Below are 144,179 nucleotides of genomic sequence, written 5' to 3' on the forward strand. Positions count from 1 at the left end.
ACCTTTATTATTTCTGCTTACCTTTTTACCTACTAATACAGTTTGACCTACTATTGTGTTCTCTTTAGGCAATGGCCTGACACTGCAGATATCACAGCTGAGTGATCAGATATCTTCCACCACGGCTCATCTGGAAATCTCTGGGTAGAGAGTCCATTTCCCACCACGCAACCCACCACCACCACCATACAAACACAGCGATGGTGTTTGGTTTGGCTCTGCCACAGACTTTCAGTTCAGAGATGGATTTATCAGCCAACACTGGTACTTGTACTTGTACTGACTGTTAGCATCATTGGAGTGGCTGTTGGCGAGGGACCGCCAACAGGCCCAGGATGCCAGGATGCCCATCACTCAGGACAACGCGCTGGGCATCCTCCCACTGCTCGAGGAGTGGCTTGTGGCTCAGACCAGGGGATCTCAGCAAGAGTACAACCTAAATCGGGACACTTCTTGCTTAAAGGTACTCCACCACTCCTGTTTTTAAGACCATCTTACCTGATGACCTAAATAAAAACACATTTTTAGTGCATAATTCTTATTAAATATGGAATATCAAATGCAGTATAGCAAATGTATAAAATGTTCACTTAGTAAGAACATTTAAAAACCCCAGTTGATTTACCTATTTAACCTTAGCAAGGACTTAGCACTTTTAGACCTTGACCTTAACGATCAAGGCTTATGGCAGAGTCACTACATATATTTGCGAGGCATGTCCTGTTTAGTCTTTTTTTTAAGATGAGTTGAGCTACTCAGAAATATCATCATTTGGTCATGTGAGTGGTGCTATACTGTACATTTTCAATTACACTTTTTATTAAAAAGTGAGCTTTATTGTAGTTTGTGCTACAATAAAGCTTGTTTCACTGATGGATACACCCAGAGTTCATAATTAAAACTTAGTACAGTATTATCTGGTGGGTTTAACACTACTAACACGTCTACTCTAAATATGTTGCTCAAGCAGCACATAAACATATGGATTGCATAACTTTCAGAGTCGTAGCATACGTATAACTGTAGTGTAACAAACCTCCACTAATCACAATGTATCGTTGAGGTTGGGTATGAAGTTTCTAAAGTCTGTTGTATTAAGAAACACTTTGTGCTGAAATATACAGTGTGTAGTGATGGGTGTCAATTGGATTTAATTGGTACATTTTTGAATTAGTACTTTATAGTTCTTCCACTGTATCAATCTTCAATCAATCAATATTTTGTATTTACGCTATTTTGTTAGTGTTACTTTAAATGCTTCACATTGTTAAATATACTTCATTAGTTACTTGTTTAATAAGGCAGTCTCATATCAGTGCAAAATCAGTGAACAATCTACATAGAGAGGGTCTGTTATCATTCCAGTTCAAGAAATCATTTTATCGGCCACCATATCCGTGAATTTTTCCATTCTAAAATCGGTATCAGTTTCAAAATTCCCATATGGGTCGGACTCTAATTGTATTATGTGAAGCACTTTGTAACTCTGGTTTGGAAAGGTGCTGTCGCACTAGAGTTTAGTATTATTATTATTTGTATTATTATTATTACATGTTTGATGTCAGATACAATCTACTTGACAAATCAATATTTTATTGTATTTTGAAAATTTGACATTTGAAATTAAGTGTTCATGAAATCCATTCATTCATCCACCTGCATGCAACATTTCAGAATATTGAAAAAGTACATTTCAGTATAAGAAGGTTTTGTTGTTGAATGCTTTTCATCAAATGTTATTTTCCAGCTTTGTTCATTGGTCACTCTTCTTCTTCTTCTTCCTCCAGCATGTGGATCAAGACTCCTACCAAAATGGAGAAGGGGATAGTGTGTGCAATAGCAGCAGTGTTAACAGTCTTAATATCAAGGACATGTCCCTGTGTCTGGCTGCCATTCAGAAACTGGTGGAGTACATCAGTTTCAACTTCATGGAGGGGGACACAGCTCCATCAGCCAGCCCATCCTCCTGCAGGGAGGGCTTAGATGTTGAGGTACATGCTGTTTGCCTCAGTAAAGAGGAAGGGGATGCAGCTGAGTTTGGCCTAAGCTTTGGGAACATTCCTATTTTTGGGGACTCTGATAGAAGAAAGAAGGGAGGCCCGAGGAGGAGGAGGGACCAGAACCCCATTATGGATGTGGGCTGCATTTGGGTGACAGAGGTGAGAAAGAGGAGCGCAGCGTCCCTCTGTGGGAGGATCAAACTGAGGGACGAACTGCTGTCACTGAATGGGCAGCTGATGGTGGGAGTAGATGTCAGTGGAGCCAGGTAAGACTACTTTAATGAAAAGTGGAACCATGAATCAATCATGTGAAGTGAAAAAAAAATATCACAATGATGAAATGCAATGAAAATAAATAACTGAAACACCTTACAAATCACTTTACATCATCACATTAAAGAAACAATCCTCTAGATCCAGCATTGCCATGAAGCTGCCTTGGCAAACCACAGTTACACAAGCATTTGATGCAGGACCCTGCTAGGACTTTTATAATGCAAACTGAGCTACAGAGCTGTTAACTTTCCCAAAGTGAATTTGGCTTTGTCTTTCCTGGCTGGTGAATCAAAATGTATTCCTATTCAGTATCTTATCTTACCACTTGGAGTGTTTCTCTTAAAGGTTCTGTATGTAGAAATCAGAAATTCTTTCTCATTAGCAACACCTGTGGATGTTAAGCTTTTATGCTCATGCACATGCTTGTAGCCTGAGACTATTGCAGGTATTAATGCATTGTGAAAAAGGCTCAGAGTTTAGAGTCAGTCTCTCTTGCTTGATTGCTACTTTTGTGTTAGTAAGGAAGTGTTTCAATGTGCCTTTTGTGTGTTTGCAAGTTAGTTCCTGAATGTCTATGTGTGCTGTGACAAGTTAACAGTAAATAAAAACTGTATGTTTTTCCAAATACTCTCACAAACAGGCAGTTAAACCCTCGCTGAGCTGGCCTTAAGACAGGGTTCAAGTTAAATTGCACATAAATATTAGTTACTGATAATGTAAATATGGAAATACTTAGATTCTGACAACACCCCTAAAGGGAGTCCCTTTATTTGGTCAACTCCTGAAATGATACAGAAATGTGTGTTATTTCATATCATTATCAATCGGTACATTCCCTTTCTATGAAGATTGTGTCATTTGTACATTTGTTTGGGGACTGCTAAAAGTGTTTCACCACTAGTATATATCTCAGTGCTTGTAAAAGTTTTTTGCATCTTGTAAATTAGTTTTCTGAAATGTAAATGTGTTTTGTCCTTGGTAAATGTGTTTTGATCATGTCATTTTGTTGGATGATATGTAAAAATGTTTTCCAACATGTAAATTTGTCTCAACCTTTTTAAAGTGTTTCACACTTTTGTAATGTTGTTTTGAACTTCCAGGCCACCATGCTTATTACTGAGAGCACTCAGCATTTCTAGAAACTAGAATCTAGTTTTTTTTTTTTTTACATTGAGTGTAAAACTTAAGGATAATGCATGCATAGAGGAAATGTTGCCCTATGAATATTATGACATATATGTATGTAATGACAGCATTATCCCTCATATACTTTTTTCTACAGTTACCTGGCTGACCAGTGCTGGAATGGAGGCTATATCTACCTGATACTGCTACGGCGAGTCAAGCGAAAGGCTCCTCTCCCTCCCTGTGATGCCGATGGCAGAGTGAGTACCCCTGTTAGCAGTGACAGCTGTGAAAACCAGCAGCAGGACAGAGCTGTGTCTGAACCGCCTGACAGTTCAGCGAACTGCAAACGCACACGCAAGTTTGGTGTCATATCACGATCCTTCTTCAACCGAGACAACAGAGACAGGGACAGCACTGACTCAGAAGTCCAGGGCTGTTACAATGGCCACAACTCTTCAATTTCCACTGATGCAGGAGTCAGTCCACCAGGAGATGACTCAGGTTGCATCCTATCCACTCATACAACCACAGAGGAAAGCCCAGACACCGTTCCTCACATGAGAACTGCTCAACAGCATCTCTACATACAAGGTGCTGCCACCCTGCCTGCAATGTGTCACAGTCAGCTGTTGGAATACAAAATGGATTCATTTAGCAGTGAACCTTCAAACCAGGTAAGCCACTCTGCTGACATACAGGGCGTTGATATGGCTTAAGTGAGGGGTCACACTACTTTGCTCTCTCGATTACACCTTTGTTCTGAAGACATGGTATTTTATTCTGAATGGAGACAAATGAGTTCAGGCAAAGAAAATGAAAATAGTGAAACACATTTTCATAATGTTGAACACCAAAATGCATTCGGTGGATTGTCCTTGAAGATAAAAGTGATAAAGTAAGATTACGTTTATTTAATTTTAATGTAAGCTCATTTCTTAGTCAGATCAACGTTAACAAAAACCAACTTAAACCTACCCCATAATGAGAAATGTGGCCACAAATAACCTGTGATAAGAGGATGAGCTGATCTTAAAGCAACATCTGACATAAAATAACTCAGCTAGCTAACCCTTGCTATGTGTGGCAGTCATCAGTATGTTAGAAGATAATGTGCATGTCCAGTTTTGGACTGTATGGAGGCAGTGTTTTAGTTAACAAGTCAGTCCTCATTGGTCAGACTGTTCGCCATTACTATGATTGAAATGAAGGTTGTTCTCCAGAAGTGTGTCTCTTTGTTTGACTAATGTTAGATATACAATTAGTTACTAAATTTCAAAACATAATTTTAGCCTTAGTGATGAGCATACAGGGCTAATGTTACCTTTAAAAAGTAACTTTGCATTCTCAACTGATCTGGGGGGTATTCCAGAAAGCATGTTATGTGAAAACTCAGAGTAAGTTAACCCTGAGATGAGGGAAACTCTGTGTTATCAGTTCCAGAAAGAGAGGTAACTGAAACTCAGAGTCAGTCACCATGGTAACTGACTCTGTGAACATAACCTGCTCGCTGGCAGGTTTTCTATAAGAAACCCTGAGTTTCTACCTGTCTCCTCCCACCTGAAGCAAGCTGCCACACATGGGTTGTCCGTTTCTTTACAATCCGATAGATAGAGGCAGAATTCATTCTTAATACCTTACAACGGGAGAAGATTTTCAGACCTCGGTTGGATGTGCTCTCATTCCCAGATGAATCTGTTAGAACAGCATTGCTTTTCATTACACTCAATCATTTATCTTAATGACATTCTCTGGCCATACATATCCAGTCTCACAAACCACGGACGTGCGCTCACAGAGCAAATTTTGTGCGTTGTGCTTAACTCAAGGTGAACATACTCAGAGTTGATTGAACTAATTCAAATCAGCTGTTCTGGAACTGGATACTCACAGTTTCCCATCTCAAAGTAAGTCAACTCAGAGTTTAAGGTTAGACTCAGAGTTTGTTGAACCTCCTTTCTGGAATACCCCCTTGTTGTATTACTAAAACAACAACAAAAGATGCTGGGTAGATAATGTTAGCTGGCAAACGTTTGTAGAGGTTAATCTCTACTTTTATTCTTTTAATCAACACGTCGGGGTCAATATATCTCTTATTAATACACCCCTGGTATAGAACGGTACATTTTACTTTTTACTATTTATTCATTATTGAATGTAATTCAATGTAAATGTATGAACTGCAGACTGGAGTTTCTGCTCTCACTCTCTCTCCCTGTTTCCTGTCAACCTCTATACCAGCTACTGTTAAGGTGAAAGTGCCCAAACATAAATCTTTAAAAAAAAAAGAAATGTGAGTCTTGTACTGAAACGTTTACACTTTGGTAGTGTTGTATGTATAAAGGCATTTAGGTGTTACTTTCAAATATACAATATTAAATACTGGCAGTGTTGGGATGGCTGAAAAATGGACTTTTTTTTTTGCTTAGACTATTTCAATAACTACTGAAATATATCACATGTTGAATGTACCTCTGAATGTTGTTTAATGAGGGCAGGCTAAACAACATCACAGCTGCTTGTAATGAAATGATACCTGACTTGTTTGAGCCAGATTTTTATATTTCATCTTCAGTTGCTGCCAAGTAGGCCTGCGTTTTGTACCTGTTGGGGTCTGCATGAATATTAAATGTGCCGCGCACACACACATACACACACACACACACACACACACACACACACACACACACACACACACACACACACACACACACACACACACACGCACACACACAGAATGTAAATGTTGAATTAGTGGACCACTCGAGACAAAACGTTTCTTTTTTTTCATTAATACTCACACATTGACTGTCAGTTATTTTCTGCCACACTGCTTTTTTTCTTAAATATATTCTCATCATCTGCATGCATGCATTAATATTTCTAACTCCACTGGGGAGAAGAAGGAGGACTGAGCCCTTTGTTTCTCCTGTTGCCATGGTGACTCATCTTATCTGTGTTCCATTGATGAAGGCTTGGTATCTCCTCGGGCCTGTTTCAGGAAGCAGGTTTAACTAACTCTGAGTTAAAACTTTAACTCTAGGTTGACCGACTCTGAGCTGTAAAACTCAGAGTTTTGGGTTTCAGAACAGGTGATAACAGTTAGTTCAATCTACTCTGAGTCAAGGTAACCCTGAGTGAAGCTCATTCATGAGGAGATACTAAGCCTTCATCAATGGAACACAGATAACATGAGTCACCATGGCAACAGGAGAAACAAAGGGCTCAGTCCTCCTACTTCTCCTCATTGGAGTTAGAAATATTAATGCAGATAATGAGAATATATTTAAGAAAACAAGCAATACAGTAGCTGCAGCAAAAGAACATGAGCTGATGTGGCAGAAAATTACCAACCGAGTCAATGTGTGAGTATTAATGAAAAAAAAGAAACGTTTTGTCTCAAGTGGTCCACTTATTCAACATTTATATTCTGTGTGTGTGTGTGTGTGTGTGTGTGTGTGTGTGTGTGCGCGGCACATTTAATATTCATGCAGACCCCAACAGGTACAAAACGCAGGCCTACTTGGCAGCAACTGAATATGAAATATAAAAATCTAGCTCAAACAAGTCAGGTATCATTTCATTACAAGCAGCTGTGATGTTGTTTAGCCTGCCCTCATTAAACAGCATTCAGAGGCTACATTCACATTCAACATGTGATATATTTCAGTAGTAAGTGAAATCTTCTAAGCAAAAAAAAAAGTCAATTTTTCAGCCATCCCAACACTGCCAGTATTTAATATTGTATATTTGAAAGTAACACTTAAATGCTTTTATACATACAACACTACCAAAGTGTAAATGTTTCAGTACAAGACTCACATTTCTTTTTTTTTAAAGATTTGTGTCTGGGCACTTTCACCTTAACAGTAGCTGGTATAGAGGTTGACAGGAAACACAGAGAGAGAGAGAGAGAGAGAGAGAGAGAGAGAGAGAGAGAGAGAGAGAGAGAGAGAGAGAGAGAGAGAGAGAGAGAGAGAGAGAGAGAGAGAGAGAGAGAGAGAGAGAGAGAGAGAGAGAGAGAGAGAGAGAGAGAGAGAGAGAGAGAGAGAGAGAGAGAGAGAGAGAGAGAGAGAGAGAGAGAGAGAGAGAGAGACCCCTGCAGCAAATGTTCCCCACTGGTGTCGAACCAGCAACACTGTCACTATGAGGCATGCACAGTAACCTCTTGGCTATCAATACCCTTCAAATATTGCATTTCTGACAGCCCGACAGACGGTTGCCTTGGAAACATGCTCAGCATCACCGATGTTACATATAAAACTGCCATTGGCAAAGAAAAAAACAAAGTGCAACACAAAGAATTTGTTCTGAACTGAGAGCATGTCCACGAAATATCGTACAGACGATACGAGGGCTGAGAATATTCAGATAAATGATCATCGTCAGAATACGTCAGAGAATGATAAAACATCCCAGCGGGGTCTCTGACGGAGATTTCTGCTTTGTATTTGTGCTTCAGTATTAACTGACTCTTTAAGAAAAGGAAACACCATGTCTGACAGCTCCTTCAGTCTGCAGGCTTCAACTAAAAAGGAGGAGAAACTCAGGGTTAGTTGAAGAAAACCTGCCAGCGAGCAGGTTAGGTTCACGGAGTATGTTGCCATGGTAACTGACTCAGAGTTAAGCTGAACTGGCTTTGTGAAACCGAAAAACCAGAGTTTCCTTGAACTCTGAGTCAACTAACTCAGAGTTTTCACTAAACCTGCTTTCTGAAACAGGCCCCTCATGCACGAGCTTCACTCAGAGTTACTTTGACTCAGAGTTGAGTGAACTAACTGTTATCACCTGTTCTGAAACCCAGAACTCAGAGTTTGACAGCTCATCATGCTCGACAGCTAGTCAACCCAGAGTTCAGGTTTTGTTAAACTTGCTTCCTGAAACAGGCCCCTTGTCGGGTAGGTGACGGATGTAGGAAAAGGGGTATAGTTATGATTCAATACACCAATCCAATCAGACCAGCTGATTAGGAACACTGTGATAAGGAACTCAAAGCCAGTTTCAGTAGAGACTAGTGTGGAGCTCTGGAAACCAAATCACTTCTGGTTTTCACCAATGTGCTTAATGGACATACAGTCATACCAGTTTACTACAAATTTAAGTTGCCTGGTGCATGTCCAGCAGCCAGTTGTGCAGTGGTTGACAGATATGTGTATAGATGTCTGAGAGGATAAATAGGATCACCCCTTTGCAACAACTGGATAGTGTTTTGACTTGTGGGTCAGAGGATTGAGACAGACAGCTGGTGTATCATCCCAGCACATCAGAGGGATTGTAAATGACGATTAATGGCTGTAGTCAGCACGTTTGTGCCCTAGATGGTGGTGACCTCTATTACTTAAATCCTTCCAGGTCTGCAAATGTCTGATAAAGCCATGAGCAGTGCAGAGGTTAAACAAGATGAAGTGCACAGCCATGCTAAGTACTCCATGAAGCTGGGATTAGGCACAGTGGTGCTATGAGCTAAATGCAAAAGTCAGTGTGCTCACAATGACAATGCTAACATGCTGATGTTTATCACATGATGTCTGCCATATTTATCATTTTAGTTATTGCAGCATGCTTAGATATGTTTGCTAACCAAGTAACCAACAGTGGCAGCGTGCTATACACCTCTCCATCTAATACTTGGCATGATGCTTGGTGATGTAAGACTTGTATACAGCTGCTCTACCATGGAAACCCATTCCATGAAGATCCTACCACAGTTTTTGTACAGATGTTAATGCTAGAGGAATATTGGAACTGTGCAGTTATTGAGTCAATGAGCTTTGGAGACTTTTACACACTATGTGCCTCAGCACTCGTTGATCCCACTCTGTGACCTTACGTGGTCTGCCACTTTATGGCTAGGTTGCTGTTATTCCTAATTGCTTTTTTTCAGTAATACCACTTACAGTTTACCATGGAATATCTAACAGGAAAGACATTTCACAAACTTATTACAAATGTGGCATCCTATGACAGTACCACACTGGAATTCCTTGAGCTCTTCAGAACTATCTATTCTTTCACTAATGTTTGTAAATGCATACTGCATGGCTAGGTGCTTCATTTTAAACACCTGTGGCAATACATCTGAATGAAACACCTGAATTCAATGATTAAAGCTACTCTTACCTTTCTTGCATTTCACACAGCACTTTAAAAAAATGTGAACAGCAACAACCCCTCCTCCCTCCTATGTCCCACCCCCGCACTCCCTTCCCCTCCATTGACGTAGTTCTGTATAATATACACACAGAATAACAGGCTTATAGGGTTAATTTGTTTATTATAATCTTCTAAACTAGATGGGGTAAGGTTGTTATTCCCCCTCTACAATGTGAAGCTCCACAATGAAGATTTAATGTGAAAATAACATTAGCATTGTTTAGCAGCTCGTGTAAAGGGAAAATCTTAAGTGTTCTCACCAGAATTGTTGACAGTAAATAAGCAGATATAAGCACACATCAAAACCATTAGAAGCCATTGAGAAAAACACTTTGAAATCAGGTCAGGGATTTTGATTTATCTTTTAATTTATCTCCATGGAAACACTGGAGGTCTTAAGTCCATCTTAGCACATTTTATCCCCTTGTGGCCCAGCGCCCTTGCAGGCTCTAACCAATGTTCAGATTTGTTGAATTGAGAATTTAGTTATGGCTTGCTATAAAACTTAACCACAGCTCGTTATCTGTATTTATGGACTGATTGCTCTCATAAGACATAATAATGCATTATGCAGATTTGTACTATAATGCATTATAGATGTATCAGTATCATTTATGTATTATGTATATAGACTTTGCAGAAATTGTCCAAAAACTGCTCGAAGCCTCTTTAATTCTCTTGAATATATGAAAAAAAAATCATCTATAGATCACACTCTGGAACTCTGGGATTTAAACATGACTCTGGATTCATATATTCACTCTGGTTTTCTAACAGTATAGTAGTTCTCATGTCACATTTTGACTAAACATATATCGTAGCATTATTTATTAGCTTTTTTCAGCTTTGTGATGTATCTTCCCATGTGATATATTGTTGGATGTGTGTTTGTTTGTGCTCTCTTGTAGCCTAGAGAAAGCAGTCACATCTGGAAGATGCACCTGGTGAAGGGTCAGGAGGGCCTGGGCATACAAATAACTGGGGGGCGTGGCTCCAAGCGCTCTCCTCATGGCATCATTATAGCTTATATAGAGGAAGGGGGAGCCATCCACAGGTACAGTTAGTCCTAATAAAATCAGAGGAAAGTGCTATATTTTGTACATGTAGCTCATATTCCATTATCTCTATCTGCACTCTTCAGTGAATCTTTAACATACTGTTAAGATTTATAGTATATAAAAATTCACAGTTTTTAGAGTTTAATATTCAAGAAATATCAGCATATAACCATCTGTGCAATAATAATGTGTCTCAGTTTCAAATTGCTGAGCACAAATATAGCTTAACATAAATGTATTGTTTTGTATTGACACATCTACAGCTTGGGAGAAAACCACATATTGTTTTTCTATGTTTCCCTACATTTTTATGAGGCATGCCAAGGCATTGAACTCTTTTAACAGTCAATTTGTGACACATTTTAAATGACAAAATCAGCTGTTTTCAGTAAAACCTTGCCTTACAGCAGTGCTCTCCAACCCTGTTCCTGGAGAGCTACTGCCCTGCATGTTTTAGGTATCTCTTCACTCTAACACACCTGATTCTAATAATGAACTTGTTATCAAGCCCTTTACACGCTTCAGCTGCTTGATAACAAGTTCATTATTATAATGTGTTGATCCTATTATAAATTAAAAAAATAAAGCTCAATTCCTATTATTTTAATTTGAATATTCTTATTCTTCTTATTATTATCATTATCATTATTATTGTATAGTGACATCTGAAAAAATGTTACATGATTACATTCGGAGTAAAGTTGAGCTATTAGCTATAAATGATGCAGAATTTTTTAAAGGATTTCTGTATCCCATAATTGTCTCTCATTATGGGATAATGATCGACAATTATGTCTCACGTGTGTGTGTGTGTGTGTGTGTGTGTTTCAGGGATGGTCGTCTCCATGCTGGGGATGAGTTGCTGATGGTTAACGGTCAGTCTCTGGTGGGTCTCACTCATCAAGAGGCCGTTGCTATCCTACGCTCCACTACTGGTCTGGTCCAGCTGGTGGTAGCCAGCAGGGTAAGTGTTCTAACACAAATCACAAAGGAGACGCCATTTCAAAATAAATGTGGCTGTTCCAAATATTATTTTATGCAAGCTTGATCTTGCCACGAGAACAAGGCTGCTATATTCAATGTTTCAAACTGATGGATATGTAAAAATGTTTACAAAAAAGCCCCAGTGTGTGCACTGTGAGGCGCCACTGATGGCCTGCCACAGAGGAGAAAGTGGTCATTAACAGGAGAATGCCACATGTTTTGATTTCAGAATGAAACTACTTTGTATTTGTAGAAGACATAAGACACTGAACTAACAAGTGATCTAAAAACCTCAAGGGATGCAGAACTGGCTGGAGCAGAAGGGAGTCTGGCATTGGCACTCTAAGGGCGAACTCACACTAGGGCCAGTTGTTCCGTACCGTGCTGAAGCACGGTCCCCCCCTCCCCAGCTGACCAGCACTCACATTACCTCAAACCCAAGTGTACTCAAGCACGGTTGCCTCCGACACGTTACGCAAAAACATATAGACAGTTTACTCTCATAAAACATGCACAGGTGTGTGTTGGCGTGCTGTGTGCCGGTAAAACACAACACAGCTGATCAGTTAACACAACGCACTGATTAAAAAGTACAAGCTTGTTCTTCTGAGTCATGCCTGTGTAGTATACAGTACTAGATACTTGTGTAAAAGCAGACGTCCTGATTCAACTCTTTACTCCAGTAAAAGTAAGACTTAGTTTAATGACTTAGAAGTCACCAAATGACTTTAACGAATTTGGTTAGTTTATATAATGCAGATTAGTAAAATATTACTTTTATGAAGGTCACAATCAGATAATAAACTTACCATTTCATAATTGTGGTAGCAGCCGTGCAGCAGATGTAATGAAGTCCACGCAGCACGCTGGATGCAAACTAATATTAAGCCTGTAGCCTTTTCATTATAATGTTGATGGACATAAATTGAGTTCTTTTGTCTTAATAATGATACAATAATAAACAAAAAATGGTTGGATTGGGAACCCATATATACATAATGTCTCCTCGTTGCATTTAGTGTTGCTTGTGAAATGACCAGGGCTCAGCTAGTGTTGCCTTTTAAAAAACGTTGATTTTCCCGGGATTCCCTGGAAAATTGGCTTCTTTTCCCGGCATTTAAAATGTCTTATTTTCAGGAAAAATATGAATCCCTAGTGTGCATGCGTGACCAAGTGTACCGTGCCTAAGCACACCTCTTCCAACCGTACCGTACCAGGGAAGTGTACGTACTCAAGCACGGTACACTTGCACTCACACTAGCCAAATAATCCGGACTTTAGGGGGCAAACGTGCTTGGGCACGGTACGATTGCCTAGTGTGAGTACGCCCTAAGACATTAAAGTATTACATACTGAGTTTAGAAGGTAAAACAAATGATGAGGCTGATCAATCTAGGCAAACTGTTAATCATCAAGAAAAGATCCACAAAAAAGTAGAAAACGGCAAACAAGCTGGTAGAATGAGGAGTACAAATCTTGGGGATGAGCATGTTAAAGAAAAGCCCTTTATGACTGCATAGCAAGTCAAGAATACTCTCCAGGATGGGCATACATGTGTTCTAGTAATGATCAAGAGACTTCATGACCAGAACCTCAGATGATTCTGCATTTCACAAAAACATACAAAAAGAAAGTGGTAGAGTTCTGGGACAAAGTTCTATGATCTGATGAAACAAAATTCATCCTCTATCAGATGAAAGTGTGAGAAAAAAAGTGACAGTTCATGGTTGAGCGTGAAATTGGCACACTTAATTGATAATTTAGCTGCTGACAGAAGCCACAGGATGAATGCAGAAATATACAGGAGCATTGTGTGAGTTCAGACAAATGCAACAAAATGAATGGGACCACATTTGAAAAAAAGCAGGACAACCATCCTAAACATGCAGTCAAAGCAACCAAAGAAGTGAATATTACCTGATCTCCATCCCATTGAGCTGCATTCTACCTGCTGCAGACCAGACAGAGAAAAGATGTCTGCAGTGAAGGCATGGGAGAGTATCAGCAAGAGAAGTGCAAAGTGTCTGCTGATGTCATTGACTGGGAGACTTTCTTCAAAATATTAAATATCATTTTATCTGACTTCTGGTATATTAGTCTTATTACTTTTTAACAAGAGAAAAGTCTGCACACTGCAGCTTCCAATGCAGGTATTTATTTGGATATCACCAGCCTGATGTTTCGAGTATAATGCTCTTCTTCAGACTAAAAGTATACTTTTTAACCCCATAAACTTTGGGCACCGTATTAAAAGGACTATATCTCTCACACAGCGCTTTGTATATTGATGTAAACCTACTCAAATTGAGCTGAGACTTGGACTGTACTTATATAGCACTTTTCTAGTCTTTTACACTACATGTCACTGATGGCAGGGGCTACCACGTAGGGTCCCAACCTGCTCATCAGGAGGACACATTCACACACCGTTGGCGCAGCCATCGGGAGCGATTTGGGGTTAAGTATCTTGCCCAAGAACACGACATGCAGACAGGAGGAGCCAGGAATGGTGGACGACTGCTCTACCTCCTGAGCCACAGCTGCCCCGTCATATCCAGTTCTTTATTTCTATGTTAAAGCACAGAGACAAAAAACCAAAAATGTGTCACAGTCTAAATACTGGTCTGGAATGTGAATGCTGTGTTACACGATGAAGCTGAAGTGTTCTATACTGTCCTTGTTGAAAATGGCCAAAATACATACACATATAATATCCTCTCACAGGGCTACCTATCTCTCTTTTTTTTTAGGTTTATTTTTGGGCATTTTTGCCTTTATTAAACATTACATGGCATAGAGGCTGACAGGAAACAGGGAGAAAGAGGGGGGAATGACCTGAAGCAAAGGTCTCTTGCTGGAATCGAACCAGGGATGCTGTCATTATGTGGCATGCATAGTAACCACTCGGCTACCAAGGCGCCCCAGGGCTACGTGTGTAACATACCATGCATCCCTCCTTGCATAACTTTCCTACTGTCTCTGCAGGAGGAGTCAGATGTGGGTTTCCAGCACTTCCCATCCACCAGTCTGCCAGACCTGGTCAGCACCTGCAGCTCCTCATCCTCCCTATCTCAGACTGCTCTGCCTTGCTCACCCCAGACCTCTAAGAGCAGCACCACTCTGCACAGCCCCTACCTGGTACACACAGATGATATGTATTCTATGTTTATGTGTCTTTTTGTGTGTAGCACTTAAATGAGTTTGATCTTATCTATAGTTGCTGCCTGTCTCACAAAGCAGAATTAACCTGGGCCACGTGGAGGGTATTTGGACAAAAGTGGTGGTGGCAAGCAGGCTAAGGAAAGCCACCCAGGCATCTTTCTCTGACACTGTTTCACCCAGCAGACTGTCCATAGCTGTACATGGAGAGATTTGCTGAAGATCTCTGTGTTGTTGTCCTTGCAGTTGACTAATCTGGAGAAACTAGAAGAACAAAGTCAGGGAGAGGCACCCAAAGCATCCTGCTCTAGCCCTACACCCATGAAGCTCTGCAGTCGATCCCAGGGTTGGTAATTCACAGAAATTGGTTGTGCTTTAACACCAAACATGTTATTTTAGAGTAGAAACAATGCATCTATTCCTGGCACTCAGTATAACCATTTTTAGTGTTTAATCAGTACACCTAAATAATTACTTTGGTACATCTGTTCATGCTTATAGATAGATTATAGACAGACTCAATAAATGACAGGTGATACAGGAACTTTCAGGGCTTCACTTCCATGTTGGAACTGTGTGCAGTACAGTTATTTTCCTGGCCTTTATCTGCTTTCCCTGCCTGTGCATTAACATTCATATTATTCCGAGCCTAGCACAATGTGCAATCACTTTAAAGTTAATGCATGCATTATTTGTTTTGAAATTATTTAAAAAAATATACATAAAACAAAATGAAACTAGCTACCTCTATGTGAAGGAGTGAAGTTGTTCTCTTTCATGGCTCAGGGGGCAGCAGTCGCCTGGAGTCAGTGGGTGAGGATGATGAGCTGTTTGTGGAGAATGGTGGGAGCAGCTGTGACGTAGTGGAGAAGCCTCCACCAGGCCGACGTAAACACTCCTTACCTCAACAACTGGATACTGCAGGTGTGAGACAGGTCAGTGAACGCCTCACCTTGTTCTTTATACAACTGAAGGTGTAAATTATACTGTATATCACATCATGATACTGTAAAATATGGAAGAAAAATGAGTTGATCTGAGACTCATCCCGTATACCCCTTTTGGGTGCTGCTAACAATTTTGGCTGTTAGTTGTTGGCTGTAGCTTCCATCTATTCATAAATGTTTTTATTTGTTTTTATTTAGTCTAATTCTCTGCTGTCTCCTGTAATTTCTCTCAGCTTAATTAATTTTAATTATTCTGGCAGAGAATATAGAAGACTGAACTACAAATGTTTAGCCTACTTCAGTTGTAATTTCACACTAAACCTTTCACACATAGTGGTCACTACAGTGGACAGCTATTCAAAAGCTGCTTTCTTCTATATATATGGATTTTGATGGCATAGTTGCATTTCAGCCACCACAGTGGACAGTAGTGCGTCATCCCATACACTACCACTTCATCTGCAGTAACTTACACAAATATTGTTTTTCATGCCTAAAGAGAAATAAAACCATAAACTACAGGAAAAAAATCTGTAAGAGTTCATCATCATCATCACCAGAGGGCTTGGGATGTTATCACTGTATTCAGGCCTGCCATGTGTCTTGCTCATGATCAAGATATGATCATAGACCATAGATCATAGCAAGCATGTGATACAAGATTGAGTTCCAGATCAACAGAAGTGACCACAATGTTCACTCTTTATGACGTAATATTACGAAGTACTGTCAGAATATTTAGAGGGAGGACAGAGTAGTATTGATGCACAGCTGTAATTACAGCAGATGCTTACAAACAAATTCATATTTCTCCTTGTACTCTTTTAAAGAACTATTTAACAAATCAGATTTTGCAACCAAAGGCCTACGTCAATATATCAGTGACAGACTCAGTGGATTTGACTGAAAATCTTAAACAATCACTGACAGACATCTGCTCTAGTGACAGCTGTAACAGTGAATTCTTGAAGATGCTGGCAATGATGAATAACAAAATTGGGGATAATAATATCGACAGTTATCTTTGCCCTCCCACTCAAGAAAGTCAGTTTAAAGATAGTATAGTTACTGGCTCACTGTAGGTTTTGACACTAGGACCGCTACAACAATGGCTACCAGGTTTAGACTGTTTTGTACAGTTGTTAACCACCATAAACATTTAACAAATCAATATTTTCTTTCATCCAGTCACTAATCACTCATTCACTACTCTCTCGCTAAGTCTCTTTTCGTTTCATGAGAGAGAGACTCAAGACTAGAGAGTAGAGCAGTTGAATGCAAAAAGCTATTTCCTTGAATCAAGTAGTAGTTGGCAACAGGTAATCAGTCAAATAAAGGCAAACAAAGCAGGTAGGCAAAAAGAAGACATTGCTGGACCTCTATGGCTGGGAAGTATAATAGATGATCCAGCACATAACTGAGGAAAAGGGGTTGATATACTTGGCTGGTCCAACAGCCTGTTTCAACAGGAATGACAAGGACCATATGATACCATTTCATTAGATTAATGACCATTACATATACCCTGATGGGGGTCAAACAGATCACAGGTTTGGTCGGATAAAGAAAGTGTTTTCTAAAGGTTAGTAATCACCTGTACATGTAAATTCTGTTTGATCACTAAATATTGGTATATATGTAGATGTGTGGGTCCAGCCTGAAGCAACACATGCACACACTCATGAAGCCAGATCAAAGCCTGATCACTGACACTACCCTGACTGTCCTGACAACAATGACAAGACAGAGCTTATGTAGACAGAGCTACACAAATTACTGTGTTAATGAGGGACTAATTGAGAAAAGGAAACAAAACAGAAGGAGACAACATTTAGGGCCCCATTTTAACGATCTATAGCACGTGGCGTGAAGCGCCTGGCGCAAGTGCCTTTGGGGCGTGTCCAAATCCACTTTTGCTATTTTAACGGCGGAAAAACGGTCCATGTGCAAGGCACATGGTCCAAAAGGGTTGGACTTAAGTCCCCTCATTAATTATAGGTGTGTTTTGGGCGTAACAGGCGTGTCATCTCCCATTCCCTTTAAAAGCTAGGAGCGCTGTCACTTTGTCTAATTGCTATTATAACGATGCATTTACCAAGCAATGTGTTTCAAGAATAAAACATGAGTTACTTTTTGCAAAAAGAAAGTTGGCTGACCTCACATTTCATTCATAAAAATGATGAATATAGAATTATAACTGACCAGTCTGATGAGTATAAAGGTGTGTGGTTATACTGCAGCAGTCTGGTGTCATCAGCTGACTTAATGAACAGTGAACGGCTGTGTGTAAGGCACTGTGCTCTGTGCAGCATCTCAGAGGCTGCAGACTTATCAACATATCAGTCCTACAGTATAAACAGCTGTGGATAACAGACACTGTAAGAATCACCCACGTTCATTAACAGATTAATACAGATGTTTTAACCACAGATGTTCAGATGCTTTTCTTGTTGATAAAATCACTAAGTGGCAGCGGAGCGTCTTTCCTTCAGAAGCAGACGTTGTTCTGAGATCCATTTTCCACAAAAACACCAACAACTGGCTTTGTGCTGCATATTTTAACGACTCCTCCCATCAGGTCACTGTGCATGCAGCTGCACCACACAGACACCGTGGCACTCTGTTTTTATTTATCTTTTAATTACAGTTTTGGTTCTCTTTAAAATGGTTTTGTTCAGTCTTGGAGTAACAGGTAAACTCAGCAGGGTTTTAATTATTGAAAGTATGGAAACCTGATCAATGATATCTCAAGAGTATGTGTTAAATATTATTCATAAACTATTTTAATTATGTTATAACTCCTCATACAGTTGTTAGGACTGTCTGCAGCGGCACTCTCCAAGGTGCTGATGTACCATGTTCTCTACTAATCATAGAGTCATAAATAATGTCATTTTTACAGGATGAATTTGTCTCACACTCTCTGCTTTTTATATTAATCCCCTTCTTAGGAATATCAGATCATAAAGAAATCAGCTCGCTCCCTGAGCACCATTCAAGTGGAGTCACCATGGCGACTGGCACAACCATCCATTATCTCCAGTATAGTGCTGATGAAAGGCCAGGGCAAGGTGAGTGCCCTCCTTTGACATTTAAGCTTGAATAAAGCTCAGAGAATGTATTCTGAGAATGTAAGCTCACAATAAGAAATGCATCTGTGTGTTGGTTCAACCACAGCCTGGTTATAATGTTTCCTGACATGGTTTACTCTAGCCACTTTTCAACAACCAATCACAGTGATTGCAGTCACCAATTAAAATTAAAAAAATATTTTATTTATTGTAAAATTCTTTTTTCTGATTCTTATTTGTAGTAAACCCTTAAAAGCATGCCATATTACATTACACAACACATATCATAGAGTATATAAGAAATCTTTGAAAATGAACATGATTATAAGCATTTGTAAATTGGTAATTTCACTTTTTGTGAAAAAAAGACACAAATGATTGTCCCAAACAGAGTATTTTATTTGTTTTAAAGGTCCAGTGTGTAGAATTTAGTGGCATCTAGTAGTCAAGGGGGCAAAGCTGATATTGCAAATGAAGATTTCCCCTAAAAGCAGTATAAATATTTAACCCCTTTACATGTGTTCTAGACACAAGTTATCATCTCAGAAAATTATTTTGGGATCATTTTATCATTGTGTCCTTGAAGCTGATAAAATGGGACTTTTTTTCACAATACTGCCAAATTCTTTCAAAGGGCCAATGTGTAAGATTTAGTGGCATCTTGCAATGAGGTTGCAGATTGCAACCAGCTGAATACCCCCCCACTTTCCCTTCTCAACTGTTTAGGAAAACCTATGGTGGTCACAGAACTCACAAAAAACTTGGAAGGCCCTCTGTACAGTCACTGTTTAGTTTGTCCGTTGTGGAGAAACTTGGTGATAGATATACTGAAGGACCTTGCAGATGCTGCAGAGTCTGGCAAATGAATGATCACTGTAATCACACATATGCTGAGAACCAACTCAGAAACATCAAGTTATCAACACCAGCAACCATACTCAAATGTATTTCTGGAACCAGAGCAGATAACACATAATAGCATTTTGAAACTGCTAAGCATGTAGGAGAACCTAACATGGCTACTAAACAAAAAATGCAAAAGGCCCTCTCCAGAGCCAGTGTCTGGTTTGTCCATTTTGGGCTACTGGAGCAACATGGTGGTACAATGTGGCAGCCACTCCCTATGTAGGTGTAAAGGGCTCTTTCTAAGGTAACAAAAACATAACATTTCTTATTTTCATGGAATTATACACTTACTAAAACATGTTTATGAATATTCTACTCTATGTCTGCCAACTCTTTTCTGTTAAATGTCACTTAATTCTACCACTGGAAAACATGTCTGGAGGGGATCTTTAAGTCATGTTGCAATACTGAAAATGGTGCTCTGTGGGATCAAGTTAAACAAGTAATATCACAGATTGCTAATTTGTAGTCGACATGCATTAGAAAGTCAGAAAGCACCAAGAAGGAGAGGGGAGAAGGGGAGCAACAGAAAGGGAATCAGTATGACATGTGAGTTTATCGACCATGACCTGTTATTTGTTATCCCTTCTCTCTTGTGTCACCACCATCAACCATCAAATAAAATACCAAAACTAATATTCTTAGAAGAACACAACAACTGTGCACAGACTATTTTGTATCTGCTAGTCATTTCTGATATTCATAGAGATTGAACCTTTGCAGGGCCTAGGATTCAGTATTGTTGGTGGGCAGGACTCAGCACGTGGTCAGATGGGGATTTTTGTCAAGACTATTTTCCCTCATGGAGCTGCAGCAGCTGATGGACGACTGAAAGAGGGTAACCATTCCTTTTCATTCCGTGGTACTGAATTGAGTAGATATATGATAGGGGTGTAATGCAAAGCTGCTGTCTGTATGTAATAATATTTTTATGTCATTTGGATTAATACCAGGAGTGGAGGTGGTTTATACTGGAAGTTGTTAGAAATTGCCAAGTCTGCTTCATTTTCTGCATTCAGTTGTTTTCTATTGCTATTTATACATGATTTGTATTTGAACCCTTCCTTTTAAAAACACAGTATAAACTGAGTTTAAATAAAAGCTGTGTAACTAGTTAGTGGTTCAGCTGAAAATCAATACTGAAATCATAATGAAAGGTTAGTGGAAAGTCAGAAATGTATAGGCCCTTATCACGTAGTTTTCTTGAAAAACTGTGGGTTATGTATATAATGGCAGGAGGCCCAAATTAGTGGAAAGTTGGTCTGAAGTATTTCCAGTCTTCTTTCAGATCACACACAGTGCCAGCTTCAATATTATATCTTAATGTAAAATTAAGACCTGTGGATCATTAGTCAAATCTTTTCCAGAAAAGCACAATTAATATGGTGAAAACTGATGAAAAGTTATTGAGGGTGAGAATTGCTATATGTATTAGTGTTAAACCTATCTACATCTACATCCTGGCACATCTGCATCATGCAAAGTTATGCTATTTTAGCCAGTGGTGGAAAGTAACCAAAAGTGCTTTACTCAAGTACTGCACTTAAGTACAATTTTAAGCTACTTGTACTTTACTTGATACTTCCACTCCACCACATGTCAGAGGGAAATATTGTACTTTCTACTCCGCTACATATTTAACAGCTTTAGTTACTTTTCAGATGAAGATTTGACACAATGGATAATATAACAAGCTTTTAAAATAAAAACAAAAACAAAAAGCAGTGTGTAGTCAGGCTCACATTTCAGATGTCTATGAGTTGTTAACAGCTCCAACAAATACTGATTTTTCCCTCTAAACTAAAATTAGAGAAAAAGTCCAAAAATTGAAAACACATTTGTGTATATCCTGTTTTTCTCTCCCATCAATTATCTCACAACCTCTCTGATTTAACAATCAGAGTACCCAAACAAGTACGTTTACCTCAATACTTAAACTATATTTTGCTAATATTTATGTACGTTTACTTAGTAGGTTTTTCATGGACAACTGTTACTTGTAATGGAGTATCTTTACATTGCTGTATTGGTAATTTTAGTTCAGTCAAGGATCTGAATGCCTGTTCCACCCCTGGCTTTGCCTATACATTTATGTTTCTGTTGAACACCCATCTCAGTCTAACTGTGAGTTTCACTGTGTAGGTGATGAGATTCTGGAGGTGAACGGCGAATCTCTCCAAGGACTCACCCATCAACAGGCCATCCAGACCTTCAAGGTGGACTGCATGTTTACTATGGATTCTGTCTATCAGAGTTGTTTAAAGCAGTTAGGACAGATATGAAAGCTAGAGAAATGTTATCCAGCAACACAATGTTGTATGTTAACCTTTTCTATTTCCTGTAAAAGGCAAAAGAAAGTCCACACACTGTAACTCCCAATGCAGATGTAGTTTAATGAGATATCAAGAGTGATGTTTCGAGCACACTGCTTGATATCGCAACCTTCTCTATTTCCTAAAAAGTCCTTTGTTTTTGTTTTTAAAATTTTTGTCAGACAAAATAATGTGTTTAATTAATGTATACAGATTTATTTTTATCCTCACATTGTAGGCAGGTAGGACTTGATCACGTTTGGTGAAGAGAGGACCAAGGACTTGTTTTAGGAACAATGCCAATTATTTTCATCTTCACTGCCACAACATTTAACCTCATGTTCTTCCCACAGCAACTGAAAAAGGGTGTGGTGACACTGACCATTCGAACTCGTCTGCGCAGTCCCAGTCTGACACCTTGTCCAACCCCCACCCTCCTTAGCCGCTCTAGCTCACCCAACTCCAATACCAGCGGGGGAACACCAGTCCCCTCTGGGCTCGAAGAAGCTGATGGCCGCAGGCCCGGTCCTGGTCCAAAAGACTGCATCATCATGGAGGTCACACTTAGTAAAGGTCAGCTGATTTAGCTTACAAATGTTTGCTTCTGTTTTGTTATTAATAATTGTTTAGATGATAGCAGCAGCAAGGAAACAGAAACAGCTGTGTGAATGAGTGAGCCGGCAGTAGTAATATATTTCTTCCATAATACATATAATATGTATTGTACGTGTTTTTAGGTCACGTGTATTATATTTGACATTTACAGGTCAAACTAACAAACAGTATTTCATGGTTCACTAATGCAAACAGTTCAAAGCGGTCACAGGCATAAAGTACACACTATATGGCCAGAAGTATGTGAACATCCACACAAAGTATGTCATCACCCAAACATTCCAGCCATATGTGTTATTGTACCGGTACAAGTGATTGCAATGCCATGTGCATTCATGTGCTGCTGTAACAGCCTCTACTCCTCTGGGAAGACTTTCCTCCACATTGTGAAACCTGGTTGCAGTGATTTGCTCCCATTCAGACACAAGAGCACTAATGTTGCAATAACTTTCATTCATTATCGTATATTTATGCAGGCTGCATATACTGTACATAACCACCTACTCTATGTATATAAAGTAACATCACCTTTTCACCATTCAGTGTTTATTTCAGCACCCCTTGCACTCTTCACACTTAGCACTCTTTTACCCCTTTTCCACCAAGCCGAGCACCAACTCTTAGCTGGTCTAAAGCAACAACCGATTATGTCAGCGGGCTGGGGGCGTGGCTATGTGAGCAGGACTTTACCTGCACAGACACATCGCGGCCGCAATTTCCTCCATCTTCGTCGTCTTCTCCTCCTTCTTTGTTGTCTTCTTCTCATTCTTTTTTGTCTTCTTCTCCTTCTTTGTTGTCTTCTTCTTCTTTGTTTTCTTCTTCTCCTTCTTTTTTGTCTTCTTCTCCTTCTTTGTTGTCTTCTTCTCCTTCTTTGTCTTCTTCTCCTTCTTTTTTGTCTTCTTCTCCTTCTTTGTTGTCTTCTTCTCCTTCTTTGTCTTCTTCTCCTTCTTTTTTGTCTTCTTCTCCTTCTTTGTTGTCTTCTTCTCCTTCTTAGTTGTCTTCTTCTCCTTCTTTGTTGTCTTCTTCTCCTTTGTTGTCTTCTTCTCCTTCTTTGTTGTCTTCTTCTCCTTCTTTTTTGTCTTCTTCTCCTTCTTTTTTGTTTTCTTCTCCTTCTTTGTTTTCTTCTTCTCCTTCTTTGTTTTCTTCTTCTCCTTCTTTGTTTTCTTCTTCTCCTTCTTTGTTGTCTTCTTCTCCTTCTTTTTTGTCTTCTTCTCCTTCTTTTTTGTTTTCTTCTCCTTCTTTGTTTTCTTCTTCTCCTTCTTTGTTTTCTTCTTCTCCTTCTTTGTTTTCTTCTTCTCCTTCTTTGTTGTCTTCTTCTCCTTCTTTGTTGTCTCATTCTCCTTTTTTGTCTTCTTCTCCTTCTTTTTTGTTTTCTTCTCCTTCTTTGTTTTCTTCTTCTTCTTCTTCTTCTTCTTCTTCTTCTTCTTCTTCTTCTTCGTCGTCGTTTCCGGCAGGCTAGATGCCTTGCGGCATGTTGCTGCCTCTCACTGGTGAATCATGGAAGTGCTTCAAAGGCGCGTGCTAGCTACGTTATACAGTGACGTAATCGCGTGGCTCCTTGCCGGTGGAAAAACAACAGGTTGGTAAGGTTAGCACCAACTGAGCGCTGGTTGTAGCACCAGCTCCGGCTCCAGCTCGGTGGAAAAGGGGTATTTGTATCCTGTTCACCTATACATAACTAAACCAGAAGCAAATTCCTTGTATACTTAAACATACTTGGCCATTATTGCTGATTCTGATGTTGATTGATAAGGTCTGGCTCACATTCAGTGTTGCAGTTCATGTTCATGTCAACAAAAATGTTGGAAGTGGTTGATCAGGGCTCTGTGCAGGCCTGTCAAGTTCCGGTATAGCAAACTGGGAAAATATTATTTTTATGGAGCTGGCTTTGTGTACAGGTACACTCATGTTGAAACTGGAAAGGGCCTAACACAAAGTTGGAAGAACACTGTTGTCTAAAATATTATATGCTAAAATGTTATGATGGTTTACCTTCAGTTGAACCAATGGGCCCAAACTGGGATAGAAAGACCCTTGCTGCTCATGAATTCAGTATTTGTACCAGCTGTCCATAAAGGAGATCTTGGCTTTGTAGTGATGCATAACTCATTTTTTGAGAGTACCTTTTTTCATAGTGAATGTTGAATATTTTAGAGTCTGGTGTTGGTCTGGGGATTGTCGTTTGTTGTCTGACCCTGGAGAACTCTGCTCCTGGCATCTACATCCATAGTCTGGCACTGGGATCTGTGGCCAAGATGGACGGCAGGCTCAGGTAACACTTGAGGGTCATCTTTGAATTGCAAACTGCTCGATAAAGTTGTGTCCACATATTAATCTCAAATCACAAAAATAGCAAATGAACAGCATAATGATGCTAATGCTTCTCTCTGCAGTCGTGGAGATCAGATACTTGAGGTTGACTCTGTCAGTCTTCGTCATGCTGCTCTCAGTGAGGCCTACGCCATCCTCAGTGAATGTGGCCCTGGTCCGGTCAGTCTCATTATAAGCAGGCACCCAAACCCCAAAGTGAGTGTTTATCTGTGTATATAGACTGATCCATTCTCTGACCTGTAACATGAACTGAATGTTTTCAGATAAATGTAAAAACAGAGAGACAAATATAAAGATGACTCTCTTGTATCAAATTTTAACATTGTACATTTAATATGCAATTTTGATCTCTTAACAAAAGTAATACCACTATGGAATTCTGTGAGAGGGCCAATTCTAAGTTGTTGAGGAGATTCTTCTCGTATCAGATCAGTCTACAAAAACTATTTTCTCTCTCTCTCTCTCTCTCTCTCTCTCTCTCTCTCTCTCTCTCTCTCTCTCTCTCTCTCTCTCTCTCTCTCTCTCTCTCTCTCTCTCTCTCTCTCTCTCTCTCTCTCTCTTTCTCTCTCTCTGTGTCTGTCTCTGTGTAGTGTAGTTCTAAGATTTTCTCAGTGTTATTCTGTACAGATGACAAATAAAAACATTTGAAACAGTTGTGATAAAACTCCTGCATCTCATTGTTTTTTCTCAGGTATCAGAACAGGAGATGGATCATATTATAGCTCGATCCACACACCGGGACAAAATGAGCAAGAACAGACATTCATCTCAATCCCAAGGTTTGATATCTTAACCTATATTTATATTTGACTTTCCTCTTCTTTTATTTATCACACACGAATCATTTTACAGGTTAATGTTCATATTTTAAAGGTGTCCATGTTACAATATGAGTAGTTTAATGAAGAGTTAAAGGAAGTTCAACAGCATGGCTCAGATGTCTGGTTTGCTAGTGGCATTGCTCTAGGGAAGTTGGTCTTTTTATTGGTTAGATGATCAGTCCACCACTTCGGTCCAGACTGAAATATATTGACAACTATGGATTACTATCATTTACATTTACAGAAGATGAATTGTACTGACTTGGGTAATCCTCTGACTTTTCCTCTTGCACCACATTGAGGCTGACATATGTGGTTCATAGTGAAATATATTGACAACTATCAGCTGGATTACCATTAAAATGATCACAGATATTTAGATCCTTAGATGATACACTCTAACCATTTTTGGTGATCCTCTCACTTTTTGTTTAACATCACCAGTGAGTCAAAGTTTTCACTTATAGTGTGAAACATCACAACATCTACTTGATGGCTTGGCGCCAAAGTTGGCTCCCATATGATGTATCCTAGAGAGTTTGGGGACCATCTGACTTTTCCCCTAGCCACTGTAAGGTTGACTATTGAAGTATCTCAAAATCTAAAGGATGGATTGCTGTGATATCTGTGATAGCTGTGGTCCCTGAGAGGATGAAATGTAACAAGTTTGATCTCCTGACTTTTCATCTAGTGTCATCATCTGGTCAACATTGAATGTACATATTAATGACATTCCCATCAGCATGCTAACACAATAAACCAACACGATGAACATGCTAAACATACCAGTTAAAAACGTTTTTCAGGCTCTTTTCTCCACATTTCAGCACACGGATTGGTCCATAGTGAAAACTGCTGAAAGTACAAAAGTGTCAGCTTGCATGTCTTTAATTAGCAGAGGTGTGCACACACAAAAATCTCTCTCCAAAATCTCCATCAGAGCTGTCAGGACATTTTTATTTTTAAGTATCTGAAAGTCTGAGATAAAAGAGACAACCCCATACCCAAGTGTCTGATGGAGATTTAAATTCAATATCATTGAATCCTCACAAGCTTGAACAATTGCAGAGAGAGACACAGAGAGAGTGAGTGAGTGAGTGAGTGAGTGAGTGAGTGAGTGACTGAGTGAGTGAGTGACTGAGTGAGTGAGCTGTTAACACCAACTATCTTGCATGTGGCAGTTAGTGCTGATCTTTATGAAATATACTGTTCTTATAACTACACTTACTTGCACAGAAAGGGGCCAATTTTGCATCAAATGTATGTGTATTACCTAATTTACACACATGTAAGTGGAGCAGGTGCACCATGATGCTATTTACTTGGCAGCACAGTTTGCACCTGTATTTCACCCTTATCAGGTGCTTTGTGAATTACACGCTATCCTTTTATCTCATTTGCACTGGTGTAGCAGCTGCAAAAAGATGCACAATCCTTTGTGGATTTGGCCCCTAATCTTGTAATCTGAGTGTCTGAGACCATCCAGGATTACATACCTCAGTTTCAATCTACAGGCCTGTCCTGTAAGAGCCCCTCCCCAACAATGAAGGACAGGCAGGAAGAAGGCTCCCCTGCTCTCAGCTGGACCATGAAGAGATTCCTTGAGCCTGCCAGTAGAGTGAGTATTCATTATTCACAATTCAAGTATTATTTCTTAGTTAAAACAGAGACCTTGTCAGATTCTGTTTCATTCTTTGTAACTGGTACATTAGTATCAAAGTTCTCCATCTCACGCAGGCAGATGTGGATGAATTGTGTTGTTTTTCTGTCAGTTGGGTTGATGTAGTGCTTATAATGTGGATACCTTCTGTTCAGTCCATATCTTTTTTCGTATTAAAAAAAAAACAAAAACAAAAAATCAAGAACTGATAAAATGTCTTAATATTCCATTCTAAAGTGATCTATGAGTGAGTGATTTATGTAAAGTAACTGTATTCATATTGTACCTGCTCCTTATTTTTTTTAAGTATTATAACATATTTAAAATAACTAAATTATTTTTATAGTGCAATCGAACATCTGCATTCAATACCTGAAAAAAGGTTTTGGGTAGACAGAATGGAAACAAAGATATATGATTAATATGAACAAAGACATATTGAAATTCAGCGAAATTCACCAAAACACACTTTTGGCCAGTGAGTGAGGAGTGAGTGTGTGCTGTTAACACCAACTACTAGAGCTGAACTGCATGTGGAAATGTGTGCTGGTCTTCATTTAGGCTTTTTTTTTTTTTTTACAACATTGCTATTTGCATAGGAAGGTGCCAATTTTGTGCAGAATGTATGCATATTGCCAAATTTACATATATGTAAGTAAAACAGGTGCACGATGATGCAATTTGCTTGGCATTACAGTTTGCAGTGGATTTCATCGTTTGTGATTGCTTGAAATTTGCACCAGTTAAGCAACCTAGTGGTTTTGGCCTTTTGTGTATTCTTTAGGACTAACATGTTTGAAGGTTCAAATACAGGCAAAAATGTCAATGTTTATCAAACCTTGTTTCTTTTTAAGCAAAGTTGCCCCAATAGTGTTTAAGACGTTATATCTGGTCATATGATTGGATTAACTCATGAGTGATACGCTGGGGCAAAAACAAACTGTGACTGACCCCCTTTTTGGTTATTTGCCACACACTTGTTTAGTGTGTGGCATCATTTAGGAATGTATACAACATACATTTTGCAAAGTATCGTCCAGGTGCAGGCTGGATTTAGTGGTGCACTTTTCCAAACACATTTGCAATGAATTACATTACCACAGACCAACTAACAAACATGGATCTGGGGCGTTGAGGGTCTGCTCACGCCTGTTGCCTGCTTTGCCCGGATAATTATCCTAACTTTTCCTCTGGATCTTCTTTTTCCTAATGTTTCATGACATAAGGCCCTCTGCAGATGGCAGGAACATGTTTTGCATCACCCTTATACTTTAATATAACACATGTCATTATGTGTGTGCTAGTAGAGAAGACAAACACATAACTGCTATTTAAAACATTGCAGTACACCACTACTGGTTAAATAATTACAGTTAGCTAACAACTCTACTATGTATATAAATATATATTTTATTGTTTGTTTGTCTGAATCAGAGCTGTCAACTTTTCAGAAAACTTTGGAGTGAGATTTGAGGGAAGTTGGGCAGGTCCCAAATCTTTTTCGGCCCTTTCATGGTCGCCACCATACATCAAAGACATTTTATTCAATTTGTACTTTAAGTAAAGAAACATGACCATGTACAGCATGGGTGTAGGAAGCATTTGAAATGTAGATGGGACAATGTAATGGTAGCGGGAGTCTGACAACATTTTTACCAGAGTAGATGCCTTTTTCTGTATTCTGGTGCCTTTTAACAGGTGTTTTGATACTTTGATCTGACTATACTGTGAGAAAAATGATGGGTACATTTTATAATTACATCCAGAGGAAGCGTTTTTATTAAAAACCTAAGTACAGAAATTGATGAATCCAGATTCATTAAATAATTAGACTAAACATACAGGTTAGATAGTCATTCGCAAACTCATATTTTTTTGGGTGGTCTATGCCTTTACAGATTAATGACAATGAATTTAAGGGTCCATTGTTGATTTACAGTTTGAAAGTGAGCATAGCATAAGATGGTTCAGCAGGGAATAGTATGATATTAAGTTATCACATCCCTTTCATCACTCACCACAGCAAAGGATCTCTGCACTGCATCCTGCACCTGCCTCTGACTCACTCTCATGAACCTAGATGTCAGGAGAGGAGGTGGAGTGATCATTATTTAGTGAGCAGTATCTATTCTTTCACATTTTATAATCAGAACAAATTAAACTGAATGTAAATACTGAATCTAAATACAACTGACTGTAAAGTACCAGTCTGTGAAACTGGAAATTTACCCAAAGTCCTTAGCAGCAGGTCAAAGATTACTACCAGTGATGACTTACTTCCTCTTCTTTATGTCCATGTTGTCTGGGGGAGCAAACATCAAACCAAGAGACTGCCAGCCAAAAACAGACCAGTCCTCTCTACAGTAACAACTAAATGAAAACTAACTGCCCTCCTCACCTTTTCACTTTTTAATAACGTCATTAGCATTTCTTAACAGTTATCTAACTGAACAGTCTGTGTAGAGACAGAAACATAAAAGCGAAAAAATACTAATATTTTGTTTCAGTAAGTTAATAATATCCTGAACATGTTGTGACAGTGTTTGACCACCTTAAGCTTCCTGTTGTCTGTCGTCAACCGACCGTCAGCAGCCAGGTGCGCGCAATATGCGAGAAGCTGTCGGTATCAGTGAAAACATGGAACAGCGTTTCATTGATTTGGGTTTTCTCTCAATAAACAAGCGGAACGGATTCAATAATGAAACTCTGACACAGCGCTCTGAAACAGCGCAGAGATAGACTGATGTACTGATTATAGACATGGTAGTAGTGGGGGGGCCCAAACTAATAGTTTTATAAAGATAGTTCAGTATTATGACAGCGTGAGAAATAGCAGCGTGGCGTGAGTGCATGTGAAAACTGTCATTTGCGTGATTCTCACTCTGATTGTGTGAGAGTTGACAGCTCTGTCTTAATGTTATTGTGTTTTGTTTAGCTTTCTCCTGATTTTATCTTCTTTCATTTTCAAAAATCTGTAGCAGGAGTCCCTGAACTCAGAGGTAGAGTTATCTCAATACTTCTCCCAGGACATTTCCAGCCACTCATATATGTCTGAAAACATGCTAATGGGCTCGAACAGTGATGAGGCCCTCCACCAGCAGAGCTGCAGTACTTCCATAGATGACAACTCAACACAGCCACATGGTAACATTTACCACTGACCCATGTAAATACTGAGCAAAAGTTTTATGACCGGTTCCCTGGACAGGGCTTAAGCAACTGAAATGATGATCATCATACCTTTATCTACCATCAGGTATACTAGACGAATTTATGAAGTCCACATTGGATTGTTTTTTTTTACATGTCATATTGGTTAATTTGCAGATGTGGCTCATAGCAGCAATTGCATTTTGAAAAGTTGGTCACACATTTCTGACACTGGCAGACTTGGTGTTTTTTAATTCACTATGTTTTCTTTCATGATTGTTAACTTCTGTTTGGGGCTGTCCCAGTTGTTAATCCTGCCATAATATTTTAAAACATGTTTATGTGTTCTTTATTATTGCCAGCTCTTTGTTTAATTTATACCATCTGGGAAACAGGCCCATAATGTAGACTTTGAATGATTTGAGACACTCAAGTTTTGTATACCCTAACTTGGCAATGAAAACTATTGCTTTGTTTTTTGCTTATAATTGGAACAGATCATGAATGGATTTTTACCATATTTCATCATGTTTTTCATCTTACACATCCTCAGCATTCACGCCCTGTTTACCTGAAGTGGAAAGTGGTCCTGCATTACAAGGCAAGACCCCTGTCCCTCCTAATCATCATGTGGAAGCAGTTTACCCACAGGTTGCTGTTTGTAGCCCCACCTCAGTGCGGAGTCCACTTCTGCGTCAGCGACGGGTGATATGCTTTGAGAATGAGCTCAGTGATGATGAGGACTCTGACAACGCTGGAAACACTTCACTCTACCACAGGCCAACAAAGTGTGACTCTGTTGACTTCAGTGATGCCCAAGCATCCCAAATTTCCAAAACTGAAACATCATTGTTAGATATTGATGGGGACAGTGAAGATTGTGGGGAATTGCAGAGATGTGGAAGCAATGATATGACAACACAACTTTATAGTAGTTTGTCAGAGGAAGGAGAGAGTTTTACCATCAAGTCTGAGTCACCTGCTTCTGAGTCACCCTTCATACCTATTCACTGTCCCTTTGATCACAATGCAGGGGTGACAGGCAATATGGGCTCGGGGTCCAGTAATCTGACCATCAGCAGTGAGGACAATACAAATCAAGATGATGGACAGTTGGAGTCAAAGCGCTCCCCCAAGCTTGAGCACAAAGCAGTAACACGGGTCAAAACTATGATGAGCAATGAAACACCAAATCTGTCCCAGCAACAAAAACCCAAAGTTAATGAGCCATCTTTTTTCATGGCCCCATCCCAGCCCAATTCCCATGCCACACAGTGTGGAAGAAACCCCAGGACTGTCCGTCCCCATCAGCACTGTAAGAAGGGAGATGCCAGTGATCTTGTGGGTGTTTGTACCATTGACACTGTGACCCTGAGGAGAAGTAAGAGCGAGTCATTTGGGCTTGACCTAGAGATTCTGTCGTCCCCTCTGAAAGTTGTCATCACTGGGTTAAAGCCTGGAGGTGCAGCAGAAAGGGTATGTCTAATTGGTTTCCTTTTCATGCCATTAGAATATTAGTGAAATGATAACTGAGAACAAACCTCTTAGTCTGAATTTTTCAAGGAACAAAACATTTGTTTACAAGACTTTATCTCTTTGTTTAACCTTACTTCTAGGAATCTATGGGAAAGCTTTCTCCTGGAGATGAGATTGTAACAATTGATGAAAAACTAGTGTGCTCCTCTAGCTACCAGGAAATCTGTGAGCTCATGCACAGCCTACCTATGACACTGTCCTTGGAAGTTAAGAGACCAGTTTCAGGTAAGCCCCTGATTTGGAGTCTTTATTCTGAAATAATTTTTACCTATATATATATATATACAGTATATTTGAATATAATTGAACTGAGATGTGGTCCTTTTGTATGGTTATTTTTGCAGTCCTGGCATCTACGTAAGTGCTTCGCAATTGATGTATGCTCAAGGTCCTTGTTAAATTAAAAAATAGCACAAAACACAGCCGCCTCTGACAGTCACATTGCACTGGCATAGAAGGGGTCTTGCACAGTGGAGAAAAAATCTGAATCTGACATAAGCTTTGCCTACCATAGGCCTTATTCTAGTATAATTCTGCTGTTTAGTTTCAATCTGACTGATAAAAAAACCTGATATCTGTTTCCCCTTGGTGTGAAGGCTGTATTGTATCCAAAGGAATTCTTATTAGTTCCCGAACACATCACTGTATGAAGGCCCTATCCAAACTGAAGGAATTATTAGGCCCCGAGCACCTAGTGGTGCAAACGCCATATTGTATCTTAAGTAATTATTATTAGGGCCCAAGGACTGAACAGAGCAAAAGCCCTTTTGTATCCAAAGGAATTAGTATTAGGGCCCAAGCACCTAGCGGTGTGAAGGCCCTATTGGATCTGAAGGAATTGTTAGGGTTCAAGTACCTAGCAGTGCGTAGGCCCTATTGAAAATGAAGTAATTATTAATTATGAAAGGAGTCAGCTTCATATGACAAACATCATCAGATTTACATGAAATTAACACAGTGTTTCCACACAATATACAGAAACATGACATATAATTACTGGGTGTTCTCTAGCTCCACATAGTGGACACAGGAAGTGATGTTTAAATACTTGCAATGTCCAATAAGAACCTGGGTCTGAAGACATCTACATGTCCAAAATTAAAGCCCTTTGACTGTGCCAGAGCTTGACATGCACAAAGGTGTAAGGGCCCGATCAGCACTAGCCTGGCTAACACCAGACCGTGTCTCAATCTCATGTGAGATTGAGGTAGAGTCTGGCGAGGAATGCTTCTGTACGCTACTGGACAAACTTAAAGCCAATCATATTAATGATAGACGATGACGTATTCAGAGCCTGTAGGGAGCAGCGCAAACACATCCTTTTTATGAAGGAAAAATCATGTAGCGTAAGTTTTTTTTCTATTTTCAAAGTGAACTTGCCTTCCAATTTATTTAGGACACAATCTACTGCTGCTTCGAACGGTTGCTGCACCTCCGTGGCTGCCATGCTGGATGTAAACAGAGTCGCTCTAAGGGCGTCATCACCTTGAGCCCGCCTACCTGTTCTGTGATTGGTTCCCTATCTCAGGCGAAAATGTTGTCTTGGTGGCCATGCTAACTTTCTGAGCGAAGTAGAATCTCGCTTGAATGAGAGCATGGGTATACCCAGGCTAGATCAGCACTGCTTGCAGGTTTAATTAGGGCCAGAGCACCAAGCAATGTGATGGCCCTGTTCTATCAGAGGGAATTCTTCCAAAACATGCTTGAAACATTGTACATGTGTATTTTATGGGTCGCAAGCATGGGTGTGACCAAATAGCTCCAGGGCATCCGCTAGAAAATTTCAAAATAAAAGCCCCCACCTTTAAATTTAATGTATATGAACGGAAGTTGGTAGGCATATGTATTATGTTAAGACAAACAAAAACCTTTTGGAACAGTATCCAAAGGCCAAGAGGAAGTCCTGCTGTTGATGAAAAATGATCTCAAGGCACTACTATCCCCAGAGGAACCAGAGCAGTTCAAATATGATATCTTACTTGACCACCTGAAGCTGGATACTGCTTGGCACTTTGCTCTCTCCTATGTCAACAGCCCATATCTTCACTCCCATATGCTGGCTGCCCTTCAACAGTATTATGGCCAACCCCATCAATTGGTCCTTAGTGAAATCCAAGCACTTCCCTCTCTTTGTGTTGGTGACTGTTGGCGTCAGTTACTTTTCCGTCTTTGGACAGTGCAGCAGGACATGCCAAGTTAGGCTGTGCTTCCCATATGCAGAACCTCCTGGCCAAGCTGTCCTTTTAGTAAGTTGCCAACTATGCCCACCCATCCTGGAACCTATTTCTGGGCGCAAGCAATGCATGGACACCTGATCTGATAGATTTTAGCCCCCAAAACTCACAATCTACAGGCAGTAAACAGAAACCTGCATGTTCATACTGTGGTACCAGAGACCACAAGTGTATGTCCTGAATTCTGCCAGCTGATCCCTGAAAATATTAAAAAACGGCATTGTGCTTATGATCACCAAGCAATGCAGCCTCAAGAAACCCTGTCCCAAATGTAATGGAATGCACCGTTACAGCACCTACACACCATCCTTGATGACAGTTCCCAAAAGACTATGCTACTGTCCACTGCTTCTTATTACCTTGAGTTGGATGGGACAGCAGAGTCCCTTGTCCTTAGAGTAATCTGTCAAGGCACTGATATTCATCTTGAAACTTTGTACCACCTAGATTTTGACAGTTTCCTTATGGGACTCTGCGTTTCATGTGCAACCAAGGATGCCCTTATGAACTGATCTCAGACCGTGGTACAAACTTCATTCGTGGAGAAACAAATTTGGCCCAACCCTGCAAGATCACCTGGCCAGATCTAAAGTCTGCTTTGTCCACAACCACAATGTGTCATCAACCACCGTCTGTCCTTTGACATCTATGATCCTGATCCAGTCACCCCTCCTTCTCTCCTTATCATGGGCTGGCTGGATGCATCTCTTCTACAACCCATCTTCAGAGACACAGAACTCATGTCCAACCTAAAATAGCGCCACAGTCAAGTGCAGACCACGTCTGGACTTAGTTGCTAAATACTACCTACTCTTCAGCCATGGCAGAAATGGTTCAAAGATACCCCAAACCTTGCAGTATCAACTGTTGTCATGGTAAATGATCCACAGCTGCCATGATAGGAGTGTTTGGGTGGCAGAGGTCAAAAATAAGGGGACCATGTACCATCCCTGATGCTCCTCACAGAAGTAAAATATGAAAATCACATTTGAGGGGCAGCTGTTGTGAAGAGCAGGTCTAGAGGGGGAGCTATCAGAGGAGGATCAGAGCTGACATACAGGATTGAGTTCAGGTGTGAGTCCTTCCCATCTACCTGCAGCAGAAACCTGGGCTCTCCCCTGACAACAATAGTATGGGTGAAACAATATAAAACAGCACTCGTGCTTGTCAGTTACCACCTGTCTGTACCAGCATATGTCATACCACTTGCCATACCACCTGCAACAAAGAAGTATAATAAATGACAATTGGATTGGATTCTTCTGGTGTTTCACTGTCCGTGACCACACACCCATTGTGTTCATTACATTACCTGGAAACCAGCATACCCTTGTTACAGTACTCAATATTTTATGGTTTATTTTATCAATGAAATTAAAGGGAAAAAACACATATAAGCATGGTCTCTATCTGCCTTGCAAATTATAAAATCAATGCTAATATCTCTCATTCAGATATGTCCAACACTTTGTTACTAATCTGCTTGCTTTTTTGTATTTCTGATCCTAGCTGTAGATCGACTGTCCAGTTTGATAATGTCATCAGAGACCAGTGATGGAGCCACGAGGCTGAACCCAGACACATCTGTTCAGCGGGTATCTGATGAAGGACAAGTAATAAGTGCAGATTCAGGGAATCCCAATCACACATCCCAAACAGACCATAACTTTCATATACCGATCACCAATATAGATGATATATTATGCGATATGAGCCACTGCAGTGATATAACTAAGTATACCAAATCCCCCTGCAAGTCATGCCCTGAATTAAACCTGTATGAGAAAGATTGTATTGAGGTTTCAATGCAGTTCAGTCCTCGAGAATGTTCCAACTTTGACACAGGAAGTGAAAAAGGTGCCATCCTCCCTGTGGAGACATTTTTAAACAGCTCATCCACACATGTGACACAACTAAAGGACAACAGCTCTGCAGTGCTCAATAGATCGTGTTCAGAAAGTCCTGATGCTGGGTATAGATGTATGGACTCCATAGGAGATGACGCCAATTCAAACAGTGACTCTATCACTGACAGCAGTCTAAAGTTCAGTAAAATGGCCAGTAGTGGTGGTAGTTCTCATGAGCACTCCTCAGATGAGGAAGAAGTAGACTTTTGTTTGTGTGATGCCCAGCAGCCTGCTGCTGGCGGACATTCTCATTTAAGTCAGCCAGCAAACATGTCTTCACCTTTACAGTGTGCCAACAGACAAAATGAAAAACTGGATCAGACTTTTAATGTGTTGCAGAGCCCCTCTGATGTATGCTTGTTAAACAGACAAAACTCTTTTAGAACACCCCAATGCCTGCAGTCATTAGGAGTCTCATCTACTGAGGAACCATGCAAGTCATCCAAAAGTACAATAACCGTATCTTCTATAGAGTGCCACATTAATAGTATTAATGAACCATTTGACAAACTTAAAGCATGTTTGACATCCAATGCCAGAAGCCTAGGCATTTGCAGCACGCCTTCATCACCAGATACTCACAGTGTCAGTTATAGTAATACTACAAAGTTGCATACAGATACGTCACTGACCTCAGATTTATTGACGCTTTTGAATACACAAACGGCCAATTTAGCTTCATTGAAGTCAGAGAACTCAGGTTCAAGCATACACGGATCAGATACAAGAGTGTTAGCATCAATGATAATGAAAGAAAAAATCTTGGAGTGTACAACTAATTTAAACCCACATGCTAACCCATTACTTAAGACCTCCGACCTAAACCTCCTTGATAAGTCAGACTGTCCTGTGTCAGAAAGTAACTTTAAACTTCAAGATGAAACTCAAATCAGACCAAACACTAGTCCCCACAAACTGAGGGGCAAGAGTTTTCAGAGTGAGAACAAACTACTGGAGCAGCCTCCCCAAAAACCTACCAGGAGTAAAAGTCCAACAAACGTACCATCAACAGCAACCATGTCCAGCTTTTTGAAGACCAGCAATGAGCCCAAAGTAAGTGAAAGAAGGAAAGATTCAACTGAGCACTGGCCTTCAGTTAACACATTACAAACTGTACAATTGGCGAAGGAGAAGAACATCCATTTAGGCTCCAAAACATTAGTTAAATCACAGGGCCAATCTCACCCTTCCGCCATGCAGAGAACATTTATAGAAGTTCGACTGTTCTCCTTACCTGGCTCATCATCTCCAGTTAATGCTTGCAATGGGACAGTGAATTCAAAAGACTCTAAATGCATTCAAAGAAGCACAGATGCAAGATTGACACCTCTGCTTTCTCCTGCCAACTCAACAGTAGAAAAAACAAGTGGCATTGTCAATAAAACAGTATTCAATTCATTGTGTCCTACCAAAGAAACTAAAATAACCACAAGTAATAGCTCAAAAGCCAGTACTATTGTGGAAACAAGTGGGACCCTGACATCCAGCACATCTAGACTGTACATAAAGACAATGGAGAGACAAAGCTTTTCCACAGATACTGCCTTGTCTGTGGACTACAATTCCTTTTCTGTCCGACATAAGATAAAGTCCTTTGAAAACCTGGCTAACTTTGATAAGCCTGTGGCTAAAAGCAGTGACAGTCAGTTGTATACTCTGGCGTATAGAGCCTCTATTAACCATAGGATTTCTGGTTATATGGGCTTAGTTAATACTACCGACTGGACACAGCGAAGGAGTGTGGAGAATTTAATCCCTACCACACCCTGCTCACCTCCTCTTAGAAAATCTCCATCTAGTATTACACTGATAAACCTTGAGCTTCCAAATGCAAGCTGCAACACAGCTGTCCTAACTCTGGACAATGCTGAGACTGACATTAAAAAAGCTTCAGATGGGTTTGCATCACATACCCCTCCGGTGCTGCGGAGGAAACATGCCAGACTTCACAACAGCAGGTTGCGGCAGCTCAGGGCTCTCAGTATGCCTGAATTGGAAAAACTATGCACAGAGGACTTTTCCAAACATGGTAATGCCATAGATGAAACTGAGCCTGGCATCCATTCCACTATACCTACAACTACAGTGACTGGGATTGTTCCACCTTCTGCAACCCTGGATTTAAATAGGATGAGCCCAGGTGATTCTGTATCCACTGAAGAAACTCCTCAGGGAACCCCAGAGACCCATAGACAGCAGCCTGGCTTTTCCATCAGGTGGGTAGTTCAATAACATATAAAGCTTTCATACTGGATATATACATATTATAGCTATTACATTTTTTTTTAAATACTAAATTTCCAACAGATGATGTATGTTTACATCAACTTATACATTTTTTCTGTTTTCTGTCAATATATAATATATATAATAAGAAAGTGTTGTCAATGAATGTATCCGATGAATTACAAACATTGGATTGAACATTGAAGTAAAATGCTCACTGACATGCCATTTTGCCATCTAATCTTGAAATAGGCTACTGTTATAGGGACTACAGCATTATTAAAGTATTTTAGCATTGTTTAGGCTCTAGGTCTTTTTTAATACTGAAAAAGTTAGTACTGCCTTGAAACAATTCGTTAACATTTAACTAAAACCACAATCTTTTGTTGCCAAAACCTAGCCATGTAGTGCTACATTCATTAGAAAAAACATCAAACTGACTACCATGATACTTTGCTCATTGTTAATTGTATTGTAAGAATATATGCATTATTGTGTTTCGTGGTTTTGGTTTTCTTTTCTAAATGGTAAGTACTTTTATTTTAAAGGTAACACTCAAGATCTGGCATCTATGAGGTTTTCATGATAACCAATAAGTGAGTCTTGGTAATGGTAATTATGACAAAAGATGAAGTAAATGTTTTCTACTTGACTTTTTCTGTCTACAGTTTAAAGGAACTGGTTGCTTCTCCTATGAGTCAGTGTAAACTGCAAACAATTCTGTCTTCCGTGACAAATAAATCATATGTGTCAGCCCTAATCCAGGAAGCTCAAGCCCTCTCTGAGGTAACACCATACTGCTGATACAGACATTTGCAAGACCTATTTCACATTTAATTTAATAGGCTATATTATTTTTTTGTCAATGTTGTCACATTGTCTCTATCTGTGTGTAAATTGTCTTCAGGTTAACGATAATACTCACCTTGTTGTCCTGAGTAAAGAGGAAGGCTCAGGGCTTGGTTTTAGTATTGCTGGTGGAGTCGACCTTGAGCAGAAGGCAATAACTGTGAGTAAAGTATTTAGAGGTTCAGGAATCTGTCTTTTGTTGTTTTATGCAGAAATGTGTTTACGTTCATTAAATTACCTGATGTCACCATGCTGCTACCACACACACCTCTACACACATCAGAGAAATATCGCTTTTCGCTTTTTGTAGCATTGAAAACGTGGAATGGAGTTTCATTGATGTGGGCATTCTCTCAATAAGCAGGCGGAATAGATTTGACTGAGTGGATAGACTGCTGCACTGATTATTGGCAAAGTAAAATTGGGGGGTGTCTAAAGTAATCATTTTAAAAAGCTCCTCATATAATGGCTGTGACGGCCATGAGTGAGATACATATGCATGTGGAATTTCAGTTTTTCAGAGAGCTTACGTTAAGAGTATAATGGAGATCTTTCCTGTGCAGGAATTATATGATAACATTAATGTTTTCATGCTAACATTACTTGCATGAGGTGAGCTTCTGTCTTTTAAAGAACCCAATGAAAATCAGCTTTTTAACCTTGTTAACTTCTCAATGTGGTGTTTTTCATATGCCAAGGACCAAGGACAGTCACAGTGATGGAATAGCTGGACTGATCATGTAAGCTTTTAGCTTGTATAACAAGCTGGCTAAGCTAAAGGCTTGCAATAGACATTGTAGTCTGCTGGTATAAAATATACTTTATTTGTCCCACATACAGTTATACAGTGAAATTCAGTATCTGCATTTAACCCATCTTAAGTATTAGGAGCAGTGGGCAGCCACTGTGCAGCAGCCAGGGACTAACTCCAGTTCTATATCAGTACCTTGATCATGGGCGCTGAGGAGAATTAACTTAACATACATGTTTGTGACAATGTGAGGAAACTGGAGGACCAAGAGGAAACCCATGTGAGCATGTAAATAGCTTCTGAAACAGCCTGCTAGAGGACAGCATGGAATCTGGGCTGTAAGGAAAGATGGATTAAGAAAAATCTAAAGAACTTTTGGTGAATAAAATGTCACAGATATGTTTTAAAATATGTCCATAATACCAGATCTTGAAGGATTAAAGGGTGTATAGTGAACAGGCTGTTCAAAGTTATGCAGCTATAACATTCATTCATTTGGTTCTTGCACTTTGTGCCAACTGAGAGAAGACATCAATAATGGACTGGCATACAGTATGTCAAAAGCTTGGTCACTTTTGGCCTTCTCCTCCTGTAATGAATGACTAATGTTCATGTTGTAGCCTACTAACCCCATCACCATAAGTGATTATGGTCAATGTTTGTGTTTAACGTTCCATTGCTAGATGCAATGTAAATTATTTATTCTTCTCCCAGTCGATTCTACCCCCATGTGTGGGATTTTTTTCAGCATGTCAGTAAGGATCTCAACAAAGTCACTCCCTCACTGCTGGGTGTCAGTGCAATGATGAAGGACACTTACAATGTCTACTTAATTGATTGGCACATGTTTTTATACAGACGTGTGTTTCCCAGATGATGTATTATAATGACTTTGTTGTAAATGTGTCTGATTTCATAAGGGATGTCACCACTGATTTTCACAGTCAAAATAGTAGCTGGTGTTCACAAACAGCAAATATAACTGACTGTAAAATGCGCCATTGTGTCCAGGTTCATCGGGTCTTCACCAAAGGTGCAGCTAGCCTGGAAGGCACAATCCAGAGAGGTGACAGCATTTTATCCATAAATGGCATAAGTCTGGATGGTAAAACCCATGGAGAGGCCGTGTCTTGCCTTCATCAAGCCAGACCTTCCATTCAGGCCTTAGTAGTCATTTGGAGAGACAATGACAGTGAATTGAGTCTCTCTGACAGACAGTCAGCTAGCCAGCCAAGAAGGATGTGTCTCTCCAGCAAGACGTCTTTGGAGGCAGCAGCAGGTAAAGCCTAAGTTTACATCTATGACAATATAGGCTGTTTAACCATAACCCATGTTATATTTTAAGCTAACTAATCTTTGCTTTATGGTTTATGTTAACATTAACCTGTTTAGTAATGTTGTATTTCTATAATTGATGTCATCTATGACCCCTACAGCTGTTATCAGCTAGCAGCATGTCAACTTGGCTCCAATAGTAAACAATGGCAACTTCTCATTAATAACCTGTGGTTATATTTCACTTCTGTAATAATAATTGAACATTTCTCAGGGGTGGATGTGGGTCCAGATGGTGCTTTAACAGTGGAGCTTCACAAGACATCCGCTGGCCTGGGCTTCAGTCTAGAGGGGGGAAAGTCCTCAAGTCCCCAAGGAGACAGACCTCTCATTGTCAAACGCATCTTTAAAGGTGAACTTTTTCCTTTAAGTCTCTCAGAAAGTACATGTTTGAGTAAATACTCATCTAGAATTCAAAGAGGACTTAAGAGAATAGCTTGGATCCCCCTATGATTTGTAATGCAAAGCTTATCTGTGTAAACTTGTGCAAATCTGCTATGTCCATAATCTCTAAACACATTTGATAGTAGTCCGATGTAAATTGCCATTTCAGTGTTTTGGAGTGACCTCTTTGGTTTTTTTTTAGTAAAGATTCATTGGTTCTTTGCACTGTGGGTTGAGAGCTGTTGAAGCTGCTGTGGAATAATTTGTAGGCAAAGATTTTAGAATTTGGTTTCATACAGCAACATGACGATTCTCTTCTTCATGTTTCATCTGAAACACATTCAGGGTTTCACTTCTTTGAACTCACTCTCAAAGCTGTGTATGTTTTTTGTTTAGTTTGAAAATATCAGTAGAGAGCTGAGAGGAAATTTGGGGAAAATCAAACAAGGAAGTGTATCTTAAAGTAAGGCTGAATTGCTGTGTCCCTCAACAACAGGAGGTGCTGCAGAGCTGTCTGGGCTCATTGAAGTTGGCGACGAGGTTCTGTCTATCAACGGCTTCTCTCTGGAGGGCCTCATGCACCATGATGCCTGGAAAATCATCAAAGCCACTAATGAAGGGCCTAATGACCTCCTCATCCGCAAACCCAGTACATGACTGTAATTAACTGAAGGAAATGGGAACTTCCTGAGAAATGCCAGTTTGAAACTTGCTCTTTAAAGCAAGCAGTAGAAATAAGGACAAACGTTTTTCCACTTTTTGTACATTTTTTTGATGGACTTTATTTGAGATTGTGTATGAATTGTCTTGTTACATGTGTTTGAAATGTGGTCGTGCTCAAATTGGATGGCGTACAGTGCTGAATTATGATGTACAATGTTAAATTATGATTTATTTCAAATGGGAAGAGCAGTTTGTTTACAATGAATTTACTTTGGGACATGTAAGACAACAATATGGTTTTCAGCTGTTTCTTTTTAAAATAAAGTCAGTTTGTGAAAAGATCCAAGACTGGTTGTGTTTGTAGCATGCATGCTAACATGCTAACTCATAATTGTTAATGACTTCTAATAGGGAAAACAGTACCTCAACAATGTATTAGATTCAACATATGTGCACTCCAGAAACAGTTTTACAACCAGTTCAGAGTCCTTACCAACATTTCAAGCATTTTACTCTATTTTCGTGTCATCTATGTTAGTCATATATAGTTCACTAATTATTTTATTAGCTAAACTGTGAAACACAATCATTCTGGTAAATTCTGAACTCCATCAGCACTGAAGAACCACACTTAAATTTAGCTAAAAGTTACTTTAAGCTTCTCTGTACAATGCTTGTAAGTCCAATTTTTCACAAAGAATTTTTGACTTTAAGATTTACAGCATTTATATATACTGGTCCATTTATCCTAAGGTTGTTAGTTAGCGATGAAGACATTTCATCCAATGCAGACTAATTATAATATTCTTTCTTATATCCTGCTGCTACTGATCAATTGTTAATCAAGTATGCCAGGCAACATTCTCCTACCCCTTCCTTGATTCATCATTTCTTGACTTCATAATTTCCTTTGTCATCGTAAACTGTAGGGAGACTGGGGTAAGTTGAGCCAAAGGGTAAGTTGAGCCACCCCTTGTTGCTAGGAAACGGTAAAAAATATTGATCAAGTGATCAAATATTTACAGTAGGAGGAAGGCATAATTTCATGGAGTCTGTGAAGGTAAGAACCACATGGGTAAAGTGGTTAGATCTTTATTTCCAAAAAAACATTTTTCACTCTTGAAAGTGAATTTAGTCTATCATACATGTATGTTTCAAGAGAATTGTGTTTAGACCAAAATAGATCATTTTAAATTTGTTCTATAAATCAATTGTGGTATCTATGAGCTACAACATGAGGTCATAAACCTAGCATAAAAGTGCACCATTTTAGCTGTGGGGACTAATAAAGTCAAAATGGTAGCTCTGGGCTAAGTTGAGCCATTTGGCCAGGGGTAAGTTGAGCCGGTGGGTTGGGGACATGGCCGTAGCTACCATTGAGGACACCGAAGTTATGTCCTCGGTATTTTTTTCTTGAAGTTTCGTTTCATTGTGAAGTAAAAATAGCCGACGAGACAATATCCTTGCATCAACGGACCGTCACGTGACACGTACTTGCAGATACCGCTGCCATGTCAAAACGAGAGTAGTTGGCTATAGCCAGCGGTGGAGTGAGGCTTTGAAATCCACCGGGAATCTTTTCACCGGCCCCGTTGTTATGTCCCAACTGGTTTCCAATTTAACTGGTTTCCTTACAGAATAGCTCCAGCTGTGTTGCGCTTCCGTCAGTAAATTCGTCACAAATTCACAAATAAACACAGCATATTACTGGAGATTTTTAAGTAGCAGTTATATAGTGCTGACTTCCAGAAAAATATTCCCTGCAGTAGATGTGAACTGCGATTTGAAAATTGTCAGGTGAGAGTGCAGCTAAAGAAGATCAAGGCTAGGAAAGCCACAGGTCATGATGGCATCAGCTCCAGACTCCTCAGGGACTGTGCAGACCAGCTCTGTCAGGTGGTCTGCTACATCTTTAACCTGAACCTGAGTCTGGAAAGGGTTCCTGTCAAGTGGAAGACTTCTTGTTTGGTTCCAGTCCCAAAGACCTCATGCCCCAAGGAGCTCAACCACTTCAGACCTGTGGCTTTAACCTCTCAACTGATGAAGGCACTTGAGAGGATCGTTTTGAACCATCTCCGGCCCCTGGTGAGCCCTTACATGGATCCCCTGCAGTTTGCATACCAGCCTGGCATTGGGGTGGATGATGCTGTCATCTACCTGCTGCAGAGATCACTGTCTCACCTGGAGGACACTGGAAATACTGTGAGGATCACTTTTTTTGATTTCTCCAGTGCTTTCAATACTATTCAACCTACACTGCTCAGGAGGAAGCTGGAGAGAGTGGGGGTCAGTGACCAGATGGCTGCACGGACCCTTGACTACCTCACAGACAGACCCCAGTATGTGAGGTTGCAGGACTGCATGTCTGATGTGGTGGTCTGCAGCACAGGGGCCCCTCAGGGTACAGTACTCTCACCTTTCCTCTTCACCCTGTATACAGCAGACTTCTGTTACTCCACGGACGGTTGTCATCTCCAGAAGTTCTCTGATGACACTGCCATTGTGGGATGTGTGTCAGAGGGGGACTGTGAGTACAGGAAGGTCATCGTGGACTTTGTCGACTGGTGTGAGCAGAACCACCTACAAGTCAACGCCAGTTAGACAAGGGAGATGGTGGTTGACTTCCACCGAAAACCCTCCAAAATTCCACCGGTGAACATCCAGGGACTTGACATGGAGAGAGTGAGGACATACAAGTACCTGGGTGTTCACTTCAATAGTAATCTGGACTGGTCGGACAACACTGACTCTATCTAAAAGAAGAAAGAAGAAGGGGTCAGTGTTGTTTGCATCTGCTGAGAAGGTTGGCATCGTTTGGTGTGTGCAGACCACTGCCGAGATCCTTCTTCGACACTGTGGTGGCATCTGTGGTCTCATATGCAGTGGTGTGTTGGGTAGGGGGATGTTCTGAGCGAGACAAGAACCGAATCAACAGACTGATTAAAAGAGCCAGCTCAGTCTGTGGCTCCCTGGACTCCATAGAGGTGGTGGGAGAGAGGAGGGTTTTGGCCAAACTGTCCTCCATCATTGACAAAACCTCTCACCCTCGGCATCTGACTGTAAAGGACTTAAGTAGCTCCTTCAGCGAGAGATTAATACACCCCAAGTGTAAGAAGGAGCGCTTCCGCAGATCCTTCATTCCAACTGCAGTCAGACTGTACAATGCTGCACTATAGTTGCACTTTAGGGTCCATTTTTTAATTTAAAATTTTTATTGTTGTATATTTATGTTATAATTGCACTTTAAGGTCCTTTTACATAGTTTATAATGTTATTGTTGTGTGTATATATATATATATATGTGTGTGTGTGTGTGTGTGTGTGTGTGTGTGTGTGTGTGTGTGTGTTATAATTGCATTTTAGGGTCTTTTTATTTAATTTTTAATTTTATTGTTGTATATATTTGTTTTTGTTTGTTTGTTGTTTTTTCTATCACCATTATTTGAGCTGCTGTAGCAATGAATTTTCCCCACTGTGGGATCAATAAATGTATCTTTATCTTTAATCTTTATATTATGTGGAGAACACATCATGTTCATTTCATGTAAATCGGATGATATTTGTCATATCAGGCTCACAATCCAGTAGGTGGCTCTATGACTATGACTCAATATTGAAACATAAATGTGTTCAGGCCAGGACTCCTATCAAGCATAAGTTACAACTTCTTATGTCGTGGCAAGATCATCGCCTCATCCCAGCAACATTTTTCACCACTTCTGATGTACGTGCACAGTAGTTTTTTGGAAAAAGAAGAAGTACACTAAGACAAAGAAAAGAGAAAAAGTCCTCCAGATACAATAAGGGCCTTCACTCCACCAGGTGCTTGGGCCCCAATAATAGTAATTCCTTCAAATTCAGTAGGGACTTGCATTGCATTGCTCATGTGTTCGGATCACAAGTTGCTTGGCCCCTAATAATAATAATTGCCTCATATCCAATAGGGCCTTTGCACTACTAGGTGCTCAGGACGTAATAAAAATTACTTTAGTTATAATAGGGCACTCACACCACTAAGTGCTCGCCATCACACTGTTCAGTGCTTGGGGCGTAATAAAAAATTCTTTCAGATGCAATAGAGTCTTCACACTGTTCAGTACTCGGGCTTTAATAATAATAATTTCTTCGGATACAATAATAACAAAAATCAGCTCTACAACAACAATACGTTCCATGCACTTTCAGTGCCAGAGACATTGGGCCCTGGCACTTTCATGCTTTGGTCTTCATAATAAGTCCTCAAGCTACAATAGCGCCTTGCCCCATTTGGTGCTCAGGCGCTAATTGAAGCCGCAAGCAACAATGAACCCTTGCACCCTGAATTTTCAGGATTATCAGATTATCAGTGTGATTGTGTAGAATTGACATATTGGAAATACATTTGATGAAGTATTGACTTCAGGCTTCACTTCTTGTTGCATAGGCAATGTTACATAAGTGAAATATTAATGCATTAATACATTTACCAGAGGGCTACAGACTTAGATTTTCATTAATATTGGACATTGCATATAGTAGATAACTATAGCTTCTTGTGCTCACTATGTGGTGATAGAATACACTAATTAGTTGCTGTATATCATGTGTAGACCACTTCATGTAAATTTCATATAATTGGATGTTGTTTTTCACATATGGCTGACTTCTGTCGTCAGTAGGCGGTGCTATGACTATGACTCGAATTTTGACATGTAAATCTGTTCAGTCACTCCCATGTCGTTCCATCTTTTGCACAGATTAAATTTCTCCTATTGGCTCTTTACCTGCAAAGCTTTTATTACACTTAACGTATCGTAATGTACTTCACTTGGTTCACTATCTCTCCTCTGCTACAATGTGTGCAGCCCATACAGAGGGCTCAGCCCTGCCCTCGCTGAACCACAGAGAGCAGAGGAGAGTAGTGTGACTATAAATGACAGCAAAACACGGTAGAGACTATGTTTTATTAATGTCATTTACCTAATTTATATGCACTGGTTCATTTCAAGTCAGTGTGAGAATCTCTTCTGTGTTTTCCTGTCATTTATGGTTACACTCAGGGCAGAGCTAGACTCTCAGCACAGAGGGGGCAGATGATTCCCAAGGGACCCTTCTGATAGTCATTTCAAAATTCACAGTTGTAAATAGCTGATATCTCCTATCCTATACTGTCTATGAACACAATTGTTTACTTACCAAGCCAAACAAACCTATGTCTAATAAAGCATACAATGAAGACACTTTGTCAGCTAGTTCCGAGGAACAAAAAAATGTGATTTATGCACCATATCTTACTTAACATAAACCATAAAATGGACAACTGTCTACAACACTACGAAGCCTATTCAAATACAATGTAGATAGCCTACAACACCAGACAGATGCAGATGCAGAAAGCATGATGTTAAACAGATTGATCTAACATTCTGATTTATTTTTCCATTACCAAATTTGCGTTAATAAATACTAATTATGGATATGTCACTCACCAGTTGTCCCTGTTTAGGCAGCTGTAGTCCATTTATGTATTTCACCATCCTTCATAGAACAAATAATCTGCACAGGTTAGCAAACTTTGAACATATCACAGTTCCTTTTTAAAACTTCAGTCTCCTCCACAAGATGTGTCTTTGTCAATGTCCCACTCAACACAGCAAAGTGAAGTTAGTCTGGTCTCATCTATACATGAATGCAAGCATGGCTTAATGAGCCTCAGACAGTCTTGCACATTTCATTCACCACAAACATAAATGGACACTAATCAATCTCGTTTTGGCTAAAGTTTTCAGACATAAACTCTGAAATGTCTCTTCAGTCTTCACTACCCGCTGAGTCAACGAGCAGAAATACAAACACTGACACTCTGCCATTGCAACCCACATTGTGGTTGGATGGGGAATTACTAATCTGTAGTGATAAAAACTACCATTGAGAATTAATAGCAAAAGAGTTAAGCTCTACTACTCCTGCTGTGCTGCCTAGTTGGATTGTGCAATACATCCCAAGCAGGGCCCCTACTCAGCGTGGACCCTGGGGTTTTCGCCCCATCTGACCCTATAGTTGCTCCAATATGGTCACAACACTCTCCTCTGCTGTCTGTGGCTCAGACAGGGCGGGGCTGAGCCCTCTATGTGTCCTCAGCACACCACAGCAGAGAGGACAACTACTCTTGCAACGTTACTGTACATACAGTACCATAAAAGTGTTGCGTGTAAAGCGGACAAGACGAGTAATTTGTTAATGTAATCTGTGCAAAAAGATGGAAAGACTCCAAATGATGAAAAATATTACCATAAAGAGCATGATTCGTGACACAATAAAATAAATGATAAACCATAATATGAAATGATAGAAAACACCTATGGTCACATGATATATATTGTCATATTGCACAACACTATACTCGCCAGGTTGTAAAAACTGTTAAAAAAAAAAAAAGCCATCAGTTCTACTGGTTATGAAACGACTTTAAGTGATTGGTAGTAAGTGCAAGTAATTGCTAAGGTCTTGAAACATGGCAGTTTTGCTAAAACTAATTCTCAAACTGTTGTTCTTATTTTTGGCTAACTACTGATGTACAAAGCATTAGTGGATAAGTCATTAACCATTAGTAAAGCATTGTTTGTAAGGTATGCCTTTATTAGTAGTACCACAATTTCTTATGCAGGCAATTTGATTTGTATGAAGACTGCTGGATCTCAGCAAGGTTATGTTGAAGTGAAAACCCAATATCAGTAGCTTAATATCAGTAGGTTATAGCCTATATATATATACAATTAGCTCCAGCTTCATTCCTTGAGGTTTTGCTCTGCCATTATTGTTTATCACCCCTAAACGCAAGACCTCTATTTGTCTTGCCAATATATAAATCCATAAAATCCTTTAATTTTGTATGGATGGACATCCAAGTAAGTAGTGCTTTATGAATGTTACAATTGTCCTGAGTTATAATAAGTGAAAACATTTAAGGATACAAATATAAAAAGTCTCATTTTTAACGCATGGCTCCACTGGCAACAATTGCAAAGTCTTTGGTCACATTCAGATGTGTGATCCTGTGAAAGGACTGCTGCCACTGATTATGCTGCTGAGAAGTTCGATCTGATGGAGTCCTCGCGTAACTGGCAGTGCTTCCCAGTGTCGCACTCTTCACTGTGTGTGCGTCGCTCAATGGTAATCCTGTAGTTTTTTCTGCAGAGGAATGAATCACATTAAAGGAGAAATTAGATTTCCTTTCCTTTCAGTTATCCCAAAACATTACTCATCAAAATAACAAGGAGATAAGAATGCAGCGGCTAGAAAAGAGTCTTTATTATTTGTTAGGAAACACTCGAAAACAATAATCTAATCTGTGTTGTAAATGTATCGTTACATTTTCTAAAGTGACCTGCATGTCCTGTGCGTCCAGAACATGAAGTAAGTATACCGTTTTTCTTTTATACTCGTAGAATTATATGTAACAGACATTTTAAATGAAAACCAACACAATTGGTAGTCAACACTATGAGGACTATTGTTTCTGCAGCCAAAACTCATGTTTAAATAAATGAAAGAAAACATGAGGCTGAGCCAGTAATGGCCCAAAACAGAATGTAACCAAACCTCAGCTGATAACTGTAGCTTACAGACCACTAGTTTCTATTAGTCTTGGTGCTGAAATATAAGAACCACCTCACCTAGCCTACATTGGTCCGGTGATGTTTGTAGGTAGGTTTTCAGGGGTTTCAATGTGTTGCAGATGAGTAGTTTAGCCTTTTATTTTGCAAACTGTTCCTAGCAGAGCCCCTTTCCCTGGTAGATGCATGTTTGAAGCTTGTTTAAGCAGACTTTCCAGTATTCATTAAAAAAAGCCATATTAATGGAAACAGAACATGGTAGAGTTCTTTAACACCCTATAACATTTGTAAACATTAAATTAAACATTAATCACATCACATCAGGTTCATCTATTGTTACCTAAAAAAGTAGAATGCTATAAGCATGACAGTTCCCAGAACAGCTCCCACTATGACTCCAGTCAAAGCTGACGCTCCTAGTCCACCTGTTTGGAAGAGCAGTTATCAGTAAAGACACATATTCCATCATACATCATACATACTGAATATAACAAAAAAAATCAGAGTCAAATTCCACAAGTTTCAGGTAGCAGTATTGTTTGTTTACATGATTTGTCTGGTATCTTTGTGGGCACTCTTCCTCTCAGTGAGGAAGTGAAATGGGCAGTGTTGAAGGCAGGCAGCAGCTGAAAAGTTCCATTTACACCAAAGTAGTTGGCCACCACCTGAAAGTTAGTATATAATCCAGTTTATTATAATCCAGTTGAATTTCCACATGCATATTTACCATCTTATGTCTGTCAGGGCAGATGTTAGCACCATGGGGATTACACATGACAATGTTTGTATTTTGCTTCATAAAATAAAAGGATAGGCTGTTTGGCACACTGAAATTTGCAAGCAGCCAAATATTTATTGCAGCTATTTGTCAAATGAAGATGGATCAAGTCAAATAGTAATCAGGCAGGTTGAAATGTTGCTTTAATACGTGAGAGCCTGCAAACTTCAGGACAGCCTCTCTTTTTCTTTTTTTGCTTCTTTAAATCCTATTGCCCTGTAACTGTCACAACAAGGGTTAGATGTGCACATTATTCACCTTTTTATATTTTGCTTCTTACCTCATAACTTCCTGCCTCAACATTGGTCATGGCCATCACAGAGAAATCTCCCTCTCTGTCCCCATTGCCATCCATAGACACTTGACCAGCAATTCCTGCCCACCATCATGGAAACAATAAGAACATCCTTTAGCTTCACAGCTACACTCCCAAAAAGGTTGAAGGAAAAAATATAAAGTTACTAATGTAACTACGGTTCTATGAATCCCGTATGACCGCCAGATGCAGTGCTTTAAGCACTGAATTTCGCCATCTTGCGCATGAGCAGGTTGAGTATTTATACCAACAAAGTCTCCTGTGACCCCTGATCAACCCGGCTAATCTATATCTTCTGTTGACATCGGAGGATCTGATCCTACAGAATCTTCTTGTGAAACCACGAGGATTCTGAGTGAGTGAGATCTGAGATTCTGAGATCCAGGATTCATGTTATTACATACATAACTTTTGTTCTATTTCATCCTTCCTGACTGCCAGAAGTGGTGCTTTAAGCACTGGATGACCCAAAACAACAAAGCCACGAGGAATCCCAATACATACCTCATGGAGAGGAAGCAGTAGACCCGGGCAACAGGACCACAACCCAGTAGGTGGGGAGAGGCAACATTCACCCAGATAGAATCTGGAGAAGGTACTCGGTGATGAACGTGATGCTGAAGCTCATATGGCCTCCAGCGACACGCCTTACAGGGACGCACATGATGTGGAGACAGCCCTAGTAGTAGTAGTAATCATGCAGACCTGGTGCACCCCTAGTGGCACATGCCTCCGACTCAGGAATCGAATAAAGTACCTGAGTGCCATGTGCATGGCCCGCAGCTCAAGCACACTGATATGCTCTGTGCCGTCCCGAGCAGACCACAGCCCCCAAGCGTTCTGGTTCTGCCATACTGCACCCCATCCTGAGAGGGAGGCATCTGTTGTAATGGTCTTCTGACGGGATGGAATAGAAATCATGGGCAAGCCCTGAAGCAGAAATGACCTCTCTCTCCATGGAGTCAGAGCCACGAGGCAACGCTGTGAAAACTTGAGTTTCCTGTGCCGGTGCCCCTTGGCATCCAAGGGGAAGCTGTTCAGCTAACCCTGAAAGGGGGCGTAGTGACAGCATACCTAAGGCCACAGTTGCGGCAGCCATCAGCTTGCCCAGGAAGCGCATAAACTGGACACAGGGTAACCACCTGCCCTCTCGGAAGAGGGGAAGGAGGCAGAGGATGTCTTCCACCCGGCCTTCATGGTGACCATGCCCAGAGCCACCCCCAGAAAAATTGTACTCAGTGAAGGAACCAGGCAACTCTTTTTGAGATACACCTGAGACCCAGCCGGACCACGTGTAAGAGAAGGAGCTCTGTATCTTGGGCCACCTGAGAGCAGAACTGTGTGCAGATAAGCCAGTCGTCCAGGTACAGCAGGACCTTCATGCCCTGCAACTGCAGTGGTGAGAGGTCTGCTGCCATGCACCTGGTGAACACCAGTGGGGAGAGTGAGAGTCTGAACGGGAGCACCCGGGAGAACTTGAAAATGACGGCGTTGAAATGCAGATCACAGGAATTGCCTGTGGTGTAGCACAATGGGCACATGAAAGTAGGCATCCTTCATGTCAGGTTAATGTAAACCACTCTCCTCTGGCAACAGAACGCACAACCTCTGCTGTACTGAGCATGAGGAACTTCAAGACCATTGGGAGAAAAAAGTATGTCACAAGCAAAGTTGTCACAAGGCTACACACAAACAGTTGTGAAACACGTTGATACTTCAGCTTTAGCTAGAGCTCAGTGACATATAGTCTACAGGCGAAAGTGAAAAGATGAACAGGAACAGATCCTATGATGTCACCGGAAGATATAGGTTAGCATGGGTCATCAGGGGTCACAGGTGACTTTGTTGGTATAGATACTCGACCTGTGCTTGCACGAGATGGAGACATTCAGTGCTTAAAGCACTGCCTCTGGTGGACAGGAAGGATGAACTATCCATAATCCAGTAGGAAAAAAATTCAAACAAGTAATGTAATATCATTGCAGGGCCCGAAATCTGGCATTCATACATAAATACATATTACACAGTTTAAAATAATTGACACATACAAACGTGCCATCATTTATATAACATTATAGAGAGTGTGAGATAAAACATGGTATCTGCACTGACATTTATTTAGCTAAAATGAGATTTGTTACACAAATGCATTCCTTGGGAAAATGTTTTACTTGTATTTATACAACTACATTTGGTGTCATTAGAATTTCACGACAAAATATAATTCATACTTGTATGACAACAAGGATATGGATGTGTCATTCAATATTCTAAGATTTTCATTCTATAGAGGAATTTCTAGTACAGCTCTGTAGCTGTTAAAGTGTCAAGAACATGTACCTCATCACAAGGTGATCTAAACAATGAATCAAGACCATGGGTGTAACCACTATGTACATTGTAACATCATATCTCCAGATAAATTGGAAAGGAAACAGATATTAATGAGCACTGATTAGTCAGTGCCTGCTGCATAAACTGTCCAAATGCTGAGTTCCAACTGACTGGTTTGATGGGTGTAGGAGGGTGTTTGGTTATAATGTATAGCAGTTTGTATGAGTTTTAATTAAGGTAAACAGGGTGAACAACTGTATGTTATTGCAGTGCTCTTTTTACAGTATGAGCTGTAGAGTTGTCACACATATTTCCTGCTCTCTTCAGATGACTGCACAAAATTAACAAACAGGTGGGAAAAGTGAATTAAAAGAAAATATGCTGTGTACACTGGTCAAAGCACAACCATGAAAATTAAGTCCCCAGAAGAGCAGAGTATCCTTAAAGTATCCTGCTAAGGATCAGAAACATTTTCAGCACCCCTTTCTACTCAAACCAGGAAAACAGGACAAAAATTACATAAATCCAAGACATGCAGCTCTAGCAAATGTACATGCATGTATCACAGAACAAAGCGGATGTAAGAGAATTATTTCGTCACCGTTTACACTGGTCGTGATTTTGTCTTTTGGGGGACGCACTTCAAAAACTGAAATGCTCAGAGCAGCTTCCATTTGTTTCCCATATGCGAATATATAGCACCTCTGAACTAATGTTAATTCAAAAGATTTACTTTAGCAAGTACATCATTCCAGTAGTGTAAATTATGAGAAACATTAAATCCTTGGCTTATACATAATAATGCAAATTAATAATACATTTTTTTCAAGTTTGTCTTAATACAATACTGATGTGTCAACATGAACATGGAAATGTACACATTGATTTTTGTAGTTGGCATAATTCCTACTCTCCATTTTGCTTTTGAAGCTATTATCTCAGAATGTGACTCGCTATCAGAAATGGAGACAAAATCCACAGTCCTTGTTCCACCGTATGCCCCTGTACTTTCCTGTCTGGGTTCCATACCCAACTGCTCACCTGTTGCCTCTCCCCAATAGTCTTCACCTATTGCTCATTACTGTATCTGTCCCAGCACTATACACAGAGTAATCCTCTGTTATCCATTGCCTGCCAGTTTGTTGATGTTTGTCAACCGTCTGCCTGTTCGTGATGACTTCTTTGCCTGTTTTGGACTGCCTTAACATTTCCGACCTGTGAACCTGTATTTCGGATTTTGAATATGAAAGCCCCCTCTCATTTAACCTGTTTGCATTTGGGTCCTCCTCCCATATGCCCTGTACACACACTAACACATTATGTTGGTGCCATGTAAGCTGCCATGTTATCCAGCTTATTCTACTCAAGACTCCCTCTGAGAAAACTTCAAAGTGATTTTTTTGTTGCAGATTTAATAGCTGGAGTTTTTTTGCAGTCTGTTTTTTGGATACTAACATTAAGTAACAACCTGCTCCAACTCTTTGACAACAGCTGAAAGGGGGTAAGTAAAAAATATAAAGTATGTGATTCACTCAGCAATATGTAAGTAAAACACAGTTGGCAAAGAATGTTCCACAGAAACAAAAGAGGGAATTAAGCAAGTATATGTTTATGTAATAACCTTCAAGAATATGGTATTTACAGTAAAAGGCTGTCTACAAATAGCCACAATTTATTAATTTGGTCATCTTTACTAATGCCCTTGATTTTTTCCTTGGCTCTTAGAGCCACAGCCAGATATTTAAGACTGGACAGAAAAAGGAGACGTGCAGAAATATTGGCAACACTCAAACTTAACATTTCAACACATTAAGGAGGTTCTGACTGAACCTGATCAAACATTTTTTTCTAAAGAGAGTATCACCTTTGCTTGTCAGACAGAGTGGGAAGAATAGAGCACATCCAACAAGATACCATACTTTATGCCTACCAGACATAAAACCTGTGTGATATGATGTAATACAATTGAACACTGTGAGTCTTAGTAAGGTCTTAGCACAATAGACTTAGTGGATCGTAGGTGCTAAAATCTGATAGGACCCTATTTTATTTTATTTTTTTAAGTAAAGCTGTTATGATTGCCTGGGTCATACTCCTGCTGGTAACTCCTGTCTATATTTTCCTTAAACAGAGAACTCAAAATAAACTAAATAATAATTGTAATTGTAAAGCTCTATTTGGAACCCATCTGGACCGGTACGTTGTTTATGTATTTATTGCACTCATACCTTTCTTAACTTTGCAATGTATTTATTGTACAATTATTGTTATCATTATTATTATTATTATTAGTAGTAGTAGTAGTAGTAGTAGTAGTAGTAGTAGTAGTAGTAGTGTTATAGCCTTGCTATGACCGCAAAGCCTAGTTTGACCCAGTGCATATTAGTTATGGAAAATTCCCTAACAAGTAGTAGTATATAACATTTGAGACATTTTACATTTCCATGTTACTACACGACACTATTAACAATGATTATAGTGGTTTGGCAGTAATCATTGATTTAGTGTGAGCTTTAGTGTTGATTTTCAATGTGCTTCTCTCTCTCTCCTATCCTTCCTCTCTCCCCTCCACCCCAACCGGTCGAGGCAGATGTTCTCCCACTTTGAGCCTGGTTCTGGTTCTGAGGTTTCTTCCTGTTAAAAGGGAGTTTTTCTCTCCACTGTCGCCAAGTGCTTGCTCATATGGGAATGTTGGGTCTCTTTCAAATTAAAACCTGAAGAGTACGGTTTAGAACCTGCTCTATGTTTAAAGTATCTTGAGATAACTTTGTTGTGATTATGCGCTATATAAATAAAGATTAATTGATTGATTGATTAATTGATTGATTGATTGAGTGTGCTTTACCTTCAAAGGTTCTGTTCCTCATGTGTGAGGTGATCTCTGTTCCATTCTTCTTACTATATCCATTTTTCATAGCTTCATGCAAGGCAATGGCATACAGCAGCATGGCATCATGGAATCCCTCCACAAACATGTTGACCTGAAAGAGAACATGGAGACAAAAAGCAGAAAACATCTTCTGACTGAATTTACACAGCATGATGAACAAGACCATAATAATAATAATAATAATAATAATAATAATAATAATAATAATAATAATAATAATAATAATAATAATAATAACGATTTAATATAATTTTCAATTTCTGAATTCTTTCTTCAATTTCTCTTCTTTAACTTTACCAACAATTTCTACTGTTACTACAGACTCCATGCCCAGTGAAAAGATATCCATGGTTCTTGAGTCACCTATGATCAGAAGACATGGACCTCCAAATAGCAATGCTTTCATGGAATCTTTTCCGCCCTTAATCCAGAAAGCAGCATGATTTTTGTACAGAGTAGGTTTGGAAGAGGCATTGTTAGGAAATTGTGTATTCCATATACTGTACATAGTGTGTATTTGTAAGAATACTAATTGCATATAAATTGATGCAAATGTAAAAAAGAGAACGAGGCATTTCTTGTAGATCAAACCAAATCATTATCAGCTGCTGGTCAGCAAGCAGCAGGGAAAACAAACACATGATGGCAAGGAACTTCCTCCACCTGCTGTTAAATGGCTAGGCTAGTGAACCCAAATGCAGAACACCAAGGTAGCAGGTGTGAAGGTTTTTGTAAGATAGTTTTATTGCTTGGAGGTAGCTGGAAGACTGTGGCATTAAGCTAGGCCAAGCAGAGTGAGGGAATGTGTATCCAGAGAGCAGGGATTTGTACTGATGAGATAGGATGGCTGGAGACAGCGGCCGGAGTCAGGCAGAGGCAAACGCATGAACAGAGTATACAATCTGGCACTGAGGTGTAGGTTGAACCAGGTATTTAAGTGTGTAAAGTGCCTTGAGATAACTTTTGTTCTGATTTGGCGCTTTATAACTATTGATTGATTGATTGATTGATTGATTGATTGATTGATTGGGCAGAGAGGATTACCAGTCACAACAACTGAAGATGGGAATTTTGTTTTAGTGATGGAGACAGATTGTACCAAAGACAACTATGAGCAATCTGATTGACATAAATGATGAAGATGAAAGACAGAAATTTAAAAAGGAAACTTGCTGCTGCCTGGAGACTATCTACTGGCATTGACTGGGACTGACAGCTTCATTCCTTGCTGTAAGTTTATGCCACTTTTGTGTTGAACAAAATAAAACTAAACACATATTGTTGGCTCTCGACCAAGTAGCCCACCCACACACTGCACAGTCAATCAAGGCATGTGTGAGCAAATGTACACAAGAGTGCAACATACAAATGGGGAAGGTCCTTACAGTAAAGGTAATGGAAGAAATATGGTGGCAGCATTTCAACACACCACAGCAGAGAGGAGAAAAATCTACCTCTGAGGAAGAATCCCCCATGATGGAAGGTGACTCAGAGTCTGGAATTGATAATGACATTTAGTTAGTCATTTCTTTATGTTATTAATCTTTACATGACAGTCAATGATCATGTTGGGACTGTCTGCTCTGTATTTGTAATCTCATGTAAAAGTATTTCCATCAGTAAGGTGTTGAGGGATAGAAACATAGAAAAATAGAAACATTTTATATAGTTTGTTTACTTGGCTGTGTTCCTCTTGTCAGGTACCATTATGTCAACATGGACATGGACTGGACACGGTTTGTGGTGCATACCTTATAATTTGTGGTCCACATGGTGCAGAAGGAGGCAGGTGTCAAGAGGGTCCTTGATAAAGCAAGGTCAGTGGTGAAGTTATTTCACAAGTCTTCTTGTTGCAACACAGAGGACATTGGACCAGTGTGGCCTTATTGTTTCAATGACTGCCCCAAAGACTGGTCAAGCACATGTGGTTGCACAACTCCTTAAAGTGAAAGACTCAGTCTGCCAAATTGCAAATGACAAGGGGGTGGCTGTGGCTCAGGAGGTAGAGCAGAGCATCCTTCCACCAATCGGAAGATTGGTGGCTCCCGGCCCCTCCAGTCCAAATTGTGGATGTGTCCTTGAGCAAGATACTTAGCCCCCAATGTACTGTCATCAGTGTATGAATGTGTGTGAATGGGTGAATGAGACATGCAGTGAAAAAGCACTTTGACTGGTCAAAAAGACTAGGAAAGTGCTATATAAGTACAGTCCATTTACCATTTTACCATAAAACAGATTGCTTCTTAGTGAGTGGCACCATGTCCATGTCCCTAACATTAAAATCCTTTGCTTTAGACCTGTTGACTATGCCAGCTTCTCAAGCCCTTGCAGAGAGAGTATTCAGCATCACAGGTGACCTCACTAGAGGCCAGTGCAATGGAGCTGGGGTCATACTGGTGCTTTCCCTAAAATGAATCAAACCAAATAGAACAGTTGTATTCATTTACTGCCATTGACAGCACTTCTTATTGCAACAATTTGCTCAATCTGGTTTTAAGTTACTGGTCTGTTAGTATCATAGACTGTATATAAGTAATGGACGTAACATCCGTGACGTCACCCATTGGTTTGTGGAATGCTGCTCAGAAGCCAATAGTATCGGATCTGAGCAGCGCCATATTGAAAATTTCAGGTGCATGCTGGGAAAAATAAAAACACGGATTTTACTTATATGGGCATCAGGAGGGGCATGAGGCGCCCTCGTGAACCTGTGAACCAATCAACCTGTCAATCACGAATTAGCCACGCCCTAATGCATACCCTGCTTTATCGTCACATATAAAATCAGGGAGGCCAACATTTCACAAATGAACATCATACTGCATTGAAGAAGGCTTTAAACTAGCGATTGAGACCATAAACACATTTTGAAAACGTTTACTGAGGTTAGAAATCAAGTGAGAAGTTGGTGAATTCTCCATTGACTTGTATAGAGACAGAAGTCCTTTTGACACCAAAACGGTCGCCTCCTGGTGGCCTTTTGATAGAATGCAATTTTAAATTAGTTCCGTGTTGGCATCATTTCAGAGGACCGGAACTCCCCGCCTGGTTAGTATAATGTGATACTTGTTGTGATGCTGAGTTTTAGTCCCACCAACTAATGGCACTGTAGCCTAGCAGTTGTTATTTTAATGTTAAGAATGTTGAATTAGAAAGAGAATTACAACAGTTAAAATATTTAAACCAGCTTCTGGTTTTGACATGGCCGAGTGAGGACGTGCTCCGAAGCCTCTCCACTGAACTTTCATACATTTTTTACAAATACAGCAACCCTTGAAACGGTACACAGTGTTGCTATAAGGAAATACTAACTACTTCTTAATGTCCGGGAGGAACAAACTCTGTGCAGGAAGCAGTAAGTCATCAAAACCGACCAACAACTCTCTGTCAGCTAGCCAAACAACGGGGCGATGGCGGGGCCAAGCACTGCGGGCGAGATGATAAGCGTCATCCGCACCGAGGTGAAAGCGTTAAAAAAAAGAAGAGATTATGGATTAATTCCGTGCCACAGCTCAAACTATGCGCGAATAAATAGTTAAAGAACTTCGAACTTCGCACAACGATGACCTCACTACAGTCAGCAGTGAATGACCATGCTAACAAAATCAATGCCTTGGAAACTTCACAAAATGACGTTACAGGCCGGCTGGAGGAGCTGGAAACTCGATGTGCTCCCCTAATTGCTAGCAACGCCAACCTCAGGGCCGCAGTGGATGATCAGGAGAATCAAGGTTCCACATATTTCCAGATTATTCCGCGGCTCTCGCCCCGACGCAGAGCAGAGTTTAAAGATGTGAAGTCTCAACTCCGCCAAGCCGGTGTGAAGTTTGACCTACTCCACCCCGCCAAGCTACGGATCACCTTCCAGGGAGCGACCCACACGTTTGACAGCCCCGATGCAGCACTTCTGTTTCTCCGCACCACTATTCAACCTGCGACCGACCGGACAACAGATGATGCAGCCTACCTATAGACATTATTTGACACTCCTGGATTACCTGTCTCTTTTCTGTCTCTTCTTGGACACGGAACTTTGATTGGATTAAGACATTTTGGATGTGTTGTTTTTTTTTATGCACATACCAGCTTTGACAGCATGCAGGGGTAAGTTAGATAACTCTGTATTATGCTCTGAGTACACCTTTTAATTTATATTAGGCCTCATATAATATAACCTAACCTTTTGGTGTAAGGTTGATGGTGAATGTTTTGATGAACCTAATGATGTAAGTTAATGAGACTTGTGTTGGGCACTATGTTCAGCCTACCCTACAGAAGAAGAGAGAGACATGTCAGGTTTGGCTGTGTGAAGAGCATTTATGCGTTATCCCTTTTTTTTTTTTTTTAAATGAAATTATTTACTAATTTATAGGTAATGTTGGGATGTCTGTTAATTTGTACTAGCGTTTTTTTGGTTAATTCCTAATTTCATTCAGACTATCACTGGGTGCATTTGTTTTTTGTTTTGTTTTTCTAAGTCTGTGAAGATATCATTATTATAGGAAACACTAGCCACACTTTAGTGATGTTGTATCCCACTAGAGAATATACTTGTTCTGTGTCTGTTGCAGAAGTTGCCAGGGTTTATATAATTGAAATATACATAAGAGCATGTTTTAAAAGGGCTTTTATTGTTGGTGTGGCCTACGCTGTGTATTACTGCAGCAACTTCTCTCATTTTTGGTTTTAATCTGTGTTCATGCTTAGTTCTCAATACATGCTGCTTACAGACTAGCTGGCTGTTTTTATAAGATTTTATTTATTTTATTTTATTTTTAAATGTTTTTTAACTTATTTAGAATGGGTTAGTACTATGCTTTTGACTCATTTTCTTACCTGAGTATATAACTAACTGTGGCTACTAAGGTTAAAGCTAAATTAAAGCTACTTTTCTGTATTGTTCAGTGGAGTTACTCTGTTAGTTTCATGACAGAAAACGACTGTGTAACTTACACAAGCGTTTGTTGTGTTAGGGTTTTGGGCTGGAGGAAGACGTGAGGACCACCACCACTGATGGAGCACAGGCTTTGGAGCCACCAGGAAAGGCCCCCCGAGTGGAAACAGCAGCAGCAGCAGCTCCAAGCAAAAGCAGCAGCAGCAGCTTCATGAAAGAATTTGACAAAATTCGGGGGGAGCATGAGGAGGTGGTGCAGCAAGCACCTCTAGCACTGCTGTACAATTGCATTGATATTTTACAGAGGAAACAACTCCTGCCACAGATGACCCATACAATTACTGGGGTCTTCAAATAACTCTGTGCGCCCTGCACTAGCGTAGCGAAAGTGAAAGGCTTTTCAGCACAGTCTACACCATCCTGGACGAGAAGCGAAAAAGACTCAGCCGAGAGAGCAGAAATGCTTCCTTTCCTAAGCAAGAACCTGCCAGTGATGCTTAAGCCTGAGCTTGAGAAGATTGAGAAATCTGCTCGAGCAGGTCACTGACACTGAGTGGTATGCGTCTGACTCAACACAGCAAAATCTTGAAATGTTCTCTTTCTCTCTGAATCTTACTGGATTGGCATTCATCCAAGGGGCTTCTGTCCCCTCTAATGGTGAAAAAACTTGACAAGTTGGGACTATCTCTGATTTAGTTTTTAGTTTTTACCAAGCTAGTGAAGCTATTGGTGTATTCAGATGCTTTTGTAATGGATGTTTAATTCCTATTTGCACTAAACCATTGTAAAGAGCTGATTGCTGTTTATTTTGAATGTCTACCAACCAAGCTGGTGAAGCTATTGTTTTTTTTTCTCAATTTCAGCTCCTTTATTATTTAATATTTATTTTATTTTATTTTACATTGGATTTTGAATCCCTAATTGCACTGATTGAACCATTTCAAAGAGGGGTTGTGCCTGTTTATTTTTACATGTTGTTTGACCAAGGTAGTCAAACTATTGTTTGTTTTTCTCAGTTTTAGCTCCTTTATTATTTTACATTGGGTTTTATATTTCTAATTGCACTGACTGAACCAGTTAAACTTGTCATATATTTTTTTTTACACGTTGTTTGACCAAGCTAGAGAAGCTATTGGTTTATTCAGATGCTTTTATAATGGATGTTTAATTCCCTTTTGCACTAAACCATTGTAAAGAGCTGATTGCTGTTTATTTTGAATGTCTACCAACCAAGCTAGTGAAGCTATTGTTTTTTCCAGTTACCCTTGTTATATATTTTTTTTTACATGTTGTTTGACCAAGCTAGAGAAACTATTGGCTTAAGATTGTTGTACTGGTGCACAGTTATTAAATAAATAAGTAACTCAGTACATTTATATCTGTTTATTTTTTTGTAAAAAATAGGAAAGAAATGTTTAAGTCAAGGCTGATGCACAAAAGAATGATCCTAGTCTTTTCCACACAATGAGACATACCATTTGTTAGGTAATTAAGCGCTGTTTTTCTGTATCAGTATCGGATCGGTATCGGCCGATACTAAACCTCAGATATCGGTATCAGAGGTGAAAAAAGCGGATCGGTGCATCCCTAGTTCAAATAAGGCCACTAAATTGAACAGAATAATGACCCATTTACAACATTTGAAGGCCGACATAGTTTTTTCTCTAGGAGACACACTTCTGTGCCTCTGGCGTTCCAAGACTTAAAAGGGGATGGGTTGGTCATTTATTTCACCCCAAATTTAATGGTAAAACTAGGGGTTCTGCCATTTTAATTCGTAAAAATATTACCTTTGAAACACTCAGCTCTATTGCTGACCCCAATGGCCGCTTTGTTATTGTTTCCGGTCTCATCCAAAATACTACAGTAGTCCTCGCCTCTATATACGCAACTGATTTCGACGATAGTCAGTTTATTTCCAAATTCTTCTCTAAGTTACCTAGTCTTGACAACAGTTTTTTAATTATAGGCGGTGATTTCAACATGGTCCAGGATACCACTCTTGATAGATCATCTCTCAGAGATGCGGTTCTGTCTAGCTCTGTTAAGGTTTTGGCCTCCTATGCCGAGCAGCTAGGCCTGACTGATCCCTGGAGGTTCAACTCCCCATCAACCAAAGCTTACTCATTCTTTTCGCACCTGCACCATACATATACGCGGATAGATTTCTTTCTTGTGGATGATCGATTGTTATCAAAGGTTAAATCGTGCAAATACCACATCATTGTTATATCGGAACAAGCCCCCACCTCTATGATAATTACCTTATCCAAAAGCTACGTTCCATCTAGGCAATGGCGCTTCAACTCCCCACTGCTTTCTGACAACACTTTTAAAGAGTTTATTAATTCCCAAATTAGATTTTTTTTTTAAAACCAATAAAACCCCTGATGTCCACTTTGTGGGAAGCAAATTAAAGCTTATTTAGGGGGTCAGATAATTTCTTATGTTTCGCACGCTAAAAAGGTGGAAGCAGTTAAATTGTCTGAGATCTCTGAGGAAATTTTACAATTAGATAATCAGTATGCAGTAGCCCCTACCCCGGCTCTATATAACAGACGCCTTCATCTCTAGACTGAGTTTGATATGTTATCAACAAGTAAGGCTGAACTACTTCTGCTTAGATCCAGACAACATATTTTTGCATGTGTTTACTATTATTGGATTTTATTTTTATTTCTCAGATTCCATGTTTTTATGTATTTTTTTTCTCCAATTTTTTCTGTTAAATGTTTGTTTTATGTAAAGCACATTGAGTTGCCATTGTGTATGAAATACACTATATAAATAAAACTGCCTTGCCTTGCCTTGCCTGGAGTGGACTTATCTTTTTTTTGTTTTGGGAAAAATGGGGTTTAGTAAAGATTTTATTTAAGCCCCGGTAGCTTCAGTTATCACTAACGACCTACATTCTGCTTTCTTTCCTCTCAAACGCGGCACGAGACAAGGTTGCCCTCCATCCCCACTGCTATTTGCAATTGAACCTTTAGCTATTTGGTTTCGCAGTGAGGAGAGGTTTGAGGGTATAGTGAGAGGTGGGATCACTCACAAAGTGTCCTTGTATGCAGATGACTTACTTCTGTATATTTCTAATCCATCCTCTTCTATTCCTATCATTATGTCTATCCTAGAGCAGTTTGGCAGATTTTCAGGGTACAAACTGAATTTCCTTAAAAGTGAACTTTTTCCTATAAATCCACTCAACTGGGCATCTTTATTGCCAAGTCATTTTATCACATGTTTAAAGAAAATGTTTTCACATTATTGGAACGTTGCAGAAGTGATTTTTGCCGTTGGTCCACTCTGCCTCTCTCACTGGTCGGCCATATTAACTTTATCAAATTGGCTGTTTTACCCAAGTTCTTATATCTCTTTCAACATATACCAGTATTTATTAGGAAAAGCTTCTTCTCAAAATTTGACCAGACCGTATCTTCCTTCCTGTGGGGAAACAAACCGCAGCGCATTAAAAAGGTGTATCTACAACGTCCTAAGACGAGCGGGATGGCCCTTCCTAATTTTCTTCATTATTATTGGGCATGTAATATTCGAAAGCTTCTTTACTGGTCCGATCTAGGGAATCCTCCTCTCTGGGTGCAAATGGAATTGTCATCCTCTCAGTAGTCTCTTCATTCTTTGGTGTGTTCTAGCTTACCGCTTGTCTCCGTCATCAGCTCCATGCCCACAGCTACAAACACAAAGATCTGGACACAATTCAGGAGGCACTTTGGTCTTAACAGATCATCTTTTCATTCCCCAATATACCTTAACCATCTGTTCAAACCGTTGTGTACTGATTTTGCTTTCCAAACCTGGTTTAACACGGGAATCAGAACTGTTGGCGATCTGTATAGTAAGGGGATATTTTTATAATTTTCAGACCTGTCTGGAAGATTTAGTTTGCTGTGATCCCTTTTTTTCCCCGCTACTTCCAAGTTAGGCATTTTTTACAAAAGCAATTCTCAGGATTTCCAAACCTTTCTATTCCTTCTGTAACTGACTCTATTCTCTCCTTGAACAGCAATGTCAAGTGTTTAATTTCAACTATTTACACAGAGATAGATTGTATCAATCCTGAATCTCTTAATGATCTTAAGATTGCTTGGGAGCAGGACCTGGGGGTGGAGCTGTCGGTCAGGACCTGGGAGACTGTATTGGGGCTAGTCCACACTTCCTCAATATGTGCCAGACATAGCCTTGATTTACATGTTTGATCTGTTTGTGTCATGATGAGAAAATTGAAAAACTCAATAAATAGATTTAAAAAATAAATATATATATATATATATATATATATATATATATATATATATATATATTTAAGCCCAACCCAAGAGTATTTTCATATGCTGTTTCAACAACATGTCTCTTTGTAAGTTACTTTTTTAGTTTAATGTGATATTTATCTCTAATGTCGAATGATGAAAGACAGAGGAGATGACCTTTAGTTCCACGCAGTAATGGCATTGTAGCCTAAAGTTATTTTAATGTTGAGAATGTTGAATTAGAATGGTTTCGTTCCCTGCTATTGACAGAGAGACATACGTTTTCAATCTTTGGAGACAGGGTGTTTATTTTATCTTGATTTAGGTTTCAATCACTGATGGCCTACTACAGTCTAATGCCCTTTTTCTTTGAATGTATTTGAGAATTAAAACTGTTGATGTTCTTCATATAGAAATAAGCATTACCCAAGAGTGTTTTGGTATGCTGTTCATTTTTTATGCACTAATGGCATTGCTGCCTTTCATCAGTCTGAGAAGTAGAACTGTTACATTCATTGTTCCATTGCCTGTGCTGATTGATTTTAAGATAAATAAATGAGACATATTTGGAAAAAAACTTAAAGAAACATGTATCGTATTACAACAGTTAAATCTCTGTATGTAGTGCATGTACAAACCTTAACACCAATCCATAATAACAGGTTAATAGATGTTTTCTCCAGGGGTATATGAGTTTGAAAATTCTAAAGAAATGCTTAAATAATGCATTTCACTTTGACTAAACCCATTAGATTTTAGTCAACTAAAACTGGATTAAAACTAAAAACAATTCAGACAACTAAAATATGAAAAACTAAATGGCATTTTAGTCAAAAGACTATGACTTAATTAACACTGTCTTCTACTTGTTTTTTGTGGAGCCTGCACAGTGGGGAATGGAATGCAGGAGACGTTACAGTAGCAGGAATGTTCCCTGTATTACAGCCTTGTTGTGAAACTTGAAACACATCTGTTGGCCCTCACCAACAGAAGAGTTATAACAGAAACATGCTTCTCTGGAATGCATATAAACAAACATGCATGGGGGGCTTCAAGAGATGTTTGCATGGCTGTTTTTTTCTGACGTCAGTGGATTTTGAATGCTGTTTTTTTCTTACCATTTCAAATGTTGCATCCCATGGGAAGTTGAATCGGCCCATCAGTTTACTTGATGCTCAAATTGTTGATAAGAGATGAGCTCCTGAGCCCCTCTGCATAGACATGTAGACATGTTTACATGTATCCTCAGAGGCATCCATTTCCTAAAGTGCCCACCGCCACCTGTTCCTTTTCACGCTCTCTTAATGGCCCCAACATCCTTAACATCACTTAAGCGTGCTGTATTTTACAACGTCTCTCATTTTCTTTCACAGAACAACCTACTTGATTCTAACCAGTCTGGCTAACCAGTGGTTACTCTGCTGAGACTGAGGATTCCATGATGTCAGTAAGAGCGGAGGATAGATTATCTGGTTGAAGTCCTACCTCTCTAAGAGGTTCTACAGGGTGTTGTGAAGAAGAGATGTGTCAAAGAACATCAGGTAACCACTGTTATTCCTTAAGGATCTGTGTTTGGCCCTTTTCTGTTTGTAGTGTATACTATATATATTTTAAAAAAAATAGTTGAAGGCTGTGATGATGTTTTGTTTTGGTGTGAAATAGACAGACATACATACATTTCCACAGTCTTTGCAGTCGTGAAGCCCCTCTTTTTCACTGGACGTTTTCATTTCCATGGAGAAGTTCTCAAACTCGGGCTTGACTGTCCTGAGCAGGGTCACAGTGTTCAGAGAAGCATAGGCTTGCCTCGCTTCATTGTCATATTTGTCTCCTCTCTTCCATGAGCCATTGCCTAGAATTTCATGCAAGAGAGACAGAAGAAATTCCATTTTTCATACATTATTGTTAAACATAAATGTATAATTAAAATTGAATTTTACAAACATTAAAGCTAAACTACAGGTTTGATTATCAGCAATGATGAATGATTATCAAAAGATCTATTTCATTAAAATCAATAGAAACTATAAATAAGAATTTCTAACTGTGCTGTTATCTATGGTAGTGAAAACTTAAATTCACCTAAAGTGTTTTATATTTTTTTAATTTTTAATTTTTATTGAGCTTCACAAAAGCCTTTTCTTATCTCCCAACCTTCCACCAGCCACCCCCGGCCCTATGGTGCAGCAACACCCAATACAAGATTTTTTTTAAAACATGCACTCACTGAGATGCAGGGCAGTAACAGTCAGGGAATTATCTGTTAAAGTTGATTCAGGCGGGAATGCATGGCAGTAACAGCTAAAGGATACGTTCTATGTTTCACAGGGCTTGTAGCACGCTGTGGCTCTATCTCACAGGCTGTTTTACTCAGAATGAAATGCATGGCAGTAACAATCAGGAACAAGCTCTCCATATGTCACAAGGGTGATGGCACTCTGTGTTTTAATTAAAAGGGGAGCACACTTGAATAAACAGCCAATTCTGAAAGCTTCACTTGATTGCATTGAGTACTTGATATTCTAATGCTGAACTGAAATTCTTACATTTCCCACAGAATAGGTTAAAAGTGTATGGCTAGCAACACTATGAGGGCTAGCTTCTACTCATTTTACTCATTTTTGCATTTGAAATACAACATCCCAGATTACAGCGCAAAAAAACAACAGAAAATGAGATTTATGATGTTGGTAATATAATGTAAACTTTACCATAAGAAGAGACATTGAAGAGTTCAACATTAAAGAATATATAATTGCCGTTGGTCAACCGTCGTCTGTGTGCATCCAGCATGATTTCCCGTATTTTGTCTGCTCCCATGCACATGATCACCACTGCAGGAAAATGACAGACACAAATTCAGTTAGCCATTAGTTACAATAAGCAGTCTGCACTAATACCTTACAATTTTACAAACTACAGTGATAATTGAGGGCAATTTTTAGTATCAGTTTTCCCATCAGTTTGTTGATGGCTGCTACAGTGTAACCACACACACACTTCTACACACAATACACACTTCTGGTTGGTTATAACTCAATATTCGGCCTTTTCAGCTCCGGATTTATGATTTGTGCCCTTGTCATGATGCTCTGAACTGTCCACACATTTCCTGGAGAAAAGCTGTTGCTGAGCTGTTGTTATCACATTTAACTGTGACTGAGTTAGTGACGTGGCTGAGAGAGTATTTAATAATCACCACATCTGCTGATCTATATTCACATTCATCGAGCCTTTTTGCATGTTGTGCTGCTGCACACATGAACCAAAATAGCAGGTGCGCATCGTAGGAGTTGCACAGAGTAGTCAACTTGTTGACTTTACTTCTCTATGATGACATTATCTCTGATCACTGATCTGGGTCACCCCTATGTTCCCACAGCCCTATGTTCCCCCATTTCTAAGAAATGTTCCCCCCATCAAAATTAGGGCCTATGTTCCCTCAGAGCTACATTCCCACAGCACAGGTATGGCCATTTCCTAATGCACACAATGTGTTATTAGGGCTGTGGGAACATAGACATGCTCCCCACTGATCCCGTTATTATGACATTAACATCATGGAAGAGAACAGGTGAGGAGCCTGATGATGGGTAATTGAAGCAAGAAGTAGTGGTATATCAACTGTATGTGTAATACTTCACTTAAGATGAAACCTGTACTACTGTCTGTTCTGAAATACAACAAAAGTACCAGTGCCATCATTCTCATCTGAAAAGGCACACACTAATGCTATCTGCTGAGGAGCGATCCAAATCAATCAATCATTCAATCAATCTTTATTTATATAGCGCCAAATCACAACAAAAGTCATCTCAAGGCACTTTACACATAGAGCAGGTCTAAACCGTACTCTTTAATTTTATTTAAACCCGACATTCCCACATGAGCAAGCACTTGGTGACTTGCACTTGGCAAATTTTCTCAAAAGCACTCAGTAAGAGACTTCACCAAACAGCCTGCTGTAACAGAGAAAAGATGGCTACAAATCAGCAATTTGCTAGTAAATTGCATCGTCAAAGATATTAGACCACTGCATGAGAATATTAAGGAAGGAATATTAGGGAAATGAAAGTCCATAGTGTGTGTTGCTAACAAATGACCTGAGGACCTCCTCCACCATGGAGCCATACGTTACAATAACTGCTCACTACATGACTGACACATGGAAGCTGAAGGAGTAAGTGCTATGATGCAAAAGAGACACTGACACTGCCGATTGCCTATCTAAGATAACCAAGGAAGGGGGTCGGTCATACTGGTGTTTTGCACAGTTCATGATAATGCCAGTAACATGAACTTAGCCATGGTGCTGTGTGAAATGTTTCCTTAAGAACTGAGATGCAGCAGGTACACGCTACAGCTGGAAGTAAAGACTAGTTTGGTTGAGAATGCGAATGAGACAGTTGCCAAACCAAGTGTCTACAAGTCACTCACCATGAGAGCATCACAGCAGGAGCTAGTGGAACAGCTGATTCCAGTGCTGCAAACTTTGTCTATAGCTACCAAAATAATGTGTGATGAGTTACACCTAGGGTTGTCTTTAATCTATCCTGTCATTTTAAACATGATCAGCACCACTCTGTGTGTAAAGCATGACCTGGCAGTTGTACACAACTTTAAGAACACGTTTCAACAGCAGTTAGAAAAATGGTTCAAATTGGAGTCCGATGATCTGACCGAGTCTGTCTCCATTGTGGCATGTTTGCTAGATCCCCGGTTCAAGCATTTTCAGTTGATTCCAGAGAGCAAAAGCGAGGCCACACAGGACCACCTTCACAACCTGCTACAAGATGAGGGAGTCACAGTAACAGGTGCCTCCATTTAACGAAACTAGTTAGCCAGCTTAATCAATTTAAAATGATCCTCTATTACTTTAATAATAATAAATACACAAACTGTGTAATATAGCAGGCCCATATGCTCCAGATTGAAAGCCTGATTTTATGTTGTAATGGCAGTGCAATCAAAAATTACATTATTTAGCAGCTTTAACATTTTTGTGTCATATTTTGATCACAAAGTTTATTAGGGCCTGGGCACCCAGCGCTGCAAAGGCTCTATTGTATCCAAGGAAATGATTATCATAATTAGTATCATGATTATTATTGTTATTATTATTATTATTGTTATTATTATTAAAGCAAGAGCATCCACGGTGCAAAGGCCTTATTGTATCCAAAGGTATTACTATTAGGGCTGGAACTGTGTGAAGGTCTGTTTTTTTTGGTGTAATTTTTGTCTATTCTTCCCATTTGTAGGCATTGTATTTTAACAAAATCCTGCTGCTGACCTCAAAATTGGTCCGGGACATCCTTTACAATGAATGAAAAGTTATCAAATTCTTTTTCTTTAAAAAAAAAAAAAAAAAAGATGTTGTTGGCATAGACGCCTTTATTTATCAGTAGACCGATAGGAAACATGGGATAGAGAGGGGGGTGTGGCATGCAGCAAAGGACCTCCGATCAGGATTGGAACCAGGGTCGGCTGCATATATGGCTGCGCTCTAACCACTCGAACACCTGCGCGCCCCAAAAGTTATCAAATATAAGTTTTCATGAAATGCTGTTGCATGTTTCCCCATGAAGCAGGAAGCTCTTGTAACTTCAACAAACATGTTCCAATCCACACTAAATGTCTTATGTATGATAAGAGTCATGGCCTGAAAATATCTATGTCTGAATATTGAGTCATTATCAAAGCCACACCTACTGGAAACAGCAAATCATCCTTATGTGACAAACATCACCCGATTTACATTAAATTTACATGTGGTGTTTTGGATATTTTTGAGGGCCTAAATGTGCTTAAATACTTCCATATTTTAACATTTTATGGGTCATGGGCATAGGTGTTGCAAAATGGCTTGATAGCAACCCCTCAATTTCATATTTGAAGCACCTCCTTCACATGTGACATAGATGAACAAAACAGAATTGTACACAATCAAGGTATAGTCATCCTGTTTTATTGTTGTTTGTTTTTCCTCTACACATTTTTTTTGGCAAAACAGAACACATACAGTAGAAACAAGATGTTGTGGTAAACAAACTCCTTTGTATGAAAATATCTTTCTTTTAAATATTGAACAACTTTTTAAAACAACAAACTGAAACATGGCAGCAGCTCATTCAAGGCTCAGACCATCTACAAAAATGTTTTTTTTCTCTACAGTGATTGCTACCAGAGATGAACAGTATGAGTAATGACAGATTCATCTTTTTTTCTTTATGAGAGATTGTTGAATTTCAGCTAGTTTCTGTTCAATGTTAGGACTAAGTGGACAGGACTAAGTGGTATGGTATTGCTGCCCCCAAACTGTGGAATTCTCTTCCTCCCCCCCATTCGTTTCTCTCCCACCATTGAAACTTTCAAAAAGAACCTTTAAACTTACTTTTACTCCCTAGCTGTGTCTAACTGTCACATGTATTTTATGACCATGTATTTTTATTTCTGATTTTCTGTATTTTCTATTTTTTGCGTGTTTTTACTCTGTGTGAAGCACTTTGGATCAACCATGTTGTGTTTAAGGTGCTATATAAATAAAGTTGAAGTTGAAGTTGATTGTTTGGTTCTGGTAGTGAGTCAGTGAGTGTTGCTTCAACAATACCAAGAATCTTCTCAGGTTCTGTACGAATATCTAGGGTGGTATCTAAAACTGCTATTTATGTTTTTAAGAAGTTCTTTGTATTCTTTTCATGTATGTATGCAAAACTTGTATCAAAATGTATAAAATAAAATGAAGGTATTCCACTGAGTCGGCCCTTGTTACTACGAGCCAAAACACAGACTGCCTCAGGGATCCAAGGCATAGCAGCATTCAGTGCCTCAGTCCTCAAGTCAGCCGCACTGGCCTCAGACATGGCACCAAAAGAAAAACCTCCCTCTGGCATCTTCACGAATCCCTGTACAATGCCTTGCAGATAGGAGTCACCAACAATCAACTCAAAACTGGAACAACACAATGGATATTTTTAGAATGGAAATCGCGATGGACGCGAAAATCACGTCGACAGCCTATCAGTGTTGAGATTCTCCCGACGTGACTGACGTCACTGACGTATAGCCCCTGTTAGCACACCTAGCTTTCCCTTATTAAGTTTTGAAGAAAAAAAACAAACAAAAAAAAACAGCTGACTTTCCCGGCAAAGATTCAACAGTTAATTTACGTGTGTTTCTGTCAGTTCATGTGTCGCAGGAAATGGAAGAGCCTCAGGAGCCTCAGGGACACATATGAGAGAAAAAATTAAGTGATCTCAGCCATGGTTGATGATTGAAGAAGAAATGTTGTTGTTATCTAGTGAGAATGGGCGGGCTCGCTACACGCGCGAATTTTACATTATGGTCAACTTGAGCGATAGCGCGACAGATTCTCATTTGTCGAAAAAATTGCGTTCATCGCTTTTGGTGTGAACGTGGCTTAAGACCCTGAGTCTGAGGACATCTACATGCCTGCAATAAAAGTCCTTCGAGTGCTCCTTCGAGGGCCTGATCAACACTGCTTGTAGCTTTGATTCATTTTATTTTTTACACCTGTGCTTTTCCAGCTTTGACAAGTCAGAATGTCTGCCATGAAAAGGGTCTAAATGCTGCTGGATTGGCAACAGCACACCCTGCACTGTGCCTCTTCTCCCACTTGGGAGCATAGCGAGTAAGCAAAATACCAAAGGTAGCACATGTGATGAGTACACCTGAGACAGACATTTTTGACAGAATTCAGCACCAGTTGCTGCAACCGTGTGTTCCCTCAGCAGAGAGCACAGAGCGGAGAGTTCAGTTCACCCTTTTATTTGGTGGGCTGTACAAAATAACTCAAAAAGACACACAGCTCCGTGTACTGCTGCTGCCCAGCACTCAGGCACTCACTCTTTATACGACCAATATACAACTCAAATACTGCAGCCTTTTCCACTGGCTCAGATGCTCCTTGACCCTCTTCTGTCCAGCTCTCACTCAGTCCAGCCACTACTGCAGAGAAACAGGAGAGCTTGATTACACAACTCGGCCCAGCTGTGCTAATCAACTCACCTGGCACTGCTCCTGCTGAAAAAAGTCCAGAAACACTTGTAGTATAGAAGGACTTCATTAATAGACCAATGCGTTTTGACTTGCAGCATTCATCAGGGTAATTCTTCTCCTTGTCCTGCTGAGCCAGCTCTGCCCAGTCTTTCTCTCCTACAGCTGACTGCCCAAACCACGCCCACCTCTACAGACACCCTTCAAACTTAATCATTACAACCATCTACAAAGGTACGGTAAGGTACAAAGGCAAATGGCTCCTATTTCATTCCGTAACCTGTTTGCATCTTTTTAATTAAGAACTGAAGCTGCTACTGTTATGTCCTGCTTTCACTACACAGCCTGTGTAGACACAAATGCCAGTTTGTCAGCAAGGAGCTGTGTTTTGTGCCAAGCACCTGCACAGATATAGAGCCCACAATGCCAAATGTGATGGCCAATACCAATCAAGATTGGTTGATGACAGGAGACACACTTACACCCACCCATACCCCCCAGCATGATCCATAACAGACTTATGAAAACTGACCACCATCTACTTGAACTGGTAAAACTTAAATATGTAGAGGGTCCGTGTGTGTAACTCTCACACAGTTACATTTCACTCTAATTCAAGAACCAACAGAGACAGAGTGACTAGTACAGTGGCAATTGTATTACCAGTGATGTTAATCCAGAGCAGGACCTATTCTCATTTGAAGTTCTATTTGTTGTTCACTAAACATGTACTCATTGAAAGTTATATAATAAGCAAAGTGTTTGCCACAAAATATCAAATGTAAAAATCTCTTTCACTGGGTAAACCTTTCATTTGGTGTGCCAGTGATTAAAAATAAATAAACCAAAAAATAAGTAACCACACAAACAAGGGGTGCAATTGAAAACACACTAACCCTAGCATTAATAAGGAAGATTTAGAGTCTTGCTGGAACATTCCTCACAACTCTGTCACTTAAACACACCTCCTGAAATACCTCTTGAGTCAGTGGGACAACTTCACCTCAGTCCTGCCAGCACTATAGCACCCTTTAATTACGCTGGGCTTTACACACACTACTGCCCCTGTGTATGCTCTGCAAGCCATTCCATGGGGCAGCGCTAGCAGCCAGCAATATTTCAAAACTTTTGGATTTTCCTTTTTGCTAGGGCTCTGATGCTAGTTAGATAGATACATAGTAGGGCTGGGCGATATGACCAAAATCTTATATCCCAATATAGGTCATTCATATCCCGATAATGATACATTTTCCCTAATATAGTACATCTTAATACAATGAATAAATAGTTGGTCCTTCTACAAGCCATCAAAACAACATGTTACTTTGCGTTGATGGCTTGTAGATCAGTTGTTTAGGCGAGCAGCAGTGAATGTATGGACGCTCAAAGCTGTTTTTGACTGTTATTGGCAAGTGAGGGACATACTCAATAACGTATATATAATAACGTAATAATTTACACACAACTTAGAAGACATCGCTGACCACCTGTGTAGCGCTCACTCAGTCAGCCTCTCTTTCGAACAGTGGCCATGCTTGTGACGTGTGCATATTAAGTGACGTAACAGTCCTTTGGACACATTTGATTATCATGCCGAGATTTTCCTAGCAGTGAGACATAAAAGGGAAATTTACACATCCCTTCCCAAATTCACTCAGTGAAAATTCATTAAGTGAATTTGTAATGGGAGTAGCTCCAAAGTGCTTGAACCAGGATCTTGGATCGTGTTGTAAAAAATATAGGAAAAGGCTATTTGCACCCCTGGTGCAAATATCAATGAATGCTATTTGTACCCCAGTACAATTAGGAATGCATGCTGCGGGACTGAGTGTTGGATGGGAGCGTCTGGAGATACGGAAGTCTCCCGTATCCCACCGGGACAGCGGGATAAATATACGTCGCGGTTCTCTTCTGTATATCATATAATCATTTCTGTCCGGTGAGATCTATCACGCTTGAAATGCGTGTCTCACGGCCAATGCCTGAGACTTCAGAGGTCTGAAATGTATTTGGTATCCACGGCAACCATAGACTTATCTGTCAAGATTTGATTTCCACCATATAACAACCTGAAGGTTTTAAATTCAGATATTTTTCGGGTTGTATGCATTTACTTAACAACGTTATGAAAATGCAGCAGAGTTTTTCCACTGAAAACATTATCAATATATAACTGCTGCTGCAAAGACTCAAACCAGAGTCTCCTGTACTAATGACGGACACGCTGCCCGTTACGCGGTTCGGTTCTACGTAGTGACGTGACAGCCCAATATGTTTGCTATTACGGAAGATATATATTGGCGACAAATCATTTCTAACTGACAAACTGACGCTTGTATGCATTCACTGAGGAAAGATTATGAAAATATAATGCAACTTTCCCGCCAGAAATGTCTTTAGAACAAACATTAGAGATGAAACCTTTCTAAATTCGTCCTTTTCTGCTGGCGTGGAAGATGAATGTCCGCCATGTTTTCACGTTGTTATACGTCTAGGGTGCAAATAGCTCAGCTGTGTGGCCGAGGCTATTTGCACCCCTGGTACAAATAGACACTCCGAAAAATATATGTACATATAATCTAACCAATCATGTCATATTGGCTCGCTAGTACTCCATCCACTTACCTCAAGGTGGGTGATTCTTGTATCCTTGTGTGTCTTGGAGCGCAACAAAAGTCCAAGTGTAGACTCTTGCAGGTCTGTCATCTTAGCTGTGAGTAATAATTCACATCCTACGACTTGGTTGCTGTTGGTGTGTGGAAGACAACTTCAGGCACGATGCTGGCCCACTGTCTTATTTCAAAGCCCCCACTGGCAAGGAGCGCTCTCATCTTGTCAATGAGATGTCTGGCATGATCCAGAGACAGGAAGCAGTTATCCTCAGAAAATTCTCTATCCTCTCCAACTTTTGGATTTTCTCACTGCACATGTTCCGTGGCTCTGAGGTGTGCCATCACAGCAGTTGTGGAATTAGTGCATTCTGTTTATGCAGGATTGGCATGGCAGGACACTCCATCAACTGTGAAACTGTCTTTTGCTCCAGTTGTTCTATGGCTGCAATTTTTTGCTGCTTCTGACGGGTAGTGTATCAAGCTGAAAAAGTCTCTTGATGTGTTGATGCATCTCTTCTGTGGGGGAGAGTAATGATAAATGAAGACAGTTGCTCACACCTGGTGAATGATGAAGAACTCCCTGTATGGTCCATCCCAGTGCATAAAGCTACAGGGTCACCGACAGGACTGGTCCACAGCAGGTGTTTAGGTATTAGCAGGTGATCCAATGAGTAGCATGACATTGACTTTGTTAAAGGACTGCAGTGGGATGTCCCTCAGGTATTTGTATCTTTTCTTCAGGTATTCAGCTGTATGGCTGCTCTGCCAGCCCTTGCATTTTTAGTGAGCATAGTGAAGTCAGCACAAGCACTGAAATAATGCTCGTGATTGTCACAATACGGACCGAAGGGCTTAAAACAATCACGCTTCTTGGTTTTCGATGGATTCGAGTGTTGTGCACTCCTTGATGTCAGCATGTGCAGGTTTTGATGGGCATGTCCCTGTTTTCCTCTCAAGCCACTCTGCTACATTTGGAAGAGTGGATAATTCCCCTGTGTTCAGCAAATGCATCTCTGAAGTTAAGTTAGTTTGGTGAATAATGTGTCAACATGGGACACACAAAGTTCTCAAAACCTTGATAATCCACAGCTCTAACTCACGGGCAGTTAAAAGTAGCCTTGAGTTTCCCCTGCACCAGCTGTCTGGGCTAACCATATCTTTGTGTGAGAACTTGCATTGCACTGGTGTATGTAGTCAGACTGTTGATGTGCTGCTTAGATACTTGCGATGCATAGGGGGATCTGAGATGCCAAGAAGGACTTGATACTTGTAGCCGTAAATGTTTGTAAAGGCTGCCCAGACCCCTTTTAAGCATAAGAAAGTCACTTTTTCTTCCCGAGCTGAATATAGGTAATTTAGGCTTGAGGGTGCCAAATGATGCAGCAACTGCCATCTTCACTATACTAGGCAGATTGGAGTTATCTGGAGTTATCTGGAGTCCAGGTCGGTGCAGAAAGCTGTGCAGGGTAGGTGTGCACGCATATGGATGTTCTGATGAGGCAGGCACATGCTACGTTAGTAGAGCAGGAGCTGCAGGAGGCATAGGCTGTACTATCAAAGCAGGAGGTCCAGTAATGCATCAGTGAAGCAGGAGCTACAGTAGGTGTAGGCTGTATTGGTGAAGCATGAGGGAGGCCACTGTAATGTGGCTGATATACTGCATTTTGGTATGAGTGATATGAGGTGTGAGCAAGGGCTCATTATGGATAGAAAGTTAATTTTACCAATGTCATCTATCATCTGGACTCTTAGTTGGCTGATACGCTCAGCAGTTAAATGATAGCTAGGGAGTCTCCCCAGGCTGGGTGGCACTACATACAGTGCCAGTCAAAAGTTTGGACACACTTGCTCATTCAAGTCAATGGGAAAATGTTTGTGAAATTCAAAGTCCTGCCGATGTCAGGGAATGTGCCTTAAACTTTCTGGATGTAGCCATAGCACAACTTGTATACACCCAGCTTGAAGAACCACTTGTGAAATATAAATGTAGATTGAATGCTGGTGTACACAAGTCTGGCCTAAGTAATCTGTCAGAAAAACTGCAGCAATCCAGGAGTTCAGTCAACAATCTCTAATAATGTCCCACGGGAGTAAAGGCAGATGTGTATATAATTAGTTCAACTGTTTTGAATAATCAAGGAAATAACTACAATACAGTAGCAGCAACTTCTGCTGGGAACAGTCAGTTTCACAGTAATATAAACAATACTCCAAACGTCCACAAGAGGTCTCTCTCAACTGCAAATAGGGATCAACAGCACATAATGTATATAGCTGCCAATAGCAATATGAAAATATGACCAAACAAGCAACATTTACACCACTGGCTATTCACATTACATCATTTGCAACAAATCTACTCAACATTACATTCAGAACAGAGAATGTAAGTACTGCTAATAAACTAGAGGTCAAGTTTACAAGAGCACATCATTCTGCTTTAGGGCTGTTATCTGAAAAAAAGCAATAAAGATATTGTTGAAAAAAAGTTAACAATAGCACAACAGTGACTGAAAATAATTTATTAATGAACGGTATATTATTGTAGGCTATTTTTAACCAGTGTGTTATTACGCACAACTTGTAGTGATGAATTAGTTAACACTTACAGTCTCATTTATGCAAAACTTAGAATAAATCACTGTCCACCTGTTTATCATTCACTCACTCACTCACTCAACCCTTGTTAGGAACACTGGCCAAGCTTGCACTGTGCATGTATTAAGTGACATAACAGTCTTTTGGGTCCATTTGATTATCAGGCCTAGACATTTGAACACCCACAGTATATTGCAACAGCCCTGCTTTGGCTGTAAACCTGTAAAGCTAGTTCATATGTAAATATAGGACTACGGTGTCAATTTGTAATGTCAGTACTCCTAAATACTAAAGTGGCAGAATGACTGCTGGATACACTGACTGATCATTTTCCTGTTGTTGTTGTTATTGTTGTTATTTACAGTATTATATTACTGTCTTTGCCCTTCCAGGCTAAAATCTAAGACATTTGTGGTTGTACAGTGAAAGCAAGTCATTGCCTTACAACTATGCAGGAGCCCAAGGGGAATTCTCTCCAAACACAAACACTTCATACAGACTCAGGATGGGTGCATAAGTGCATGTCTAAGGAGATTAACATCAGAAATGGAGCAATCACAGGAAAGGTGCTCCATTTTCCCTCCTAAATGTTTATTACATGCTACAATATTGTGCAGTTAATGGTACAAATATATGTAGCAAAATGATGAGGGAATTTTTACAAGCAAATATGTATATATATATATATATATATATATATATATATATATATATGAAAACAGCATTTTTTCAAAAACCACGGTGCGCCCTGTCCCACCATTGTCCAGTTAAACTGTAAATGCTGTAGTCAGGATTGTGATCTATCATATTATGCTATTCATCTAAGCCACAGATGCATTTGTAATGCAATTACAAATGCACAGCCACAGGCACAGTTTCCAAACCTGTTGGACAGAGGCTGATGACGAACGAACAGCCAGCCTCAGTGACCTGTGTTTTCAGTGGATGGAATACAGAGAGGAACCAGCAGCATTGAGGATGGTGTAAACAAAATTGATGAGTAAAGAGTTCTTCAACCGTAAATAATGATTTGGCTTTATTACGACTTTGATCTTATTTTTGCGTTCATAGAGTTTATGATAACTGAATTCTCCAAGTTAATAATGGCATCTAAAAACACGCCAACATCACATACACACACTCTCTCACACACACACACACACACACACACACACACACACACACACACACACACACACACACACACACACACACACACACACACACACACACACACACACACACACACACACACAAACACACAAAAAAGGTCTGATGGGTCAAAAAACACCAGCAGAGATACCATGAGGTCTAGCTGGAAATTAACAGGAATGTGGTCATGTGCCTCTCAAGTCTTTATCTCTTTCCATCTATTTGTGTTTATGTCCCTCTCTCATTTTTCTCTCATCATTTTCACTCACTTCTTCTCTTGCACTCATTTCCTGATCTCTTTATGTGAGCTTCTCATCCTCTTTCTGTCCTTCCAGTCTCGCGCTCTCCTTCTCTGTCTGTCTTCCTCTTGCCCAGACTTCAATTCCTTTTTGCTGAAGCTGGAGATAAAGGCTTTTCGTGCCTTATTTTTGTTTATTGGAAGGCTGCTATCAGCTGCACTGACCTACAGTAGTCAACATGTGAAAGGATTTTTTTGGGGCTAAAATCAGTTTTTTTCTGAAGTGTGAGCATGTGGTTAATACTGTATGCTACAATAAAATAATCAGTATTGGCCAAAGTAATATTAGGATCATGATTTGACTTATCCTAGTCTGACGGTCATTAAGCCTGTTTGTGTGAAGACAGATGAATATTCAATCTTCTGGCACTGACACTGCGGTTTAAAGACTATAGTCCCTGGCAGACCTTTACAAAAACCAACTCTCTGAGAATTCACTGTCAAACTCATCATATAATAAAACATAAACATAAAAGTATGTGATGAATGCATCAGCTCTAGTGTAGCAAACAACTTAAAGCTAAGATTATAATGTTTAACATATTGTAATATTTAATCTACCCTGTCATTCGGGAGTTACATTCATTGCTGACTTATTATCACATCAGGATTAAAGATCAGGATCAAGATCATAGATGACCTATACAGTAATTACAAATTACTATAGGTCCCCAGGTGTTAATAGTCCTCTGCAAATGTGGCTAATGTTTATTCGCAGATATACAGGGGGCAGTTCTCCCCTCTTGCCCCTTGTACATCTGCCCATGCTTTTTATTAGTAATGTGCAAAAGACTCAGGTAAGCAGTCTTCCATTTTAGTCAGTGCTGAATGTTGCTTTTACCATTTTCAATAACAGACAGCAACTGTGATTATATCAGCTGCAGATAATTAACGTTAATGCCCTAAGTTACTGGGTAATGTGCTCTCTACAACCCAGCATCTGTACTCAAAGATCATATGTGAGATTAAGGAAGCACCACCCTCCAACATTACTGTACAACCAAAAAAGGACAGAGAGTTTTTGTAGTTCAACAAGTCCAACAAAGTGGTGAATTGTCTCTGCTGAAATGATCTAGATTTGTCACATCAATTTTAGGAGTTACAATTTCCCAGCTAAAGCACAAATTCCACATTTTGGGAAATGTCTGTGAAGACTCTCAGTCATGCAGGTTACTGAGGGTTAAATTGAGGGCAACTGGACTTGGTTGTAGATACTTGCTGACATTTTTTGCCTGTCATTCAAGGGGCTTCTTCAAATCTAACTTTATTTAACCTCTGTTGCGTCATTATTAAGAATAATTGATACTACTTGATTCATTAGTGCTCTTGGCTGTTGTAACTACAGTTGATAAGAGTTGTTAGGGTCACCTGAGGCCAAATGTGAACAACAATCATTGGACAATGTGAATGGTTAAGTGGTGTTGTAGACCTCCTCCTCTGTTGAGGGATGGTTTCTCTACTTTGACATAGACTCCTTCCTCTTTCAAACCATCTGTCCTCCCTATCCAACATATGTCTGTTGTCTTTGAATAAGTGTCCCTTATCTTTCAGGTGTAGGTAAACTGTGTCTTTACCTGAGGAGTTGGCCCTCCTATGTTGAGCCATGTGTTGAGAAACAAACACATCTATATTAAAGTAGAGAAACCATTCCTCAATAGAGGAGGAGGTCACCCCCACCTACAATGCTGTATTTCAACCTTCGCAGAAGATTTAACAGTCATTCACATTTGGCTTCAGGTGACAACTACAACGAATGTCATTTACACTTGGCCTCAGTAAACTCCAACAACTCTTAACGTCTGTCATTAAAACAGCCAGGAGCATGAACAAATCAAGTGGTATCATTATTTTTAATATAATGACCCTCTACAAAGGTTGCATGTATTCAGCACCTAATTATCTAAAACAGCAGCTCATTACCCAGTCAATTCCTGGACTGTTCCTGGGCCCTGAGCTAAATGGTAAATGGACTGTACTTATATAGCGCCTTTCTAGTCTTTTCGACCACTCAAAGCGCTTTACACTACAACTCATTCACCGCATTCACACACATTCGTACACTGATGGCAGGCAGCTACCACGCAGGGTGCCAACCTGCACATCAGGAGGAATCTAACCATTCACTCGCATTCATACACCGTTGGCACAGCAACGGGAGCAACTAGGGGTTAAGTGTCTTGCCCAAGGACACATCGACATGTAGACTTAAGGAGCCGGGAATCGAACCGCCAATATTTCAATTGGAGGACGACCGCTCTACCTCCTGAGCCACAGCCGCCCAGCCAGCTCATAGGCGCAGTTCAGCAGTAGGCCACAAAAGACAAACATGGGTCACTTTGTGAGTCATGAGTTACTCGTAGGGCACAAAACAACGTCTTGTCTACTGAGCCCAATCAGTGCTTCAAATAGTGAGTGCACTAAATGGCCATCTTCCAAAGTTACAGTCATACCAAATCCAAATGTGTATAAATGTGGGACTGTTCTCTTTGTAGCAACTACATCAGTTACATATATCATCATCATCATCATCATCATCATCATCATCATCATCATCATCATCATCATTCATAGATAACTTGGTATATGGTTATCCATATACAAAGAAAAGGGCCCAAGACAGTGCTAATTCCATAGGGACAACCAGGGGCAGTGTTGTGGGACTCTCTTACATGAGTGGACTGTCAGAACATCCAGAGTCTTCAGTTGACAAGGACCACACTTACTGCCATTGAACAACATAAGATCTATGCTGCTACACACTAAAGACAGTAGTGTATGACATCATTATGGAATCACATGTGAAAGCTGTGGGCTCACCATCATTAAAACAAAGACTGAGTGAACACTGAAAACCAACATCAGCTGTCTATGTACCACTAGACTGGAAAGGGTCAAAAGTCACTCTTACAAATACATAAAAGTATACACTCACTGAGACCTTCATTGGGAACCACCTGTGCAACCTAATGCAATCCAATACAACAGCTCTACGATTAATTCTACTATTATGAAGCTTATACATTTTCAGTAGGTGCAAATTCTGCCTAATATTTATCAGTAAGGTTGTAGTGGGGGTGGTGGTGGTGGTGGTGGTGCACTGGAGTACTTTATATTGAGTGCTTCTATTATTTTGTCCATCACAATAACATACATGAGGGCAGCAAATGATATTATTATTGCTTAGGGATCTAATCCCCCAATTGTTCCCTGCTTAATAATTATTAGCAGGGAGCACATCAAGAAAAACCCAAAACAATACAGTCATGTTGAACTCTTTTCATCTGAGACAACATCCTATCCAACCTCATCTGAAAATGTGGCAGGATACTAATAGTAATATTCTGCACTACAATGCACCTTAACTATGTGAAGCAACAGGATGTAGCAATTTCCCTTGAATGATAGACACGCCCTTCTCATCTGAGATGTAATTGACATTATTGATTATGCTTAGAGCAACATACAGCAAGATACCAATAGTCAGGGGGAGAGTTAGACTCTAAGCACAGAGGGGGCATAGCATTCTTGAGGGGGGGCCCTTCTGATAAAATTCATCTATAATTCTGATTTAAAATTCACAACTGTGAAATAGCTTATATATCTTGTCCCAGTTGTTCTTAATCTTTTTTGTAAGATGTACTCCCACAGCCCAGTTGGATGAAGTCAGATAACCCTTCATCATCACCACCACCTTATGGTCCAAATGTGCCCATTTGAATTAATCAGTTATTTAACTATTAATCATAGTGGACATTACAATATTTTCATACAATTGAACTGTCAATGTTTAGTTTAGTTTGGTCAAGTTTTCATTTGTACTGCAACCACATGAAGTGGCAAAAGCTAGACATTCCAACCATTTATCCATTACTTTTAGTGATCTACAGTTGCAATCAAAATTATTCAACCCCTACTGCAAATTAGGCTTATTGGCAAAATGTACAAACTAGCAGCTGTTTGCAATAAACAAATCAAACAAGAACAATTTAAATAGCTCAACACAACTAATATTACAAGTGGTTTCTCCAAATTCAACACAAAATGCCACTTTTAATGACTTCTTCAGTCTCAAAATTATTCAACCCCTTCATGACAAGCATCTTTAGTACATAGTAGAGCACCCTTTTGCTGTTATGACCTGCTGCAAACATGATGCACAGCCACACACCAGCCTCTGGCAGTGTTCCTGAGGGATCTTGGCCCCTTCCTCATGGGCAAAGGCCTCCAGTTCACTAATATTCTTGGGTTTGCGTGCTGCAACTGCCTTTTTCAAATCCCACCAGAGATTGTCAATGGGGTTCAAGTCAGACGACTGTGATGGCCACTCTAGTATCTTCCAGGACTTCTTCTGAAACCAAGCCTTGGTGGACTTTGAGGTATGCTTGGGATCATTGTCCTTTTGGAAGGTCCAATGACGTCCAAGCTTCAGCTTCCTCACAGACGGCATGACATTTTCTCCCAGGATTTCCTGATACTTGATTGAATCCATCTTGCCCTCCACACGCTGCAGGTTCCCAGTGCCAGAGGACGCAAAGCAGCCCAAGAGCATCACTGAACCACCGCCATGCTTCACTGTAGGCAGGGTGTTCTTTACAGCGTATGCTTCATTCGTCCTCCTCCAGACATACCGCTGATCCATAGGCCCCAAAAGTTCCAGTTATGTTTCATCGCTCCACAGAACAGAATCCCAAAACCTGTTTGGCTTATTTATATAGTTTTGAGCAAATTGGAGCCGACTTTTCTTGTGCTTTTGGGTCAGTAGTGGTGTACGTCTTGGAGTACGGGCATGGAGCCCTTCAGCGTTTAGTATGCGCCTTACTGTGGAAACTGAAACCTCAATGCCTGCTGCCACCAAGTCTTGCTGCAGGTCTTTTGCAGTCAGTCGAGGTTTTTTGACCACCTGCCTCCTCAGGAATCTGGTGGCAGCCGTTGATAGCTTCCTTTTTCTGCCACGTCCAGGGAGTGTAGCCACTGTTCCTTTAACTTTAAATTTGTGAACTATGCTTCCAACTGTATCTCTAGGAACATTCAGTGCCTTTGGTATCTTTTTGTATCCTTTTCCTTGTTTGTGCAAGGCAATGATCTTTTCTCAGAATGTTTTGGACAATTCTCTTGACTTAGCCATATTTTTAACATGCAATGAAACGTCACCATCAACACTCCAGGTATTTGAGGGGTTCTATCTCAAATTTCAAGGACTGTGTTTTTTCACCAAAAACAAACCAGGAACATCTTGTTTCAAAACACTGCAGAAAACTAGTCCACACATTCGTGACATCTAGGCTGGATTATTACAACTCCCCGTAAAAGGGGGAAATGTTGGGTCTTTTGAAATTTTATTAAAGAGTATGGCCTCACCCTGCTCTGTATGAAAAGTGCCTTGAGTTAACTTTTGTTATGATTTGGTGTTGTATAAATAAAAATGGAATTGAATTCATTTCATCATTCTCTCCTTCATGTTGGCAAACCTGCCAACCACTTTGTGTTTGCTGTGTTGAGTGGGATTCTGCAATCTTCACTTACCATGGAGACAACGAGTGAAAATACAAACTGCAACTTACATTGTAGTTGGAGGAGGATCACATACATAGTGATAAGAACTACCACAGAGAATGAACAGAAAAAGAAGAGTCATGCTCTACTATTTCTGCTGCACTGCCAAGTTGGATCGCACACTATATGTACCTAGTGGAGCCCCTACTGAGCGTGGGCCCTGAGGCAGTCGCCCCTCCTGCCCCTGTGGTCACTCTGCTTATGCTAATATTATCTTCACAATAATAATAATGATAATAACCCAAGGATATTGACATACGCAGACAAATTAAAAGTTACTTAATGAAAGGCTTGGCTGAACAGATGTGTTCTTAAGTCTAGCTTTAAAGACAGGTATGTACTGATTATTACAGACTGAGGCAGGGAGAGCACTGAGCTGTGGAGAGCTGAGGAGCTGCAGCAATAAACACTCAGTCTATGGTCCATTGTCTGAGGAGTGAAAAATCTATTGTCTGAGGAGCACAGGTACAAGGGACATATTCTACAACTGAAATGTACCCGGACAACAAAGCCTATAGATTTTTATGATATGAACAATCACAAATCAGGCCAAGCAAAGTATCTTCTAGTGATCGGATAAATACTATACACATGGCCGTAGCTACCATTGAGGACACCGAGGTCATGTCCTTGGTATTTTTTTCTTGAAGTTTCGTTTCATTGTGAAAATAGCTTACGAGACAATTATCTTTGCATCAACTGACCGTCACGTGACACGTACTTGCAGATACCGCTGCCATGTCAAAACGAAAGAAGTCGGCTATAGTCAGCGGCTGGGTGAGGTCTTGTCCCAACTGGTTTCCAATTTAACAGGTTTCCTTACCGAATAGCTCCAGCTGTGTTGCGCTTCCGTCAGCAGATTCGTCACAAATTCACAAATAAACACAGCATATTACTGGAGATTTTTAAGTCGCTGTTATATAGTGCTCACTTCCAGAAAATATTTGTTGCAGTAGATGTTGAACTGCGACTTCAAAATCACCAGAAATGTGTTGTCTACATTTTGCAACCTGTTCATTCATTGGATGAGCCCTTTTCTCCCTTTCCCAGCAGGCCGTGCTCTGTTCCACATTTTAAGAACAAACAAAGAAAATAATATATTGCATTTATAATTTTTAAATATACAACCATGGAAGTTGTAGAAGACTGAAATAGGAGTTGATTTAAGTTGCAAAATTGGAAGTGATAAGAAAGAACTGGACCACAAGAGTGACCATAACGGAGAAATGCACAGCAAGAAAGCAACATAAATACATCATGGATTACATTGAACTAAAATATATGCCGTGGTCTTCTTTTGGACCTCGGTATTTGAAAAATCCTGGCTACGGCCTTGACTATATACGAGCTAATTAAAAATCCCAGCACAAAATAACTCCAAGTGCCCAGGAAAATGTGCCTGAATCCAATTCTGTTCTTACAGTATTCATCAATGTTTCACTTGTACATTAGCAATAATGCAAGCACATGCCAGACAGCACCACAAGAACTTAGCACAACTGCTGTGATTTGATTTGATTTAATACCTATGCAAGTTAATTCACATGGCCATGAATATGCATACATTACATATTATTGCAAATGAATACACAGTTTCAGCAGCATGACAGCAAACTGAACGATCAGAAGCACAATATCACCTGCAAGCATGTGGAAGCCATAAACACCAACGATTCATACTCATCACATATTAAATCTGAACAGCAGGAGTACAGCAGCAAAGCTTAATACAGAACATGCCAATAACAATGCAGCCTCATAGTTTAGTGGCATTGCCAAACAACACAGCCAGTGCTGAACCAAAAACTACAATGTCACAAGCATTGAATGAAACACAAACACAGCAGCAGATAGTCAGCTAAGATCCCACCATAATGGGTTGAAATCTGGTAAACCGGTCCCTGATGGAGTGGTCATGCTCCGACAGCAAATACAATGTCCAAACAGCAGCAGTAGCAAACTGTTTTTGCAAGAGCTCAATCAGCAGATTGAACTGTGACAGTGTCCACAGTGTACACCTGCATGAATGTAATTGGATGTTACCAGCCACAGAGCTGTGGATGAGTCAGTGATTGTGAAACATACAGCTGAGGTCAATGTTCTAAAACAAGTGATTTCAGTGCTCTGCCCGAACTAACGCTAATAACTAATAACCAACTTCCATTGGTTATTAGTTTCATTCCATTTTAAGTGTACATGCGCTGGAGCTTCAAGTCATCACACTGTAAGTTGCATAACTAGTTGTGATTTCACAAAGCCTGCCAAGTGTCAAACTTGCACCTATATCACTATGCACAGTGAAGGTCAAACATTACAGTAAAACAATAAGCAAACAATGTGCTCATGGTTAGAAACTTGTGATGTGTACAACTTTCGTGAGTTTTCAAACATCTCTAGTCCCTCAAAACCAGCTTTGTGTTCCATGGTAATTAATGTGTCACCATGGCAACAGCTTTTGATGACAACTGAAAAGTTTTCATTATCAAGGTCTTACCACTTAGCTGACTGTATTTTAGGTGGATCTGATTAACCTACAAGGAGTAGCTAGTAAAAGAACGGTGCTTGTATGGGCTTGTACATGTCTTCAGACCAGAGCTCTTATCAAGCATATTAAGCAATTTGGAAAAGATCTGATGATGTGGAGTCCAGTTAACAATTGTTTATTCATAGCGAAACATCAAAAGTTGCCACATTGCCAACGGGACAAATGAGACTCTGTGACTCAGACAACAGAGAGTGAAATGCGACAAATGTTGTGATTAATACCATTGTGTAAAAATGATTACCCCTTATGCATCACATATGAGGAGCTCATTTGCAATATTTACTTACTTAAATTGATTAAACAAACACCTTTTTGAATAATATTCCCTGTGGTGCACACTAAAATAACATGATTTAGGAAAATAGATAAACTTTATTTTTGCAAAAGAACCCCCACAAATATGTTCTGTTATTAGTACACAATACTTGCATGTTATGAAACTAATTCTCATAAGGTGAACAGTAGGACAGAGTTTACACTGATGGCATTTTCAATGTGTTAGTCAGGCAGATAGGTTCATATATTGTTTTCAGTAATGAGCTCATTTTTTATGGTTTTTAATTTATTGTATCTGTTTAAAATGTGATTTGTTTGTATTGTAACACTGTGGGGGTTATTTTACTGTACGAATTATTACAATTATCACATGTGTTGGGTAAAAACAATCAATGCGCCCTTTCATTGTCATTTATAGTAAGGGTTCTCTCCCCCCCTCTGAAGGTGCTATGCAACCAACTATCTTTTCAGATACTATCAAATGGGTGGGTATAAAAAGACATGCAATCACAATGTGCAATAATGCACAATGGCTGATTTGGCACTGTTGGAGGATGTGGCAAATGGAAGACTTTGGAGAGAGCACATTATCAAAGACCAGCAAGACTCATCTTTAAAGAGAAGCACCTGCAGGAACCATACCTTGCCAGTCCCACTTCAAGCCCTGAAGACACTAGGATTTCTGAAAACCTGCATATCCCAGAAGTAATTGGCTGACAGGTCAGGCATATCGTAGCCAACTGTTAGCTGTGTTATGCCTGACATGTTAGGAAGTATAATAGGTTTGTTGCATCTGTATGCACGGTGGATGAACAGGCAAAGCAAAAACACACAATTTGCAGCTATATCGGTTTTCCCTAATGCAATTGATGCTGATTACACTCATGTTGCTATAAGAATGAATTGCTCTCATTAATAGGAAGCATTTTCATTCCCTTAATGTCCAAATCCAGTTTGATGCGTTTTTTACTATGATGCATGTTACTAACATATGTAAAGGCTCGCCAGTGTGGGTCAACCCATGACGCGTTCATATTGAGACACAGCAGTGTTGAGTGCAGACTTGAGGCTGGAGCTGTGCATGATGGCAGGCTTCTAGTTACAGACAATTAATATATTAAACTCCTAAATTCCAATTGAGATTAAATTCCTCTATTGCAGTACCTAACCCACTCACTGACTTTACAGGTGACAGTGGATATCCTCTCAAGCAGTGCCTGCTGGTCCCCTTTCCCAACCCACAAATGACAGAGGAGAGGAACTACAATGTGTGCCACAAACATTTATTTATGGGAATTTTTTTCAGAGTAAAGCTTATATCACATTTTATTTCATTGGCAACCTCATTCATGGAGTCCATTGTGTCCCCATGCAGGACTGCATATGTGAGGACACATCTGCTGCTGGAGGGTTGAGATGCTGGATACCTTAGCTGCAGCAGCACTGTTCCAACTGGAACATGCAGTGACTAAAAGAAATAGAAAATGTTTCGATTATTATGAATAGAGTCCATTGTTGTTGTATGTCTAAATAAAAATGTGTTTAAGTTTAATTTTAAACAAAGGAATATAAATTATATAACCTGGGTAATCCGGTGCATGCCCATCTATGTCCCCTTCACCTCTGTCACTATTCCATTCAGGAGGGATTCCCCAACGATTCCTGCCAGTTTCTCATCAAGGGGGTGAGCCCGGGTGTTTCCTTTCCCCCGCCTGTGGCACGAACACTCTGCCTGTATAAGGCCACGCGCGTTTTGGCTTCCATTTTCATTTCTTTTTTCTTCCGGAGAAGGTCACACCAGCAGCATTTACAGCCTTTTCAGCATTTGTAATGCCCACTGTGTCCACCAAACAGCACATTTTTTTCCTGCCTAAACCTCCCCAACAAGAACCTCAATTTCACCGAGTGAAATTTCTTTTTGCCTTTTTGTCAGTGTTTACCATGTTTGTTGTCATGCAGACGATATAATTGACTATTAATTTGTGTTGTTTTCCTAAATATGTATAGCCTACTGTAGGTGTTACAAGGGTAGGACAAGACGCTAACCAACGAGTTTATTGGGATTCATATTGTGATTGTGTATTGAAGATGCAACAATGACTACAATGAGTGTACCATGATTACTGAGGGCAAAGCTGAGAAATGTAACTAATTTAAGCATTTAAAACATGTTAAAAGGAAATCATGTTATATTTAGTTATAATATTAATAATATATATACACAGGCAAATTATGCTCCATTATAACATGTGCTGAAGTCAACCAATAATGTCTTGCCTCTCCTCTCTAACACTGCTCAGTTGTGCTGAGAAGCTGTACAACCTTTGCTGAAACCCTTCAAATCCCTCAGTAAAGTAGCTGACATGCCTGGAATACTAATTTCTCACCGTCAGGTGCACTTTGTAGCTCTGCAGCATTTACTATGTATAATATATGCAAATTTATACAACAGCCACTTCTGTGATATGAGGTGATGTAATCGGGAACTGTTATGACCAGAGAATTGCAGCTTAAAACTGCCTATCAGTGCTAAAGAACCAGCCTTGTAACATTGTGATAAACATTAATACTCAATTGGTTTGACTTTGAAAAGGGAGAAAAGTGTCGTCATTTAGTCATTCAGCTTTCAAACATCCATATATGTGTATATTTACATTAGACTACAAAAGATTAGCAACCTATTTTTTTATACTGCATTCTTCATATAGAAAAAGATAACACTTACACGCTGCTTGTTCATGTTACTTGATGTAAGGTTTTATTCAAACCTACTTTTATGTTCATGGTACAGGAAATGTATTAGGCTGGGTCTCAATTTTTCACCAAAAAATGATATACCAGTTGATTCTGAAAATATGTCAGGTAAAACGTAGTTGGAAAGCTGTCTTATTTTCTATCCAAGAACAATTTATTAAAATGATCAAATTTAATAACTAATAATTATCTCACATCTCAAGCACATCATCAAGTGCAATTTGGTCTGAAAATACTGCAGAATAAGACATTTTTTAAGATAATGCGTGACTGTGAAACTCTCACAGTTTTAGGTCACATATGGAGAGACAGCAACCCATTTTGCTCACTTGCTTTCTGTCTGCCAATTGCAAAGTCATCTAAACAATTTCAAGCAACCAACCCATGTGGCTCATCTTTGCAGTCCTGATGACTTTCCATGCCAACCGCACGCACAACGTTATGTAAGTCAGTCTGAGTGATTAGGGGTGGGGAGGAATAAAAACACAGATGCCCATCACCAGTTTTCTCTTCAGTGTCAGCTCCTTTTACATAAGGGCTGGATGAAATTACTTTCCTTTTTTTCTCTTTTTTCTTTTTACAGAACATGTTTTTACTTGGCTTTAAGCAGGACCAGGGGCTAAGCAGGTGGGCAGTATTTTTTGGACCATTAATTGACTCTAAATTAATGGCAAATGTTATTTCCATGGCCCAATGCCTTCATTGTCTGTAAACAGTCCAACAACTAAAACAATATTCAGTTGTAGGGCTGAATCAATCGATTAATCGCTTTGTCAGGGGGGGCCACTGAGAAACTAAGAAAAAGAAAAAATGCAAAACATGTCTTGGTCCCTCTAATCATCCCAGTCCTGAGGAGATCTCCTCCCATTACTTTTTCATTGTAGCGAAGTGATGGGGACTAATTCACACACATTGTTTTGAGTAACAACACATTTTAAAGTTGTTAAAATTAGGTTATTCAACAGTCTGTTTATTACGAAATGAATTGATTCATTGAAAATGAAAACGCCTTTTAAATGTTTAAGTGACACTGACACCAAGTTCAATGTAAAAATGTCAACCACTATGTGTATCTTTTATTATGGGACTTCTGAAGTGACTTATTACTTAAGTAGTTTATATAAACAAAGTAATGGATTACCTTCAGTGTCATACATGTTCTGGATGATGTCGTCAGTGTCCAGGCGGTCTTCTGGGGAAACAGCATATGTTTTAATATTAACGTCTGCCATCCGATGATAGACTCCCTCCAAAGTAAAGTAACAGTTCCGCTCCTCCTTGTCGTCTTCGTAAACCAGCAGTGCTGTCTTCCAGTTGAAGTGCTCGAACATTGCAGCGAAGGTCTCTGCCATTTTCATGTATGATGGAGCGATGCGGGTCAAGTGGGAGAATTCGGTGTTCTTGTTGCTGAAGGCGGCAGCCAGGGCACCTGCTGAGATCACCGGGATGTTCCAGTGGGACGCGAGCCTCACCACTGCCGCCGCCTCGTACTCGCACACTGGACCCAAAATCAGATCCGGCTTCTCCCCACACGCCCTGTCCACTATCAATTTATAAGCTGCATCATTCACACAGTCGGAGTTCTCAAACTGGATGTTGAAGTGGAACCCGGAGTACTGCCCTCCATTTGTCTCCAGTCTCCGCTGTGCGTAAAGTATCGCTGGTGCAACTCTTGCATATGAAAAAAGGTAGGAGTCATTTTTTGGCAAAAATACCAAGACCTCTATGTCTTCGGTGATGGTGTTTGTCATAACTGGGTTAAAGACCATCAAAAAGTACACACACACTGTGATGAAATATGGCATGATGCGACTTTCAAAGTCCCACCTCAGGAAGGCTTTAGTAACTAATAAACTGTAGTGAGATGTTCTTCAATTGTTTGCTTCCTCAAGTTGGCTCCACTTGGCAGTGCACATGTAGCTGCAAACTCAAAGCCCTCCGCCGTGAGTAAATGGCTTAATGGTAATTAACTGTATTTGTCTTTTAAAGAACCGATTCTGCCAAAACTGTGTGTTTTATTCTGCATTGAGAGTGCCTTCGACAGCTCCTGAACCTGCTCAGAATATGATCTCAACTGTTGGTCCTGCCGAGCTCGGGGATTCTTCCAGCTCAGCCAGCTGCCAGCACACACGCTCCCTCCAGCCTGGAGTTTTGAAGCATCTTTTCAGGGTTATCCCTGCGTCATCAGAGCAGTGCCCACCTCCTTCTTAAAGCTACACGGCGGCAGCAGGCTACTAGATCCCTGAGCCTCTTCAACACAGCATGAGTTAATGCGATTAATGAGAATTATGCGTTAGTAAGGTGAAACAACAAATGACATACACACATTTCTGCGTGTTTCATAGATGCATTTTCTCATGGTGCTTGTACTTTAACACCTACCAGGGCTGCAGCCAGGGTTAAAATCATCTAGCCCCCCCACCACCACCACCCCCCCTCAGACGCCATAAAGAAAGTACATAAAGAAAGCTATGTACAACATACACTCACTGAGCACTTTATTGGGAACACCTGTGTAACCTAAAGCATCCAATACAACAGCTCTGCTATAAATTCTGCTTTTATGAAGCTTCTACATTTTCAGAAGTTGTTGACATTGTCAGAAAGGTGATAATTCTACTTGATGGTTATTATTGAGGTGGCAGTGGGTGGAGCTGGTGTGTATTTTGTGCATTTCATTGCAGATATTTGTGTGGTTTGTATTTAATGCAAAATAATCAAACCCAGCTCTGAGTTGAGTACTTATGTTCATTCAGTGTTGCATGTTTATCTAGCATAGTAGAAAATATTGGTATTACAATTTTGATTAGACAAACTGACATGAAACCATAGTTTTACTGCATTTGCCCACTAGCCTCCGAACATTACACTACAATCTGTTTAAGTTGAACATATTAGCACATTTCATGCATTCCACATTGTATTGACCTGGTAGGTTTTTTTGTGAAATTTCAAAACATCAACAGTGAGCTTGAAAGACTATTTTAGAATAGGGGCAACTTTAAGTGATACTCTACTCTCAATCTATGAGCATAAATCCCACCCCAGCTTCACATTTCATTCAGTGGTGAAACACTCCAGATGGTTCAGTTTTTATTTACTGGGCAGCGGCCCCCCTTGTGGTCACAAGACACTACACAGCTCACTTTTTCTATGGCAACACACAATGTTATTATTCAAAAAAGAGCATGGACTAAGGAGAAGTACAATAAGCAAATATAAGAACAATAAAAAAGAAATTCAATCTACCAATAAATAAAAGAAGGGAATCTCTGCACACCTGAGTAGTGGCAGTTGTGTAGGAGGAAGGTGCAATCAATAAATGGGAAAAGGCTCCTGCACAATGTCTCGCTTCACTCACTGATGTTTGTTTTATTAAGTTACTGCAACGTTTTAGACTATCAGACCTTCATCAGGCATATCACGGACAGCATTTCCACATTTTAATATATCAATCAATCATCAATCAATCTTTATTTGTATAGCGCCAAATCACAACAAAGTCATCTCAAGGCACTTTACACATAGAGCAGGTCTAAACCGTACTCTTCAGGTTTAATTTTAAAGAGACCCAACATTCCCACATGAGCAAGCACTTGGCAAGAAAAAAACTCAATTTTAACAGGAAGAAACCTCAGAACCAGGCTCAAAGGCTCAAATATACATACAAGAGCTGCCTCAATCATCCAATGAGAGGACTTGAAAGATCAATCTGACTCATTGATGAGGTCCTGGGTTAATACAAATAGTGTGTGTCACCTGTCAGACAATAGAATAAGAGAATGTCCTTAACTATACTGTTTGTCTATTGTATTTTACCATTTTGATAACTTCTTATTCTTTCTAATTCTCATACTCTATTTTGCATCTACCAATAATAAAATACATATAAAACATAACATGTATTATTCAAAAATGTAAAAAAAAAAACAACAACTTGATGCACACATAAAAATCACGTCTGCACCAATTTAGAACTCATTGTTTGGATTAAATTGTATGTAAAAATGTGTATGTGTTTGATCTACACATGTATTTAATATATTCTAAAAATATCTGCATGTAACTTTGTATTTATTATGATGTGTTAGATGTTAGACTGTGTGAGTTTAGTTTAGTTAAGTTTGCACAATTTAAAAACTACACAAAAAACTAAATATACAGTGCATGGAGAGGCTTATTTGAAGCCTCCACCTAGTGCAATTAGTAATGATTAATTCAATAATCTCAATAATCAGTTTCACCATGGAATAATATATATATGGAGCCTGTGATGACATCATTTGGATCTTCCTGGGGCCTGTTTCAGGAAGCAGGTTTAACTAACTCTGATTTAAAACCTGAACTATAGGTTGACTAACTCTGAGCTGTCAAACTCTGAGTTCTGGGTTTCAGAACAGGTGATAACAGTTAGTTCAATCAACTCTGAGTCAAAGTAACTCTGAGTGAAGCTCGTGCATGAGGGGCCTGTTTCAGAAAGCAGGTTTAGTGAAAACTCTGAGTAAGTTGACTCAGAGTTCAAGGAAACTCTGGTTTTTCGGTTTCACAAAGCCAGTTCAGCTTAACTCTGAGTCAGTTACCATGGCAACATACTCCGTGAACCTAACCTGCTGGCTGGCAGGTTTTCTTCAACTAACCCTGAGTTTCTCCTCCTTTTTAGTTGAAGCCTGCAGACTGAAGGAGCTGTCAGACATGGTGTTTCCTTTTCTTAAAGAGTCAGTTAATACTGAAGCACAAATACTATGCACAATTCTCCATCAGAGGGTGATCAGACCTGCTGGGATGTTTTATCATTCTTTGACCACACACACACACACACACACACACACACACACACACACACACACACACACACACACACACACACACACACACACACACACACACACACACACACACACACACACACACACACAGAATATAAATGTTGAATAAGTTGACCACTCGAGACAAAATGTTTCTTTTTTTTTCATTAATACTCACACATTGACTAACTCTGAGTGAAGCTCGTGCATGAGGAGATACCAAGCCTTCATCAATGGAACACAGATAACATGAGTCACCATGGCAACAGGAGAAACAGAGGGCTCAGTTCTCCTACTTCTCCCCAGTGGAGTTAGAAATATTAATGCATGCATGCAGATGATGAGTATATATTTAAGAAAAAAAGCAGTGTGGCAGAAAATAACTGACAGTCAATGTGTCACTAGTTATTGAAATAGTCTAAGCAAAAAAAAAAGTCAATTTTTCAGCCATCCGAACACTGCCAGTATTTAATATTGTATATTTGAAAGTAACACCTAAATGCCTTTATACATACAACACTACCAAAGTGTAAACGTTTCAGTACAAGACTCACATTTCTTTTTTTTTTAGATTTATGTTTGGGCACTTTCACCTTAACAGTAGCTGGTATAGAGGTTGACAGGAAACAGGGAGAGAGAGCGAGAGAGAGAGAGAGAGAGAGGGTGGGGGGTGAAGAATACTATTCTTCATTCCTTGTCTGTCTCTGCCTCAGGTTCACCTGTCGGTCCGCTCCTGCTCATTCCCCACGCCTACTCAGCAACCTCCACCAGATTATAGTCACAGACCTACCTTTTCCTGCCTGCCCACTCCACCTCTAGGCAGCCAGCTACACCACCACCACCCTCCTGTGTTGGACTCCAGTCAGCTCTTTCATTCCCTCTGCTTTGCTTTCTACTTTCGCAATAAACATCTTAAAAATCCACTGTGAAGTAACTACTGCCCACTGGGGTCCATTTCACTAAATCTAATAAAACTTCCTTAAGTAGCCTAGTTGAGTTAGGGTCTAAGAGACAAGTTGGTGGTTTTGATGAAGAAATCGTTAAAGTTAGTTCAGGAAGATTGACTTTAGAAACACACTATAAATGTATATCAGGTTCTACAGCTTTTTCTACGGTTCCTGTCTTTGAGAATAAATCAATGCCTGTTGAGGACAGGAGGTGGTTCATTTTCTCTAATAATTAGAATTTTAACAAAGCTATCATGGGCATATCGTTTCTAAGGTTCCCAGGAAGAAGGAAAGAAGACAAAGAGAGAATAAGAGTTATCCACTTCACCCCTACATTATAATTGTATTTGTTAGGAGAACTACAGTATATTGAATGGCGTTTTGTGGTAGTTCAGGAATGCATTTATAGTCACATGTGTCCTTTCCATCCAACTATTCACATGTACCTCCCACTCCATGTCCTCAGGCCGCCTGTGTAATCTTGATGGTCTTATTCATATTCATCCTGCTTGCTCTAATCCACACACTGCTCCTCGTTCCCGCATTGCCTGCTACCTGCAGTCTTCTCAGATTGCATTCCTGCCTTGCATTCATCTACAGTACATCTCAACAAAATTGCATGTATTCTCTATGTATTGAGATCTAGTGTTTGGGTATCACCTTCTGCCTTGTCCAGATCATCTCTGGACTCCATTCAGCCTTCAGAGGAGGAAGATTGTATCTCAACACCACACTTGATTGACTACTAATTATAACTTTAGATTATATGGTCCTAGTATATTACAGTTTATAAAAGTTCCAACACTACTGCTTTTCATAAAACAGCATAAAGAGACATTATAATAGTCATTTAATTGGTGTGTTGTGGCCCTGCTATGTTGTACATCAGCTGTTCTCATATCCCACCTGTGCATTTGATCTGAGCACACGCTCCTACACACAAACTACTGCAGCAAACTGAGCATCGGTAGTGAGGCCATTTCCCTGAAACATGAGGATGTCCTCTCTTTAAGTAAAGTTCACATCATGTTGATGCCTGCGGTGAAGAAAAGCATGCTGGTAACTGTTTGAACAGAATTTACTGTTTAATGGTGACCTGTCAAGTAGGGACAGTGGAGGGGAGTATTTGTTGACATTTCCCAGGCACTTGCTGCTTTGTGGACATATATCTCCAACAAGCAGTGACACATAACAAAACCAGGCTGAAAAATGTGCTCTTCAAACGTTCCTTCTCCTTGCCACTGTTGACCCATGCATACCTGCACTGTTCTGTCTCTGCTCATTTGGCACAAATTATTCAAGGGTGGTGAAGAAGTGCTTAAGACTACAGATCAGCAATCAAAAACAATGACACTCTTTGTTTTAGCTTTGGAGAATTGAATTGAATTGAATGTATCGTGTTTTAATAAAACACTTTTTACTGTTCCCTTAAAGCTATTATTTGAGATTTGTGAGTAGGAGTAAAAGAGAAGGATTTTACTGTTATCTTTCACTTAAGTCCAAATTCTAACTTTTAGCAGTTTGATGAAGAACCTTATGTACATTCACATAGACTTGTAGAGCCTCCTCCCAAGTAGTATGGATTGTGGCCCAGTGTGTAACTTACAAATTTGTGATGTAGAATGTTGAAGCATACATTGCACAGGTCCTATCAGTTTGCTAATTAGCCACAGCATTCAGTGAGATTTCAGTGGGATATTGAGAGGCAACAACATGTGTATTTGGGGAACAAGGAACTTCACCTCTGTGGGTAACGATCATCAAGTCCCAAAACATAATAAAAGCACTGAAATTCCTGTAATGATAGACCTATCTGTCCTAAAATTAACCCTGAAGACCTGTCCAATCAGGTAACAAGTATGGTGCAATAAAAAGTTATTTCTTTAACTATTTGAGGATTTGTTAAAGATGCAGTGTCTATGATTTAGGGGTATCTAGCAATGAGGTTAGAAATTGCATCCAATTGAATAAGCCTATCTTCACCCTCCCTTTCCAAGTGTGTAGAGAACCTATGGTGCCCCGAAAACATGAAAGGCCCTCAATAGAGGGCTACTGTAGAAACATGGCAGTGCAGTATGGTGGGTTCTGTGGAAGGGGCCCTGCTCACTATGTAAAAATAAAGGACTCATTGTAAGATGAAAACACAATGATTCTTATTTTCAGGTGATTATACACTAATTAATACATAGGAATTTTATATTTCATTTCTGCCAAGTCTGTTCTGCTAGATGCCACTAAACACACTCTACACACTGCACCTTTACGCATATAGAAACTCTCTTCTCACTGCAGCAAATATTGTGAGACATTGCATTTAAGCAGCAAAACTGAACTAAGATAACAAACATGACAGAACAGAGGAAACAGAGTTTGGACTTTTAGCTACTTGAAAATGAAAATGTCCCAAAAGTTCCGATGGAGTTCAGGATTAATCCAGAGAAGGGCTTGTGTAACAGTTGACTTGTTGGGTGTATAGAATAACACTAATGAATACCATTATGGAGTCAGAAAAGTGACAGTAAGATTTCGGCATCACATATAAAAATGTTACACTAAAAAACAAAACCTGAACTGAAAGAGGAAACATTGTTTTGTTTTTTTGGTTGTTCTTTTACACAGTAGTTTTTTCATTTTCAACTTTGGTGTAGAGAGGAGGGTCCTTGCTGTGCCTACATTACCCAGTATGCCTTGCAGTCCAATGAAGATCCCATGATGTTGGAGATTTTGACCTAGTTGTAATGGTCACTCTTGGACTGTTAATGTTAATGTTAATGTTTATTGATGAATTCATATTTTTTCAGGTGATTAAATAATTATTTATAATCCAATATGTTTATGAGTTAAACACCTATGTGTAAATCTGCTGTAATGTTTTCAGGCCTGCATAGTCATCATGAGGAGAACATGATCGAATGAGCTGATTTAACCCTAACCCTCACTCTCATGCATTGACCGTGGGACTCAAACAATTGACACTTTTCACAAACTGTCATTCCGCACGTTCATTTTCTCACACAGCGAAACAATGTAACATTTTTTATAACTTTTCATCATAAAAGTCTTAAGATGACCAAATGTGGCACCCAGTATGTTGGAAAAACAAGGAGACAACTTCAATTTAGAATCAATGAACCTAAAAATCCTATCTGCCAAGCTGATCCTAAATCAGCTGTTGCAAGCCACTTTGAGGATGGTAATCATTCTATTTCAGATTTGGCATCCTGTGGTACTGATAATGAAATGATGATTCCTAATCATTATATTGAAAATTTGGATAACATTTTACTCAACTGTGAATGCAGATCTGCCTTAAAACACTACACCCTAGTGGCCAAAGTGAAGAATTACATATGACCTGTTTGCTGTTACCGGCTGTTACTCTATCTTACTGACTTTCTGTACCAATGGGTCCTGTAAAAGCTAACATTTGTATTTACATATATCTGTATGTGTATAAGAATGTGTTGATGCTATGGAATTATATTATCTGAATATGTTTGTAAAGTTTTGCTCCACTGACTGCCTTTTATTTAAACCAGTTTTATGTTTGAAATTTTTATTTAATGTTTCTACAAACAAAATATGCTGAAATTCTATGTTACAGGTTACAGCCATGAGTAAAACCATTTAAATTACTGAAATTTAAAAAAATAATAATAATTTAATGTACGCAAGTAAGCTCTAGAATGTGTTAGAGACCAGAGTATTTAAAACAGAAAAAGAAACAAATATATTTACATGGTTTGATGACATGTTTCTTGTTGTTCTGCCCATCAGAATCTGCCTGAATCGAACCCGGTGAGAATGGAAGAGACGAGGAAGAGGAGTGCTCTGTTGATGCAGGCACTCAAACGACGACAATATTGTAAGAGGATTTGGTGGAAGTGAAAAATAGACAGGCCCAGCTCTATGAGCTGTTTGCAGAGGCTGGCATGCAGGGATTCCAGTAACAAATCTGTCAGTCCAAAGTCTAATATGTCCATTGTTTAACTATTCAAACACATGAAGATGGGTGACACTGGGGGCAGCTGTGGCTCAGGAGGTGGAGCAGCCCTGGAGAGCAACAGTCAACTCCAAATTGCTCCTTGTGTGGTATTTCTGTGTGAATGGTTGAATAAGATGTCAATTGTGTTATATGAATAAATAAATCCAGTCACCACTTACCATGTTCCTTCATTCTGACTTTTTTTTTGGAGTTGGAGAAACATTTATAAATAATCTTAAAGAGAGCTTATTAATGATCGGATCCAGGTCATGATTAAGATAAAGAGCGGAGTGGAAATGATGTGATTATATTTCACATCGTGTACGGCTGTGACTCAGGAGGTAGAGCGGTCGTCCTCCAATTGGATGATTGGCGGTTAGATTCCCGGCTCCTCCAGTCCACATGTCGATGTGTCCTTGGGCAAGACACTTGCTGTGCCAACTGGAACAATACACGGTGTATGAATGGTTAAATTCCCCCTGATGAGCAGGTTGGCACCCTGCGTGGTAGCTCCTGCCATCAGTGGGAATGGGTGAATGAGTTGTAGTGCAAAGCGCTTTGAGTGGTAAATACTAGAAAGGCGCTATATAAGTACAGTCCATTTACCATTTACATCAAACTGTGGTGATGTGAGATATAGTTGGTGACTGGGAATGAGAATAAACAATTCATGTTCCTTTCTTGCTGAAAGGCAGTTAAGTCTACTCCTCTGTCTTACTGTAATATCATCCATGATAAATGTTAATGTGGGAAATAACAGATTAAAAGAAAATCTGTCCTAATGAATGAAAATGTTTGTTTCTTTAGTTGATCCGATCTACAAATAACATTAGACAGTGACTGAGAAAAGTAAATATAACATTTGGGAGTTCTATACTTCAGTTGAATCTGTCATTTGTCTATCCACTGTATGTGAAAAGTGCCTTGAAATAACCTCTGTAGTGATTTGGTACTATGTGGATAAAATTGACTTGACTTGACACTCCAGTATAAAACTGTGTTAATGTTGTGATGTATCAGGGCAGTCTGATCAGCTGCAACATCCAATCACTAACAGATTACCAATAAAGGGTTAAAGTTAGTTGACACTGTAAAAGACTTGTGGGAAGGCTGGTCTCATGGATCCTCACTCAGACCTCCTCAGGGATCTCTCTTCACTCCTCAGGGCAACTTTTAAGATGCAGACCAGAGCAATTTCTGGGGCCAGCAACAGAACTGAACACCTCCAGGTAAATTATTTTATGTCCATGTGTTCACTTTATGTTTGATTAATAAAGTAATTCAATATTAAATATTTAAGGTTTTCTAGTTATTTTTCCATTTTAACTTGGGTAATATAAGGCCTAATGTCAGGGAGAGGAGCCCAGTCTGTTGTCAGCTGTAAAGCATTTTACTGTGTTAGAAAGAAAGTATATTTTGAGATACAAGCACAATTATACCAACAAATTGTATAGATAATTAAATAGTCCATTTACCAATTGAATAATAATAAATGTTCACTCAAAATATGAATTATATGAGTCATTCATTGTCTCAGCAGGACCAAACCACAAACTGGTTTGACAGTGTGTTCTCAATATAATGCTGGTATCTGTCCAATATTTGTTTATTTTAAGAGAAACAAGCAGACATTTCAAATTCTCTGTTATAATGTGGGAGGACATCACTGTGTGCTGTTGGTATTTGGACAGTACATCCACATTATATGTGGAAATTCAAAGTCCAAAGCTTTACAAGACGCTAAAGAGCTGTTAACACCTGCAGACTGGCAGCTGAGTCGACTGCACACCTGCAGACTGGCAGCTGAGTCGACTGCACACCTGTCATCAGAAACTAATGTTGCTGTAGATGAAGTTCTCCAAGTTCAAAGGACAGGAGTCTCCTCTCACTAAAAGTTTTTTTCACCCAACCCAAAACTTAATTTAAAGCAGAGGTACAACAAGTGTCATACAAAACCGTAAAAAAAATTAACTTTGCCCTTTTAGAGTCCTTCCTTTTAAAATATTGAAAACCCCCTCAGTAACTCTCCCCTCTCCTCTTTTCCTGCAGTGCTCTCCCCCTCGAGTCTTAATCCCTCCCACGTAAAACGGAAGACACAATTGATGGAAACAAGGAGACTGAAACTTTTAAGACTAATGAGAAGCATATGATTTCAAGAGTCAGTACAAAGATCATTGTTTGAATCAAAAATCAACAGCATGGTCATTCATCTCTGGAGATCACACCCTTCCTGGACACCAAGTCAGTCCTGTTATTTATAAATACATTTATAAATTTATTTTTATAAATTACCATTTATTATTAATCTCAATGTATTCCTGCATATATCCAGTTAAAAACCTCCTTTTAAATGTTATTCAATACCAGTTAGCAGATTAAAGGCCCTGCTTTAGAAGATTGCCACAATTACCTTTTTTTTAAGAATAGAATACTACTAAATATATGTAGTTGAAGCACTACTTTTAAAAGCAGTAGATATTGTAGTTCAGTCCTTGCTGCGTATTACAAAATTAATACATCGATTTTTTTTAAATATTTTGAGCGTTCCGACCGGAAATTCAGTCACCTTTCCGTTTCCTGTCCACAGATCCGCTCTACTACATCGCATCATGTAAGCATTACGAGCTTGATAAGAACGCGCTAAGCTGTTTGCAAATATGTTTACTTTAATATGAGAACAGGTAGATGTACAGACTGTACACATGTTATATTAGAGGACTGGATAGAACATGTTAATGTTTGCCGTCATGTCTGCTAGCTACTGTGGCTAAGCTACACATATAGCTTTTAGCCTGCTAGCTTACGCCCATGCTTGTAAGAACGTTACAAGCAGACTTATTACAGTGCAAGCAGTTGATCACACATATGTCCTCACTGTGCTGCATCAGCTTGTATAAAACGTTAGTTAAGTGGGAGAGATGCTATTCTTAGCTTTAAATGTTAGCATTCAAACGTAGAAACCGTGTTAAGTATTAAACGTTAAAACAAACTGGCACTAATTAATCCAAAGAGGAATGGTGCTAAATGCAAATGTTTGATGTACATTTATTGCCCCATCCTACACAGGAGTAAGCTGTACAGTCTACCCCCGCCCAGGAACCAGGACATAGACAGGGCCCACTCTCTGTTTCTTACCATGTTTGTAATTGGTATATACACTGGACAGCCTGACACAGTGACCATCAATGGAGAGTTATTTTGGGTTGAATTAACATGCATGTTTAGGTACTACAGGATCAGGTGTCTTTGAGAATGACGGCTGCATTTGAATTTATAGAAGTAAAGTCTCAGTTCCTCTTTTGTATAATTGAATCAGTTTCCATTGTTGCTGGTTATGATGTGACTGTTTCCTCTCCTTGTAACCAGTCAGTTACCATGTTTGTATGTATGAGGTAATACCTTCACTCAGGGCTGTGACAGTATGGATTTTTTTTTTTTACTGTGGTGTAAAAGCAGGTTACATATCCTCACCATTTGGTGGTTTTCACTGAGCTTTGGGTGTCCAGCCATGCTTGTAGGGTGAATTTGTGGTGTTGCAGTCTGGTTCCCGCAGTAAGCCGAGGCAACGCACTTTTTCCAACTTATCGTGAAGCCCCTTACATGTCCACTGTGTTATTATATATCTCATTTAACATATCAACTCAACCCTGCTTTAGGCATCACATGACCGTGGTAGTTACAGTAATGTGGTTATCATCACACCTTCAGTCCATTACTGTGACTGCACAATAGGCAGCCACACTGTAGTGTTTTCTGATGAAGTTCCACAGACTGAAGAATGTCATTATCACGATTACCTCATTTGAAAGAGAAGTATCATGTGGAGTGCCAAAGACTGTCAATTAAAGCCGCCCCTCTACACTAAATATATGATATCTATATCTGATATTTAATCCCTGTCCCAGCAGAATGCCAAAATCAAAGGAAGTGCTGTCCTCCACATCTGGGAGTGACTCCGACAGTGAAGTGGAGACCAAGGTTTGTGTTGAAATACTAGAAGTCAACTATGTATTGTTAATCATCTATGTAAAGGACATAGTGAAGAGCAAGAAGTTGAAACTATGTGTTTTTTAGGCAAAGAGAAAGAAGTCCAGTGTACCAGAGAAACCAGCCAAGAAACCAAAGAGCGGAGAGAGTTCCAAGCCCAGTGGCTCATCCAAAGGCAGCAGTAACAGTGATGATAACATGTTCCAGGTGAGTGACATCACAGCTCTACTGTAGGTTCCAATGTGTTGATGAAATACTTCATAAACTGCATTAATTTTGAAGTCATTGAATTTATTGTGCACTTTTAAAAATGAGCTTTTATCAAATAAATAAATGTTTTAATTTAGATGTTAAATGTCATTTAGACTGAAGTTTAATTATTTAATAGACTAGAAGATCAATTCTGGTTTGTGTTAGGTTGAAATGTACTGTTATACAAACCACTTGCACAGCAAATATAGGCTATTGTATAATATCATGTCAAACACTTAAGATTATAAACAGGCTGGTTAAGATGATAAAATGTATTTATCACGTCCAGTTGAAAGTTTAATTTGATTTTTGCAGATTGGAAAGATGAGATATGTCAGCGTCAGAGATTTCAAAGGCAAAGTGCTGATTGACATCAGAGAGTACTGGATGAACCAAGATGGGGAGATGAAGCCAGGGAAGAAAGGTAATCACATCATTTAGTCTTGTATGTAATGTGTATGTGTAATAGAAGCTCCTTTCAGACATGCACCCATTTCTAATCTGATGGCAATTTAACATGTTTGTCTCATGTCTGATTTAAAGATGCACCGATATATCAGCCAATATTCCCCTTGTTGACATTGGCCTGTTGGTAAATAAGAATTGGCCAAAGTCAGTTGCCGATGTTCTGGTTATTTGCAGTTGGACGGTCAGACTCAGACAGTAGTAGCAACAGTAGCAGTATCTGTGGAAGTACCAGTACAGATAATTCTTCTTTATTAAGTAGGTCATTGTATAGCAGGCTGAAGGCGTTCTGAATGAATTTTACAAAAAGAAGAAAACACAATTCTTGTGAAAGTATTAAAGATTGTTTCATGAATTTGTGCTCATTAAAAAATAGTGTAATGATGGGCTGAATTACTTAAATATTTTATTACAATCATTTCTTTGTTTCCCTGTGGAATAAATAACAAAACATAACGTCATCATAAAAAATAAAAAGAGTATGGGTTATTGACCACATTTTTATTGTAAAAATGAGTCTGGGTGCATCGGTCTGAATAAGCAGCCTGATCACTTTCATGTAAAAGTGGAGACAGTGATGTGGATCTGTTGAGGTCAGAGCTGGTGTTTAAACATGCAGACAGAGACAGGTCACTTGTGTTTAATCAACATGGAAACACTGAAAGAGCCAATGTTAACGTTGTTGAGGAGATTGTGATCAGACCATCCCATCCTCTTTACATTCTCTACTTTCATTTCCTGCCAGTTGCTCTGTTCTCTGTGCTCTCTCTCTCTCTCTCTCTCTCTCTCTCTCTCTCTCTCTCTCTCTCTCTCTCTCTCTCTCTCTCTCTCTCTCTCTCTCTCTCTCTCTCTCTCTCTCTCTCTCTCTCTCTCTCTCTCTCTCTGTTTCTGTGCTCTTTATCTTTTTCTCTGCTCTCTCTCTCTCTCTACATTAACATAAATCTTTACACTTTAAATGTTAACAGTTAGTTGAAGACAGTATATTGTTTCATATTCCATGTCTAAAAAGGGTTATAGATATGTTAGTAAGTTTCAATGATATATATTATATTATGTGTGTATACTGTATATAGGGTACATGTTTCTTAGTGATTTTCAGTAGTGTATGACAAAGTTTGAAACTCTTTTAAAATGATTGTAGGTATCTCCCTGAATCCTGAACAATGGAACCAACTGAAGGACCAGATTTCAGAAATTGACGATGCCATGAAGAGAATATAAGCATTCCTTTTCAATGTTATCTGTTGGCTAATCAGTTTTGTAAAAACTGGATTGTTTTCTAACGAAATTTGTTCAAATTGTAGTTGTATGGAGCTAGTGCCATCTGCATAGTGTGGCTTTCTGTGTGAAACTTGTCTTTTAAGCTGTTGTAGTAAAAGTATGAGTGGATAAGTACGTGGTTGTTCTTTACAGTGTGTGGGGAGGGGGGGGGGGGGGGGTTATTACAGTGATAATTAAAAACGAGGTACTAGCCTAACCTGTTTTTTTCAGTACAAGTGTAAGTTTTTTGTTCACAGTTTGACTACTACTAGTCTACTTCTAGATAGAAATCATAAGAGTTTGTTTCATCTGACCTTTGAAATATAAACCAATGTCAGTGCTCTTAATTTGTGAAAGCCGAGCCCAGACTGTCATGTTGTACCCACAGCTGATCACATCCATGGTGAACATGCCTAATGTTTTGAAAATAAATGACATTATCCAATACTCTGGTGTATTCAGTTATATTCAGTTTGCTGTAGTTATAAACAATTTCTTTATGTATTTATATAATTTTATAGTTTACCAACATTTCCCTGGGTCAATGACGTGATGCAGCCCAGTGTCAACTGGTGTAAGCAGTACTTTTTCATAATAGGAAAATAAATGTGGACTAAAATGTGGAATAGATATAATCCACTTTTGCAATGCAACAATTTCTTAACAATTTTTACATAATTTGTCAAAACTTATTTAGAAAAAATGGTTGTTTTTAGGATATGTCCTGCTCTTGACAAAATGCTCCAAACATTTTCTTTTCATTTGATGTTTTAAAATGATTAATTATTAGTATAAGTCCACTTAAATACACTGTAGGTGATAAAATATTTAATATGTATCATTCTTTTGTGGTTACACCATTTGACTTCCAGGAGGATTCAGTCTTACTTTTGGTAAAAAATGGTGCAAATGTCATTTCAAATGATATAAAACCAACAAAAACACTAAATGTACATTTTAACAAACCTAATGCTGCTTTTAAAACTATTTTTAATAGATTTTTGAATTCTTCATCTTGTCAACACTTATTTGTCACTGACCCACATATGTATTATCATAACTAGACCCATAGGCTATGATGAAGATGGAAACGGACGATGCCAAAAATGTCAGCAAATAAAGATTTATTATAATAGAGACAATGAACTTAAGTCAACTGGAATATGAGGTGTGTTAGCCAGCAGCATCAGTGCTGTAAATGTGGATGTGTAAATAAGGTGGTGTATGATATTGTAGGGTGTAAGTAAGTAAACAGCCAAACGAGCAAAAAGGGAGGAGAGCAAGAGAGGCATGTTGAATACTGTTGAATACTGTTGAATACTGGGCCTTTATATTCTACAGGGGCACTGCTCCAAACTGGGTTGGCCATCACAGTCAAGCTTCTCATGCAACTTAAAGACAGCACAGGTTAATACACAAGCCAAGGCAGTCTCTCTCTCACACACTCTCACACACACACACACACACACACACACACACACACACACACACACAGGCAGACTGTGCAGGGGCAATTGCAGTATAAATACACATGTTCCAGGCCTGTGCATGAGTTAAAAGATGTATGGAACCACAGCATCTTCTTCCAGCTCGTTCCAGCTGGTCACGGTCCATCTCCAAGCAGAGCTGGAAGATTCACTTCTACAGTGTTGCTTTCCCTTTTGCTTTTTTCACAATGTAGATTTCAATCAGCAGTGCTAACCCTAACACTGCTACTGCAATCACTCACACTACTGTGGTAGTGACAGAAGCCTACTATCATGCAGTGTCAAATGTGTCATTTCAGGCAGCTTATCAACACTACCACTAAGAACTATCAAAATGTAATAGACAAATATAAAAGATTTACATTTTTACAATAAATCCAATGATAGTGACAGTAACAATAATGCTAACATTTCCCCATTGTGGGACTAATCAATCTTATTTAGTGAAATAATGGTGTTAGTACAGTAATAAACAAAATATCTAATGGCATAATGGTTTGTTACTTGTTTCACAAAACGGTGAGAATATCCCTTTAATAATATCCCTCAAAACCAAAACTCAATAAATACAGTAAGTTGTTACCTCAGCTTACTTTGGCTAAAAGATGCAATGTCATACTGAAGGTAGCACTAACGGAGTCACGGCCAGATGTTAAATTGTAGTAAAGTAATTTTCAGCCTTAAATCCTGAAAGCAGCGGTATTTCTCCTTGCATGATGTCAACGTTTTGGCATTTGTATGTCAAACACACCACTTACATGCACATTGTTGGCTAATAGGATTTGGTCACCTGGGTATTTGCACCCTGAACATTTGTATGTAAGAGGGTACTCAGTGACACTGGGGTACATCCCAAATCTCTTCTGGCTTGTTGCTTGAGCCAGAAGTAGTTCTGGTCGCCATTTTGAAAGCCGTCCAAAGTCTCTTATTTCTGCTCCGAGGAGCGAAGAGGGATCTCTGAAGAGCGAAGAACTTTATTTCCAGCCAACATGCCATCTGATTGGATATCAGTTATTGATTGGACACTGCAGCTGATTGGACTCAACTGAAACATCACAACATCACTGCAGTTTCAGAGCTGAGTGAAGACAGAGAACAGAATAAACTCTAGTATAACACTCCCAAGTTTTATATTTGACTTGTTGTCTGATTCAACATCTAGTTAAAAATATTTTCATTGTTTTTCTGATTAACGAAAGAACCATAAACAATTTTCTTCATTTATTAGAAATATTTTTCTCTTCATGATCTGTTATTTTCCCCATTAACTGTTATTATGGATACAATTAAAGTGAGAGAGACTCTGTCTGTCAGCAAGAACACATTTTAAACACATTTATATTTTAAATCATTTATCTTCATTTACATTCAGATATGAGATACATCATTTCCTCTTTACCTGAAACATACAGCCCAATAAATCATCTCCAGTGCTCAAAAGACACCCTGACTATATTATTGGTTATTCAATTATAATTTAACTATTAGGATATCAATAAATAAAACAAAGGCATTCTGCCAGTAGGAAAGGTTCCTGTGACTCTGTACAGTTCACAGGCCCACTGCCACTGTTTTTGTTGTGTTGTGACATTATTCTGGGTGTTTGTTGACATTAGAGGGAGAGAGGTGAGGCACAAATGTCACATCTGTTTCTAGGTTTTGGCCCGGGATGCTCCGATAAAAATCAGTCTACAGACTGATATACATGACCGACAAGGTCTTTTTTTTCAGATGAGATATTACCTGTTGTTTTAAGATGTACACATATGAAGTATTAACCCTCTATGTCACTTTGTTGATTACTATACCATCCCTTAAAATGTTTTAATGTTTAAAAAAAAAAATATAATGTCACCAGACATGTCCTCATCCAATACAATTAGGGGTAAAATGGGTTTGACCTTTGACCTTTAGGAGCCAAAGCTGTATGAGTGATAGCTAATGGGAAGATATCATTCATTTTTACATGTTTAAATTGAAGGAACTTAAAAAATAAAAATATGTGCATGAATGTGTAAACAAGTATATTTGGTTGTTGAGACATTTTGTTTTCATTTACTTATTCATTCATTGCCTCACAGCAACATTATGCAGTAAGGACAGTCATGCTAAAGCAGTGGCACCCAACTCTGGTCCTGAGGACCTTCTGCCTGCATGTTGTGATGGTGATCAGAAATGATCAGTTTGTTAGCAAGCAGCTGTAGTAGTTAATGCCCAGTTGATCACATGGATCAGTAGTGGTGGAGCAGGGATGGGGATTACTGGGACCAGGATTGAGAGCCACTGTATTATAGTTTGAGAGCACTGAGCATAAAGTGATGGGGTGTATCATTCTGACAATAGTCAATACATGTAACATGAACTTTTACAGATACTTACAGATAATAGATGCCAGAACTTTTTATGGAAGGAAGGAGTTTGATGCAGCAGTTCTGGTCATTTTCTCTGACAGTGAGGGCAGTGGGCTGAGGAGAGTGATAGTGAGGAAGGGTAGACCCAAGAATCACAGTTAGGAAGTCAGGGGTCAGTTAAGGGTCAGCCAGTCAAGTGTCGTACGTGATGTGTGTGGGTGAGTGACTGTGTGCGCGTGTGTAGATGATGATGTGTGTGCATGTGTGTGTGTGTGTGTGTGTGTGTGTGTGTGTATGTGAATGTGTTGGGAGGATAAAGGTATGACATTTTCAAAGTGTATACTCTCTAATGTCTTTTTACAGGAGATGGCCTGTCCATTGACACTGAGCCTGTGCTGAAGATGAAGATGCTGCTGACATGTCAGAGGATGATGTTCCACACTCGCCCTGTTGGAGGTGCATATTTCAGTTTCACCATTGCTGAAGAATACACAGAGAAGTAGAAAAGAGGATCCACTGCACCCATTCCAATCCCTGATGTGCGCCTGGATGCCACAGCCCACTGGATGATGATATCTGACAAGAAGGCCAGATGGAAAGTTCCAGTATGCAACCGTACCCCAAAAGTCAAGCACCAAAAATGTGATATCCACCTCTGCTTCACATCAATCAGCAATTGCTTCCTGAAATTCCACACAGAATGCTCATCAGTATGTTTGACTATGCTAAGAGATGCTGTGATTGAAACCATGCTCAACAAACTCAGACTAACCCCACTGCCACGCACAGTTTTTGTATTAAATGCTTGGGTGAAAGTTAACTTTATGTTTGTTCAAATCAAATGAGTATTTCTCCTAATTCCTCTACATGTGCGTATACAGAAAACCATGATATCTTAGTCACATTGCCTTGAGGCAACAAACCAATTTCTGTGGTGGGGTAAAAAGTGGTATAAATAATTTTTTTCTCCAAAAGGGGTTAAATGATTGGCCACTTTAAAAAAAAAAGAAAAAAAAAAAAGTTTTGTCATTGGGTGAGAGGTGTTAATCGATGCAGTTAAAACAAAGGTTTATATGTTTATTTCTTTTAACTCATTTAAGAATAAATCAGATTTACAACACAGTTAAAGATTTTATCTAATAGAGAAAATGGCATCAACACAGCATTTCTCTTCCACTGCCAAAAGTTGTTGAATATGTATTATATATGTATTAAACTTTGGAAGGTTTATTGGACTTAAGATAGTATGACAGTTTGATTGCCTCTGCTGGTGTGGGGGCAGGATTAGATGTAACAAGTATATATGACAATAACTGGGATTTACATGAGCCTCATGTTTATTTTGTCTTGACGTAAACTATGAAAGTCAGAATTTTCATCATAGGGCCAAATTTGGCCCACAGGCTGCTATTTGCCGTCCTCTGCCATAGAGGGTTAACAGAGTGTTTTCTGTCATGTTAATGTGAACATGAAAGTAGAAGTATTGGACCAAACTGCCTTCTGTACAACTGGGCTAGTCAGTTTTGTAGCACATTGATGAATAAGGTTTTCAGCCACAATAATCCCACAATATACCAGATGAGCAACGTATGACTACTACATACTCAATGGTGGAAAGGATTTACTTTAAATTTTGAGGTACTTGAACTTCACACATATTCACTGAATACTTTTTCATTTACTGAAAAAACATTTACAATTGCAGGAAAAAAATTATTATATAATTATTAGACCTACATTTACTTTGGTTAGTTTGCAGGGTGAGATATTATAGAGAAAACTACTGTTGAACATGAGTATATTTACCACGGCAGATTGTCATGTCCAGTATACTGAAAGCATGTCTCTGTACTTAAACTCAAATTACATTTGAACAGATTATAAACCATTTCATACCTTTGTGAAGTTCAGTGTTGGCATTGTTAATAAAACCTTTTAATATCAGCCCATGTTCCAGATTTAATGTGGTCTTTGTGCTTTTGGGGTGCCCTAAAAATGATCACCATGTATGATGTGAAATACAAATGATGTGTAGTATAGTAAACACACCAAAACACTAATATGGACTGAAACTACAAGGAACATTTCAATGTCAAAGTTCAGTCCTCACCTTCCAGGAAATTAGTTAGTTTGATCCCAATTTTCTGGGGCTTTCAATCAGATTTGAACAGCTAATGTATCATATTTAATACAAGACACGTTTTCATTCTTGAAGTTTTGAATTACTATCAGATTATATGGAGCAACTGATTTAGATTCATTTGTGACCCGAGACATAAAAGGCTAAACACATGCAACATCCACTTGACTACCAGGCAGAGAGTGAGGCTAAATGGTTAGCCATCTTTATTATGAAACAAATATTGGGGACCAGATCAAACAGCTGTTACATGGTGGTTTTTTGGCCACTCCAGTCCCTTTCTATGTCCTGACACATCCCCAGACAGCCAGCCCTCTCCCAGCTGCCTTCAAGGTGCTTGTTTTTCGGACTGCCTCCAGGAGCTGAGCTTCATTCCAGGTGAGTGCATCCTTCTCCAGCTTCTCCTTCCCCCCTCCCGACAATTTAGGTCCCTTTCAGCTGGGCAGCCGACAGTAGGTCTGCTGTTGGAATATGTCTGTCTAATATGATAGATGGTTATACTGTGGTGCCCAATTGTGGTAGAGAAGATGTGTGTAGAAGATTGAAATTAACCAAACATGATCTTCCCACTTTGCCAATTTTTGTGCCAATAAAAATGCTTAAAAGTAGCAAAAGAAAACAATTGTCAATAATTAAAAGAACATCACAATAGTCACTTGTCATGCAGAAAACAGTTTTAACACTGTGGACTGAAACTGGGCACAACTGATCCGTGTTGAAAACTCAAGTACATCTGAGAAACTATGAGCATAGTGCTGTTTCAATGGTCTAAAAGGGTACATGTTCTTTTTACTATCACAGGAGAACCTTCAGTAGCATTTTCAACAATAACAATTCAATTCATATATGGCCTGCCATTGTTGCTCAGTGGGTTACAAACTGTGGGGAAGATGATGTGTGAGAGATTGTTCCACAGAGTGCAAGTCTAGAAGCTGTGGAGGTCAGTAAGGGAAACATTTGAGTCTGCATACACCTCTAGGTCCTTCTCTGCCTTTTCTCAGGTTTGTTTGTTTAGCTTAAAAGAGTACTGATGGGGCAAAAGAAAAATAGTTACTCACCAGTTTTCCTGCTTTGCAAAAAATAAAATACTTCAGAAAAACCATGTCTAAGTGATATCTATTTAACACAATTATTTATATAGAGGAAAAGCCAACAGAAAATTAACACATTACTCTGAGTATTTCATCCAACTTTTCATCTGAACATCATGTTTCCTTAAATTTGCTTTTTTTTTCTTCTTCCATTTTTTACTTTAAGAGTAGAAAGCTAGTAATGGTCTGGAGATTTATGGTGAGGGAGGAGGAGGAGGAAGAGGAGGGGGAGGAAGCTATCTGATCCACAGAGAGTCCCAGATTGGGAGGGAGGCTGAAGCTGCCGATGCCGATGCCTGGCTTCAGTTGGGCGGCTCCTGGGCTGCAAGGAGGACCGGTGTGGGGGTGGAAGAGGGAGGAGAGTGAGCAAGGAAGGTGGTGAGGTAAAGGGGAGAGCAGGGGAGGAAGATCAGTATTTGGTCGGGCAGGTGAGATAGGAGAGAGGGGGAGAAAGAGACAGAGAGAGGGCTACACGCTCGTCAGGTCATCAGTCCATTGGCCGCTTTTCACCGTGTTTCTTTGTAAACTCTTCTGCGTTCTTCAAGAATTTTTTACGGTCCTTTGAGTATTCTTCAGCTAGGTCTGCTCTCAGGGGATGCTCCGGCTGGGGGTCATTCACCAGGGCAATGAGGGACTGAATTACTGCAAAACACACACACACACACACACACACACAAAAATACAGTCAGGTAACTGCATGGTGTGTCATGAGACAGAGAGGTGGTTAAATTAAATATGAGCTTTGTTGTTTGTACCTCTATCAGACACCTCTGCTACTGATATCATCAACTCATCACAGCTTAACAGGTTCAAAATACTGTTCAACACACTGATACTGAGCAGCAGCAGCTCACACATATCTGAGCACAAACACTGGATCTATCAGCTCAGAATAAGGGTTAGATTACATCCATCAAATGAATGCTCAGCTTCCTTCAGTGGGCTACTGCAAAGGTTCCTAACTCCCACGCCTCAGAAAAGTAATGGAACATTAGCTACCAAGTGTTTTGGGAAAAAAGAAAAGAAAAGTTGAACGATCATGTAACTGTATAGGCCGTTACAGTAATGACTTTTCCTGCTTATATCAAAGTAGGTCATCAGTAGGTATGACTGACCTGAACTGGAAAACTGTCACCTCTTTAGAAACTGGTCAGTCTTTACTGTGACTGGTGGAGCACAGATCTACATGTGGCTTTTTTCATGGAATAATTGCTTTAATCCACAAAGTGAGGTATTGGCACTAAAACTTGTGTCACTTGAACCGCTGAACAATTTTAACCAACTAACAGTTATTTTCATTATTGATTCATCTGTGGATTATTTTCATGATTCAACAATTAGTTGTTTGGTCCATAAAATGTTAGAAAAAGGTGAAAAATTCAGTTCCAACTATGCAAATATATGTATTTATATATTCTCACTTTAAACCTGTGCAATATCAATTTAAACTCAGGTTTTCTTTTTTACTACTATTGCTTTTTATTTGCTTTTGTACTTATTTATTGTTCTTTATTCTTTTATTGATGCTTTTTTTACTGCCAACTTTGCTGCTGCAATGTTGTAAATTTCCCCATCGTGGGACCAATAAAGGAATATCTTTTCTCTTAAAATGTTCATCAGTGTTTCCCAAAGCGCAACATAACATCCTAAAATGTGTTGTTTGGTCGAAAGCTCAAAGATATTCAGTTTACTGTCAGAGGACTAAAGAAACCGGAAAACATTCACATTTGAAAAGCTGGAATGAGAGCGAAAACCCAAAAAAGACAGCACAATTATTGCACTTTGAAAATAGTTAGTGATTACTTTAATAGTGGGCAGCTCTGTTATGCATCATTAGTTCAACCACAGAGGCCCTCTGTCACACTCACACACTCACCTTGGTCAGTTTTGGTGGCAGGCTTCCAGTTCTCTGCACTGATCACAGGCAAGCACACTTGGCCCTTCTCATCAATGTTGGGGTGATAGATCTTTGTCTTGAATGTGATCTTGGGAGGCTTGAATGGGTACTCAGTGGGGAAAATGATTTCGATCCTGAACGCACCTTTGTCATAAGGAGGGTTGTCCTGGAAATGAGTGAATAAGGTTAGTAAAGGAAAGTGTTGGCCTTCATACTCACATTATTCAAATGAGGAACAGAAACTTACAGGAACAATGAGTCCTTGCCATGACAATAGGTTTGATTCCTCAACTTGAATGTTTCTGAAGTTTTTCATTCCAGACCTGCGAATCTCTTCAAGTTCCTGAGAACAAGACAGAAGTATGGATTACAGAAATGAAGATAAAAAACAGCACAAAAAACCAGAAGAGACTGTCCTGGCCTGCTCACAGACACAAGTGAAACACAGAAAACAACATTTACACAACAATTACACATTAGTATAATTAAGTACTGCTATTTTACAGGCTTATTAACATTTTGGAGTTTACTTTCCACTCCACTTGGTTGAGCACTCAGTGAGAATGAGTTCTGAATTGGAAGCAGTTCAAAGTGTCTGCCTGTGCCGGCCTTTCACTGGTGGGGCCTCACAGAGCTGAGAGTCAGAGAGTTCCCATCATTTCTGCAGCACTACTGACTCTCACTGGTTGGTCGGGGCACACGCACAGTGAGAAATAGGAGGGTCATAGGGTCACGGAAGTTGAACACATCAGTCTACACCCTCCCCCTGGTCAACAGTAGAGGCTGTGTTCAGAAATTGCTCATTCAAATTAGGGAGAAAATGAGGGCAAAATATGCAAGAATAAATGTGGCTGAACTTTCACAGAATATGTCGTCTCTCACAGCACACAGCTGTTTACAGCTGCCCACTTATGCTACATATAAAGCTGCTTTTTGTTCAATTATGTCCCCACAAACCACAGTCATTAACTACTGAGATACATACACACAATTATTCTATGATTTATATGTTCCTTTTTAGTATATATGTACTGTAGTTCTATATATACACACAGAACACACAACAGGCTCATAGCATTGAAATGTAAATATAACAATAGAATTAGACATGTCATTGAATTACGATGGACTATATATTTTTCGACATGCTGATGTAGTAGTGTGATCAGGCTAAACGTACAATGTATGAGCCTAATCATTCAGTCAGTCTGACATCCTGCTGCTGTCTCATCTTTTGTCATGAATCCAGTTACTGAGTGATGGTCTGAACACTTTGTTAACCAAAGACAGCACTGTACTCCAGCATCAGTCTGGTTTTAACTAACAATTCCTCATTTTGTTCCCTTCAAACTGTTCAAACTACATATAGGGGACAAATGAAAGGAAACCCAGTACAGTTGTGAATGCTTGACCCCTACAGTGAGGGGATCCAGGTGATCACCTTTGTCCTATAATGAAATATTTATATTGTGAAGGGAGTGGTCTCTTCCAGGGTGAAATGCCCCCATCCATAGGACATGAGGGGTCACTAAATGGTTTGATTCATATCTCAAACTAATTGAACACCTTTGTTAGACAGCGCTCTCCACCACCATCATCAAGACACCAAATTAGGGAATATGTTATCAATAACAAGGAGCACTTCAGCTGTTCTGACATGTGTTGGCCCCACACCTTATTAACACACTCTGTTGGTTTGTCCTTTCATTTGTCCCTTTCTGTATGTTCACTACAACATCTCAATGACTTGTCTGGAAAACAGCACAATAACAGACACCTAACACACATGAGTTATAGAAATATTCTTATGGTGAGAAGTCTCATAAGTGTACACTGATGTCACATGTTGCCAAAATAAAAGTCCAGAGAAATACTTGTGGCTTTTGAAAATCCTCTCCTGTACATTTTCTATTAAGGAATCTACCAAGAGCCTGTCAATAAATAACTTTATGGTCCAACTGAACTGACTTTTCATGACAACTTTTACTCTCACATAAAGTTGAGCTTGTAAAATGTTGTTGTATCCAACACTGCAAAATAAGTAGTGTACTTGTACATGCTAGTGCTTCAGTTTTTATAAAATGTAACAGTGTGCAGTCAGTTCATCTCTATCATGGCAGTACAAGCCTGCTCAGCTTTCTTCACATGCTCATAGTTTCACTTTTGGTCTTGTTACCACAAACAACAAATGAACTGCTCTAACCTTACAGATCGTTACATCATACATGTTTGTAAAAATGAAAGTAAAACAAAAGTATAATGATTGTGTTCCTTTTTATCTGAACTGAAATAAACAAGAATATCTCATTAATAACATTCAAACAAGTCATTGTGCTGTTCTCTTTAATGTATTTTTTTTGCATTTCAGCAGAGTGGAGGCAGAAAGAAAGAAAAACTTTGTGAGTGGAGGAAGTATTACTGTCAATATCAGGTTCACCGCTGATAATAGACGGCCTTCAGCTGATGTTATGATGAGGCATTATAGACTTATCAGATATAAAGGGCACAGTGGCACTGTAATTATATTGAATCAACAATAGATAATCTAAGGTGGTATGAACTCTGCTTTTGAAAAAGTCCCACATGTACATGATCCTGTTGGCATGCATTGCATCAGGTCTGCTCCTTGCATGGAATTAATGGTTTATTAAATCAATGCCCCCCCACTGTCTGCCCATCCTTTCTGCAGATTAAGTTAAATGACTCTTCTTGGATTTTTACCACCAAACCTTTTTACTACTTTTACAGTAGTGGAATAAATGTAGCTGTCGTTAACTCGAATTCTTCACCTGGTTCACTGTGTGTGTGTGTGTGCGCGTCTGTGCAGCACACACTCAGAAACACAGACACACTCGACTCAGCTCCACCCACAGTGAACCAGAGAGCAGAAGGGAGCAGTAAAAGTAAAATCAATCAACCTTTGTTATATTGTGCCAAATCACAATGAAAGTTATCTCAGCTAACTAGAACTGAAAGCAAAACACAGCAGAGCCTCACACGGAGCTCAAATTAAATTAGTGCACATACATGTGGTATATAACAGAAACAAAGAGACTGTGCTGCTGTACAGTAACAAACTCATTATGTTGTGTGACACATTAATTGTTTATTAATACTATTAATATAGTCTGTGCCAAAGATGGACACACTCCAAATAAGTAAAAATACTGTCAGTGTGATTTGTGTCACAACAACATGAAGGATATGAAACCACAGATGTTGTTCTACATGGTCATATAGGAAGGCTGTATTGACTATTTATGTCTCATTGTAAGACACTCAGAATGGGTCACTGAGCTCTTTCACATTGACTTATCAAGTAATGCTTCCAGGTGTTAAATGACTGCTGAAGCTGCTTTGATGACTGTGGCCACTAGGTGTCACTGTAGAACAACAGCAAGTCAAATCTAACAAACAGCTCACGATAAATAAATATGTTCATTAATCTACAATATCCACAAATTGACACTGTCACATATACACGACAGCTGTATACAGTCCTCTGCTTAGAAACATTGAAAGCATTCACCTCTGAGGTCTGCTCACATGCAACGCTGGCTGCTTTTTGTAAGAAGAAATATTCTTTCCATTGAGTCTAATGATACAGTTTGATAACTCAGGCCATATGCAGTCATTACTGGTGAACCTCACAACAAAGGGCCTGTCTTGATAATTACAATACTGACTTATTGATGATAACGTAATGATAAAACCATGACTTAGCGTACCATATATGGACATGACCCTGCTCACTTTTCTGACCTGGATATCACCTGTTGTGTTTACAACATATTATTTTACAAAAGTATCTATCATGACAGGCGTTATTAACAGCAGATTTTAAGAGTAACAACCTGCCCTCAAAATGTTACTCCACGCAGTACAAAACATAACCCGGAAATAAGACTTCTTTTTTAGTTACGATTTCTGTTTGTCTCCGTCTAAACCAAGAAACACGCAGTCATTTTCCATTTCTGTTGGTCACGAAAAATGCAAATCAAAGTGATCATGTTTCCAGATGAATAATAACATGACTGATCCATAGATGTGAGTGAGCTGTTAGCTGGTTTGGAGCAGGCGGTTGGGCAGAAGCTAACGTTAATCACATGCAAACAGACGCTGAGCCCGAGCGGTACATGCTATTAACACTTCGCAACACGACACTTGGCTGACAATAAGACATTAACATACTGCTGCGTTCACGAAACAGCCGTGTAAAAATGTTAGATGAGGATTTACACCAAGCCCATCCCCACCCTTCCCCTAATGGCGAACTCAAAACCTAACTGAATTTAGCGGACGCTAACTCGCTAACGTTAGCTAGACGAAGCTAAGCTGTGAGGTTAGCATGCTAGCTGCTTAGCAGACGCTGTATGCTCTGGAAACTCACTGACGGGCTCATGTTGGACACATTTCACTCACTTCGTCGGTCATACAACCACAGCCGCCTGAAACCAGTGTGGGCTTGTAAACGACTGATCAGTTTGCTGGCGGTACCCGGCAGCGGACTGCGGGCTCTCCGGCCTAGTTTACCGGCTGTGTGCTATCTGCTCGGCCAACAGTGACCTCTCCCATTTATTACGTTACAAGCTTAACACGGATACTTCGTGTGTCTTCGTCTTCACACAACAACAATATTTTACAAGAGTTTAGGTGAAGACAGAACGCGTCTCTACACGTTACAGGTTAAATTAAAATAACGGAATCGGGAGATTTACCTTGGCCAGCCTCCTGCTCGCCGCCATCTTGAAAGTACTGTGTGTGTTCCCAGAATCCACAGCGCGTGGAATAAGGGGCTGGGGGCTGGGGGCTGGACCCGCCAGACCAGCAGCAGAACTACACCAAGTTTCCCTCCAATCCACAATGTTAGTCATTAATACATGGGCCAAAGTAAGGCAGGTCCAAAAGAAATGTGGACGTCAAAACTACGCCTTCTTTCTTTCTTTGTTTCATTGTTGTCTATATTGGATGGTGGGCACACAGAATAGACAGACAGGAAGCAGAGGCAGATTCACAGTGAATGTGGGTCAGTCTAATAACTGGTTCTTTTCTGTTTTGTGAATGTCTTCGTTTATTCAGCGCACACCCGCACAGACTGGTGTGACATGCGGAAGCACTCGGAGCGGGATAAGGCGCGATACAAATCTGGAGACATTTCATCACTGTCCTATAAAACCAACACACACAGTTACCACCGCCGGCACTGCGGTGATGGCCTCAAACATGACAAAAGAACATCTGTCAAATCTGATTGTAACAATTACAGTTGTTTTTGTCTCGTTTTCTTTTTCTTCTTCTCTAATTATTATTACTATTATTATTATTATTATTATCATCATTGTTATTAAATTAAGAGATCATTATACATAACGAGAGAGAACATATTTACACGAGCATTACACCCCTACTAATTGCATTTGATAATGCAATTGAGTCATTTGATCATATACAGACAGTTGAATACTGTTTCTGACCCCGCTCATGTATTGAACTCAGAGTGTATGAAGTTTGGCCCCTGTGTGAGCACAATGTAATAAACATTCATTTGACCCTTTATCAGTTAAACCTATTAAAGGAAAAACTCATGTAGGACAGCGAGGCACTCAGATAACTGCTGAGCTTCACCATTTATGCTTATTAGGAAACGTATAAAGTCTGATGATGTTTCTGTGATTTATTTATGTCATTTACATATTTGAGGTGTTTTTGCCTCAGACTGTAGTTTTTTGGTGAATGGTTCTTGTAATAATTCAATGATTTGCATGTGTACTTATTTGTTGTGTTTTTTCTTAAATTGTTGTCATAGTGATATTGATTTTGCAGCAGTTTCCTTCAGCCAAGACTAATTTCTCCCGAGTGAGACACTAAAAAACAAACCTGGCCATGACAGACAGTTTGTATAATGTAGTTTTATCTTGCAGAGACAGAAGTAACAGTAACCCTAACATTTACTTTGTAGCCGTTGTCCATCTAACGATAGCTTTAGCATCTTGAATTGCAGAAAAAAACAGTGAAAACAGAAAAATGGAGCTAGTCTCTTCACCAATCTGCCACTTCTACATCGTAACCAATGCAGAACAGAAGCTGATGTTGAGAGTTAAGTCATTGGTGGAGTAAAGAAAGATGGCAACTCTGAGTCAGCTGTTGCTTAACTAATTTGAGCTTTGTTAATGTTGTGTTATTAATATTGATTAATGTAATTAATATATAGTAATTACCTAATGATTTATAAATGACTTACAATTTATCTGTGATAAATTACCATTGCATTAATTAATCATTTACAAAGGTATATTAATGTTTGGTTCATGTTCATCATCAACTTTCTAAATTACTTACTAATAATTAATTAATACCCAAAATGGACAGCCCTGGCTGCAAAACTTTTGTACATATTTAGGATGACTTCTCTATTGTAAGCAAACTTTTTAGGTGATGAGCATGAATAAAACAAAACTGTGTTCCAGGTTCACACTGAGATGTAATATTGTTGAAATTGCACTAATTTGTATCTGTTTTGTAAATATTGTTGTATATTTTAGCCCGATGAATCCTGGCATTGTCATCAGGCAAGAACAATGACCTGGGGCCTCATGTACAAACGGTGCGTACGCACAAAAATGGGGCGTACGTTCTTTTTCACAGCAAAGTTCAGATGTATCAAGACTGAAATGGCCGTGGAAATGTGCGGTGCGTCACGCCAACTTCATGGCTGGCGTACGCACGTTTCTACAGCTGTTGATCCTTTGGCGACACTTAGAGGTGATGCTGGGAAACTTTTATAATAAATAAATGTGAAAACAATTAGTCCTCAGACTGAGTGATGTGCACATCAGAGACACATGAACAATTAACACTTTAGCAGTATTAGAAGACATTATAAATGGTGCAATACGAAGAGAGCGTGTGTTCAGAGACAGAGAGGATTTTATGGCACATGATGACAACTGGCTCATCAGCCGCTTTAGGTTCCCGAGGGCAATCCTCCTGGAACTGCGGCTGGCCTTGGAGCGCGACACAGCGAGGAGCCATGCGCTGCCTGTCTCCATACAGGTGCTGACCACACTGGGGTTCCTAGCAACCGGGGCATTCCAGAGGGAGCTGGCCGACCACTCGGGACTGTGCCAGTCAACCCTGAGCCGAGCCATGCCAGCCGTGTGGGACGGAGTTATCCGCATGTCAGCCAGGTATATCAAATTCCCATACAATGCAGCTGAACAGGTCAACGTTAAAGCGCAATTTGCAGCGAGAGCCGGATTTCCTAATGTATTCGGAGCTATCGACTGCACACACATTGCTATTAAAGCGCCATCACATGAGGAATTTGTATATGTCAACAGGAAACATTTTCATTCGATCAATCTACAGATCATATGTGATGCGAAAATGCAATTAACCAACATTGTGGCGAAGTGGCCTGGTTCAACGCACGATTCATACATTCTGAGTAACTGGTTGGGAACAGAACACAAGCTGGCACTGTGGGCGATGGGTAATATTAATCCCTGTGATGCGCATTGAGCATGTACCGTATCGTACCGTCTTCTTCCGCTTATCCGAGGTCGGGTTGCGGGGTCATCAGCCTAAGCAGGGAAGCCCAGACTTCCCTCTCCCCAGCCACTTCGTCCAGCTCTTCCCGGGGGATCCCGAGGCGTTCTCAGACCAGCCAAGAGACATAGTCTCTCCAACATGTCCTGGGTCTTCCCCGGGGTCTCCTGCATTGAGCAGGTGCGCCCCCAAACACTATCCCGTCGTCACAGCATCATTACTAGTCAGTGGTTAAAGTTAGTGATTTGCTGGTTAAACTGCAGCTTCAGATCTTTCTAACAAGCCCCTGATTGTCTCTGTGTGCAAAGTACTCATGTTAATAACCCTGTGCGTAAAGTGTGAAATGTCAGCCTCACCTTTTCCCCTGCGCACTTCTGCATTAAATTGCAACAATAGTGTGTGATCCTTGTGGGTAATCAGAGTCACCCACATGTGCTCCCACCACCTCTGAGAGAGCAGTGTCACCAACGATTGCAGTGACTCTCTGTTCAAACGGGGCGGGCCCGTCTTCTCTGTCCCCCCCCCGCCTGTTTTGGCCACACTTTGGCGGTGGGCAGCCGTCCTCTGCTTCACATCCACATTGATGTCGGACCACTTCTTTTTCAATTCAGCATGTGTGCACTTGTCTGACCCCACAGCATTGACAGCCTCACACACACTCTCCCACTCACTCCTCTTGCGTTTATTGTTTATGCCGGAGGACAGCGTGCCAAAGAGTACATTTTTGCGCACCTCCACTTCAGTGAGTAGCGTATACAATCTGTGAAGTTCTTCTTTTTTCCCGTCTTACTCATTCTTTTGTTTTAATTTTCTGATCGTGCAGAGAGGGGAATCTCCGGTGCAGGGCCCAATTAAATATGATTTGCGTATTTAAATGGGGGCATGGACAGGGAGGGGTCAGGTGTGTGCTCAATTCCACGTTGATTGGGATGTACAAAGGAAATGTGCTTGGATTCATGTGTACGCACAGATTCATACATCTGGATGTTTTTGTGCTTACAACGTTTTCTGGATTTGAGCGTACGCCATGTTTCAGTAGGAAATCCACGGAAGTCTTTGTACATGAGGCCCCTGGTCATTCAGTATATTCAGGTAGTCAGCTGACCTCATTCTTTGGGCACATAATATTGCTGAACCTAGACCTGACCAACTGCAGCAACCCCAGATCATAGCACTGCCCCAACAGGATTGTACAGTAGGCACTAGGCATGATGGGTGCACCACTTCATCTGCCTCTCTTCTTACCCTGATGCACCCATCACTCTGGAACAGGGTCAATCTGGCCTCATCAGAGCACACGACCTTCTTCCATTGCTCCAGTGTCCAATCTTTATGCTCCCTAGCAAATAGAAGCCTTTTATTCCGATTAGCCTCACTGATTAGTGGTTTTCTTAAGGCTACACAGCTGTTCAGTCCCAAACCCTTGAGTTCCCTTCGCATTGTGCGTGTGGAAATGCTCTTACTTTAACTATTAAACATAGCCCTGAGTTCTACTGTTGTTTTTCTACGATTTGATTTCACCAAACGTTTAAGTTTGATGAAACGTTTGGTGAAATCAAATAGTAGAAAAACAACAGTAGAACTCAGGGCTATGTTTAATACGGGAATGCACGGGCATATTCCAAGATGACAATGCCAGGATTCATCGGGCTCAAATAGTGAAAGAATGATTCAGGGAGCATGAGACATCATTTTCACACATGGATTGGCCACCACAGAGTCCAGACCTTAACCCCATTGAGAATCTTTGGGATGTGCTGGAGAAGGCTTTGCACAGTGGTCTGACTCTCCCATCATCAATACAAGATCTTGGTGAAAAATTAATGCAACAAAGGACAGAAATAAATCTTGTGACCATGGCCGTAGCTACCATTGAGGACACCAAGGTCATGTCCTCGGTATTTTTTTCTTGATGTTTCGTTTCATTGTGAAGTGAAATTAGCAGACGAGACAATTATCCTTGCGGAACGGACCGTCACGTGACACGTACTTGCAGATATCGCTGTCATGTCAAAACAAAAGTAGTTGGCTATAGCCAGCGGCGGAGTGAGGTCTTGAAATCCACCGGGAATTTATTCACCGGACCCGGTGTTATGTCCCAACTGGTGTCCAATTTAACTGGTTTCCTTACAGAACAGCTCCAGCTGTGTTGCGCTTCCGTCAGCAGATTCGTCACAAATTCACAAATAAACACAGCATATTACTAGAGATTTTTAAGTCGCTGTTATATAGTGCTGACTTCCAGAAAAAAATCTGCTGCATTAGATGTGAACTGCGACTTGAGAATCGCCAGAAATATGTTGTCTACATTTTTTTAATTGGACTTCACCCGATTTTGCAAACTGTTCATTCATTGGGCGAGCCCTTTTCTCCCTTTCCCAGCAGGCCGTGCTCCATTCCAAATTTTAAGAACAAACAAAGAAAATAATATAATGCAGTTATAATTTTTAAATACACAACCATGGAAGTTGTAGAATACTGAAATAGGGGTTGATTTAAGTTGCAAAATTGGAAGTGATAAGAAAGAACTGGACTACAAGAGTGACCATGACTGAGAAATGCACAGCAAGAAAGCGATATAAATACATCATGGATTACATCTTATTAATACTATAGTTATGGTCTTCTTTTTGACCACGGTATTTAAAAAATCCTGGCTACGGCCTTGCTTGTGACATTGCAGAAGCTTATGGAAACAATACCACAGCGAATGTGTGCCGTAATCAAAGCTAAAGGCGGTCCAACGAAATATAAGAGTGTTTGACCTTTTTTTTTGGTGTCGACTTTTTTTTTGGCCAGGCAGTGTATGTGCCACATTACTTACTCAGGAGTCTGATAGTTTTGACCTGAAGTCTGGACAGGAGACAGATGAAGACCAGGTGGGGAAAGGTGTGGACAGGCTGTGGGTGTGTTTCAGGCTGGACACTGCAGCAGACCAACGCAGTGCTCTGACTGTTTTCAGACTGAAGCTGCAGCAGGTGAGAAACATGTAGCTCCATCTCATAGTGTCAAAGTCAATCAATCAATCAATCAATCAATCAATCTCTATTTGCATAGCGCCAAATCACAACAAAGTTATCTCAAGGCACTTTACACATAGAGCAGGTTTTTAAACCGCACTCTTCAGGTTTTAATTTTAAAGAGACCTGACATTCCCACATCAGCAAGCACTTAGCGACAATGGCAAGAAAAACTCCCTTTTAACAGGAAGAAACCTCAGGCAGAACCAGGCTCAAACTGGGCAGCCATCTGCCTCGACCGGTTGGGGTAGAGAGGAGAGAGAGCAAGAATAGGAGAGAGGGAGAAGCACATTGAAAATAAACATTGAAGCTAGAAGGTCCGGGACTGGAGTCTGTCATCCGGACGTCTACAGGCCCAGATTACCTGTGAGACGAGAAAGCACAGACAACTCCGGGGAAGAAGTGTAGGTTACTGAATGCATTAATAGTACATGAATGTTAATAGATATAGATGGATGGATAGAGAGAGAGAGGAGGAGAGAGGAGCTCAGTGCATCATGGAAGTAGGAGTCCCCCGGCAGTCTAAGCCTATAGCAGCATAAACTATGAGCTGGTCCAGGACAAGCCTGGCCGGCCCTAACTATAAGCTTTATCAAAAAGGAAAGTTTTAAGCCTACTCTTAAACATAGAGAGGGTGTCTGCCCTCCGGACCGAATCTGGAAGATAGTTCCATGGGAGAGGAGCCTGATAACTGAAGGCTCTGCCTCCCATTCTACTTTTAGAGATACTAGGTACCACAAATAGGCCTGCATGCTGGGAGCACAGTGTTCTGGTAGGTACATAAGGTACTATGAGCTCTTTAAGATATGATGGAGCCTGACCATTAAGAGCTTTAAAAGTGAGGAGAAGGATTTTAAATTCTATTCTAGATTTTACGGGACGCCAATGCAGTGAAGCTAAAATAGGAGTAATGTGATCTCTCTTTCTAGTTTTTGTCAGAACGCGTGCAGCTGCATTCTGGACCAGTTGGAGAGTCTTTAGAGATTTATTCGGACAGCCTGATAATAATGAATTACAATAATCCAGCATAGAAGTAACACATGCATGGATTCGTTTTTCAGCATCATTTTGAGACAGGATGTGTCTAATTTTTGAAATGTTACGCAGATGAAAATAGGCAGTCCTTGAAATTTGTTTTATATGGGAATTAAAGGACAGATCCTGGTCAAATATAACTCCTAGGTTACTTACAGTAGTACTGGAGGCCAAAGTAATGCCATCCAGAGTAGTTATATCATTGGATAATGTGTTTCTGAGGTGTTTAGGGCCAAGCACAATAACTTCAGTTTTTTCTGAGTTTAGTAGCAGGAAGTTACAGGTCATCCAGGTCTTTATGTCCTTGATGCATGTTTGTAGTTTAGTTAACTGGTTGATTGCATTAGGCTTTATTGATAGATATAATTGAGTATCGTCTGCATAACAATGAACATTTATTGAGTGTTTCCGAATAATATTTCCTAAAGGAAGCATATATAAGGAGAATAGTATTGGTCCAAGCACTGAATCCTGAGGAACACTGTGTCTAACTTTTGTTTGCATGGAGGATTTATCATTAACATTTACAAACTGAAATCTATCAGATAAGTACGTTCCTTTAATGCCAATTAAATGTTCAAGTCTCTGTAACAGGATTTGATAATCAATAGTGTCGAAGGCAGCACTAAGATCTAACAGGACGAGGACAGAGAGAAGTCCATTGTCTGATGAAGTTAAGAGGTCATTTGTAACTTTTACCAGTGCAGTTTCTGTGCTATGATGAGCTCTAAATCCAGACTGAAAATCCTCAAATAAGCTGTTATTATTTAGAAAGTTACACAGCTGATTGGCAACTGCTTTCTCGAGGATCTTAGAGAGAAAGGGGAGGTTAGATATGGGCCTATAGTTGGCTAAAACCTCTGAATCAAGGGTAGGCTTCTTAAGAAGTGGTTTAATGACAGCTACTTTAAAGGACTGTGGTACATATCCTGTCACTAAAGACAGATTGATCACATCTAATAAGGAAGTGCTAACAGAGGGAAAGACTTCCTTAAGCAGCCTAGTTGGAGTCTGGTCTAAGAGACAGGTTGATGGTTTAGAAGAAGTAATCATTGAGGTTAGTTCTATAAGATAGACTGGAGAGAAACAGTCTAAATAAATGTCAGGTTTAACCGCAGTTTCTAAGTTTCAAGGTTAATTGTGTCCCTAATAGTTAAGATTTTATCATTAAAGAAACTCATAAAGTCATCACTACTGAGAGTTAAAGGAATACATGGATCAGTAGTGTTATGACTCTTTGTCAGTTTAGCCAAAGTACTGAAAAGAAACCTCAGACTATTTTTATTCTCCTCTATTAGTGATGAATAGTAGGCAGCTCTGGTGTTACGGAGGGCCTTCTTATATGTTTTAAGACTGTCTTGCCAGGTTAGGTGAGATTCTTCTGATTTAGTGGAACGCCATATTCTTTCTAGTTTTCGTAAAAATTTGTTTTAATTGTCTAGTTTGGGAATTATACCAAGGAGCTGTTTTCTGTTGTTTGATTACCTTCTTTTCTAAAGGAGCGATGGAGTCCAGAGTTGTTCTCAGTAAGTCTGCGGCGCTATCGACAATACAGTCAATCTGGGGGAAACTGAAATCAGAATAACTCATCTCTGTTGTATTGAGACATGGCATTGAGTTCAACATTGATGGAATTATTTCTTTAAATTTAGTGACAACACCATCAGACAGACATCTAGTAAGAACATGTCTGTCCAATGGTGTATAGTCCAGTAATAAACATTCAAATGTTATTAAGTAATGGTCTGATAAAGAAGGATTATGAGGGAAAACTATTAAATGTTCAATTTCAATACTATATGTCAGAACAAGGTCGAGGGTGTGGTTATAACAGTGAGTTGGCTCATTCACATTTTGAGAGAAGCCAATTGAATCTAATAATGCAATAAATGCAGTGTTACTGTAAGGCTATCATTCTCAACATCCACATGAATGTTAAAGTCACCTAATATAATTATTTTATCAGTACTAAGGACTAAATTTGATAAAAACTCTGAGAAGTCAGATAAAAATTGGGCGTACGGGCCAGGAGGACGGTAGATTACAACAAATAAGATTGGCTGTAAAGTTTTCCAGGCTGGGTGAGAAAGGCTGAGAACAAGACTTTCAAATGATTTATAATTAAGTTTACTAGGGTTGATTGTTAAGTCTGAGTGAAAAATTGCTGCAACTCCACCTCCTCGGCCGGTGTCTCGAGGAATGTGAGTATTAATATGACTGGGAGGAGTGGATTCATTTAGACTGACATATTCATCCTGACGCAGCCAAGTTTCAGTAAGACAGAATAACTCAATATGATGATCTGATATTGAAGTGGATTTTTCACATCCTCTCTGTTGCATTGTGGTTTCATTTTAAGGGTAGCTGTGGCTCATGAAGTAGAGCAGGATGTCCATTAATTGGAAGATCAGCAGTTCGATTCCCGGTTCCTCCAGTCCACACGTCGAAGTGTCTTTGGGCAGGACACTAAGCCCCAAATTGCTCCCAATGGCTGCTCTAGTTCCTCATGTGGTAGCTTGCAGCCATTGATGTGATTGGATGAATGTAGCTTGTAGAGGTAAAGTACTTTGAGTGGTCCGAAGACGAGAAAGACAACATAAATGCAGGTTTTCAACTTTCTTCGCTAACTTAACAACACTACCAAACATTATACACAGCACGGTGGTGTGTTAACACATTAAGCGCTACTGTTGCTAACATGCTAGAGTGCTAAACACGTTTAGCATTGCAACTTTTACAAACTGCATCAAATTGGTACAGTGTTGGATGCATATACACTAACTTTCTTCCCACATTATAGCTTGCAGCTGCATCCTGTAGATTTATCTCTACACAAAAAGCTAAAACACTGAATAAGAGCCTCTTTAAATGTCTTTAGTAGAATATAATGCTGGAGAGACGTGACACACAACTGAATCTAACAAAGAAATCAGAACTGACACATACATGATGCTACTTTCAACTGGCACAACTGGAAAGCGGTTGACCCTGACCACTTTAGAAAAATGAATCATACAGTGGCCAAAACTGGATATTAGAGCAGGTGCACTGGACTATATTTAGGGCCCAGCATGAACGTGCCAGAGCCCAATGGTCCCTGGCCATTTTACAAACATGTTTGAGGCCAGAACTTTGCACTCAGATTCAAACTATTCAATTTATGTCACATTTTATTTATATAGCGCCAAATAACAAGAACATTTATCTCAAGGCACTTTTCACATAAGATAAGATAAGATAAACTTTTCCTGAAGGAAATTTGCCTTGGGCTAAAAGTGTTGAATACAGCTTTACATAAACAAAATACATGACAGACAGTGACAGGACCAAAAATGCAATATTGAACACAGTGACATAAAAGGTTGACATGGTTTCAGTATTCAGTGAAGTAGGTGAGTTGCATATTGCATATAGTTGAATATTGCACATATTTCTAAGTAAACATGGACATGTTACGGCACAAGGTAAAATAGAAAAAAAAGTTAGTTACATAAAAACATTCAAGTAAAACCTATAAAAATCCTTAAAAAGTCCTACAACATGAGTTATAATACATGATAATAAATAGTAGATAAAAGTGATCTACTATTACATTTAGCAGGTCTAGACTGTACTCCAAAAGAAAGAAGTTTGCGATGTGTACTCTCAGAATAGCTGTGGTCTGCATTCAGCTGATTGTGTTTTACACACACAGACTTCTGTATAAAGGATACTGTAAATGTCTTGGTAATAACTCTGTGGCAGTTCCCCCTCCACTGGTAATACACCACACCATCATTCATTACACAGACCACATGTTAGCCAGGTAGCATGCTTTTGTTAGTTTGGTGGGTGCACACACTGAACTACATTTAACATCCAAGTAAGTTTCCTGTGCTATTTATTCCCATAAAGTTTCCTAGAATCACACACACACACACACACACATATTTGTTGTTTTGGGTATCTCTTTATTATTTGAGGTTTGGAAATGATGAGTTTGTATCTAGTTTTTTTCTTACCACAGTATTTCCTGGTGCTGGGCAGTGACAAAGGACCCAAGCCTTGTTTCAGGCTGTCTTTTATAGTGCCTGATTAACTTGTAGGGAGCATGCTCAGTCCATCTTACTGAACCATACCAACTGTGGGGTTGAAATGGGTTTGTGGATTCATTTCTGGATTGAGGCCTTGTGTGAATGCTTTGATGACTGCCTTTGTGTGGTAAATGGGTGTAAATAGATTTGATAATGATTTCAGATGTGGAAATTGACCTGTGGGGTTAAGTGGTTAGTTAATTGATTCCAATTAAAGGTGGTATGGTCCAGTGGGAGGGGCTAAGTCATTAAATCGAGGGATTTTACACTGCCTAGGCAGTCAGAGAAGGGCTGTGGTGCCGTGTAGACCCAATGGTGGTTTTTGGTTAGTACTTAGTATATATATTTTTCTGCTGCATTTTTGCGGAATGTTTGCTCACATTTCCATGGACTGTATTTAAAGGGCAATAAATCACTTCATCTTTTGCATCAAATGGACTTTGTCTTGCAACCTTTTTTTTTGGCATTTTAAGGTTAGACTACACCTTTTCCAGTCAGCCTTCCGGCACACTACCCTCACTCTAGGTCGGAGTGTGACAAACTCCATAAATGTGCAAGTTCAGATCGTAGTTCTTAATTGGGTCGAGAGTTACTTAAGCAACAGGCAACAGTTTGTGAAGCTGGCTGACAGTTGTTCCACATGTCTGGACATTTCTTGTGGCGTCCCCCAGGGGTCAGTGCCGGGCCCCAAATTGTTCATTATGTATATCAATGATATAAGCAATATATCTAAGATATTGAAGCTTATTTTGTTTGCAGATGACACAAATATCTTCTGTACTGGTGATGACTCTCAGCTGTTATTGGACGAGCTTTCTTCTGAATTATGCAAACTAAAGATATGGTTTGACATAAACAAGTTATCACTGAACTTGAACAAAACTAAAATCATGATATTTGGTAATTGCAGAATGAATTCACAAGCTAAGATACAGATTGATGGGGTTATTATTGAAAGAGTTGCTGTAAATACATTTCTTGGGGTTATAATAGAAGAAACACTCAGCTGGAAACCACATATAAAACATATACATTCTAAAGTATCAAGAAGCATTGCAGTATTAAATAAAGCAAAGCAATTCCTAGATAATAAAGCACTCCGCATTCTCTACGGTTCATTAGTCTCTCCTTATTTAAGTTACTGTGCAGAGGTTTGGGGTAATAACTTCAAAAGTACATTACATCCATTATTTATTCTACAGAAGAGAGCAATTCGAATAATTCACAACGCTGGTTTTCAGGATCATACAAACACACTATTCTAAAGGTGCGTTCAGACAGGGCGCGATGACACCACAAGTTTACATGTTAAGTCAATGCAAACACGCGATTAGACGCGAATTCACGCCGGGCGACGCGATACACGCGACGCGACGGACACGATGCCGAGAAAATCGCTCGCGATGACGCGAAAAATCGCTTCATCGCTCGAGTTGAATATTTTGAACTTTTGCGGCGACATCGCGTGCCGCGATAGCCTATCAGCGTTGAGATTCTCCCGACGTCACCTACGTCATGACGTATAGCCCAGCTGGCTTTCCCTTATAAGCTTTTGAAGAAGAAAAAAAACAAACAAAGGGCGGTGGTAATGCACCAATTGTTGTTTGCCAACCGCTATTAAACAGAAGAAGAAGAAGCAGAAGAAGAAGAAAAAACAAACAGCTGACTCTCCCGGCATAGATTCAACAGTTAATTTACGTGTGTTTTTGTCAGTTGATGTGTGTCGCAGGAAATGGAAGAGCCTCAGGAGCCTCAGGGACACATATGAGAGAAAAGAGTAAGTGATCTCAGCCATGGTTGATGATTGAAGAAGCAATGTTGTTGTTATCTAGTGAAAAAGGGCCGGTTCGCTTAACTCGCGATGGCGCGAATTTTACATTATGGTCAGACAGATTCTCATTTGTCGCGTTCATTGCTCTTGGTCTGAACGCACCTTTACAGTCAAAAATACTAAAACTTGCAGACCCGGTAGAATTACAAACTGTACAAATTATGTTTAGGGCAAAAAATAATCAAATACCAGGAAATATTCAAAGATTGTTCACTGAAAGAGAGGGTTGCTATAACTTAAGGGGATTGTTTAAATTCAAATGTGTTAGGGTGCGTAGGACAAGGAGAGGTTTTTGTATTTCTGTCTGTGGGGTGAGATTATGGAACAGTCTGAATCTAAAGCTCAATGAATGTCCAAACATAATACAGTTTTAAAAAGAGGTATAAAGAAATTATTTTTATGAGGTACAGGGATGGAGGTGTTTAACTGACTCAGGTGTCCGTTGTTTGTATGTGTGGGTATGTATGTTGTAGGTACATAAGTATATCTATCTACGTATGTATGTGTACATATGTGGATGTGAATGTATATATGGGGATATATGTATGTATGTATATATGTGTATGTATATGTATAAAGCTATTTTTGATGGAAAAATGTAGCAATGATTTATATATTAATAACAGTAAATATAGATGTATATATTGACATTACATATAATATATATTAGTAAGATATTGTATGATGTTATGAATTAGTAATTAAATTAGGAGCTAGACAGCATTGATTTAAGAAGCAGGGGTGGGATTCAATACATTTTGACTTCTTCCCACTCCCTTTCTCCCTTTATGTGCTCCTTTCCTGGATGGTTATCTGTGTCTCTAGTTGATTCTTTGTTTAGCTTCCGGCTTTTCCGGTCACAGTAAACAACAATGGCAACCGAAAGAGAGAGGATCTTGCTGCAGTTGCAGTTGTATAAATGCTCATACTTGCGCACTTCTTCACTAAGACGATCTCTACTTGGTCCATTTTCTTTGTGTTTACCTCCCTGATCCAATGGCGGGGTATAGGCAGGCAACCGGAAGTTCACGATACCAGAAATACGTCGCCACCAAGCAAACCAATCACAGCCCTTGCTGTCTGCGTTGCCTCGACGTGTAGTTACATTTCTGGGGAGGTGCACGTCAGGCGACAGCGTAGGGGTCTGCGTCTACGCAGAGAGCGTAGCTACGGCGTACCTACGCCGTCGTTCCGACGCAGAAGCATAAATCAGGCTTTAGTTTGCTCTGTGTCAGAGCAGACTGTGTCTCGCTCAGCAGGGCCAAAGTGCACTTGCACAAGTCTTTTCTCAGTGGCCCTGCTGATCTCCTTGTCCTTTTCACTGCCAGCTGGATTCATTTGCAGAGGCTGCTGTCCTCTCAATGTCCTCTTCCAGATTGTGGAGACTTTTCTGAAGAGAGACGATCACTTCATCTCTCTTTTTTATTTTCCTCCTCGGACCTCTCTCCCTCCTAAAGATTATTCTGGACGAATCATATTTCTCCTTCAGAGAGAAGATTGGTGATTGAGAGAGCTGATCATCATTTGACCTGTTGAGGTCTGCCTCAGTGTCAGACAGCTTCCTCTGTAGCATTCTCCTCTCATAAAGGAGCTGCTGTCGTTCACAGACCCAAGTCTGTCTCTCCTTCAGGACCATGAGTTTTGAATGGTCTTCAACTTCTCCTCCATCTCCTTTATCTCATCCTCCATGTGTCTCCTCATGTCCTCCATCGCTTTGTGATAGTCCTGTGCAACATGAACCGAGACATACATGAAGACATTTATCTGATTGGATGTGACAAATTATTGATATGAACTTGTATTAACTTGTAAATCTGTGTTTGTTCTGTGTTTTTCTAAACAAACTTATAGAAGTGTATTTATAGAAGCTTCAGACAGAATATGAAGCCATTAAAACATGCAGATTCTTGTGTAGAAGTGCAACAGAGAATACAATCTGTTAAGTGTCTCCTGGTTAGTAAATCTTACCCTGCTGGCTCTGCTCTCTGTTTTTGCCATGGCGCCTGATGCTTTTAAGTTGATGGAAGATGTAAGATAGAGCAAAGATTGTTTAGTGTGGACAGATGGTCTCCTCTGTAGACTCCAATGTTTCTCAGTTCACCTCTGAGTCAGTGTTGGGTCATTATCTTGCTTCTGAGTATCTCACCTATGTAGATGTGTCATAATTCAGGGTCTGCAAGGACGCAGCCTTCGAAGGATGCAGACCCTGAATTGCTACAGACTCCTATTTTAACATTCTAGAGCATGATGTCAAAAAGGCAGTTCATCAAAGGCATCTGTCCATTAAGACATATTTGTTTGAATGATGTCACAGAAATAGTGACATCATTATATCAGTAAAAACAGAAATGATGCGAGCTGAGAGGAAGCACAGAGGATTATGATCTTCAAGCTTCACTCACAGAAAGTCAACAGAATTTTGTGCTGCAGTTTGTAGACATGGAGTCATATACACAACACTACACTGATCATTATTACTAATAATATGATAATCACATCCAGAGTCAAGTATATAAAGTTTCTTATCACAATGATGATTTCAATTAAACATGAATCATTCTAAGATTACGCACACCTTGTTGTCTGCATTAGTGAATCCAAATGATACTTTATGGTGTGAAACAGAGTTACTTCAGGGTTCAGTATGAACAGTCAGCTGAGGCTGTGGGCCTTGAGCTCTGTGGAAAAGCTTGCATGTGTTGGATGAAATCATTTTGATGGAGGATATTGTGAGGGTCAATATGAAGCCACATTTCATTTCACTACTAATCACTTGTGCATGTTTTCCATTAATTACAAAACACACATCTACCAAAAATGACATGTCTGACAGTTCATGCAGTTGGTGGTTATGTTACAGTGCCTATAAAAAGTATTCAGCCCCTTGGATGTTTTTCACCTTTATTGCTTTTATAAATTGAATCATGGTCAATAAAATGTGGCTTTAAAATAAAATAATTTACAAAAACCCCTCTCTAAATTCAAAGTGAAAGCAGATTTCAACAAAGTAATGCCAATTAATTAAAAATATATAATATAAAATAAGTGATGCATAAATATTCACCCCCTTTAAAGTGCCTGAGCTAAGTCAATAGAGGTCTACCCAAATTGGTGCTAGTGGTCTCACAAATAGTGAAATGGAGATCACCTGAGTGCAGTGAATGTGTCTCAAATGATTATAGTATGAAGACACCTGTGTCTGGAAGGTCAAGTCACTGCTTCATCAGTATTCCTGCTACAATTACACCATGAAGACAAAAGAACACTCCAAGAAACTCCAAGAAAATGTTATTGAAAAGTAGAAGTGAGGGGATGGATACAAAAATTCTAAGTTTAATTTAACTTTAAGATCTCCTGGAGTTCCACTTCCACTTTCTCCTTAGAAAAAAGTCAGAATGAAGGAACATGGTAAGTGGTGACTGGATTTATTTATTCATCCATCCATCCATCCATCCATCTTCTTGCCGCTTTATCCGGGGTCAGGTCGCGGGGGCAACAGCCTAAGCAGGTAAACCCAAACTTCCCACTCCCCAGTCACTTCATCCAGCTCTTCCCGGGGGATCCCGAGGCGTTCCCAGGCCAGCCGAGAGACATAGTCTCTCCAGCGTGTCCTGGGTCTTCCCCCGGGGTCTCCTACCGGTCCTCACCAGGGAGGCGTCCGGGAGGCATCTTAACTAGATGCCAGAGCCACCTCATCTGGCTCCTCTCAACGCGGAGGAGCAGCGGGTCTACTCCGAGCTCGGAGTTCTTTCGGTTACTACCCAAAGCTCATGAACATAGGTGAGGGTAGGAACGAAGATCGACTGGTAAATCGAAAGCTTTGCCTTTCGGGTCAGCTCCCTCCTCACGGCAGCGGATCTGTTATTGCAGACGCCGCACCGATCCGCCTGTCGATCTCCCGCTCCATCTTTCCCTCACTCGTGAACAAGATCCCAAAGTACTTGAACTCCTCCACTTGGGGCAGGAAATCATCCCCGACCCGGAGAGTGCACTCCACCCTTTTCCGGCTGAGGACCATGGACTCGGATTTGGAGGTGCTGATTCTCATCCCGGCTGCTTCACACTCGGTGGCAAACAGATCCAGTGAGAGTTGGAGGTCGCGGTCTGATGAAGCCAACAGGACCACATCATCTGCAAAAAGCAGTGACCCAATCCTGAGGTCACCAAACTGGAACCCCTCAACACCCTGGCTGCGCCTAGAAATCCCGTCCATAAAGATTATGTACAGGATCAGTGAGGTGGGGTCCAATCCCCACTGGAAATGAGTCCGACTTACTACCGGCTATGCGGACCAAGCTCTGACCCCGGTCGTACAGGGAACGGACGGCCTGTATCAAGGGGTCCGATACCCCGTACTCCCGGAGAACCCCCCACAGGACTCCCAGAGGGACACGGTCGAATGCCTTCTCCAAGTCCACAAAACACATGTGGACTGGTTGGGCAAACTCCCATGCACCCTCAAGGATCCTGTAGAGGGTGTAGAGCTGGTCCACAGTTCCACAAACCCGGACAAAAACCACATTGCTCCTCCTGATTCCAAGGTTCGACTATCCGACGGACCCTCCTCTCCAGTACCCCCGAATAGACCTTACCAGGAAGGAGTGTGATCCCCTTATAGTTGGAACACACCCTCCGGTCCCCCTTCTTAAAAAGAGGGACCACCACCCCAGTCTGCCAATCCAGAGGCACTGCCCCCGATGTCCACGCAATATTGCAGAGTCATGTCAACCATGACAGCCCCACAACATACAGGGCCTTGAGGAACTCCGGGCGTATCTCATCCACCCCCGGGGCCATGCCATAGAGGAGCTTTTTGACCACCTTGGCGACCTCAGGCCCAGAGATAGGAGGGCCCACACCCATGTCCCCAGGCCCTGCTTCCTTACCGGAAGGCGTGTCGGTGGGATTGAGGAGGTCTTCGAAGTATTCCTTCCACCGATCCACAATGTCCTGAGTCGAGGTCAGCAGCGTACCATCCCCACCATACACAGTATTGACGGTGTACTGCTTCCCCCTCCTGAGACGCCGGATGGTGGTCCAGAACCTCTTCGAAAGCTGTCCGGAAGTCGCTCTCCATGGCCTCACTGAACTCCTCCCATGTCCGGGTTTTTGACTCAGTGACCGCTGCAGCTGCACTCTGCTTGGCAGCTGCACTCTGCACCGACCACCTTACGGCCACAGCATTGGTCGGCCGCCCCGACAATGGAGGCACAGAACATGGCCCACTTGGACTCAATGCTCAAAGCTCTCTCTGACAGGAGAGTCTGCCAGACGTTCCCAGCAGACCCTCACAATGCGTTTGGGGTCCTCCCAGTCACACCCTTCCAGGTCTCACTGTCTCTGCCGACATGAGCGTTGAAGTCCCCCAGCAGAACAAGGGAATCCCCAGAGGGAGCACTTTCCAGCACCCCCTCCAATAAGTCCAGAAAGGGTGGATACTCTGAACTGCTGTTTGGACCATAGGCACAAACAACAGTCAGGATCCGTCCCCCCACCCGAAGGCGGAGGGAAGCTACCCTTTCATCCACTGGTGTAAACTCCAACAAACAGGCACCAAGCCGGGGGGCAATAAGTATTGCCACTCCTGCCTGACGCCTCTCACCAACGGCAACTCCAGAGTGGTGAGAGTCCAACCCCTCTCAAGAAGACTGGTTCCAGAGCCCTTGCTATGCGTCGAGGTGAGGCCGACTATATCTAGCCGGAACTTCTCAACATCGCGCACCAGCTCAGGCTCCTTCCCCACCAGAGAGGTGACATTCCACGCCCCTAGAGCTAGCTTCTGCAGCCGAGGGTCGGACCGCCAAGGTCCCCGCCTTGGGCTGCCGCCCAGCTCACATTCCACCCGACCCCTTTGGCCCCTCCTACGGGTGGTGGGTCCACTGGAAGGGGGTCCCATGTTTCCTCTTCGGGCTGTGCCCGGCCGGGCCCCATGGGTGCCGGCCACCAGGTGCTCGCCATCGAGCCCCACCCCCAGGCCTGGCTCCAGGGGGGGGGGGGGGGGGAGAACTTCATGGAGAACTTCATCTACAGCAACATTAGTTTCTGATGACAGGTGCCAGTCTGCAGGTGTGCAGTCGACTCAGCTGCCAGTCTGCAGGTGTTAACAGCTCTTTAGCGTCTTTTAAAGCTTTGGACTTTGAATTTGCACATATAATGTGGATGTACTGTCCAAATACCAACAGCACACAGTGATGTCCTCCCACATTATAACAGAGAATTTGAAATGTCTGCTTGTTTCTCTTAAAATAAACAAATATTGGACAGATACCAGCATTATATTGAGAACACATCTGTCAAACCAGTTTGTAAAGGTCCTGCTCAGACAATGAATGACTCATATAATTCATATTTTGAGTGAACATTTATTATTATTCAATTGGTAAATGGACTATTTAATTATCTATACAATTCGTTGGTATAATTGTGCTTGTATCTCAAAATATACTTTCTTTCTAACACAGTAAAATGCTTTACAGCTGACAACAGACTGGGCTCCTCTCCCTGACATTAGGCTTTATATTACCCAAGTTAAAATGGAAAAATGACTAGAAAACCTTAAATATTTAATATTGAATTACTTTATTAATCAAACATAAAGTGAACACATGGACATAAAATAATTTACCTGGAGGTGTTCAGTTCTGTTGCTGGCCCCAGAAATTGCTCTGGTCTGCATCTTAAAAGTTGCCCTGAGGAGTGAAGAGAGATCCCTGAGGAGGTCTGAGTGAGGATCCATGAGACCAGCCTTCCCACAAGTCTTTTACAGTGTCAACTAACTTTAACCCTTTATTGGTAATCTGTTAGTGATTGGATGTTGCAGCTGATCAGACTGCCCTAATACATCACAACATTAACACAGTTTTATACTGGAGTGTCAAGTCAATTTTATCTACATAGCACCAAATCACTACAGAGGTTATTTCAAGGCACTTTTCACATACAGTGGATAGACAAATGACAGATTCAACTGAAGTATAGAACTCCCAAATGTTATATTTACTTTTCTCAGTCATGTTATTTGTAGATTGGATCAACTAAAGAAACAAAAACATTTTCATTTTCATTCATTAAGACAGATTTTCTTTTAATCTGTTATTTCCCACATTAACATTTATCATGGATGATATTACAGTAATACAGAGAAGAAGCTGCATTTCAGCAAGAAACACATTTTAATTGTTTATTTTCATTTCCAGTCACCAACTATATCTCACATCACCACAGTTTGACGTGAAATATAATCACATAATTTCCACTCCACTCTTATTTACAAATGTTTCTCCAACTCAAAAACTGAAGGAAAAAAAGTCAGAATGAAGGAACATGGTAAGTGGTGACTGGATTTATTTATTCATATAACACAATTGAAATCTTATTCAACCAGTCACACAGAAATACCACACAAAGAGCAATTTGGAGTTGACTGTTGCTCTCCAGGGCTGCTCCACCTCCTGAGCCACAGCTGCCCCCAGTGTCACCCATCTTCTTGTGTTTGAAAAGTTAAACAATGGACATATTAGACTTTGGACTGACAGATTTGTTACTGGAATCAATTTGTTGATTGGTTGAACCTGATGAAAACCAGTTTCGGTCATCCCCTCAGCTTTTAATAAGACTGAAAAGATGTGGTTGTGTTAGGAGAATTTGTTTCCACATATAATGATGATATTACAGCTGAAACAACAACCTCCCTGTAAATAATACAATGTCCATCTTTTTTGAGTGCAAGGTAACCCTGCATGCCAGCCTCTGCAAACAGCTCACAGAGCTGTGCCTGTCTATTTTTATTTACTTCCACCAATTCCTCTTACAATATTGTCGTTGGTTTCAGCAGCGTCCTTGAGTGCCTGCATCAACAGAGCACTCCTCTTCCTCGTCTCTTCCATTCTCACCGGGTTCGATTCAGGCAGATTCTGATGGGCAGAACAACAAGAAACATGTCATCAAACCATGTAAATATATTTGTTTATTTTACTGTGAGCTCTGAATAGCTTGTTTGTGATAGAAGTCGTTGTGTTGCAAGGTGCATGATGTTACTATATGAATGTGTGACCATACAGCCTGTGTACAATACTACTGATTTACTGAAGACTTGATTAAAGCAGGTTCATTCACTGACTATTAGCTCTTTCTACAGGAGTGGTACGAATCCTGTATCCATTCATTCATTCAATTTTTCTTCCTGCTGGTGACACCGTTTCACTCACATCTGGCTGAGACGAAAAAAATAAAGAAAAAAGTGGGACAAAAAAAACATTCCCAACTTCGTGTTCCTGCATCAGTATCTTCCATCACTACCAGCAACCACACACATTCAGCCCATGTCCATCTCATCTGGAACACAGGTAGCTTTGGTCCATCACTATCGGTAGAATAGACCTAACAGTTGACAGGTCCTAACATAATGCGATATTTTAAATATATAAAACACTTAAACACAGCCAGGGTTACAGTTACACAGCAGCAGAGTGTCTACACATTAAATGTCAGGCGTCCTGTAAATTATCACCTGCATGATCCGTTGCCGTCTCTCTTCAGTAGGATACAGTGCGATCCACGTTCCTAAACCGAACCCCAGGGCTGCGACTATCACGGCATAGCCCATGATGTTCCGCGCGCTGCCCATCCTACAGAGGCTTACGGCCACACAGTATCAACTAGCAGCTGTTCTAATCTGTTAATTCACTGCTGTTAGATTCAACCGATGTTTGAGCATTGAGTGTATTGGTTTGGTAACACTCACACCAGCAGAGGACGCTGGGATTTCTTCTTCTTTTGGCTTTATTGGAGTAAACCCGTTTAAAAAGCGCATTACCGCCACCTACCGGACTAAAGTGTGGAACAGCCGATGGGCAGGCCTGTTCCAGTGTTTGGGCAAAAGTCAGAGTAATCATCAATTTATTTTTTTCCTCTGCCCATCTACTCTTCCACACTCCAGTCCAAGGATATAGTTTTAGGGTGTCTAGAAAAGCATGTCTTTGTTACCTACCATTGAAAGGCGGTATCTTTCAATAAATGAATATAAATAATTATGGCTGTTCTGTTCTCGTTGTGATCATAATATAGTATGATTTAGGATGTATTTTCACTGTAAATGAATAGTGTCAAACCAAAACAAGAAAATATGAATTTGATACAGGCACTCATTATAAAGGAAGACTTATGAACAGTATCGAAGGGTTTTTAACCCTTACATAATGGAATGTACTGCGCTCATATTTTGTGAATTTATCCCCACAACAATTTAGAAGAGTCTTGAAATCACTTCTATTATCAAACTAGTATTATCCTTTTGGACTACCTATCTAGTGTGAATCCCAGTCAATGTTTTTTCATATTCATACAGTGGCTAGACTGCAATTCTTTGCTTATTTTACTGTTTGTGTTCGACTGTCAGGAAAATGAAAACTCAACTGGACCCACAATGCACAGTGTTTTTCTTACAGAAGTGCAGTTGCTCAATGTATACCGTGACTACTGAAAACAAAAACTCAAAATGACTACACCAGGCAGGGGAGAAAAGCAGAGATCCAGGGAGTGAAGCAACATTCCAGGAAAAAGACACAGGATGAGATGAGGGCTGGGCGAGGAGAAACTGAGGGCAGGCAGATGGCAGGGCTGAAAAAACAAGAAAAGCAGAGTTAGACAAAGCTTCAGAACAAAACACAGTACCAAATAACTGCTACTAATATCGGCCGGTCTGTTACCACTAGTGGTTGACGACAAACTGGCAGAGAGTGGAATGTGAAGCCAGTCTTTATACTGCTGCAGGAGAGGTAAATGGCAATCAGGACAGATGACTGGCAGGTGTGAAGGTAAGAGCATGCAGGAGTCCAGGAGCCCCACCCAGCTCTGGGGAATGACAGGGAGACCAGACCATACACAGAACAAGAGGGAGGGGAAAACAAAACAAAAAACAGAGGGGACGACAGGACACTGACCGGGGGTCTGTTCCATAAAGCAAGCTCAGAAAAGCGTCACTTTTTTTCGAACACCTGACTTGAATGAGCCTAACAAATGAGTTCAAGCTAAAGCGGTTCCATAAAGGCCAATCCATGTTCACGCAATCAAATTAATGCAAGACAGGCTCCAGTATTCAGACTAATTGCGTGTGCACGCCATTCACAAGCAGCCCATGACCTTGAACACAGATCCAACTGATTCACAATGGCAAAGTACAATGCAAAGGAGCTAGTGTCGATGTTCACTGCCTCAGAGCAGACACTTCCTGCTGCAGACTTATGAAGAAGTGAAACACCTTATCACGAAAAGAGGTAACAAGGCTGCAATTAATAAAATTCGAGAGAAAGGCTGGCAGGAAATTGCTGATCGATTGAATGCGTACCAAGTTAGATTGTCATGAAATAAATTTAATGCACTGAGTCATAGCTTGGCCACAATACACATAAACAATAACAAAAAGTATCGGTATTTAAAGATCTTGCCCAAGAATATATAGAAATAAAACCTCCAGGCTGCAAATGTAACAAGCTTTTTTTATGGGGCAAACTTTTAAACAGCACCAACCTGAGTGGGGAGTTAAAATAAAGTACAAAAACATTGTTCAGAATGTTAAGTATGTCCACAGGCTATATTTACACTTGGATATCATTGACTCGACTCCAATCTAATGAAATATATTAATTTTCAGCAGCAAAAAAGAAAACTGAGATAAC

General features: G+C 40.0%; 5 protein-coding genes across 6 annotated transcripts; 2 read left to right on the plus strand and 3 right to left on the minus strand.

Annotated features, from left to right (window-relative positions):
• Positions 1-343: 343 nt before the first annotated feature.
• Positions 344-42,717, plus strand: pdzd2 (PDZ domain containing 2). The gene is made up of 26 exons (XM_062417069.1): positions 344-463; positions 1,788-2,266; positions 3,559-3,661; positions 3,707-4,078; positions 10,463-10,608; positions 11,444-11,576; positions 14,582-14,734; positions 15,002-15,101; positions 15,542-15,690; positions 18,654-18,773; positions 20,403-20,517; positions 21,822-21,895; positions 22,345-22,564; positions 24,761-24,878; positions 25,000-25,132; positions 25,629-25,716; positions 27,273-27,376; positions 30,400-30,562; positions 31,146-32,044; positions 32,185-32,329; positions 35,848-38,461; positions 39,140-39,257; positions 39,379-39,480; positions 41,083-41,350; positions 41,621-41,758; positions 42,287-42,717. The coding sequence occupies exons 1-26, from the start codon at positions 344-346 to the stop codon at positions 42,445-42,447; spliced, it is 7,335 nt and encodes a 2,444-aa protein (XP_062273053.1). The 3' UTR covers positions 42,448-42,717.
• A 6,794-nt stretch (positions 42,718-49,511) lies between these two features.
• On the minus strand, positions 49,512-93,134 carry npr3 (natriuretic peptide receptor 3). 2 transcript variants are annotated; one of them, XM_062418091.1, is made up of 9 exons: positions 92,471-93,134; positions 68,237-68,359; positions 67,210-67,377; positions 66,878-66,879; positions 56,322-56,457; positions 51,107-51,201; positions 50,596-50,713; positions 50,389-50,473; positions 49,512-49,623 (listed from the first exon to the last, which is right to left on the minus strand). In XM_062418091.1, the coding sequence occupies exons 1-9, from the start codon at positions 93,132-93,134 to the stop codon at positions 49,512-49,514; spliced, it is 1,503 nt and encodes a 500-aa protein (XP_062274075.1). The 2 variants fall into 2 exon arrangements, with proteins under 2 accessions (XP_062274075.1, XP_062274074.1); XM_062418090.1 differs by having other exon boundaries at positions 50,389-50,480; positions 50,591-50,713.
• Positions 93,135-103,637: 10,503 nt separating this feature from the next.
• Positions 103,638-107,477, plus strand: sub1b (SUB1 regulator of transcription b). The gene is made up of 5 exons (XM_062417488.1): positions 103,638-103,677; positions 104,975-105,044; positions 105,141-105,260; positions 105,621-105,729; positions 106,912-107,477. The coding sequence occupies exons 2-5, from the start codon at positions 104,976-104,978 to the stop codon at positions 106,989-106,991; spliced, it is 378 nt and encodes a 125-aa protein (XP_062273472.1). The 5' UTR covers positions 103,638-103,677; position 104,975; the 3' UTR covers positions 106,992-107,477.
• Positions 107,478-113,186: 5,709 nt separating this feature from the next.
• Positions 113,187-120,754, minus strand: ube2l3b (ubiquitin-conjugating enzyme E2L 3b). The gene is made up of 4 exons (XM_062417705.1): positions 120,715-120,754; positions 116,244-116,339; positions 115,976-116,162; positions 113,187-114,741 (listed from the first exon to the last, which is right to left on the minus strand). The coding sequence occupies exons 1-4, from the start codon at positions 120,739-120,741 to the stop codon at positions 114,587-114,589; spliced, it is 465 nt and encodes a 154-aa protein (XP_062273689.1). The 5' UTR covers positions 120,742-120,754; the 3' UTR covers positions 113,187-114,586.
• A 20,075-nt stretch (positions 120,755-140,829) lies between these two features.
• LOC133979530 (ubiquinol-cytochrome-c reductase complex assembly factor 3) lies at positions 140,830-142,259 on the minus strand. Its single transcript, XM_062418065.1, has 2 exons — positions 142,013-142,259; positions 140,830-141,416 (listed from the first exon to the last, which is right to left on the minus strand). Exons 1-2 carry the CDS (start codon positions 142,127-142,129, stop codon positions 141,288-141,290), a joined length of 246 nt encoding a protein of 81 aa, XP_062274049.1. The 5' UTR covers positions 142,130-142,259; the 3' UTR covers positions 140,830-141,287.
• Between the last annotated feature and the right edge of the window lie 1,920 nt (positions 142,260-144,179).

This window comes from Scomber scombrus, chromosome 4 (assembly GCF_963691925.1).
Source record: "Scomber scombrus chromosome 4, fScoSco1.1, whole genome shotgun sequence".
Lineage (NCBI taxonomy): Eukaryota > Metazoa > Chordata > Actinopteri > Scombriformes > Scombridae > Scomber > Scomber scombrus.

Excerpts from the sequence above, each read along its gene's own strand:
- pdzd2 (XM_062417069.1), top strand. The coding sequence starts at position 344 with ATGCCCATCACTCAGGACAACGCGCTGGGCATCCTCCCACTGCTCGAG. Across the intron at positions 25,133-25,628 it reads GCAGGCACCCAAACCCCAAA|GTATCAGAACAGGAGATGGA; the intron begins GTGAGTGTTTAT and ends GTTTTTTCTCAG. Across the intron at positions 39,481-41,082 it reads TTGAGCAGAAGGCAATAACT|GTTCATCGGGTCTTCACCAA; the intron begins GTGAGTAAAGTA and ends CATTGTGTCCAG.
- npr3 (XM_062418090.1), bottom strand. The coding sequence starts at position 93,134 with ATGCCATATTTCATCACAGTGTGTGTGTACTTTTTGATGGTCTTTAAC. Across the intron at positions 68,360-92,470 it reads GAACATGTATGACACTGAAG|TGGTGATCATGTGCATGGGA; the intron begins GTAATCCATTAC and ends ATTTTCCTGCAG. Across the intron at positions 49,624-50,388 it reads ATAGCATTCTACTTTTTTAG|AAAAAACTACAGGATTACCA; the intron begins GTAACAATAGAT and ends ATTCCTCTGCAG.
- sub1b (XM_062417488.1), top strand. The coding sequence starts at position 104,976 with ATGCCAAAATCAAAGGAAGTGCTGTCCTCCACATCTGGGAGTGACTCC. Across the intron at positions 105,261-105,620 it reads GTGATGATAACATGTTCCAG|ATTGGAAAGATGAGATATGT; the intron begins GTGAGTGACATC and ends TGATTTTTGCAG. Across the intron at positions 105,730-106,911 it reads GATGAAGCCAGGGAAGAAAG|GTATCTCCCTGAATCCTGAA; the intron begins GTAATCACATCA and ends AAATGATTGTAG.
- ube2l3b (XM_062417705.1), bottom strand. The coding sequence starts at position 120,741 with ATGGCGGCGAGCAGGAGGCTGGCCAAG. Across the intron at positions 116,163-116,243 it reads GGCAAGGACTCATTGTTCCT|GACAACCCTCCTTATGACAA; the intron begins GTAAGTTTCTGT and ends ACTCATTTCCAG. Across the intron at positions 114,742-115,975 it reads TGCCACCAAAACTGACCAAG|TAATTCAGTCCCTCATTGCC; the intron begins GTGAGTGTGTGA and ends TGTGTTTTGCAG.
- LOC133979530 (XM_062418065.1), bottom strand. The coding sequence starts at position 142,129 with ATGGGCAGCGCGCGGAACATCATGGGCTATGCCGTGATAGTCGCAGCC. Across the intron at positions 141,417-142,012 it reads GACGGCAACGGATCATGCAG|AATCTGCCTGAATCGAACCC; the intron begins GTGATAATTTAC and ends TCTGCCCATCAG.